The following is a 144,179-nucleotide window of genomic DNA, read 5'->3' as shown; positions in this document are numbered from 1 at the left end:
TGTGCTATATAAGAATTTGGTTTCGTTACATAAGAAAATTAGTATCAATTTAGATTATTATACCCATCTATTTCATAAAATTTGGTTTTAGAATAAATTAGTTGAATATTAAGCTATCAAAATAGTTTCTTTTTTTGTGAAAATTAATTTATTTTAAAACATTAAAAATATAATGATATGTAATTCATATGAATTTTAGTCGGCCAAAAAAATCTATACTTGACAGAGTTACATATAAATATCAACGATATTTATATATTTGGATATATAGCTGATATAGAATAAATTAATGCTTACTATTTATACGAATAATAATAGGTTCAAAGAAAGTTTATTATTTGGCCAAATAATAAACATTGAATCTTGTGTTTATTTTTTTATTTAATTATGTAATTAATAATTAGTCAAAAGAAAAGTTGGTGTTTGGCCAATTGATAGAAAATATATGCGATAATAAATATGTATATTCTCAAATTTTCATATGAACAATGAATTGATCCAAAGATAGGTTTATTGTGTGATAGAATTTTGTTGAGAATATTTGGTAAGCCGCACTAAATGAATTTATGTATGCGTAATTTATGCGAGTACAGATCAGCCCAAAGAAAGTTCTGTACATAGTCAAATTACATGCACGTTTGTAATAATAAACATGTGATACTTATTTGATTTTATGTGAACAATAAATTTGTCTAAAGATATATTTATTGTTTGGCAGAATTTATTATCAATATTTGATTACTGTATTAAAATATCGCTTACAAATTAATATTTCTGTCTAAAAATTAAATATTAACTTTGTGCTAGGTATTTGTGATGGCCCAACATTATATGAATTTTATTCATATGATATATAACTTGTGTGAATATATATTTTGCTTTAAAGTTATATCTGACAATGTTAGTCTATTTTTAAATAGATTTTTTTGGAAATTAAAATAAAAAAGAAAAAGACTTTTTGTTATTAGTAACTTATATTTCATCAAATTATTATCTCATATGACCTTTTGAGATAAATGTAGTTGATGACTTATATCAGTTTACTGGGAGTAAGTATATTTTTACTATTCTTGTATGTCTGCAACATATAGAATTGTAAATAAGGTTGTATACTAAACTCTAAGAAAGATAAATATAGTCTCATTAGGTACTTCAAGAAAGTTCTAAAGCTCAAAAGTGTATAAGGTACCTTTGGCATATATTTATTGTATACTTTATTGGTATCTTTAGTAGATATTTGAGTCAATTAACAATGTATTACTAGATAGTAAACAAACAAATTTTGTTATATCACAACATTATATATTCACACATATGAAGTCAGAAACTAAAGTTAGAGATCATTGATGATCAAATACTGACTTTGTTCGATGTCAAGACAATTTTGATCCATTGTAGGTATACTCGATCGTATACTCATTAGAAGAGTTCTTTAGAAAAGTGTTAAGAAAATACTTAGAGAAAAAGATAAATAAGTCCTTAACCTTTTGATCTGCGTTCTTGAGGATTTTAAAATACATTTAAGTCACTGACCTTTTCAAAATTTAGACATATCAATTCCTCATGTTCACTTGGGTTGTCAGATTTAACGGAAAAATCAAACGTAACTCCCGTTGTACAGACCTAGTTGATATGGATGCATATATGAGAGAGTTTTTAAAATTAGACAAATTAGACTCAGAGATCAATATATCCAGATTTTGAAGAAGTTAGGGACTTAAATATATTTTTAAATCCTTAAGAACTTAAATGTCTGAACCAAAAAGTCAGGTATCAATTTGTCTTTTTCTCAAATACTTATTACTCTTTCCACTAAAGCACTTAAATATGAAACACCTTTTGAATGCATCCAATTAAGTGACTATAAATATATGTCATAAATTATAAATATATATTTAAAAGACCACTTGAATTATTTTGTGATAATGTATCAGTAATATAATATTTTATATTATTATTATTAAATAAGAGATTTCAGAGTATTTAAATGTCTAATGAGTAAATTAGCAATTATCTCATAAATGCATGCATATTTAGTTTATAAGAAACATTCAAAGTCTTTCATATGAATACTATTTATATAAGTATTATCATTTTATGATATATTATTTCAATAGGAGTGTGCATTTGGATACTTATATAATTTAGACAAATTTATGAAGATAGATATTTCTGCAGAAATAAAGTATTCAGTTTCATTTTCATTTTGACTTGTGATCTCATAAAGTTAGAGCAGTTGAAAATAGGCAAGTATGAGATCATTTTTGCATATAATTTCTGAATTTTTTCATTTAAATTTAATCTATGTCTTTCAGTATGGTAATTATCGTAGTTTCGTCACGATATTAATGTGATGAAAAGCTGCGATAATTTCATAACTGATATATGAGACAGGTCAAATTGTTCAAGTAATCAGAAAAATACCATTCAGATGTGCGTATAAAGTTTATAAGATGTGATTATCAGTGGAAGATTGTTAAGAAATTATTATTTCCTAATTTATTTATGGATAATACATATATTAGTTATAATCACAAATCAAACTATTTCACACTAAATGACTTATATAACGGTGATCTCATTTATTATTATAAATGCTGAATTAAATAAGTCATTATTACTTTTGATTTGGAATTAAATGAGAATAAAACTAGAGATATTTTTTAATTTTTAGGGTTTAATAGGTGTCACACTCAAATATAAATAGTGATTTTAGAGTTTTAGTCCCCAATACATCAAAACTGCCTTCATAGTTCTTTTTTCATCAAAGAAATTGCGATGCAACTCTATCATGGATACAGAAAGCTTTGGTTGAGAAAGATCAAATAACCAAATTCTTTCAATCATGTTCACAAATTTCAGTATGCTTCTGCATTTTTGGCTCTTTTTCTTAATGTTTTAACATGAATATATTGGATTTGAGAAATTCTAGAATTTTCAATAATATGTGCAAACGATGTGTTTAGAAACCATATCTATTATATATTACTAATTTTATGACCAAAATATATCACATATCATTCCTTTATTGCAATTAAAATAAAATCTTTTCAAAAATTAACAAGTTTTCTTCTTTTCTCTCTTTCTTTGTCTCACTCATTCCTTCACCTACTTTATCTCTCTTATATATCATTATCAATAACTAATTATAAATTTGACAATCAAAACGTGCAACATGATATTCTCTAATTATAATTAAATTAAAATTGAAATATAATTATATTATATTACTAATTTAACAACCAAAATGTGTCACATGAGACTCACTTATTAAAATTGAAATGAAATATATTTTTTCAAAATTAATAAACTCTCTTCTTTTATTCTCTTATCTACCTCTCTCTCTTTCTCTATTTATCTCTATCATATCCTTTTTACTCTATATATAACTTATAATTTATATTTTAATTACTAATTTGACAAAAAAAATATATCATGAGATATTCTTTCATTACAATTAAAATAAAATATTTTTTCTATAATTAACAAATTTTCTCTCTCATTCTTCTTTATTTTTTTCTCTTTTTTTTTTATCATTTTTTATCTCTTTACATTTTTGTTCTAAAAAATATAAAAATAAAATAATTCAAATAAAATGATAAAATTATAAAAGTACATTAAATTTATAATTAAAAAATAATTTTATAATATTATTCGCATAAAAAATTTATTATTATATACATACTTCTTTTAGCTTTTATATTTAGTTTTAAATTTACACTACTTATCTTTTTAATCTATATTTTTACTTCTCTTATTTTAAATATTTATTATATATAATTTAAAAAATAATAATAATATTGTGATTAATAATTAGAATCAAGATTCAATTGTTTCAAAAATAAATTAATTTTATAACTATAAATATAATTTTTTTATACTAATATCTAATTATATTTTTATATATATAAAGAAAGAAAAAATATTATTTTTAAATAACAAACATAAAAATTAATTATTTTTATTTGTGTAACAGAATTAACACCTAATCAAATATAAGAATATACACATTAAATTTTTTCAAGTTTTACATAATAAATGTTAAAGTTAATAAAAATTTAATTCTTTCACATAAAAATAATAACTAAAAAAATTATTATTTGATTTTTTTATCTACGAAAATATTAGTAATTTTAATTAATCAATAAAAATTTTTATCTCCTATAATTTTTTTTATAAAAGTAGTATAATTTTATAAATTTTTTATTTTATAATGTATAATAATATCAAAACAAATTTAACATAATTTTAAAAAAAATACATTGAAGATATTTTAATTTTAGACTTACTAATAAAAAGTGTATAAATGCTGCTTAGGATTTTAAAAATAAAAATAAAGTAAAGTATATACTAATTTAAAACCAAAATAAGTACTTATATTTTGGACAATTCACATGTTTAAAACAAATGAAGATCAAAATTAATTACACAAATGCAACATTCATAAAATGCTTATATTTTGGCCTTAAACTTATTCTATATAAGGCTGGCAAAGCGGGTCGGCCCGCCCGTCTAAGTCTGTACTATAAATGGGACGGGTTCCTGTCTCGCCAATTAAAATATGTTTAAAATGTTAGCTCTTTCCGCCTTAAAGCTGATTGGCGGGCCGGCAGATTAGTTCATTTGACTCTTTTTTTTAAATAAAATTCATTAAAATTAATCAAAAAAATAATAATTAAAAAATTAAATACAAATAAAAAATAATCAAATTATAATATAATTTTTTACTATTTTTTATTAATTTTTAACTTCAATAAAATTGTTCAAAATAATATTTATTAATAGAACCATCTTTATTTTAAAAGATAAGTCACATAATTTAAGCATATATATGAAATTGTAAAATAAAATAAATAAAGTTAATAACTAAAAGAAGAATAAAAATAAAAAATGAAAAAAAAGTGTTTGAAAATGATATAATTATTAATTTTGTAGTAGTAATCACTTTTTAATTTAATAAAAAAATAAAAAATAAAAATTCTTGGCCCGGTGGGCCGACCCGCCCCTCCTCGCCAAAATCCACAAATTTGGCGGTGCGGGTTTAGCGAATTTTTTTAATTTGGCGGGTTCTAAAATCTAGACCAACCACCTTTTTTGGCAGGTTTGACGGGTCGGCCCGACGGGTTCGACCCGTTTTGTCACCCCTAATTCTATGTGATCCGCTATAACCAAGAGAATTTAAAAAATATTCACGTAAAAAGCTATATATCATTGCGAATTACAAATAAATATGCATAAGATGTAATCTGCGACAGTAGAAAGAGGATTTGCTGTAGATCTGAAGCTCCACAAATCGTGATAGGTCACAGCGAATTATGTATGAAGTAGGTAACGTAATACTCTGTTAGATGTAGCAGATTATGTTCGAACAAGATGGGTTAATATCCGTTTAGGTGTGGCGGATTATGAGGAGATGCATTGTAACAATCCTTGCACTATAGCAAATTAGGAAAAATTGAGATTCCTATTATAAATACTAAATGAATGTGAATATGAAGTAGAGTGTCAAATACACAATGTCTAGTGAGAATAGTATCTTAGTGCTTGTGCACTATAAAGGAAAAATAAAAAAAAAACAAAAGAAAGGGTGTAAAATTTACTTATGACAAAGCGCCTTTAAGTATTTTTATCCATTCATTAAATAGTTTTTTGGATTACAAACCAGTATATTGAAAAAGCTTGGCGTGTATGGAATTAAATAGGTGAAAAAGTTATTCTACAAGATCCCAATTGCAGTTGCCTCAATTGGTGTAAAGTATGATACATTTATGGTAGGGTCTGATGAAGACCTTCAGGTTCTGGGACATCAGCTCCTAATCCTCAATTGATTGTCTTAGGGGGAGCTTCGAGTTCTATGCACGTGGTTGTACCGGCAGCATTGTTGGTTGCATCTCTGTCTTTTGCAGTTGATTTAAACTGTGAGGATGGAGATGCCTATGTTGTAGGAGACAATCATTCCTTATGCGAGCTGGTGGTTGCAATTGCTGGTTCTCCTTGCGTGGTTTTCGATGGTGTAGACAACGAAAAACTAGATTGAGTTGAAAATGCAATGCGAGAGGATGATATGGACGAGGAGCTTGTCGACATAGTTGGGGACAGTGATAAAAATATAATGTGCAATTCACATACACAGCATGGTCCTTCAAGTTCAAGCAAATAACAATATCCTCCACACTTTTTCACCCTAAACTTGGAAGCTATAGGATAACAGTCGGACTTTCAGTTTGCTTTTGGTGACCGACAGTTGCATGATACAATTGCTCGTACAGAACTTTAGATTGGGCAATCATTCCAGAATAAAGAGAAAGTCATGTTGAGTGTCAAAAGTTATAGCATCCGCCGTGGATTTGAGTATAGAATATTAGAGTTAGACCATCTTAAGTACCACGAAAAACGCAAGAAATTTGAAAAAGGATGAAATTGGTCGATTCGAATCTCACTCTGGCAACAAAAGGGTACCTGGGAGGTCAGAAGATATAATGAACCCCACACTTGTTTGGCTACGTCGATATCAAGTAATCACAGTCAGCTTAATTATCACGTGATATGTGCTTTCATCTTTCTGTTGGTCAGGGTCGATGTTGTAACACCCTAATACTTTTAAACTTTTATTTGGATTATATTTAGTAGCTGATATTCAAATACTTGCAAAATTTTTCTTTTAAAATAAATATGAAATATTTATATAAAATAATTTTTATATATATATATATATATATATATATATATATATATTGAATAATTAGTTTTTATTAGAATAGTTACTAGTTGAAAAATATAAGTGGATCTGAAAATACTAACATGAAAAAAAGGCGTGCTAATCTATGAAGGCACAACAATGACAAACTTTACTCATACCAAATAATCATAAAAAGAAACATCATAATTACAATTGCAATCACTCAATAAAAGTAAAATAAGACACATAGAAAATCATAATTCTCTTAATTTGTTTAAATATGACTGAAACAATCACTTATTCTTCCTTCTTAAGATAAACGCTTAATGTTTCGTATCTACGTTCTTGATAGCTCACTCCTAATAGTGCACTTGTCTTTTCACCTCAACTAAGCAGTGTATTGCTTTGTGCCGCATCCTTCCTGAAGATGGTACGGAGAGAGGGGTGAGAAACAAAAGTTTCTCATTAGTTTATCTATATGGTGTCATCGTATCCATCCCCAGCCACTCTGAGTTTTAAAATAAAAATAGTGATAATGCAATGTTGTTCAATTATTATTTTCAAAAGTCCTTGTTAGTCTGAGTGGTGTGAATTTTAGATGCTTCTCATTTACTTATGTTATGACATGTGTGATACATACAAAATGTCTATAGCGTTAAAACATATAAAGGTAAACTCATAAACCTTGGTATGATGTTCTTATAGGCCATAAAGCAAGACAAAATAAATAAGAGAAGAATAGTAATATTGGCATAGATAAGTCAAACAGAATAGATCTGAATAAAATAAAGATCTTAAACAATATCATCCATCATACGAAAAGGAACTTTGGATAAAAGAAGGATCTTTGAATGAAATAATAAAATAATCATAAATAAAAAAAGGATAAAAGAAGAACAATCATGATCATACTTTTCATTGTACTTTTTGTTAATTTTTTCTTGTAGCTTTTATGGAAGGTATTGAGCTCAAACCAGTATAAAAAGTGGAAGTCCCATTCCCTTACCGAAGATTCTTATCCCAAACGTTTTGGCGATCACCATCCCTTACCGAAGGATCATCTCGATCGATCACCTTCCCTTACCGAAGGATCATATCGATATCTTGTCTTTAGGGGTCACCTTCCCTTACCGAAGGATCATTTCCTCAGTTCAATTTACAATCAAGGTTATTTAGACATACACAAGAAAAGAGTTCTGTCAACAAAAATATCTTATTATATAAAATTGACGGGAGTCTCCTTCCCTCACCGAAGGTTCCCAAAAGTTTGCCGATCACCTTCCCTTACCGAAGGATCATCTCGATTATCTTGTCTTTGGGGGTCACCTTCCCTTACCGAAGCATCATTCCATCAGTTCTTTAAGGCACATAAGATTTTTATTATAATGCATAATGCGTATGAAAGAAAGAGACATTATATCATGACATGTAATGCTAACATCTATATCCAAAGCATTTAACATATGACATATAAAAATTAGCATAAAATCCCTACCTCGAGTAAAGTTTCGATAGGTGTTCCGATGCAAATAGATGCGGTTTGTTAGTGAAGAGAGATTTGTTCCATAGCTAGACTTTGTGTATACTAGAATGTTTTTTATAGAAAAAGGGAAAAAATGAGAAAGAAAGGATCAAATAGCTCTCAGGTATGTGCAGATTATGTTAGGAGGCATTTAGGTAAAATCTTCAATCTGAATTGTCACTTTGTGAGCCCTATAACGTTTTCTACGTTTGGAATTTAGAAATAGCTATTAGAGGCAAATTTATAGAAAATTGAATTAACTTTAAAACAAATCCTAAAAGAAGTCAATAGAATAACCACAGCTTGAGATATTTTTGAAATACTGTTAGTATGTCAGCCTGGCTGATAAGAGCACAATTTTCTACTATAAACTTGTAACCGGTTTATCTACCTAATTTAATTTGAATTTGATTTTATATTGAACTTAAGGAATAGAGCTAGTATTTTTATCTCCTTATATAACTAAATATCATTCAAATCTAATAAATGTAGAATTAATTATGACTATATTTTAAAAGGTTGTTTATTGTCGGTTAGAGATTTACTACCACTAGTGTTTTCATATGTTTAAATTTTAAATTCAAATCTTAAGTCATTACCATTTTAATTAATTAATTAGTTATTAAAAAAATGACTTGATTCAAAAAGTTGGGATGTTACAGATGCTGCGGTTACTATATATGAAGGTTTGGTTGGCTAATCAGAAGGAAATAGCACAGATATACGATGATTGATAGGAGTCCTATGGCGAGTTGTCACATTAGATTCTTGGTGTGTGGTGCGCGTGTACGCAAACCCCACACTTTCATACAGCAGCAATACCAGCAAGTGCACTGGGTCGTCCAAGTAATACCTGAGCGAGTCAGGGTGTAACAGCCTAGACCACCCGTTAGCACGATATTGTCCACTTTGGCACACAAGGCCTCACGGTTTTGCCTTTAACGATTGGGATGATAGCTGAATCCCCCCACACTAACTCGTCAAAACGCGTCATGCTAGGGAGAGGTATCCACACCCTTATAAGGCATGCTTCATTCCCCTCCCCAATCGACGCAGGACCTTACAATCCACCCCCCTAAGGGAGCCTAACGCCCTCGTTAGCACATCGATCCAGGCTCCGACTCTGATACCATCTGTAACAGCCCAGACCACCCACTAGCATGATATTGTCCGCTTTGGCATACAAGACCTCACGATTTTGCCTTTGACGATAGGGATGATAGCTGAAGCCCCACACTCACTCGTCAAAACGCGTCATACTAGGGAGAGGTATCCACACCCTTATAAGGCATGCTTCGTTCCCTTCCCCAACCGATGTGGGACCTTACAATCCACCGCCCTAAGGGAGCCCAGCACCCTCGCTGGCACATCGATCTGGGCTCCGGCTCTGATACCATCTGTAACAACCCAGACCACCTACTAACACAATATTGTCCGCTTTGGCACAAAAGGCCTCACGGTTTTGTCTTTGACGATAGGGATGATAGCTGAAGCTCCCCACACTCACTCGTCAAAACGCGTCATACTAGGGAGAGGCATCCACACCCTTATAAGGCATGCTTCGTTCCCCTCCCGAACCGATGTGGGACCTTACAATCCTACTCAAAATGCCATAGACAAGGTCGAATCTTCCGGATCAGAGAACGCAGCCTCTTTAGAATCTACCCTATACCATGGAGACCCTAATCTCCTCGAAGATCGGCTGAACTGGTATCTCAAGAAGTCTCCAACGAAATCGTGGATTAACCGTATGAGAGATGTATAAACAGAGCTGTTGGCTCGTGCTTTTCTTCCACGTATTCACACGAACCTAAGTAGACGCGGGTGTTTGTCAGGCGCGTTTGTCTTAGTGTGATAATAAATAGAGCTAATTGGTTAGATCATCCTATTCACCATGATGAAAATCGGATATACATCTTAGAGATAGATCAGAAACGGATCGATGAAGAAGAAACAATAGTACTTTTATTAATACACAAGACTTAGCAGGGCTCCTCCCCTCAACTTAGGAGGTTTAGAAACTCATACTGAAGTAGAATACAATGTAAAACGTGTATAATGAGAAAAAAGTGATGTAAGTTGTTCGAATGACATGAATAAAATCCCTTAAATACTAAGCTAATGACTAGTAAGGGTATAACAGTATTTGTAGTTCTAAAATTCACTTCTAGGGCCCACTTGGTAAGTGTTTGGGCTGAGCTTGATGAGATCCACGTGCTATGAGGTCTCTTGGATGTGGAACACCAGCTAGGGAGTCATCTCTGGGCGTTGGACATTGGGATTTGCTTCCTTGGGCGCTGGACACTAGAAAGGGCCTTCTAATCCGAAACAACGTATAAACTATTATACATTACTGGAAAGCTCTAAAAGTCAGCTTTCCATAGTCGTTGATAAATCTCTATTTGGACTTATGTAGCTCTAGAAAATCTCTTCTGAGTGCAGGGAGATCAAATTTGGACAGCATCTGCAGTGCTTTCTCTGTCTCTGAATCAGACTTCTGCTCCAACTCCTCAAATTCAGCCAGAAAATACCTGAAATGGTACAAAAACACACAAACTTAAAGTGAAATAAAAAAATGTGAAATTAACACTAAAACCTGTAAAAACTTAATAAAAACTAAATAAAACCTATTAAAAACTATATGAAAACTAAGTCAAAAAGTGTATAAAATATTCGCTTATCAATGTGTAGTCAACTATAGTCGTAAGCATTGCCGTTTTAAAGACATCTCCTGTTAGAGTTAGGGAGCATGTTGATGAATTCATAGTATACTTTTATCGTCTTTTCTAGATTTTTTCTCCGTGTATTGAGGCTTTTCGACATGGCAAGCCACTTGTGAGTATCGATAGGACTCAATATTATGACAAGTACGGTGGTACTTTGTTTTTGGCGATTGTGCATGATGAAAATTCGGACATCATCCTAATCGCATTTACATTTGTTGAGGGAGAAAATACAGAGTCCTGGAGTTTTTTCTTATCCAATATCCATTAAACCCTGAAGTTTTTTCTTGTCCAATGCTGGGAGCACCTTGAACTTCTCGCGGAACCATATGAAGTATATTATCATCTACTTGACCTTATTCGACGGTGGCAGCTCACCAAATAGCTCCTCAAATCACTTCCACACTAGCTTTTCGTTAGCCATAAATTGCGAGAAGTCCATGAGATATATACCAACGGCCTCACCATCAACAAGCAACCCTAGCTAATACGTCACATCTTGCAGCGTGATGGTATACTTTCCGAACGACATATGGAAGGTATCCGTCTCAAAACACCACCTCTCAATAAATGCGCTAACTGTAGGCTCATCTAGTCTGAACCAATGGTTGTTCAGTCAAACACGAAAAATAAATAAGTACTAATCATATTTTAATGAAAACACTAAAAACAAAAAATCAGCTAAATACATTTCCATAACTTCAAAATTGGAACAATGACATGTTATTTTACATAAAATATACAAATGCTTATACGAAAAATCTCTCTAATATTTTTTTACTATCGAAAATTGCATTAATGTAAAGTAAAAAAAAAAAAGCTATAAGACTAACCGTCTAACACATAACAAATTAACTACCGCCAATGTTTAACTATAACGACCAATCTACCTCTAATCAATAGATAAACTATTTTTTTAATATAACAAAGTATAAATTACAGTACTAAACTATTTAATTGGTACAAATAATTTTTTTCTTCTCTGACCCACCAAAATATGATATTCATGTTATTCTCTCTAAAATTCTCTCCACCACAAATCTCCCGACTCACTTAAAAGAATAAACTGTGACTTGCCATTGCGGTTTTATAATGTTACAAAACATAATCCGAGACAGCCAAGAGAGATTTAAACCTCCATAAATCTTGATGGCGGCTAGAGGTTTTTAGTATGTAGTTTTCACATAATTTGCGGCTAGCCAAAGCGAATGACGCACATCTTTTTGTGCCTCAAATCCGCAACGGTAGATGGTGACTTTATAGGTAGGGGTGAAAACAGGTTAGACCTACAATGTATTTAACTAGCATGAACCTGACATGTAACTTGTTATATTATAGGCTTTATTTTAAGTATTAAACCTTGTCTATTATTAAATCTGGTCTAATCTGAAATCTGATAGAAAGGTATGATATATATAATTTTTTACTAAAATAAAAATATTAAAAGTTTTTTTTTAAATATTTATATGCAATATACTAAATTCAATCTTTATAATAATATCTAAATTTTTAAAATAGTTAAAATATAAAAAAAATATTTATAATAAAATATAATAAATTAAAAAATTTTAATTATAAAAAATTATTTTTATATTTATTTATATTTAACAGGTTTAAATAAATTTAACAGGTCTATTAAATTATTTTGTAAACTTCAATTTAGTCTAATAACAAAATTAAATTTTTAAATTAGTCTGAATTTAAAACTATTTTATATTAAATAAGGCCAAATATAAATCAAGTTGCAGATTCTTAACACACCAGCTAATTTATTTTCACTCCAATTTATAAGTTGAGGAATATTAGATAGCAGTAAATTTTATAATTTGTAATTATTAATTAGTTATTATTGATATTTTTAATAGTATAAAATTTTATTTATTAATATAAAATTATTTTTTTTGTTAATTAAATACTAATCAAATTTTAATAAAATACTATCTACTAGACTTTCTTATTAATGTAATTATTAATTAGTTATTATTGATATTTTTAATAATATAAAATTTTATTTATTAATATAAAATTATTTATTTTTGTTAGTTAAATACTAATCAAATTTTAATAAAAGTACTGGCCACTAGACTTTTTCATTAATAGGTTTCCAATGATTTAACGTAATCTGCTGTAGGCATGATGGTATAAGCTTTGGTAGTTTTCAGGCATGATGGTATAAGCTTTGGTAGTTTTCACACCTAATTCGCGACTCGCTGGGAGACTTTGCGTGATAATTCCTAAAATCCTTCACACTATTGCAGATTATATTATATAAATTAGAATTCAGATTTAAACAGTTTAAAAATATTATATTTGGATAATTTTCATCTCTATTTGATTTAAACATGTGAATTGCCGTGTAATTTTGGATGCATCGTCATGTATCAATGAATGAATATGGAAGGAGGCAGCGGTGAATAGTGAATACTGAATACTGAACAGGGGTAAATAAATAATCAAACAAAAACAAAAAAACAAACAATAAGGTAGGTTAGGTCCACATCCTTGAACGAATAGAAGCTTCGTACGATTCCCACTTAAATACCACAAGTTTCCATGGGGAAGCTTCTCTTCAACATTCAAAGTTAGCTCCGTTTGTTACATGATTGGTCAAAGTTACAAGCTGACATCTACTGTAATTAATACGCTTCGTCAAAGAAAAAGAAAAAAAAAAAAAAGAATTAAAGTAGCTTTTGGAAAAAGGCTTTTATTACTACGAAATGCCTTACACTATGGATAACTTTATATTTACTAAATTATGAAAAGTGCAACTTTTATTATGGATTTTTCAAAATATCTTTGTAATATTCAAAAGTTAACTAGTCTTTAAAAGAAAAATATAATTTATGAGTTTTTTGATAGTTAATATATATATCTATCCTTCTTTACTTTTTATCAAACTAATGGTATAAGTAACCAAACAAATTGCCATATGTCAAGAGCCTAGAAAAATTTATACTATTGCTTTGATTATATATATAATAAAGGGTAAATTATCTCTTGTGACATATACAGTGATTATTCCTAAATTATTCTTTTACGAGAGCTCTAAGATTTACATTATCTTCTTTTTTTTTTTTAATTGATGGGATGTTTCTCTTGAAACTTGATAGTAGTATTATTTTCATAATTCTCACCAAATACACTTCTTCTCCAATTTTAAAACCATAATTCCTCTCAAATCCAATCACCATTTCCAATCAATTAGGTTAGGATTTTGAACTTGTTCATATGCTTTCAATCTCCCATTTCAACGAGCACATCTATTAATTTTTCAGCTCTCTTCTTTTTAAGATTTTTTTCTTAGTATTTTTCTTAAAATTCAGTCAGATCAACAATGATACTCCTCTTCAGATAACCAACCCTCATAGCCTTGTATAACTATATAACAAACACAAATCAAAATATTAGTTAGTCATAAAAACAATGAGTCAATAATTACCATTTTAAGATTTTTATTATCTGAATAATGATTGAAAAATAATTTAAGAGTAATTAAAAAAATAAAAAATAAAATACCTTGGTGTCTTCTTTCTCGTACCAATTACCATCATTTTTAACTAATATATAACAAATTTTTATCAGTTTTTTAGTTATCTCGTTTTTAGGATTTTCTAGCGATCGTATTAGAGATAGCAATTAGATTTGACGATTTTATTCGAACTTTGGAACTCTAGTGGAAAGATAATTTCTCAATAATCACTGTATATACCACAAGGAATAATTTACCCTTTATTTTAGAGAGGGTATGATAGAGTTCACCATATATATATAGTCATCATATGTGAATTTTATTAATGTGAAGTTATATTAAACAATTTAAAATTATATATATAAGTTAAATAATTGTTAGGGTAATGTAATAATAATGTATAATTAAATATCTATATATGTTTACGTTAGTGTACGTGCTAAAATTATGTAAGTCTTATATATCGATTAATTCACAAGTCAATAAATATTTATTAAATGATTTATTTAATTTATACTCATACAATGTAATTTATCAAAGTAAATGTTTTTACTGAATTTAATAAAGTTGTTAGCATAAAATATTTTATATAAACTTTATATTAACAATGGTGTTTGTTATTCAAATTTATTTTTTTAAAATAAAATATATTTATTTATTATGTTCTAATTTGTTATAATATAAAAATATTATATATATATATATATATACAAAAATAATTATCAAATTAATCATCATATATTTATATATATAAATATATAATATTTAATTTATTTTTAATATATATTTTATATTTTAATATATTTATTATTAATTTAGTGGTTGATTTTTTTTTCCATCTAACGTGTACCTTTCATGATCCATTAGTCAAATTGCCTAAAGCCCTAGTCTTCTAGAATCAATGATGATTTTATATAAAAGGCCGTTAATTAATAGGAAAATGAAGGTGATCGAGAAAGCGACGTGCATTCTAGAATGCCGATCCATTATAATTCGTATTATTAAAACAAGTTTCTAGATATGTTGAGATAAGGCAATAAAATATTCAACCTAAATCCATCTTTTTATCTATATCGTTACCGCAACTTAATTATAAAAGAATAGTCACATTGATTATATAGTTCTATTTAAAATACTTTGCTTCAATTCCTTACTTTATTGGAGCACAGGAAAAGAAATATCTACTAGTCAAACTCATTTTATATTCTCTTTTTATGAAGTGAGATAGATTGCTTTGCATTTGTACCAGCCCTTCCTATACTATATGATGCATTCACCAAGCGGTCATCATTATTTTTTTTTTTATTTTATAATTAAGTTGACGACGTTGTATGGCGTTTATATCCTCTGCTGTCAGGGACACAAGAAGTTATTTAATTTCCTTCTTGAAGATTTGAGAGGGTAATCTTGGGATCTCTCTAGATATTGTGATTATTGTCAACGATTTGCCTTGTAAGAGATATTTAATATTTTCAACCATGGCCCTTCTCTAAATTAAAGTGGAAACATTAATAAAAACTTGAAATATGTACATAAGCAGAAAATATCACTGTCGAATATAATATTAAACATAGACAAGAGAGGACGACACTGTTAGTTGTTAATAAATAAATTAGTACAACTATACATATATCCAAAAGTAATAAGATATCAAAGAGAGTAGGATTTGAGAGGAAAAAAATCAAGGGTATTATTTTATAAATTAATGAATTTAATTTCGATACATCATAAATATAAAAAAAATTACATGTATTTTTAATTATATATATTATTACATCAACAAAAAATAGTTTTTATTTTAATTATATAAATAATTATTTAAAAAATTAAATATGATTAAATAATTATATAAAATATTTTATATTATCATCAATGTATCAAAATTAAATTTTAAACTTATTTATAATTTTTTTTGTTTTGAGTAATATTATAAAATTATATAATTTATTATTTTTGATTCATTATTAATATTTAAAAATATAATATTAAATTATTAATTAAAAATAATTAAATTATTAACTGAAAATATTGACCAATATAAATTAAAATTATTGAACTTTTACTTTGCTCTTTTGTTTTTATTTTAGTCTTCAACGGGGTACACACTTAAAAGTTATAATATAAAAAAAAAAAACTATATTCGAAGTACCTTTGAACATTAGGGGATCGGGGAAAAAAAATTATTATATATATTTGAAGGTACGTGTTAGTTAGTTTGACTGAAGAATAATGGCCAAAGCTATATAATAAGTGGCTTGTGTTTTGTTTTGTTTCGCAGCAGTTTGAAAAGAAAGAGAATTATATTTGCTCTGTTGTGGGCTCTCATAAAATATAATGGAGGAGCGCCGTTCCCAGAAGAATAAGGCAAAGCTCTCTACAACTGCAAGTACTAACTCTGAAGGTTCGTTTAATTTTCATCGCTCTCTTCTCATCTCATTCCACACACACACACATACACACACTTCTTTTTGTTAATTTATATAATAATAATGTTAATGGATGCAGAAGTGAGTAGTAATGAGTGGGAATTTATAGAAATGAGCGAGCAAGAGGAGGATCTTATTCGCAGGATGTATGGCCTTGTTGGCGATAGGTATATGCATCTTTCTTCATTTTTATTTTTTATTTTTTAATAATCTTCCTTCTTTTTAGTTAGTGGGTAGGTAGGGCACGCACAACGTCACAAACAACCATCCAGATTTTATTTTCTTTATTCTTTTGAATTTTGCTAAATTGTCTTTTAAAGACATAGATTAAACTATAAAAAAAATGTTTTATAAAAATTATTTTTTCTTTTACATTTTTAATACATTAAATACATCAAAAATATTAAAAAATTGTATTATTATATTTTAAAAATATATTTTTAAAACACAAAGTAGTTAAATCCTATTTTTTCGTTAATAATTCATGGTAAATTTAGTTTTTACGCTTTCACTTAATGTTTAATGAATGATATATTTGGTTAATTTTAATCTTAAGAACAAAATGAATTAACCAGCTGATATGAACAAAATTAGTTTGATACATATGCCGGTCCATCTTACTCTCTTGCTAGCTACTTGTCCTTAGTTTAGTGTATGAATATGAAATAATATTACGTTTACATTAAAATTAGTAATTGTTTATTGGTATAAAATATAAGTTATAATATAAAATACACGTTAAAAATAAATTAAATAATATATATTTATATATAAATATATAATAACTAATTTTAATATCTGATATTAACTTACAAATAATATTTTTGATAAAATGTATTATAGCCCAGTTGATCGTTTGTTGCAATCTTACATTATTCTCTTCTATACACAGACACCCACACATCCTTACTAGCTATCTTTGTTTTACATTTTATTTACCTAAGCAGCTATCTGATTTCAACAACCGCTGATGAATATATTAATCGATTATGTTAAATGTACATTGAAATTAGTTACTAAAATTAATTATTAGTATAAAATATATGTTTCATATATTTATATACAATATATTGGTGACTGATTTTAGTTATTGATTTTAGTATATAAATAATATTTTTATATATTATCATATATTATAATAGAATTATGCTACGTGTACACTAAAATTAGCTACTAAAATTAGCTATTAGTATAAAATATATATTAAAATATAAATACGTATTAAAAATAAATTAAACCACACATGTATTTATACACAAATATATTGGCGGCTGATTTTAATGATTGATTTTAGTATATAAATAATATTTTTTATTATAATAATATGTACCTGCATGCAATATAATGGAACGGGAGTTGGGTTTGTTAGTTGTAGTTTAATAACTCATCATGATACCTCTTTAGAATTATACGTATATAGATGTGATTAATTTATGGAACTTATTATTGAATTAATTAAGTAGCTAATAGCTTAATACTTAGTAGTTAGTACGTTGTTATGATGATGAACAGGTGGGATTTGATAGCCGGGCGCATTCCAGGTCGTAAAGCAGAAGAAATTGAGAGATTCTGGATTATGAGACATGGCGATGCTTTTTCTCTTAGAAGAACAAATAATCAACAACAACAACAACGTAAACCCAATAACTCGTGATTTTCTCCCCGTATATAAATTTTGTATTTGTTACGTTCGTTTATTGTATTCCTTCTCGTGCGTTATTAGTTGAACACTTGCATCAATTCGTCATATATATACATATGTGCCACGCAGAAACTATGGAATGAGTTAGTTAATTAACGTTGCATTAGTTTACTTTCATTCTTAATTATTTGCCAACTGCCAATTTCATCTAATTTGTTATTTTATATATAGTATTTGGTGGAAACTCAGGACGGCTCTTAGATATCAACTTCACCTGAGTTTTCAGCATAGTATTTATATCGTCACATTAAATTAAATGGTGACCACGACTGTTGCATATATTAATATGCATGTTAGGCTTCGTTATTTGACTTATTTCCCATATTTCGCTGCCGGTAACCGGGTCATGGTCCACCTGCTCCCTCTCGACATTATCCATATTTTAGGAGTGTATGAGATTATCTATACTCGCTAAACAAGTAAACATGCATCAGCTTTGTTCTCTAGTTACTATAGATAGATGTTTAAAGTAACTGTTAATTTGTGTTGCTTGCCCAAATTTGTTTGTATTCCTTGGCGTAGTTATGACGCTTGGACAATCTGTTTAAATGTTTTAGGGGTTGTCACACATGCACAAACAAGTTTTCCTATATTTTCTTAATAAAAATAATAAATACTACTCGTGGAAGATACATTTTAATTTGTATATAACCAAAATGCATTCCTATCTAAAATTCCACAGAAAATGCTAGCAAGCAATATTTTCAGTGTAAAAAAAAAAAGAAGTTGGTTTAGCTCATTTTCAATACTTAGTTTTAGTTTAATTTTATTTTAGATTTTATAAAATGTATGTTATATCGATATTTATAAATTATGTTATAGGTGAGTTCTATCCATCCCCCTCTATTTCAACATGTAAATTACTCCCGTAACGTGACATGTTTTAATTGGATGCTTAGTTTTAGTTTGAATTAATTTAATTCAATAAGAGTTAATATGTTAACTAAAGTAGGATAATTTTATAATTAAATATTTTTATAAGAGGAATAAATATATAATTTCTATAAACATTAAAAAATAAAGTTATATTTTTATCATTGTGTAGAAATTCAATTTACCCCGGTCCCATTTCTCTCTGAAATTGAAAGAAAAAATCAACTCATTGGGTGTTCCATATTTTGATGAACCAGGAAATAAGTATTTAGAGAAAATAACTAATTAAATGGCCAGAGAAAAAAGATTTGAGTCTGTCCGAACACGGTGAGACCATCTCAACCACAAGGTTGTAGCGCGAACGATCCTCCACCGTTCAAATGACATGCGCTTTGGAACAATTAATCACGCTCTGACCTCACGGTCATAGTTCATCCGCCAGACTTTGGTTCCTGTCTTCTTAGAACTCAAGGATACAGATGTACGAGCCTATAGAACAGATCCTGTTCAAGTAAGGTCGTGTTCTGTGTTTTGTGTTCTTTGTGTTTACGTTTGCGAAATTCAGAAAATCTTAAAATTTAAGAACGTGAAATCGATTATGATAGCTTTTTATGATGATAGTGTAGAAGGGGAAGACGAAAAAGAAGATGAAAATAATGATGATGATGATGATAATGATAGTGATGGTGATGATGATATGGGATTTCTGGATGGCATTGAAATTAAATTTGGAGGTATTTAATTACATAATTACCCATTTTGGGCTATAATTTAATTACCAATAATTTAACCATAGTTAACATAGCAACCAATTAAAAGATGACATGTCACAGAGAGTAAATTACATGTTATTATAGGAAGGGTAGGCTAGAATTTACCTTATAAATTATGTTATAAATAGTGATTTGAGATTAAATATTGAATTTGTCACCGTAAAATATGATTTCAATTTAATTTAAATTTTATACAAAGTGACAAAATTTAATTAATTTTTTAAGTAAAACTATCTCTCTAAATTGAGCTATATCCATCAAGTAAAAAGTAAAAGATATTATTTTCCAAAAAAAAAGCCAGAGAACAATGAATCAATGCTATAGCGCATATATAAATGTGAATAAGTTAAAAACGGGTTCTAAAAATTTCTTACAGGTAAATCTGGAAGCAAATTTGATCATGTTACACAAATGGTTGTTGCGTATGTTTGGATTAAAGTTTATAAACAAAAATTTATATTAAATTAATTTTTTAAATTTAATTTTAATCAAAAATAAGTTAATATTAGTGTTGCTTATATTTGATAATTTTTATATAAAAATAGATTATAATAAAATAAATATTATTTAAAATTATCATTAAATTTAAAATTATTAAAAAAGACATAAATCTATAAATAATTTTTTATATTATTTTATTATTTTATTTTAGATATTTGAATAAATAATTTTAATTTTATAAGAAAAAGTAATATTTAATAATTAAAAATAACATATAAAAATAACAAAATATGTTGTATATTAAAAATAAAAAATAATTTACAAATAAATTAATAATTTAATATGTTAACGTAAATGAATATTAAATTAAATTATAAAACATTAATAAAGTACATAAAAAATAATATAATATATTATACAAAATCAGTACACAAAGATACTATTATTTCTATTACAAAAAAATATAAATTTAAAATATATACATAGAAATATTTTCATCAAATATATTACCTTTCTAAACTTGTCGAATTTTTTAGTACTCTTTTTTAGAATTTTTTTTATCCAGTATATTTTATTAATATTTCTAGTATTTTTTCAGCGCAATATAATTTTTCATTACTTATAAATTTTATTATTATTATTATTATTATTATTATTATTATTATTATTTAATTTTTTTATCTAATGAAATCAATAATTCATATTATAAAAAATCAAAATAATAAACATAATAAACAAAAACTACAATTATAAAATTATACAAAGCCAAACAAAAAAATAAAAAGAAAAATTTTTTTAAAAATAAAAAAATAAAAAATAATAAAAAAAAAGACTCATGAACATAAACAATAAAAATTTCATAAAGAAATAATAAAGGATAAAATTAATAGAAAAAAATAAATTCTCTCAATTAACAATTCAATGCAAACATGTAAACGCAAAACCTAAAATTTTTTATTTAAGATAAAAGTGAATGAAAAAACTTTGAAAAAAAATGACCAAACAAAAATTAAAGCATTCAAAAAATTTGTAAGTATTTTATATATTTCAAACCTTAAACTAAACACATCCTAAATATTAACATTAGTTATTTTTTTCATTAATTTTTTTCTAAGTTAGGAATTTTATTTATTGAAATAAAATGTATAGGTTTGGTCCAAATAAGACAACAAAACAAAGAAAATAGTATATCACTATATGAATTAATTTTAACATTTGCAGTTGAGGCCTGAGTCAGATGACAACTTTGTTTGCCTCACTTGGAGTTGCACCAGGTTCAAATCCTCATGGAGGAATAAAGAACCATGCTAATAAAGTAATAGTAGAGGTAGGTGTGTGAGTTGGTGAGCCATTTTAACCGAGCCATTTCTAAGTCTTTGAGCCATGTTCCTGCATCATTTTCAAAAATTTAGAAATTTGAGTTGTCGCCAGATAATGTGGGAGCTTCAATTTCATTCCAGACTTGTTAAGACTCTTGACAATAGATCAGATAATGTGGGAGCTTTAAGTCCCCAGAATTGATCGCCACATATCTTTTTGTTTATATATCTTCGAGAGAAATTCTAGTGGTGGATGGAAGAATTGAAATGTTAGCTGATAACCAGAATTAATCGAATAAGTACCTCTTTGATCTTTGCCCCAAATTATTCGGTCCTGTCCTGTTGTTTTTTATATATGGAGAATAGTTTGAGTGACATTTGTTGAAAAAGTTGTTGAAATCAATTCTTCATTCTAGGTTCCATCTGTCTTGATTAATTAGCTTACCTATTGCAATTACTGCTATTGTTGATTAATTTATTTCTGAAAATTCTTCCTGCGTTGTTTCTCCATACATTATAAAAAATGTGAATTTGGCTCCCAATACCCACTTCCTATTTAATTCCTTTTTCTACTATTTTTCTCCCTTCTAGCATATTTCTCCAAGTCCAGGAAGGAGCATTCAAGAAAGATGAAAAAAAAAAGATCTGCTTTTGAAAACTTTATAAAGCAGTGAGTTAGTCTTTGTCACTAATCTCTACCTCTGTTTTTCAAGCATCGCCATGTTAAACACTTTTAAATCTTTAAATTCCAGACTACCCTGATCCTTTTCTCTGCACATCGTTCCCCAATCAATCCAATGCATCTACCTTTCATAATTTTTTCGACCCCACCAAAATTGAATCATACTCTTTTGAATATTTTCAGTAAGAGTCTCAGGCAATTTGAAGCAACTCAGAGTATATATAGGTATAGCAGTGCCCACAGCTTTAATTAGAACTTCTCTTTCATTAGCCGACAGCAGTGATCGTTTCCAAATATTCAACTTCTTATTAACTTTGTCTTCTATATAGCTAAATGTAGCTCTCTTTGATTTGTTTACCATTGCAGGGAGGCCGAGGTATTTGTCTTCGGAGCCGACATGAGGTACTTGGAGGATTTCAGCAAGTTCATCCCTGATTTCATGTGGAGTGTTTTGGTTGAAGAACACAAAAGACTTATTCAGGTTAACAATCTAACCGCTTACCTCACTATATTCTTTTAGTATCATCAATAGGCTATAGTGTGTCTGGTTGTTAACTTTAGCAAATAGAATAGAGTTATCAGTAAAGAAAAGATGAGTGAGTGTGAGGCACCTCTGGTTAAGCCTTAGGCCAGTGAAATCATATTTTGTTCTTTTCTGTTGAGCAGATGAGATAATTCCTCTGCACAAAGTAAGAATAGATAGGGAGAGAGGGGATCACCTTGACGTAACCCCCTTGATGGTTTTAACATACCATGTGAGAAATCTTCCATAGTAACAGAGTAAGATACCGTAGTGATACACTCCTTCATCTAACCAATCCACTTTTGACAAAAACCTAATTGCTGCAGCACATCCCAAACGAAACTCCACTCAATCCGATCATAAGCTTTACATATGTAAAGCTTCAGGGCTAGGTCATAGTCACCATACTTTTATTCTTCAGCAAGTGCATATATTCATGGACAATCAGTACATTATCACTAATCAATCTCCCTTTAATAAATGTACTCTGATTCTTGCTTATGATGTTGTCCATTAAAAATTGCATTCTGTGCACCAAAATCTTTGAAATTGTTTTATAAAAGACAGAACTCAAGCTAATAGGCTGGATTTGATTCATTGTAGGCACCTTGAACCTTTGGAATTAGGCATATTTATGGGTGATTGAGGGGATCTCAGCATTTTACCACCTGAGAGGAAGCTTAGGACAGCTTGAATGACTTCTTTTTTTATGGTGTTCCAGTAGAATTGGTGAAACTTTGCTGTGAAACCATCCTCCTCCAGGGGCAGAGAAGGAGTTAATGGAAAAGACAGCTCTTTTAATTTCCTTTTCATCCACCGATTTGGCTAGCCTATTATCCATCTGATTATCCACCTTTTTCTTTAGTCGTTCTAAAACATCTCTTAGGTCTTTTGGGCAGGAAGTAGTTAACAATTGAGTAAAACAGTTTTGAGCTACCTCACAAATACCTTTTAAATATGATCTGGTTTGTCCTTGTTCTCTCTCAACTGTGTCAACCTATTATGCTTATTCCTCGACTAAAATTAAGAGAGAAAAAATTTTGTGTTTTGATCTCCCCATTTCTACCATTTTATCCTTGATTTCTCTTTCCAGTACCTTTCTTCTTTCTCATAAGCATCCTGCAATTTGTCTTCCAACAAGAGAATTAGGCGTTTATCAGCTTCTTGGCCTTTTTCTTTTTCTTCCTCGATTTTTTGCTTTGTGATTTGAATAGTCCTAACTGAATTACTCGATTTAGAAGTTTGTCGTTCAACATGGTTATGCTAGTAGTGCTTAAACTTGGTGAAAAGGATAAACATTGCTGAACCAGAGTATGAGATTTGTCAGGCTTCTTTGAATAATTTTTTAGGCTTCTTCACTCTCACACCTTCTTTCTTGGAATCAAAACCTCTGCTTTGCTTTCCTATATTGTTGATTTGAGTCAATTAGAATCGGTTTGTGATCTGATCCTGAGTCTTTTAAATGCAGCAGTTTGGCTCTTGGATACTCCACATACCAATCATTTGAAACAAAACATCTATCTAGCCTCTCCCTTATGAGATTCTCACCGTACTGTCTGTTGCACCAGATGTATTTACTTCCCTCGAAGCCAACGTCTCTCAATCTTTCTTCATTCATAAAACTATTAAACCCTCCTAGTGAGCTTGTATCCTTCGGTCTGCCTCATTCCTTCTCATTTTGAGCTAAAATCGTATTGAAATCTCCTATTACCAATTTCATTCTATCAATCCGATTCATCAGCTTAAGAATCTTAGTGTATTGGTTGTTTATGTGTTATTTTTTACTATACAAGTGGACAGCTATAACAGACCAGGTTTTATTATTAATAGGGTATGTCCAATTAAAGTAAATAAAGAAACTCTCTAATTTTAGCACATTAATCTGAGTCCCAGTCTGCCATGCTAATGCCAATCCTCCAGCAAATTCCTGTGGTTCCACACAATAACAATTTTCGAAACCCACCTTCTCACACTGAATCTTCATGTACAAAGAGTTATTTTTTGTTTCACATAAAAACAAGACTTCGGGAGAATGAGATCTCTTGATCTCTTGAATGTTGTGAACTGCTAGGATCTTTTTCAAATCTCGGCAGTTCCACGTCATCATCTTCATGGTAGTTGGGGTGCCTCTTTCGGGTAGGCACCCTCCCCAGTTTCAGTGATCTCCGTACCTTCAACTACCACTCCCGTACACCACAATTCGTCCTCCACTTCATAATTTTTTCTTTTAAATCTTGCCCTATTTTGTAATCCGAAATCAGCTTGTCTTACTAGGTGTTTGAGTTTAGGTCTTTTATTGCTGGATAGCTTCTTGTATGTTTGACTAATTTGAATCTAGTTACTGTTGTTAATCTCTTATTTATTCTCCAAAATACTCCCTATGTTTATAATAGAAAGTAATTCAGGGGTTATTTTTCTTTGTCCACTAGTAGCCAAATTTTCTTCTCTATTACTATCTTCTTTGCTTAGTAGCTCCCTTCTTCTACCCTCTAATACCACCCCAATCTCCATTATTTCTGTTTGAGCTTCTTTATTCTTCTCCCATGATTCTTCCATAGAAAGGGATATCATACTCCTCAGCAAATTAATAGGAGTAGGTTTCTTTGATCTATCTTTAGACATGTTAGGATTTGAGGGATTGGTGGTGCTGTTACTCTCCTTTATAGGATTAATTCTCTTACCCGGTTAGTCCGCTTTCTGCCAATCACTCCATTTCTCCTCTCTGCTGTCTTCACTAGCTGAATCATCTAGCCAATTATTCCAACTCCTTGCCTTGTGTCCCTAAATGCCCACAACAGGAACAAAAACATCTTATGGGTTCATATTTTAATTGGATCTCCATCATCTTTTTATTAGGACCTACTATGGCGGTTATTATTTTCAATTTCTGTGTTACATCTAAGTTAACTCTTACTTTCACCACCCTTGCCTCTTTTTTTCTCATGAAAAAATTCCAACATCTAAGACCTCTCCCGCTATATCTCTAATTTTTCGCCCTAGTTCACATGTTTTACAATACTCTGACAGCCCCCCACAATTGAATCTATATCGGAACATAAAAGAATTCTTCTATGCTAATTTCCATCTCTTTATTCCATCTCTTAATATTCATGATATAGTTTTTGAAGAGTCATGGGATCTCCTTCTCTACCCAGATTAGATCCTGTTCTTTTTCAAAGAAAAATTAGAATGTATTGTCTCCATAATTAATAATTCTAAAATTCCTGATTGTCTCCATATAATTGCTGATTCCATCGTACCAACCGTGAATGCAGTGAATGCTTTGTCTGCGAGGATCCTTCTAATCAAACTTTTTTACATGTCTCCAAACCTCCTTTAATATTAGCATCATCAAAGAAGATTACCCCTTTTGCTTTAAGCCTTTCTCGATCATTCTCATTAACCAAGTTTGTCCTCCTTCCTTTCATACTTTTCAACTCAATCTAAATCACTCTCACAATCAGTTCTAAATTTTTTGTGAAAATTAGGATTGCTCCCTTGATGAAACTCTAAAGAGCATTTAAACCCTAACAGAGCATCTTAAACTCTATTGGGACATTGTTTCATTTATTTTTAGATGTTTATTTTTTCCGTCAATTTAAGTGATGGAATGGAACAATCAGATAAAATGTGATTAACAGTACTAAATTTAGAAAATAAATTATCAAATTATTTCTTCTCCGATATCCCATTAAATTTGAGAAATTAAAAAAAAAAAGAAATTGGGCAAAAGAGCAGGGCTCTCAGCAATAACATGCATACATCAGTACCTCTTTCTACCTCTTCTCTAGAAACCAGGAAGGAAAAAATAAAAAAAGTTGGATACGTTAAAAACAAAAGTGACGACACAAAATGAGGTTTGAACTTTGAATATTGTGTGCTCCCTGCTTTCCACAAAAGTTGCAGTACATAAAAAAAAGTAACTAGATATAAAAATTTGTATTTTATATTTATAAAAAATTTAATTATATTGCTATAAAAAATATGATTATTTAACTATGTTAAAATTGATATTCTATTGTGATTAAATTAATTATTCATTATTTATTAAAAATATGCAAATAATATGTATAAATATATAATAACTTATTTTTAAATATTTTTATTTAGCAAATGAAATACCTCAGTGTGCAATCTTTTTAATTGATATGAGTGTTTAAGATAAAGGGTCTATTTGAAAAATTTTAAAAATTACCTTTTTTTTTATTTTTAACTCATAGAAAGTTACATTAATAGTGTTTGGTACAATTTTTTAGATAAACTTTTAACTTTTTAAAAAGTTATTTAAGAATTTTTGAAGAAATTAAAAAATGTGACTTTTTCTATTTTCAAAAGTTATTTTATTACTCTTATTAAATACATAACTTTAAAATAAGGACTTCTATAATAACTTTTCAAACACAAAATAATTTATTTAAAAATTATTATTAATAAAAATTTTTATATTTTAAATTCTTTTTTCAAAAAGAACTTATTTAAAAAATTTAGCCAAACTGACCCAAAAAAAAGTCCGTGTGTTAGAGATTATTTATCCGGATGTGAACTCAATGTTCAAATTTCCAAACCGTATCTTGTTGCAATAATGAGCAACAAGGGCCAATCAAATGAATCAATCATTCGTCAACAAATTATCTAGATAGTTGGACTAGACTTGGTCAGCATTCTATTACTAATACTAACTGACCAAATAACATTCTTTTGCTTAAAAAGGTTGCTCTCTCAGTCAAACTTTGACTTATTGCCAATTGGCCATTGGGGCTACCCTTTAAATACAAAGGGCCTTCATTTCCACCCCCTCACTAGTCACTTACTCCCTCCATTTCACTTCTCAGTCCAAACAAAGCAATCACCAAATGGAGTGTGAAGGGAGTTGGGAGAAGAGCGAATTGAAAAATGAGCTTGTTCAAGGGATGGAGGTAGCAAGAAAGCTTAAGGCAGAGTTAGAGTTAGAATCTAGTGCTGACAATAGGGACTTGCTGGTGGACAAAATATTATCTTCTTATGACAAAGCTCTATTGATCCTAAGATGGAATGGATCAGTTTCCAAGCCCCACACATTGCATCCATCAACTAAAACCTCCCCACCACAGTCCCCTCTACCCCACAGTCATCAACAGGAACTTAAACACTCTTCACAGAAAAGGTTAGTTTACTTGGAAGAATACTAGACACAAATCATTATTGTTATTGGTAACCATATAATAAATGGATGAATGACTAACGGTACTATCAATTTATTTGTGAAAATTGGTTGCAGAAAAATTATTTCTAAATGGGTGAATCAGGTTAAGGTGAATTCTGAGAATGGCTTTGAAGGATCCCATGAAGATGGGTACAGATGGAGAAAATATGGACAGAAAGACATCCTTGGTTCCAAATATCCAAGGTGCAAATGCAGAACCTTTTTCACCAATCATGCTCCATAAGATAATCACATGAATTCTCTTCTATCAAACTAACTGTAGGTTGTTAACATTTAATTTGCAGAAGTTACTATAGGTGCACCTTCCGCAACACTAAGGATTGCTGGGCAACCAAGCAAGTGCAGAGATCAGAGGATGATCCCAATATATTTGAAATAACTTATAAAGGAAGCCATACCTGTTCCAAGGGGAAGAAGAATGCTGCTATGTCAGCAAAGTCACCAGACATACAAGAACCACAAGAACACCATACAAACTTCCAAAACATGTTGACAGTCACTGCGGCTAAGCCGGGAAACGAAGAAATGGCATGTCCTTTCACTTCCCCATCGACCTCCTCTGGATGCAGGACACAAGAAAACCAGAACTTCCTTCCTTCAATTCTAGAGAATAATCCCTTCTTGGGCAGTCTTTCACAAACACATTTGTTATTACCAAACACACCAGAATCAAACTATTTTCCATCTCCTTTCTGCGCAAATGAGCTTGATGGGATCTACAGCAATCGATGCTCGGAATTCGATGTTTCTGAGATCATTTCCGCCCATACATCAGCCACCAATCCTCCAATTTTCGATTTTGATTTCTCGCTTGATCCACTGGAACTTGGCCAAAATTTCCGTTTCAATGCCTCCAGATTTCCTCACTAATGGATCTAAAGATTAAAAATCACATACTGTGTTTAGAAATTTAAGATGAGGATTTTTTTAAGAAAGCATTGGTTATCTGTTAACCATAGCATGTATTATTAATCAGGAGGGCTTCAGACAGTAGAACAATGAACCAGCAATAATAGCAATACTAATTGTTGGAAAGTCAGTAAGGTTTGTACAATCATGATCCATCTTCCATCATAGCTTTCGTGTAACACAGGAATCTTGTCCACCAAATCCACAACAGGTGCACTTCATCCTATTCAATATTCAACAAATAATACTTAAAAAAATCCACTCGTCTCAATACTTACAAGTTACTGAAGAGGTTTAGATATCAGGGATCGGTATCAAGCTGATTTAAAAATTGACCTAAAAACCAACTTTTTAAGTTAAAATATATGATATTATTCTCAACATAAAGACGGCTGGCTATTACAGGAGGCTATTTGCTAAGCAGTGGGTTCCATCACAGCTTGCTGATGCCAAACACCGTTGAGGTTAGATTGCCATAATCTGACCATTCCATCGTGACCTGTAGTAGCCAACGTCATTCCGCTCATATCCCATTCCATCTGCCACACCTGAAAAAAAAAATTACCAAAACACAATCAGTGAACAATGCCTTCAATATAATCCACCAAACACTAAGCTCAAACAGTCATATGATGTTGGAAAGATAAAGTTAAAGTAGATTTGAACATAGAAAAAACATAGACAAATCTATAATCATATTACCATGCCTTCATGTCCTGGCAATAGTGCAACTCTTTCCACTGGAAGTGTCCCATTATGATCAGGGTTTAATCCAAGGTGCCATATTGAAAGTCCCTTTTGAGTTGCAACAGCAATAGTTTCATATGGCCTATAGTACAAGAAACAATAATATTCAAGATAGCTACAACATGATATAAGTTTTGAAAATTTCCCACATTAGTTGACCAACAATGAATCAGGCTTTCATAGCAACCCAGTATTTTGATGCCTATGCTACATGCTGTAAATCTCTTAATCATGTAAATATAACGTGTACCTGCCAATATTTGGTGCCCATGCTGCAGCATAAACCCGATCACCCTTTTCCTCTGGCAGTGCCAATTCTGCCACTGGCAACCATCTCTGGTGAGCCTGATCAAATTCCCAAACCTGTTGACAAAAATATCAACTATAATAATCCCAGGCAAAGAAAGATGTTAAGTTACTTATATCTTTCCCCTTGCCATAGATTGTAAAATTTGCGAGGCTATGTAATAGTCAATTCAGAAAGAAACATTATAAAGCAATAACCATGCTAAGGAAAATTAAGATAATGCATCAGAAAGCAAAATGAAATAAAGGCAAAAGTGTGGACTTGTGTTACCTTAGAAGAATTAAGCTCGGATGTATTGGAATTAAAACCTATAAGGAAGCTGGATTCTTGGCTTCCACCTTTTTGCGGGTTCCAAGATATGGATGCAGAGAAGCACAAAGCCTTTCCAAATGCAGACACTGACTCAATGACATTCTGGAATTCAGCCTACAGAGAAATAATAAGAGAATGATAAGTTAGTATCAAGTAATAAAAACATCAAGTGTCGTATTTAATGACTCGAGATTATGGTATAAACTGGATGATGGGTTAAGAACCATCTTCACCTGAAGCTGCCAATTTCTTAGTTCCAATGGATCCAATAGCTCATAAACTCTCACATGACCATCTGAGCATGCAACAACCTTCACGGTTCACAAAATTGCAAATGAATTAGCATAAGATCATCATTAGTATATCAGTTTTTATACATTATTGAAGGATTTCATTTCAAAAGCATGCAAACAGAGACCAATCAAGGCAACAAAGAAATTGTAAGAGTTGAGATAGGCTCAGAAAAAAAAAAATATATGGTTCCAAAATAAATAATAAGGAAATCATGAATAACTACAAAAGTAACCATTTTCAAACTATTCAAAGAGGTCCCAAATTGAACATCAAGGACTTTGCTTGAACTACTCCCAAAGCTTTTGCAAAATTTCCACTGAGTAGGTTGTGAATCTACATTAAAGACAAAGAAAACAACATATTATATATAAAAAAGTAAAATGCTTGAGGTTATGAGCATTGAAAACTTCCAACTGTAGGAAGAAAGGAAATGACCGACACCTTGAGCAACTTCTTCCCACAACGATACAACTCCATCAGCAGAAACAGAAGCAACCGCATCACCATATTCAGGAGGAACCCAAACAACCTTCACGACATTTCCTTCGTGAGCCTACGCATTTTGATGAGAGATATTAAAATTAGAAAGAAAGAAAGAAAAAAAAGAAAGGAGTGAAAAGGGGGGAGGAAGAGGGAGGAACCTTGAATTTGAAAGAGGAGCGAAGAGAGGAAGAAGAAGCGGAGTCACAGAAATCGAAGATGGAAACGGTGCCATCGGCGGAGCCAGCAGCGAGTCGAGCGCCACAGTAGTTCCAACAAGAGCAAGTTGTGCCATTGTCGAGGATCAACAGCTCCTTCGCCATAAAACTCTAACTCTCGCACCACACTTTGCTAAGCCCTACCCTCTTTTAATCACTAATGAAGACCCCGTAGCCCGTAGGAACCCGTCACTGCCAAATAATAACTGCCATTAAACAAATTTTCACTCCCTGCTGTTTAGGACTAGGTCTTTAAAAATTCTTGGTGGTAATCAACGGGAGTGGATCCTCTCCAGTGGAAAAAAAATTGGATGGTGTCCAGTGGAGAATCTCACCTTTCATTGTTCTCTCTCTCCTATTTAATTTTGGTCTCACTTATAAAATTAAAGGTGAGAGATCACACTTTATTCTCTCAAGTGTTAGAAAAAATGGAGAGGATCCATTTCCGTAATCAACTTGGTCATACTTAGTTATTGGATCACTAGTTCAATCAGTAGATTATTACTTGAATAAGTTAACTTGGTTACAATTAAATATAAATATAAAATTATAAAAGATAAATTTAACAAATTAAAATAAAAGTTTAAAAGTATATCTTCACAAACATATTAATAACAATTAAATATTAATTCTAACACAAAAAAAAAATCTTAAACATAACTAATGATATAAAAATAGATAATAAACTAATTACTAGTATAAAATATTTTTTCAATTTAAATGAAGAGAGCAAAATATAACACAATAAATAAATTTAGTCCAATGAATGAACTTAAAGTCTGCATCTATATCTTTATGAGACAAATTTAGAGCTCGACCAATACTATCTAGTAGTATCTATGTAAGAATACTATCTATGTAAGAATCAAATCAAATCTTACAACAACAAATTCAACTATGATAATTGAAGGTTTTTGATAGTCTAGAGAAGGGGGGTTGAATATATAACTTTCTTTTAAGTTGATTAATAAATCCTCGAATTAAAACTTGAAACTTAGCTTCTGTTTTGTCTGCGAGATGGATTATGCAGGAGACAATTTGGTTTTGTCTTATGAATTGTGAAAAACAGAGTCAGAACAGGGAGGAAGAAGATGACACAGCCATATATCCTGATTCAATTGTCCTGTGCAATGCAACCTACATCCAATCTCCACCACAACTAGGGGTGGAAAAAGGTCAGGCGGTCTATCAGGAGGCTGCAACCTGGCCTATCTTTAGCCTGACCTGGCCTGGGCTATTATAAAAGAGGCACAGGCTCAGACTCTTTTAAAAGCCTTAATATGTTAATAGGTCAGACCCAAGCTCACTAATTAGCTTTATTGGCCTGTCAGACCTGCTTGGGCCTGTTAAAACATAATTAAATATATAAATATTTTTTTATTAAAAAAATTATAAAATATTTTAAATTTATTATATTTTATTATAAATATTTTTGTATATTTTAAATACTTTAAAAGATTAAGAATTCTTATAAATATTAAATATGACATATTACATATAAATATTTTTATTAAAAAAAATTTTTAAATAATATTTTTATTTTTGTAAAGAAAATATATCAGGCCTTTTAACAGGCTTCAGGCCGCCAGGCTAGGCTAAATAACAAGCCATGCCTAGTACGTTATAAAGAGCCTATAACAAGCTGTAGGTCAGGCTCAGGCCAATTAACTATATGACAGGCCAGGCCTGTTAAGAGCAAAGTCTGACCTGGCCTGGTCTATTTCCACCCCTAACCACAATGTTGGTAAAATTTTTACTATCTTTTCAAATATTACATACACCAATTCCCAAGGATTCAACACAATCATATCAGGGACACACCTAGCTTTAATATAAACTAGACTTAGCTATATAACTACCTAAACTCAACATACTTAGTGCTTACCCAACTTAGTAAGGGATACCTCTCAGATACATGACTCAAAATAGAAATACATCCAAAAGAAATCTGAAATCAATCTTGAATTTTCTCTCCAAGTATCTCTCTAGCCTTTTCTCTCAATGACCTTTTTTTAATGCCTCACTTTCCTTTCTTTTATCACTGAATAAAATAAAGAAAGATACAACATTGAAACAGAATATTAAATATTAAACCATAAAGGAGATGATGATTTACAGCCTTGACTCTATATACTGAACCCAATTTTTGAACTCTCAAACTTTGTTCTTCATCTTGGCGGAGTGCTCCCTTTAGTATAGGTATAATGTTTCCAAGACTTCAAACTGTGTTTGTGAGGTTTCGCTCTCTTCTTGTTTCGGATTCTCACTCCTTGTCTTCAAATGAAAAATATTTTCTTTTTTGTATCTTTCTTGAGTCACGGCTAGGGTTTCCTCTCCAAAGTCAACTTCTTGGTCCTTGAGCCAGCTATAATTCCCTTTATCTTTTTCTACATTTAGACCATACAATTAGGGATTTAAAATCTGACTTTGGGCTTAACCGAGGTGGTGGGTGCAATAGCAACTTGCTTGCTCAGTGAGGTTTCCAAATCCAAACCTTTAGATTTGTGCTTTGACTCAAAGAAACACTTTCAACCATTGATTCACAGCAAAGAAACTTAGCCACCACTTTTTTTTCATTTTTTTTAAATGGTGGTGCAGAGAGTAAGAGAAAATGTGAAACAATTGACTTGCATGTTAAAAAAAAAAACAAATTATATTTTTCTTCTCTAAACTTGCTTAGCTTTTCTTTGCTTAACTTGATTTGACATTAGCTTTCTTAATTAGCTTTCCCTTACTTCTACTTTGGTATTTGAACAGAAAAGTAAAACCTCCTTTCTTTTCTGATCTTTACCTGATGTGAACTTAGCTGAAGTTTAGGGTTTTTTTCCATTTGACTTGATTGGCATTGGGCTTGATTGATGATTCAATTTCCATTCAGCATCCTTGGAATCACTTTGCTTTTGTATTTGGGCTGCATGTCTTTGTATTGGGCTACACTAATGATTTTGACTTGGGTCTGCACACTAAATAACATCATCAAATCCACTTGAGTTATTAACCCAAATTCAACATGTTTTTCATCATCATTTTTGTTATTTATTTACTAAACTCAACAATAATTTTCAGCAACAAAAAAAATTAACTCTAAAGACAATTTATAGCAACAAAAAATTTAGCTAAGCTATTATTTCAGTAAGACAACAAAAAATTTAACTCAATGATGATTTTCATCAACTAAAAAATTAGCTCAGTGATATTTTCACTAACAAATTCAACTTACAGCAACAAGTTCAACAAATCCTAATTCATTCATGATTTACAACAACATCTAGACCAACAACAAGGAAAATTAATTGATTAGTAATTCAACAATATCTCAAAATACAAGGAGAAGGTAAATCTGAAAAAGACAGAATATGAGAAGCGATGATGCAGAGACTCACCAACAGTCCACGGTCCACGGCGACTCGACGACGACGAGGACCTAAAACTAGAAGACGACAAGTGACGGAAGGCGATGAAGCAAGCAACGATCCCAGACGATCCACAATCCATGGCGATGGCAAAGACCTAAAATCAGAAGACAACGAGCGATGACGACCCCACAGAAGGTGACAAAGCAAGCGACAACCCCACAAGTTGCTTCTGTCGCCGGCAACGAGGAGTTCAGGGAAGGCTGTGAGACACTGAGATGCCAGCGACGAGATAAGACGAACAACAAGACGCCGGAAAATGTGACTAAGACAAGATTCGAGTGAGATTGAGAGATACTCTAGTTGGCTAGTGCAGTGATAGCAAAGAGAGAATTTAAGTATGAGAATTGAGAGTGAGAGACACGTTTCTTGAGAGTCTGAGGGTGAGGTGACTGAGAAGATTTAGGATTTTGGTTAGGAGTACACACGCGCATTTTAGATTTTTTTTCAGATCCAGCTTGTATAAATCGGTCAGGTCACCGGTTCTTATCGAAATCTGACAGGTTGACCCAGGTCTTTCCGAGTCTGATGCAGGGACTATCCGACAAGTGGCTCGACTCGACCAGGTGAGCCGTGAGCGGGTTTTCGATCAAACTAGGTGGGTCAAGTCGAGTTTGATAACAATGGATAAATAACCTTTATTAATACATAGATTACAACTAAGACAATGAAATAATGTTCAAGTTTTATGTTGTTTTATTTGTTATGTTAATTGATTGGAAAAGAGAATGAAGACGGCATAAATGACTATGAAGTTGTACTCGCGTTTTAATTAGGTACTCAAAGTTTTAATGTATTCAGTTTGGTCTCTCTAATTAACATGTATGACTTACATTAGACTCTAATAATGTTTTCGTTACAAAATCGTTAACGCGTATGTGAAGTATCAGAATTAATAGGGACAAAATAACACAATTAACACTTCAAAAAAAAAGGATTTTGTCATGCTTTTAAAGCATGCTGAAAAGTGCGAAAAAGCGTAGCGATAGCTTTTCGCCACGCTTTTTGAGCTATCGGCACGCTTCTGAAAGGGTCACATCCGCAAGCGTGCCGACTACTCTATCGCCACACTTTTTTTGATCTATTGGAACACTTTATATTTTGCCACACTTTTATTTATTGCCACGCTTAAAATGTGATCATATATAACCCTATAGCCATGCTTTTAAAGCGTATCAAAAGGTGGATATACAACTACGCTTTTAAACCGTGCCCATTGGGTTGGTTTTGGCAACGCTTTAAAAGCATGTCGATAGAAAAATATATGGCTATGCTTTTTTAAACGTACCTATATGTGAACCTATTGCCATGCTTTTAAAACGTGGCTATATCTTTATCAAATTAAAAAAATTCCTAGTATGTGTTTTTACATGTATTCTAATGCCCTCCAAAAATAATAAAAAACATTGACAAAAATCTGTGAATATCATTTAAAAAAATAATCAATAAAAATTAGTATTACATTAGTTGAATTCAAACCAAATTAGCCATATCAATCTCTTATAGCCAAAGTAGTTATAAGCTTGTAATATTAATAAAGTCCTCAAACATCTCTTCTATAAAGTGGTAAAAGAATAAAAGTAGAATTATACATATCTTCCTTAACCATACTCCATAAATCTCTTTATTTCCTCCTCCACTTCAAATCTCACATATGTCACGTGAGGAACTACCATCATTTTCTTTCAAGTCTGTGTCCACATTATGCTTCACTAAATACTCATAGGGCTGTACATGGATCAGATAATATCCGCGATAGTTATCTGCATCCGATCCGAATTTTGCGGATATTATCCGATCCGTATAGCTATCGGATCGGATCGGATCATATCTGATCCAGACCGTGGTAGGATCGGATAGCGGATTTGGCAGTGATACCCGCGAATTCGATCTGCATATCCGCACATTATATAAATAGCCTAGTTTCAAAGAAACCCTAATGTAATGTGACCTAACCTTAATGTAATGTTACGGCGCTCTGGACTCTCCTATCAGACTCTCACACAGACTCTCAAACTCTGGCTCTCCCTCTCCTCTCTGACCAGCTCTACCTTGCTCCATCACCGGCGTTTACTGTCCATCACCGGCATTCACTCATCCATCACCGTCTCCTAAGTTTAACGTTTCCTCCAGGCTCCAACTGCATGCTCGTGGTCTCCTCCATCAATACGGTGGACGGTGGTCGTGTTCTCCATAGGCAATTAGGCACGGTGGTCATCTTCTCCATCAGCGGCTCAGCGCGCTCGTGGTCTCCTCCAGTGGCACAGTCATCTCCTCCAGCGGCGAGGTCGTCTCCTCCAGCAGCTTGGTCGTCTCTTCCATCGGCGGTGGTCGTCTCCTCCAGCAGCTTCGTCACCAGACCACACCTCCTTTATTTCCATCGTCTTCACTCTTCAACTCATCAGGTATTATAGGTAATTTAAATATTTAATTTTAATTTTTAAATTAAAATATACTAGAATAAATTAAATATTATTTGTACACAAATGCTTATAGGTCAAAGTACTTGAATCATTGTGTTATTGTTAATAAACTCTGTAAACTTGAATGGCTTATTCAATTGTAAACTGATATGGCACTGAGAGTTCTGGGTTCATATGGTTTATTTGTTTGGAAATTAGAATGGATTATTTAATTGCAATCATAACTGAGGGTCTGTAAACTAATATAATTGTAGGATTGTTCATCTGTTTGAATATCAGAATGACTAATAAGCAATTAAAGATTAGTGTGTTGTCATGAATTTTATAATATCTTGTTTTTAATTTTTTATGTTGTACTTTAACTTAGAACAATTAAACTTAGATCTTATTTTATTATTATTATTATTATTATTATTATTTTATTCAAGAGAACTTTTATTGATAATATTTTAGAAGTAAATAGGCTTAAACAGGTGAAAAATGAATTTTCTAGACATTTTTTTGTAAAAACAGCCAAACAGGGCCTTAAAACAAATTTCTGAATTATGCGGATATACCCGATATTTGATCCAATCTGATCCGCATAAAAAAGGTGGATATCGTATCCGATCCGATCCAATGGGAATAGTGCGGATCGAATAGAATTTTAACCTATATCCGATCCGATCCATGTGCAACCCTAAATACTCAGCTATTACTTCCGGCTCACAGACAACAGCATAACGCAGTGGTGTTTGTCCATCATTATCCTTATTAAAGTACAAAACACCATGATAATATAAGCAAAATTTCAAATTCAACATTCGAGGAAAAATTAAAAATGCATAGAACGGTCTTCTACTGCACATGCTAAACTAAGAGCTAGAGATAAACAACTATTGTAATAAGGAATAACGACTTAATTTAACATTCAAGCAAACTTCCATCATGTTTCCATTCCAAAAAAAATAGTGGCAATACCTCTAAAACTCTAAAGCATATAGATTAACTTAAATATCTTAAGTACTTAAATTGGAATGTTTTGAATTGCAACATATGAAATACCTTGGCCTTAATATCAGCATTCTTGCTAATAAGCAACTCTGTGACATTAAGGTGGCCACAATTCATGGCCTAATGTAATGGTGTCCGACCTTTACTGTCTGCAACCACTCTCATTAATCAAATATTGAGAAAGAAAAAGCATAATAGAAAACTAAATGATTGGATATAGTGTTGTAGCATATAAAAATGATCCAAAAGATCTTTTATGACTATAGGAAACTGATGGTTTGTCTTCACCAGGCTGAGGATGCCACTCAAGAAGCACTTGCTTTTCATTAACTGCATCACGAATATACAGATAACATTCATTGTAGTTTTTGAATGAAAATCTCTGCCAGCTTCAAAGGCTTCCAACATGGTCTTACAGTTAGCAAGATGTGCAAGGATCTTAAGTTACAACTGAAAAAAAAAAAGAGTAACCTACATTAGTTGAATGAATTTTCATCTTGTTTGTTGAATTATAATAGGAACATAAACTACTAACCTCACCGTAATCAGCAACTATGAGAGAATTCCCAGAAGCAGCTATGAATGCTTGACGAATTTTGTAACAGTTCTTTTCCAGAGTGGGTTGATTCTGATTACGAATTATATGTGAGTTGGATTAAACATGTTGCATTAAGAAAGCTAATAATCAAACTAGTCCATGAGATATCCATATTTGAATGTTGGTTCAAATATTCATAATGCATCTAACTAATTCGAAGCTCAAATTATTGTAATAAATTTGCTAAGAATGCAACAAAACCGAATAGGCGAATAGCTAAGCTTCGTCCCAATAGGTGACATCCACTATATGAATCAAACGATGCTAAAACGACTTATCATATATAAAATATAAAATATTTAAAAAGAATCTTGTAAGTCTAGGGAGTTAAAAGAACCTACAGACTCGACCTTCGTGCTGATAAGCATCCTACCTCTGTATTGATATTTATGGAACAATGAATACAGTGGTCCTTTCCTAATATATTGCGTCCCTTCCATGGAAGACAAATCAAGAAAATGCAGAGAAGATATAAAAAATAAATAAAAGTAAAAATTGTTCCAAAAGAATTAAAGATACACATACAATCTATGAAATGAGTATCATGTAAAAACATAAATCCATCACTAAAAACACGTAGAACAAAACAGGGAAAGCAGTAGCAGTTCAGCACCACATAGCAGTAGTTGAGCACTACCACAGATACAGCAAAATAGAACCAAATATCAAGAAGTTTAGAAAAAATCCTAAACCAAATATCCGAATAGAACAAAAAAAAGAAGTTTAGAAAAATAAGGAAAAATGAAAAACCAAGAAAATCAAAACAAAAAATTAAATTCAAAAACAAATAATCAGATCAAGAAAAAAATTGACCAAATAGTTGATGTAGAAAAAATTGTGAATATGCTTAAAGTATGAAAAAATTAACCTGCTGATAGTTGATGTAGAAAAACTAGCATAACAGAACAGACATAAATCCAAATAAATTCATTAAAATATTACTGCAGCACAAATCCAGCAAGCAACAAAAAATAATCAGATTCATAATCTTCCTCATCTATTAGTTAGGGAGTTGGATCAAGTTCTACAACAACAAAAAAATACAATAAGAAATTTAAATACTGCAAAAGGAAGAAAAAACAAAACAAATAGAAGATTAATAACAAATTAAACAAATAGAAGATTAATAGAGAGAAGAGAGGACTAGAAGATTTAAAAACAGAGTAGTTAAAAAGAGAATATCACAAACCCTGGAATCAGGAAGAACGACAGCGGCGTTCACGGGATAGGGAGGACAGCGACGTTCACAGGACGGGAGAGTAGGACGCAGGAATTCACGGGACGGAGACAACACAACAAGGAGGACGCTCCTTGGACCAAGATTGCGAGACGTGCGAGTTTGCGATGGCGTATGCAAAGGGGATTCTATGCGACGGCGTGAGGTCGTGAGCAACGGCGGTTCTGGCATGTGCGAGGGAGAGAAGAGAGTGACAGAAGAGAAAACTAAAAGGGAGATAAGAGAGTGAGAAAAAAGATTTAGCGACTTAGGGTTCCACTGAGGGGAGATGGTGATTTTAGGTTCAAGTTTCTCTCTGTGTGCGGCGCTGTAGAATGAGGAATAAGGATTTTGTTAAAAGTGGTAGAAAATATAACTGTTTTAGTGAAAACTTTGTGGCCGCATTTTTTAGGGGTGCCGAAAGAGTTAGAGAAAACCGGCACGCTTTAAAAATATAACGATAACAAAAATATTTTGCCATGCTTCAAAAGCGTGCCTGTTTTTCTCTATGGCCACGCTTTGGAAGCATGGCAAAAAAAAGCGTAGCCAAATCACTTATCAGTTGCCACCCCTGATAAAAGCGTTCTTTTTTCTCTCTATAACCACACTTTTGAAGCGTGGTAAAACAAAACGTGGCCAAATCACTAAACAGTCGTCACCCTCATAAAAGCATGGCCGTTGACCACTTTTGGCCACTCTTTTAAAACGTGACAAGAAAAAAGTATGCCATCAGGCCTTTGTTCTTGTAGTGTAAAATTTGTGGGCGAGAAATAGATGAAATTGTATAATCAGAATAAATCAAGTTTAGTATGTGCTTGCTTCTAGCGATTGATTTTTCAAACTTCAATCTATGCTACTTGCTTGTCATACTACTCACAGAAAGGTGGATTCACCATTTTAAGTCCTAAAAGGAGATTACATTCTGTAAGAATCTGTAGAGCATGTTTTGACATGTGGTCTAATTTACAATGCCACAATATCATTGTGTCTTCTTGATTTGTAGAAGTTACTGGTGCAGAATTTATAACCCACACTTACTAACCGGCAAGTGCACCGGGTCGTACCAAGTAATACCTTACGTGAGTAAGGGTCGATCCCACGAGGATTGATGGATTAAGCAACAATAGTATTTGATAGGATTAGTTAGGCAAGCAGAAAAGAGTGTTTTGGTATTCAAAGAGCATTAAACACAGACAAATAAATAAGTTGGGAATAATATAATGAGAAGATAGTTAAGGTTTCAGAGTTATCTATTCTTCCGGATTAATTTTTATTACTAACTAATTTAATCATGCAAGATATAATTTCATGGCAAACTATATGTGACTAGGCCCTAATTCCTTAAACCTTCCTAGTCTCCTCTAAAATTTATTAACTGCCAATTCCTTGGTCAGTTAATTCCAATTAGAGGGTAAAAATTAATTTTCAGTTTATATGCCACAAAAAGTCTAATTACCCAAAAATAAGAGGATTATATGTCACGTATCCCATTAAATCCAAATAATTAAAATTTAGGATAAAATATTTCCAAGCTGTTGTTCAAGTAAAGAGCTTTTCCAAGTTTTACAAGAACTCAATCAGAACATGGGTCATACTTCCGTTCCACCCATATTCATAAAATAAAGAACGAAAACAATTATTGAAATATAAATCAAAGCACGGAATAAATTAGAAAGATCAAACGAATTAATCCATTACAAATAGACAGAGCTCCTAACCTTAACAATGGAGGATTAGTTGCTCATGGTTCAGAGAAAAAAAATAAGGGTTCTGGTAATAATCTCATACATGTCTAAATGTACAGAGTTTCTATTTATTACTAATCCTAATAGGTTTGAAAACAAAAAAAATTAAAAATAATATCTTTTCCTAAAAGATAAGATTTGAATTTAAATTCGAATTAATTAACAGATCTTCAGTTGATGGTTGGGGACCACTTGATTTGTCCATTCTGCAGCTTCTAATCTGTGTTTTCTGGGCTGAAAAGTGGGTCAAAACAGCCTAAAATTCGTAACCAGCGTCATTTGTATTTTTGCAGATCGCGCATGTGACGCGTCCGCGTCGTCCACGCGTTCGCGTCATTTGTGCAGATTCCAGTCCACGCGTTCACGTCAGGCACGCGATCGCGTCATTGCGATTTCTCCATTCCGCGCGATCGCGTGGGCCATGCGTCCGCGTCGGTCTTCGCTGGTCATCTCTTTGGTTTCTTCTTCTTCTCTGCAAAAACTTCATCAAATCCATCCGAATGCTACCTAAAATAAATAAAATTGCACAAAACTCAAAATAGCATCCATAGTGGCTAAAATATAATTAATTCTTAATTAAACTCAACAATTTAGATGCAAATTCACTAGGAAAAGATAGATAAGATGCTCACGCATCACAACACATTTAAGTAAATAAGACTATTCTTAGAATTAAACTCAATTTCTCATGCAATACATCACTTCTTTTTCTTTTCTTTTTAGATTCAAGTTCAGTGAGTGGTACATGAAACATCTTTTCAGCATTAAAGAAATTAAAAAAAACTAGTCCTAGAATTCTAACTAATAAAAGATCATGCAACAGACAAAGTAAAATGGCAGAAAACCGGAACATATCATAGAAAAAAGAAAGGAGGAATAAAATGAAAGGAACTCAACCACCTTAGTTATCCTAGCTGTTGCTTTATTCTTCAGGTTGTGCTCTTCCGTGAAGATGATTTGCCTCCCTTTTGTGCCAGAAAACCAATAAGCGCAGCGTCCAACAACACCAAACTTAATGGTTTGCTTGTCCTCAAGCAAATAAGAGCTGAAAATAGAAGAGATAAATATTATGATGAGAGAAAAATAAAAGGATAAAAGAATAAAAGAGAATTAGGATTGGGAGAGAGAGAGAGAAAGAAAACTGGGCGGCGAACTTGTGTGGCGCAAGCGACGCGGCCGCGTGGAGCACGCGTTCGCGTCATTGCGTTTTAGTTAGTTGACGCGGTCGCATCGGTCACGTGGTCGCGTGACCCATGTTATGCTTCAGGCGCGAGTGCAGCCTCGCGCCTGCACAACTCTCTGTTCGAATTTAAATATTTGCCAAATTTGGGGTGACGCGATCGCGTGGAGCATGCGATCGTGTGAGTGGCTTCAGAGGGGAACGACGCAAACGCGTCGGCGACGCGGTCGCGTGATAAGGATTATGCGTTTAGCACCAAGCCAGCACCACTCCAGCACAATATTTGGTTATGCACCCTTTTTACGTCGAAAATCAGTGCATGCGGCAGCGTGGGTCACGCGGTCGTGTGGGAGGCTAATATTTCCACATGACGCGGACGCGTCGGCGATGCGGTCGCATGGGGCGATTTGTGCCACTGGCACGCCTCCAGCCACGCTCTAGCGTGACTCTCTGTTTGTTTTTATTTTCTCCCTTCTCCTTGCGACGCGGACGCGTCACTGATGCGGTCGCGTCGCGTGGCAAAAATTTTATATATATATATATATATATATATATATATATATATATATATATATATATATATATATATATATATATATATATATAGCTTGAGGTGTTCGGTTCCTGGGAGAATATAGCTGCATGATCAGAAAATTAGTAAGAACTTAATAAAAATAAAATAACTAAGAAAAACTACTACGATAAATAGTGAAGGATACGAAATTATCGGGTTGCCTCCCGACAAGCACTTCTTTAACGTCACTAGCTTAACGATCAGTTCTGCTAGTTCAGTAGATGAGTGGACCTCTGGCGGTCAATCTCGCCTCCAAGATAGTGCTTCAACCTCTGACCATTCACAGTAAACTTCCTGTCAGAATTTTCTTCCTGTATTTCCACAGGACCATATGGTGAGGCTCTGGTAACCACAAACGGTCCTGACCACCGGGATTTCAGCTTCCCGGGAAAGAATTTGAGCCTTGAATTATATAGAAGAACTCTTTGTCCTGGCTCAAAGACTCTGATGGCAATCTTTTTGTCATGCAGTAACTTGGTTCTTTCCTTATAGAGCTTGGCATTCTCATAGGCTGAATATCTGAATTCATCAAGCTCATTCAACTGAAGCATCCGCTTAATTCCTGCAGCTTCTGAATCAAGATTCAGATACCTAACTGCCCAATAAGCCTTGTGCTCCAGCTCAACTGGCAAGTGACAGGCTTTGCTATAAACTAACTGATATGGAGACATGCCAATTGGAGTCTTGTATGCTGTCCGGTATGCCCAGAGAGCATCATCAAGCTTCCAACCAGTCCTTTCTTGAAACACTGACGGTCTTCTCCAGAATCCTCTTAAGCTCCCTGTTAGAAACTTCAACCTGTCCACTTGTCTGAGGGTGATAGGGGTTGCCACTTTATGACGGACTCCATATCTATGCAGAAGAGAGTCTAGCTGTCTGTTACAGAAGTGACTTCCTCCATCACTAATGAGTGTCCTTGGGACGCCAAACCGACTAAAGATATACCTCTGAAGAAAGCCCATTACCACCTTGGCATCATTGGTGGGCAAAGCCACAGCTTCCACCCATTTGGACACATAGTCCACTGCCACTAGGATATAGTTGTTTGAATGTGAGGGTGGAAAAGGTCCCATGAAATCAATACCCCACGCATCAAACAACTCAACCTCAAGAAGTCCCTGCTGTGGCATTTCATGGTTGGCAGGGAGATTTGCAGCTTTTTCACATCTGCCACAGTGCTTTACAAATGCTCTTGAGTCCCTGAAGAGAGTCGGCCAGTAAAACCCGCTCTGAAGGACTTTTGTAGCTGTCCTCTCACCACCAAAGTGGCCTCCATAATCAGACCCATGACAGTGCCAAAGAATCTGCTATTTTTTCTCATCTGGGACACATCTCCGGATTATTCCATCTGAGCACCTTTTAAAAAGGTATGGTTCTTCCCAAATGTAGTACTTTGCATCAGTCAATAGCTTCTTCACTTGTTGCCTACTGTACTCCCTTGGGATAAAATTCATGGCTTTGTAATTTGCAATGTCTGCAAACCATGGTGCCTGCTGAATGAGGAACAATTGTTCATCCGGAAATGTCTCAGTCGCAGCTGTGGGTGGTTGTTCTCCTGCTTCAGGCTCAATTCTGGAAAGATGGTCAGCTACTTGATTTTCTGACCCTTTCCTGTCTTTTATCTCAATATCAAACTCCTAAAGGAGTAACACCCATCTAATTAATCTGAGTTTAGAATCCTGTTTGGTTAGAAGGTACTTCAACGCAGCATGGTCAGTATAAACAATAACCTTAGAACCAAGTAAATAGGACCTAAACTTATCAACAGCATACACAACAGCTAATAATTCCTTTTCTGTAGTTGTGTAATTCTTTTGAGCATCATTTAACACACGACTGGCATAATAGATGACATGTACAAGCTTGCCATGCCTCTGTCCTAAAACGGCTCCTATAGCAAAATCACTAGCATCACACATTAATTCAAATGGTAAATCCCGGTCAGGGGGAGCTATAATGGGAGCAAAGGTAAGGTTTGCCTTCAGAGTTTCAAAAGCATGCAGATAATCAGAATTAAAGACAAAAGGAACATCAACAACCAACAGGTTGCTCAATAGTTTAGCAATTTTAGAAAAATTCTTTATAAATCTTCTATAAAATCCTGCATGACCCAAGAAACTCCTAATTGCCTTAACATTAGTTGGTGGTGGTAATCTTTCAATTACCTCCACCTTTGCTCTATCAACCTCAATCCCCTTACTTGAAATCCGGTGTCCAAGAACAATGCCTTCTGTAACCATAAAATGATATTTTTCCCAATTTAAAACAAGGTTTGATTCTTGACACCGTTTCAAGACAAGAGATAAATGTTTAAGGCAGGATTCAAAAGAATTACCAAAAACAGAAAAGTCATCCATAAATATCTCAATAAACTTTTCAACCATATCAGAAAAGATTGAAAGCATACACCTCTGAAAAGTTGCTGGAGCATTGCAAAGTCCAAATGGCATTCTCCTGTAGGCAAATACTCCAAAGAGACATGTGAATGCTGTCTTCTCTTGATCTTGAGGGTCCACTGCAATTTGATTATATCCAGAATATCCATCTAGAAAACAATAAAAAGCATGACCAGCTAACCTCTCAAGCATCTGATCAATGAAAGGGAGGGGGAAATGATCATTCCTTGTAGCAGTGTTGAGCCTCCTGTAGTCTATGCACATTCTCCATCCTGTGACTGTTCTTGTAGGAATAAGCTCATTCTTTTCATTCTTGATCACTGTCATCCCGCCTTTCTTGGGAACTACCTGCACAGGACTTACCCAAGGACTGTCAGAAATAGGGTAAATAATACCTGCTTCCCATAGTTTTATTACCTCTTTTTGGACCACCTCTTTCATAGTTGGATTGAGTCTCCTTTGTGGTTGCACAACTGGTTTGGCATCATCTTCAAGAAGAATCTTGTGCATATACTTAGTTGTACTAATCCCCTTCAAGTCACTAATGGTCCACCCAAGAGCTGTTTTATGACTCTTGAGCACTGAAACAAGCGCCTCTTCCTCTTCAGGTTTCAGAGAAGAGCTAATAATCACTGGATATGAATCATTTCCACCCAAGAACACATATTTCAGGGAAGGAGGTAAGGGTTTGAGCTCAAGCTTGGGGGCTTCCTCCTCCTTGCTTGGCGTGTTCATCAGCTTCTTTTGGGGTGGTGAATCATCAACTTCAACCAATTCATACTCAGAAATAGGATCCAGAACATCATCAAGTACCTCATATTCCAGTACTTCTTGAACAAGTTGTTCGATAACATCTATTTTCATGCACCCCTCAGAATCATTAGGGTGCTTGAGAGCTTCAAAAACATTCAGGACCACCTGTTCTTCATTGACCCTCAGGGTTAATTCACCCTTTTGCACATCAATCAGAGCTCTACCTGTAGCTAAAAAGGGTCTACCAAGTATAATAGAGGGTTTTACCTCCTCTTCCATGTCTAATATAACAAAGTCAACAGGGAAGATAAATGGTCCTACTTTAACAAGTAAATCTTCAACCACACCCACAGGTAATTTAATAGAAAGATCAGCAAGTTGAAGAGAAATACGAGTAGGTTTTACCTCCTCAATTTGAAGCTTTTTCATCACTGAAAGTGGCATGAGGTTGATGCTAGCTCCAAGATCACATAAAGCTCTCTGAATGCTGACTTCTCCAATGATGCAAGGAATGACAAAGCTTCCTGGGTCTGGCATTTTCTCAGGAAGGGTGTGTTGAATAATTGCACTGCATTCCTTAGTTAATACCACGGTTTCTTGCTCCTTCCAATTCCTCTTGTGGGTCAATAATTCTTTCATAAATTTGGCGTAGAGAGGCATTTGCTCCAGAGCCTCGGCAAAAGGGATGTTGATCTACAGTTTCTTGAAGACATATAAAAATTTAGAGAATTGCTTTTCCTTGGATGCCTTCTGAAGCCTCTGAGGATATGGCATTTTTGGCTTATATTCAGGAGCCTTTGGTAAGGTGGGATAGTTGTCAAGAGAGTCAGGAAACGGGTTGTCTGCACGCTTAGGAGGGGCGTGTTCTACCTCTTCCTTCTTCTCCTCTCGAGCTTCTCCTTCAACTGGATCTTCATTGACCTTGGTCTCAGAACCAGCTACCTTACCACTTCTCAATTGAATGGCCTTGCAATCTTCTCTTGGGTTCACCACTGTATCACCAGGGAATGTATTTGGAGACCTTTCAGGTATTTGCTTGCTCATTTGACCCATTTGCACCTCCAAGTTTCTAATGGAGGCCCTGGTTTCTTGCATGAAACTCATCATCATTTCCCATTTAGAATCTTCTTGGGTTTTAGAATTTTCCTGCTGAGGTGGTTGTTGTTGCTGAGACTGAAATTGGCGGTTATTATAGTTGTTCTGTTGAAAACCGCCCTAAGAACTATTGTTGGAGTTTTGAAGTCTCTGAGGTTGATTTCTCCACCCAAAATTTGGGTGATTCTTCCATCCTTGATTGTATGTCTTAGAATATGGATCATTGTTGGGATTTCTAGGACCACTCCCCATGTAATTCACCTGTTCAAAAGAAGGTTGAGCATAATCATAATTATCATTTTGCATAAAGTTACCTGTCATGTCATAGGAGGTCTCGTGGGGTGGATTTTGAGTATTGATAGCTGAGACTTGCATGCCACCTATCTGTTGAGTAAGTAGATTTATTTACTGAGACATCAGCTTGTTCTGAGCAAGAAGAGCATTAACAGCTTCTACTTCCAACACGCTTCTCTTCTGAGGGTTCTCAGAGTTCACAGGATTCCTGTTAGATGAGTATAAATATTGGTTGCTAGCAACCAATTCAATCAGCTCAATAGTATCCTCTGGTGTCTTCTTCTTGTGCAATGAACCGCCTGCAGAAGTGTCTAGGCTCATCTTGGACATCTCACCCAAGCCTTCATAAAAGATATCCAGTTGGGTCCATTTGGAGAACATGTCTGGAGGGCATTGCCTAGTCAGTAGCTTGTATCTCTCCCAAGCTTCATACAGAGTTTCACCATCCTTCTGTCTGAAGGTCTGAACCTCCAACCTAAGCTTAGTCAGCTTCTTAGGTGGGAAAAATTTTGTGAGAAACTCAATAACAACCTTGTCCCAAGTATCCAAACTCTCCTTTGGTTGGGAATCTAGCCATAGCTTTGCTATATCCCTCAGAGCAAACGGAAAAAGCATGAGTCTATACACCTCTGGATTCTCTCCATTTGTCTTCACAGTATCACATATCTGCAGAAAATCAGATATGAACTGATTTGGATCTTCATGAGGAAGTCCATGATACTGGCAATTTTGTTGCACCAAGGTGACCAATTGTGGCTTCAACTCAAAGTTGTTTGCATTTATAGGAGGCACCACAATACTTTTTCCATAAAGATCCGTAGTAGGGGCAGAATAAGAGCCAAGCACTCTCCTCTGTTGATCATCCCCATTCGGATTTACCACATTGGCATTAGCATTATTATTTGCCATAGTGGATTCTGCCGCCTTGCAAAGTCTTGCTTGTTGTAAACGCCGCCTGAAAGTCCTTTCAGGTTCAGGATCAAAGCCTAAGAGATGTTCTTTGTCTCTGTTCCTACGCATAAACAAACAGAACACAAGAAAGAATGGGAATCTCTACGTCAGAGTTTAGAGAATTCCCAGTGAAGTAACCTGTGTAAAGAGATAAAAATATTGAATAAAATAAATAGAAGGATAATAAATAGGTAACACCAAACTTAATTTCAGAAATTAAGAGAAATATTGGTGCTATTTATTTAAAAAAAATTTATTTTTATTTTTTTATTTTTGTTATTTTTTTTTATAAAAAGAAACGAACAGGGGAAGGGGAAGTAAAGGAAACGAAAAAAAGAAATTAAAAGGGCGTAAGTTTTTTTTTTGAAAAAATAATAAAATAATAGTTAAATAAAATTAAAATTAAAACGCCTAATCTAAACAATCAAACAAATAATAGTTGTTAATCACAGTCAATCCCCGGCAACGGCGCCAAAAACTTGGTGCGGAATTTATAACCCACACTTACTAACCGGCAAGTGCACCGGGTCGTACCAAGTAATACCTTACGTGAGTAAGGGTCGATCCCACGAGGATTGATGGATTAAGCAACAATAGTATTTGATAGGATTAGTTAGGCAAGCAGAAAAGAGTGTTTTGGTATTCAAAGAGCATTAAACACAGACAAATAAATAAGTTGGGAATAATATAATGAGAAGATAGTTAAGGTTTCAGAGTTATCTATTCTTCCGGATTAATTTTTATTACTAACTAATTTAATCATGCAAGATATAATTTCATGGCAAACTATATGTGACTAGGCCCTAATTCCTTAGACCTTCCTAGTCTCCTCTAAAATTTATTAACTGCCAATTCCTTGGTCAGTTAATTCCAATTAGAGGGTAAAAATTAATTTTCAGTTTATATGCCACAAAAATTCTAATTACCCAAAAATAAGGGGATTATATGTCACGTATCCCATTAAATCCAAATAATTAAAATTTAGGATAAAATGTTTCCAAGCTGTTGTTCAAGTAAAGAGCTTTTCCAAGTTTTACAAGAACTCAATCAGAACATGGGTCATACTTCCCTTCCACCCATATTCATAAAATAAAGAACGAAAATAATTATTGAAATATAAATCAAAGCATGGAATAAATTAGAAAGATCAAACGAATTAATCCATTACAAATAGACAGAGCTCCTAACCTTAACAATGGAGGATTAGTTGCTCATGGTTCAGAGAAAAAAAATAAGGGTTCTGGTAACAATCTCATACATGTCTAAATGTACAGAGTTTCTATTTATTACTAATCCTAATAGGTTTGAAAACAAAAAAAATTAAAAATAATATCTTTTCCTAAAAGATAAGATTTGAATTTAAATTCGAATTAATTAACAGATCTTCAGTTGATGGTTGGGGACCACTTGATTTGTCCATTTTGCAGCTTCTAATCTGTGTTTTCTGGGCTGGAAAGTGGGTCAAAACAGCCCAAAATTCGTAACCAGCGTCATTTGTATTTTTGCAGATCGCGCATGTGACGCGTCCGCGTCGTCCACGCGTTCGCGTCATTTGTGCAGATTCCAGTCCACGCGTTCGCGTCAGGCACGCGATCGCGTCATTGCGATTTCTCCATTCCGCGCGGTCGCGTGGGCCATGCGTCCGCGTCGGTCTTCACTGGTCATCTCTTTGGTTTCTTCTTCTTCTTTGCAGAAACTTCATCAAATCCATCCGAATGCTACCTAAAATAAATAAAATTGCACAAAACTCAAAATAGCATCCATAGTGGCTAAAATATAATTAATTCTTAATTAAACTCAACAATTTAGATGCAAATTCACTAGGAAAAGATAGATAAGATGCTCACGCATCAGTTACCAATGCCTCTACTTCTTGAACTGTATCTTCAAAAAGCAAGTATACATTGGTTGTTAGGCGTTTTGCCTTCATGATCACACGAGCACCTTCTTGTACCCTTGAGAATCCAATAGACCAATGGATAACAAATTTTTTCTCAGGCCATTCACTTGTCTTACACCTTAAATTGTATGAATGGAGCTATCAAACACATTAATTTTGATGATAACAATTCCCACAATTTCTGAGGCATGATCATCTCCCATGAATACATATCTTTTTGAAACAGATTCATAAGTGCTAAACCACTCATGATGTGGAGTCATGTGATATGTTGCTACCTAATTCGATAGCCAAACATGAGCTAAAAGTTTATTGCCTTCATGACCAATTACAGCTTCGATGCACAAGACATCTCCATCATCAGGGACGTTTTCAACACAACCATGTGAAGAAGTTATTTCAGTAATTTTCTCTATGCTCATCTTGTTGAACCTACAATCTTTCTTCAAGTGTCTTTTTTTGCCACAATTGCAACAAGTAAGGTTCTTCTTTCGAGGCTTTGATTTACCATGACTTTGATTCCCACTAGAGCCATGTTTTATTGATATGCCTCTCGACACCGACAAAGCTTCTGCTTGCTTTGGGCTCTCCATTCAATCATCTTTGTTTTGGTGCCTGTTTTTTTCTTCAAGAATAGCGGTAGCGACATCATCAAATTGGTATTGATAAGAAATATTGTTATTTGTGATGTTGATGATGAGTTTATCATACAAGTCTGATAAACTTTGGAGAAGAAACTTGGCATGTTCATTCTCTACCATTTGACACTCTCCATGGTAGGCAATTGTGAAAATATAGTATTAAGATTGTTGATGTGATCTGTCACCCATATGAATTTACTCCTACGAAGAGTATAGAGCCTCCTTTTCAGGAATCTCCTGTTGTGAAGTGATTTTGCCTCGTACAACTTAGTAAGTACCTCTTAAATCTCCTTTTCTGTTTGTTTTTCCGAGATGCCTGATAATACAGAATCTGCCATATCTAAGTGTAAATTGGCAACGGTGTTTTCGTCCATCTCTCCACTTGTCATTAGGAGTACCAGTGGGCCTACCTTCTATTACTTCTAAGCAATTCTCCTCTCTCAAAATTGTTTTGATTTTCAGTTTCCAAAGAAAAAAGTTATTCTCATTGGATTTCTCGATCTTAAATTTTGTTCCATTGTTCTGACACCAACTTGCTCCTTTTGCAGTAGAAGATTAAGAACCTAAAACTCTAATACCACTATTTGGCACCAGAGTTAATAGGGACAAAATAACGCAACTAAAATTTGTGGACGATAAATGGATGGAACTATATAAGAATTTAGACAATAGTAAAAATAATATGACAAAGTAATGAAATTACAATCTCTCAAAATACATAGAGAAATCTATGATACATTCTTACATATTATGAAAATTCATGCAAAAGGATCACACATATGAAAGACCTTACTAATTTTTTCTCTAATTTTCACTCATTAATTCTATGTAAAATATGGCATACACATTAGCAAATGCCTTGACCACCTAAATATAGTTTCCTAGAAATAGTGATATGAGAAACAAACAAATCACCACTTGTTCATGTTTTCATGATACAAAGTTCATCAACTTGATCTTGTCAAGTTGTCATATTGTATAATTTTATCAAGTTGTATGACAAATTGATAAATATCAACTTAATCTTATCATCATGTACAACTTGTTTCTAACACATGATTAGGTAACAACTCATTCTTTGATTAAGTCAAAGATTGCAACTAAGCTAGCTTATCCAATTTTGACTTTGGTCAAAATTTACCACTAGATATTCTAGATTTTCATATGCTATGAATGTATATTACCTTCAAGTTGATCAAGTTATAACATCATATTTAGACTCTAGTCAAAGTTCTATAATGTTATTTGTTTCCTTGAAACTTCAACTTGCTCCACTTATAACCTCTAACCATTTTTGTTGACTTCAAACCAAAAAGAAGAATTTTGCTTCTTCTTTCACAGCGTATTGAGATAGACTAGCGTCTGCTATGCTAGACTCTCTAACAGTTATTTGATGTAATAATTAAAATTGTTTACCTCAATTTGCTTCCTATACAAAACTTTTAAAACCTTCAAGTGAAACTAGGATTAGGATTTTAATAAATACTTTATTAAGAGCAAATTCAGGTAAAATAATGTTTTCAGTTGTCACTTTAGATAGTCGTTTAGAAGTCGCAACTTTAAGATTAGAGACTAGTGTGAGTCATGGATGTAAAATTCAAAACTAAATTAAGTAAATAAAAACTTTAAAGACCTAACGCGAATATGTATTAACTCAAGTTTTGTTTTAGTTATATTTCACCTATAATTTTTTTAGTCACTATAATTTCTATAAGTTTGTGCTTTGCTGTTTATGTCTTTATAAATTTTAGGGTTAAATACTTTTTTCGTCCTTAACATCTTGGGTCAAAATCAAAATCGTTCTCGACTTTTTTTTCTTATTAATATCATCCTCAACATTACAAAACATTAAAATCATCATTTTTTAATTTTTGGATCAAAATGCCCTTCATCGTTATCTCTTCCCTCACCCTTCTCACTCCACTATTCACCTCGCCTCATCATTTCAACTACATCTACTAGCACCTACATTGCCACAGCTCTATTCTCCGGTCACCACCATACTTGCAACACTCCCATCACAACAATACTCATTCACTTTAATAAAATTGGAAGAAGGACAAAGGGGGAAAAATTGGAAGGAGAGAAAAGAGGGCACAACAAAAAAAGAAAAAAAACAAACTAATCATCTTTTTTGCATACTAGCGTTTAATCCATGTTGCACTGCAGATCCTGGTTGCTGCTGTCCCAGAGCACCACCTTGCCCACTCGCTTGTTCCTCATCCATATTCATTTCTTGTGTAATGGCATTCATTGCAATGAGTCCAAGAGGGATCAAGTACATCCACTGAAATTAAGACAATAAAAAGTTTAATTTACAAATGTTAGAAATGTATATTTATAGATCTGCAACTAAAACGGAATTGCTAATCTGTATATTGTATAATCACTTTAAGCAGTTACTCACATATTTAGCCAAAAAAGACCTCTCTTTTGGCTTTACAAGTTCACCCTTCTTTCCCACCAAGCACGTCTTCCGCAAATATGGGAGTTTTGCAGAAGTCAAAAAATATTAATTGAATGAAGAAAAAAGGTATCCCAATAAAAACTTACTAAGAGAATGATGCAACAACTACTTCATGTATGGTGTTAACATGCTGTTGCTGGGTTGTCACTGGCATTGGGTCACCGCTGTCACTAGGTCGGCACTTCTGTCGCTGGTTCATTGGGGGGAGAGAGAGAGGGGGAGAGAGTGAGAGAGAGAGAGAGAGAGAGAGAGAGAGAGAGAGAGAGAGAGAGAGAGAGAGAGAGAAAGAGAGGCGATGCAAACAAAGGGAGGGGTTGCTGCTGCTGGACGTCATTGCTATTGGGTCACCGCTATGCCCTTTCTCATCGGCGCCTTCTTCTTCCTCTTCCTCTCCTCTTTTTCCTCTTTATTCCACATCTCCTCTATTCTTTTTTTCGCTTCTTGCTCTCTTTCCCTCTCTGTTTGTGCATTTTGGTTGCTGACGGTGGAGGATGAATATGAGATTAAGGGTATTTTGGTCCAATAATTAGAGAAATGATGATTTTATAACGTTTTGTAACATTAAGAATGATATTAATAAAAAAAGTCAGAGACAATTTTAATTTTGACCTAAGTTGTTAAAGACAAAAAAATACTTCATCCTAAATTTTATATCATATTCGTTCTTTGTTAAGTAACCTTTATTAATACACAAATTACAGCTAAGAGAATGAAATAATGTTCAAGTTATATGATTTTTTATTTGCTACCCGTTAATTGATTGGAAAAAAGAACGAAGACGCATAAATTAGAGCTATGAACTTTAAAAGTTATTATTATTATTATTATTATTATTATTATTATTATTATTATTATTATTATTATTATTATTATAGGGGGTTAATGTTCAAATTCGTCCCTGAAAGATCACGCGATCTTCATTTTTGTCCCTGAATGATTTTTTTAATCAAATTAGTCCCTGAAAGATAAACTGTTAGTCAAATTAGTTATTCCGTCAATTGGATGATGATGTGTCACGTTAAGTGCCACGTGGCATGATGACGTGACACGCCACGTGGCAAGTCAGTGGCACGCCACGTGACAGGTCAGTGACACGTGGCACGCCACGTGACACTTGACATATAAAAAAGTTTTCTATTAGTCAAAATAGTCCTTGAAAGTCCAGACGTAAGTCATTTTCATCCCTTAAATTTTAAAAATTAGTCAAACTAGACCTTATATAGTATTGTCTATATTTATATAGTATATCTGTACATCAATTGTAGGATTCTATGTCTTTATTACTTTGATTCATTTAGCACCTATAAATACCCCTTGTATATTGTACTTTTTGAAAAAGAAAGTCTATATGAAACCACCTCCGGGATATCCTTGTCCTTCTAATAAGGTTTGTCTCCTTCGCAAGGCACTTTATGGACTTAAGCAAGCTCCTCGTGAATGGTTTGACAAGTTCAGCACTACCATATGCAGTCTTGATTTTACCTCTAGCCCTCATGAGAATGCGCTCTTCATTCGTAAAAGCGAACGTGCAGTTGTTCTTCTACTTTTGTATGTTGATGTCATGATCATTACTGGGGATGATGTTGATGGTATCTCTGATCTCAAGGCCTCACTTCACCATACCTTTGAGATGAAAGATCTTGGTTCTCTCAGCTATTTTCTTGGTCTCGAGGTCATCTCCACCGATGATGGCATCTATCTCTCTCAGGCTAAGTATGCTTCAGATCTTCTTGCTCGCGCTGGGATTACAGATAGTTGCACTGAGTCTACTCCTCTTGAGCCTAATGTTCGCTTTACCCCTATGGATGGCACTGTTTTGGATAATCCGACTCTCTATCGACAGTTAGTTGGCGGTCTCGTCTACTTGACTGTCACTCGACCAGACATCGCCTATTCGGTTCATGTACTTAGCCAGTTCTTGTCGGTTCCTCGTACTACTCACTATGCAGCAGTTATTCGCATTCTTCACTACATCAAAGACACTCTATTTCATGGCCTTTATTTTTCTGCCCATTCCTCTTTGTTTCTTCAGGCTTACTCCGATGCTGATTGGGCTGGTGATCCCACTGATCGTCGTTCTACTACTGGTTACTGTTTGTTTCTTGGCGATGCTCTCATCTCTTGGCGTGCTAAGAAGCAAACGTTCACTGCTCGCTCAAGCACAGAAGCTGAGTACCGTGCCCTCGCTGACACCACTGCTGAAGTTATCTCGGTTCGTTGGCTTCTCGAAGATTTGGGTGGTCCTCAATCGTCCCCTACTGATGTTTTTTGTGATAACCGCAGTGCTATTCAGATCGCCCATAATGATGTGTTTCATGAACGCACCAAACACATTGAGATTGATTGTCACTTTGTTCGGCAACGTATCCTTATTGATGCTGTTCGTCTCATTACTGTTGGAACACTAAATCAGACTGCTGATATCTTCACGAAAGCTCATCACCCGACTCGTTTTCGGACTTTGTTATCCAAACTCAAGTTGGTATCCTTAGCTCCCACTTGAGTTTGAGGGGGGATGTTAGAGAATCATTAGAATCAATTTAGATCAATTAGTATCATCTATATTTATATAGTATATCTGTACATTAATTGTAGGATTCTATGTCTTTATTACTTTGTTTCATTTAGCACCTATAAATACCTCTTGTATATTGTACCTTTTGAACACAACTCAATAATACACTTTTCAGATTACTCTCTCAATCTCTTGTTTATAACAACAGAGATTTTGAGAAAAATTAAAGGAGAGAGATAATTTTATGAAAAAAAATAAAAAAATTATATAAGGACTAGTTTGACTAATTTTTAAAATTTGAAGGATGAAAATGACTTACGTCGAACTTTCAAGAATTATTTTGACTAATAGAAAACTTTTTTATATGTCGAGTGACATGTGGCACGTCATCATGCCATGTGGCACTTAGCGTGAGATGTCATCATCCAATTGACGGAAGGACTAATTTGACTAACAGTTTATCTTTCAGAGACTAATTTGATTAAAAAATCATTCGGAGACGAAAATGAAGATCGCGTAATCTTTTAGGGACGAATTTGAACATTAACCCTTATTATAGGGTTAAAACTATAAAAAGAAATTATAGCGAAAGAATATGGGATGGAAGATGCTCTATTATTGATTGATAAGTAGAGTGCTGGTGATTGATGAAGATGAGCAGAGTGCACTTTATGTTGTCTCGATTGAACTACCCCACTCAAATTGGTAAAACTTGCACTTTTTCATTTGAACAAGTCTGGTCAAGCATCACGAATCTAGTTTGCACATTTAATGTTGTGAATGTAATTAAAAAATAAGTTAGTTAATAACTTAATACTAAATATGAATTGATTATGTTTACAACATTTGTTTTTAAAAAGAAAGTATTACAGGTAGTATATCTTAAAATGTAGGAACTAATTTAAATTGTGATCTTCCATACAAGGCATTACTACAAAATTTTTCAAACATTTTAAATGTACCAAAACTATCCTTTAATTATAGGAGCCCACACACTCTGTTGACACATGAAACATCTCAACAGAGAGGTAATGTAACTCTGCCACTGAAATTAAGCCAAACCTACTATCGGTTATGAGTTATGACTATGGCCCACAGTCTCTTCATAAATATAACATTGTGATTTGCTTTGAAAGTCCATTCTTGCCTCTTGGTATTTAATACAAGCCCATCAGTGATGGCCCATTTCTGCAGAGGGAGTCCTGAACTCCTGATTCCGTGTTCGAATTTACTTTTTTAAAATTTTATTATCTTTCTTTTCTTTTTTGGATTTTTGTTCAACTATTTTAAAGTTTTCAATAATCAATTAATTTATTAAATTTATTCAGAAATAATAAGTACTTGTGGAAAGCTTTTGAATTAATAATTATTATAAATGTAGGACTACTTTGTTTAAAAAAAATTATTTTTCACATACAAGCGTTTTTCTCATACAAATTTTTATATATCATTTATATTCACGTATTTTGTATTGTTACTCCACATTCTTTCATTGAAATTTCTTCTTCTTTTTTTATTGTTTTGAATCCAATCAAGTTGCTGAATTGTAGTTTAATTTAGAAGAAAAAATGTAGCATTAGAAGAAATATTTTTCTATATTTGTAGCAAATTTGGGTGTAACATAGAGATATTTGAGTGTAATACGAAGATATTTGGGTGTATTTTTATTCTGATAAGTTCTGCATAATTCAAAACTCTTCATCTTCCTCGTCCTCATCTTCTACTGCTTCTTTTTTTTTTATCATCATCACCATCTTCTTCTTTTTTTATTCATCTTTTTTTTTACCTTCTCAAGTTTTTTCTTATTTTACTCTCTTAACAAGAATAAAAAAATACATAATACTGCAAATTACTTGGAAGAGGATGAACTTACATTCATTTAACTAAAAAAAAGAAAGAAATAAGAAAAAAAGAAGAAAAAAATGCAGCATTAGAGGAAACATTTTTTTGTATTTGCAGCAAATTTGCGTGTAACACGAAGATATTTGGGTGTAACACGAAGATATTTGGATGTATTTTTATTCTAATAAGTTCTGCATAATTCAAAACTCTTTCTCTTCCTCTTTCTCATAAGTTCTTTTTTTATCATCATCATCATCACCATCTTCTTTTTCTTTTTCTCTTATTCATCTTTTCCTTTTTGTTTTACATTCTCAAGTTTCTTCTTATTTTACTCTTTTAACAAGAATAAAAACAAAAAAATCAAACAGAGAAGAAGAAACACATAATGCTGCAAAATTACTTAGAAGAAGATAAACTTACATTCATTTAATTAAAAGAAAGAAAGAAATAAGAAAAGAAGAAGAAGAAAAAAAATGCAGTATTAGAGAAAATATTTTTCTGTATTTGTAGCAAATTTAAGTGTAAAACGAAGATATTTGAGTGTATTTTTATTATGATAAATTCTGCATAATTCAAAACTCTTTCTCTTCCTCCTTCTCATCTTCTACTGTTTCTTCTTCCTCATATTCTTATTTCGTTTTCTTATAATTTTTCTTGGGAGAAAAATCAAACAAAAAAAAATATATAATGTTAAAAAATCAATAGATAAAAGAGGAAGGAAAAAATACAGCAATAATAACAACATTAAAAAGAACCACAATGAGCATAAAAATGTGAAGAAGGAGAAGAAGAAGAAAGAATGCGAAAAAAAATAAGGAGAAATGCAAAGAAGGAGAAGAAGAAGAAAGAGAAGGAGTATGAAGAAGAATGTGAAAATACAAACGTTGAAGAAAAATCGTTTCTCATTTCGCGCTATTTAAAGTTGAGAAAGCGCGTATTTACATGCTCTTTAAATTGAGAGTTATTTTTATTGAACTTGAACTAACTTGTATAAACTTGTATATAAAAAAGATTTATATGTGTAACAAGTCTCATCATTAGGTGATTTACTCAATAATCCATTCATTCAAATATGCATGCCATATAATCCTACATGCTGTTTTTTATTTTCTTTTAGAAAATTAACGGTGAGTCTGAGAGCTCCTAATGGATGCCACCAAAAGGTAAAACATAATAAAAGATAAAATATAATAAAAAGATAAAATATATATTTTTTAAAAAAAAATTTAAAATATTTTTTAAGTTTTATTTCTTTTTAATTTTTGTCTCACAAATTTTTTATTTGTATAAAATTTATAGATAATTTTTTTAAAATCTTAAGATTAATTTAACAACAATAATTCTACAAGGATTAACTTTAATACAAGTAAGTCAGACAAAAAATTTTATTACTTATTTCTAATTAATAAATATTATTACTGGTTTGTTATTAAACTTTTTAAAAATTTAATTTTTAAAAATATATTTGATGCAAATCGAATATTTTTAAAATAAAATTAAAACAAAATAAAATTTATAAATACTTTTTAAATTTTTAACAAATTTTAAAAATAAAAAATATACTTTATGTGTGATAAATCTAACATACATATAAATAGTAGTACCAAATTTACTTAATACAAAGCTCAGTTTAATTTGTCTGATATATATATATATGATGAATTGAACCACAACAAGTCGTGTATCTTTTTATGAGAAGTGTCAATTAATTACTAAAAGTACAAGTTCAAGCTACTACTCCTGCTACTACTATTACAACTCCAACTCCAACTCCAACGTGAGTTCAATTATTCAAGGTTGTAACATAAAATAACAAATAAATATTGCATCGCGTGAACCATCAGAATTATAGAGAAACAAATACTTAATTACCTCTCACACGCCAATTGACATATATCTACTATACGAATCTAAAAAAACCTAATCCAAACTGATATGATAAAGTTACGTTGACTCTAACAGTAATAATATAATTAAACTATTAAATAACATCTATATTAATGAAAATAAAAGAGACAATCAAAGATTATTAATAGATAAAGTCTTGTTTTTAGTTTAATTTGTCCTAAGGGCACGAAATACCGATTGCGGTGGTGGCGGCGAACCGCTCCGAAGCTGACCGTGAGACGAAGGAAGAAGAGATCTCCTCCGATGATGAAAGTGCAGCGCTAGCAGCGATCTCAAACTCCGGAACTTCGGGAATGGTGGAAAGAACAGGTCCACCAGACTTATCATAAACCACGTAGAAACGCTCTTTATTATCATTCGAGTATTTCTCCGGCACCTGCACGAAACTGCTGCTGATCATTGAGCTAGTAGACGCCGTAGATTTATTGTTATTATTGTTGTTGTTGTTGTTGTTGTTGTTGTTGAGCTTGAAAACCGAGCGAAGCAGTTTATGTAAAGAACGAGAGATATTGAATGGCTTCTTGGAGGAGTGTGGCTGTGGCTGAATTATGGGAGCTCGACGCTCCGGTAAACAAGACATAGATAGGGTTCTGGGGGAATTAGCTATGGCGGAGTTGAGTCGGAGATTAAAGGATTTGAGCTCGAAAGAGTCATAGAGTGTACTTCCACAATCCCAGAGAGTGGTATTAGCATAAGTGTCCATATGCTTATTATTACTTGATGTTGATGATGATGAGACTTGAAAAATCTATGAGAAAATGAACGGGGAGACTTTTGATCGATAACTACTTTATTGGAATGGTTGGTGAAGGATCAAACGCGTTTGTTATGACTAGTGACCAGAAAGGTTACTTACTACCGTTATTATAAGCGTTTCACACGTCCACATATGTAGACCGTGCATGATTTCCGTGGGAGACCCTTCCCTTTTTACCCTTCATTGATTTTTGATGCCCATCTGTCCATACATATTTATTAATCCAGAGATATTTGACAGTGACCAGAAACAATAATTAATGAGAAAATGGGGTACGTTAGTGCTACCTAGTTGATATGTTAGATTATCGGTCTTCTGTATCTAATTATATCATGAGAAAAAGTATAAATACACGATAAGAATACTAAATAATGTGAATAATGGATATATCGGATATTAAATTTATTATGTATGGAGATGATTATATTTATTATTTTTAATTAAATAGTTATTTCTTTTGATTCGATTTACTCATATACAGTTAATAATGGTTGGATATTTAATTTATTAGATGTACAGATAGTTATCTTAATATTAAAATTTAAAAAATAATTTAAAAGTGGAGTATTTTTTTTACTTTATTAAAACAATTTTAAAACCTATTATTCACATTGTTTACAAAAATTATTGCCTACTCAGCAAAAATCCATATCTGGCAACATAGAACCAAGTAAGCTAAGGGTTTAAGAAACTCTTTTAACTAGTTTTAATTTGTCGCATTTGATAAAATAAAAATATAAACTTTTACTGTTTGATAATTATTCATCCGGTTATTGTGACTCGGTGAAATTTGAGCTGTGCTTCGGACGAAACGTTTACTTTAATTTTATAACTCGCTCATTATAAGGTAGGTTTTTAAGAATGTATAAGGAGCCAAGGAGGTATGTTCTAAACTCCTTCTCTAAGAAAATTCTTCAAAAAGTTTTTTTTTACTAACTTAAACAGTTAAACGTCGAAATATTTTTCAACATTTTAATATAATAAACTGAAATATACCTCGTCCTCAAACAAGAGAACAATTACAAAATTCATAAAATAGGATGCGCAGGTTTTTTACTTTTTTCCGCTTAACTATTTATGAGTTGTTTTGACGAGCTTTTTATGGTGGCACATTAAAGTTACATAGTTTTTTAAACATAATTGGCTTCCCTAAAGAAAAAAGTGCTTACTGTAACGGGTTGGTCATGGACCAAAATAAATGGCCTTCATTTAATAGCAGGCAGAGAAGGACACTTAGAAGTTGGTCCATAAAATAAGGACTCTTAATTAACAAAACTTGTATGTACAATTCACCTAATCAACAACTTCATTGCCAAAAAGCTTAAATTGCCTGGCATCAAGAACCAATTTCCTTATAGAAGAGAATGCACCCATTATTCCAGCACCAGTGAAGACCACCATAATGGTTGTGTTAACTAAGTAAGTAAATGATGACTTTGGAGGCTTGTATGCCATGTTGTACAGAAGCATAGGCAGAACGAAATCCAGAGGGATAAATCCAATAGCACCCACCACACCGTTTATGTCCCCAAAAAATGGAAGCATGGCTGCCACAAAACCACATAATATTGTGTAAATTGATCGAAGAATTATCCTAGGAACAAGATTCCTTTTGGAAAACATCCCCTGATTCACATCACCTGATTTCTTCTCCATTATCTCATAAGCCACTTGAGAGTAAACCTGTGACATGTATATATGTTGAGGCATATATATAGTTATTTCTCTCAGCTTTCTATATTCTCTGATCATTCTTGTAGACGAATAATTGAACACTTACCAGGCCAATGGCAAAGAGTTGAAGGAGCACAAAGATGACTGCAATGGCAAGGACCCAAGTTGGAGCCAAAGAAGTTCCATTATCTGGTAACAGACTGTTAAAGATGTTTGAACTAGACTTGTTTCCGAAAGCCCAATATCCAGAAACTGCAGCAGAGTAGAAAGTCAACCCTATGACACCATAGCACATGCAAAGACCCTTCAACATCTTTCCAGAAGCAGGAGGCGCTAGTGTTGCCTGTATTAACAATGACATGATCATACTTAAGGTCATTTATTTGGAGATACAAACATTTCTCACCTAATTAATTTGTTTCTATTTTTACAAATTTACATGGCTTCTTAAGCAAGCAACATTACAATAAGCTAGTTTAACTTGGAAAAAAAAAATTGGAAATGTGGGTACTTGTATCTCGGGTAATATGCCATTCCCAAATATTGATGCAATTATGGAGATGGAAGTGAAGGCACTAAAGGCTCTTGAAGATTTCTTAGGTTCTAAGGAATAATCCTTTGCAGGGGCGTTTGCTGACATACCTGCAGAATGTATCATTGTAATCTTTGAAGTTGATTAAGCAATTAAATTGAAATTAATATTATCTGGTATGTTGTAGTACCTGCATGAATGCAGGCACCCACCATAAGAGCGGTGTAGCCGAGGCTGAGAAAAAGCGAACACAAGTTTATGTGTCTGAGGGAATGGAAAGTGGGAAGCTGAGATAGAACTATCATAACCACTGTCACCATTGCTATAAAGTCGTGGAGTTTCAGGGATCCATGCGGTGAGATACTTGAGTACAGGATCTGATGATCACAGCATAAAGAGAACATGCGAAATTAAGCAACCAAATTAAAAATTAAAAATATGGCTATCAAGTTCAATTGCCAAATGTGTTAACTAGCATACTTATAAAGTAAAAAAGGTAGATTGTTAAATGGTAAGAGCTCCTAAACATGTGAAGTTAACAACTGACTGAAAAACGTTAATCAGCCTAAAATTGACACGTGTCATGTATTTTTAGTTATTATTTCACCCTGCTAGAAGGCAATAGTCTTATACAGAGACTTAATTAAGAAATTAACTTCATCATTGTCCATTAAATATGCTTTTTCAGCTCTAAGCAGAGAATGACGAGATATAACTAGTATAGCAGATTAGCAACATGGAATATGTGCTTTAGAATTTTACAGAGCATCTAGATTAGTCCCTTACATAGATTTTTAGTTAGCATATGTATAAAGCAGATCATAGCCAGGAGTTAGCCAATTAACAAATGCTAACATTTCTACACAGCACATGGCCTCATGTGGTAGGAAAAAGGGTAAAGCTAGAACAAAGATGATAAAAAGGAAAATAGAATCAAAAGAGGGGATAAGTAATATTTTGCATCTCTGATACAATATTCAAACTGGTTTTTAAATACAGTGTAAATTTGTTATATAAAAATCAAGGGAAAAATTTGTGTGCGTTAGTAGACAGAAATGTTATCAGTTGTTTCATTTCATTTCATTTTTCTGTTCTTATTAATTGTGTGTCAGAAAATTCAACTCCTTTGGGATTGGCGAGTAATAAATAGATAAGAATAAGGATAAATAGGTAAATTAGAGAACGAACTAACTTGCTAACCTCAAGGCATTGGCCCGCAAGCAAGATTGCCCCTATGCCAATCCCACAGTTGATTCCTGTTTGTATAAAGACCACAAAATAGAACATCCATCCCGATCCTACATAAACACAACCAAAAGGTAATTCATATGAGAGATTTTAGCTAGTTAAGCTACGTATCATTGTCGAAGGAAATGGTTTAGAGCTATTCTCAGGTGTTAGGTAAGAGGGGAAAAAACAATAAAATTAATTCATAATTTAACAGATTATGAAAGTGTACATGCTTGTTTTTATTCTTTGTTGATTAAATCACTTAGGAGTAGGAACAATAATTGAATTAAGCGAATAATGTGCATGCGTGTCAACAAGTACGAGTGATGCAGATTGATTCTTGCCGTTACACCGACAGTGATGGCATTTTGTCAAACTAAGTTATAAATGACGGGTGAAGTTACCAGTTAGCAGGTGTGCATATATGTTATAAGTTATAAACCACCAATTATTATTACTCTCTGCTTGTTGAAGATGAAATTAGCCACGTGCACCTCTATGGAAAAAAACGTTAAAAATCTTATTATTTATTAAAAGCCACTACTCATCTAAATATATTTTTTACGTAATAGTATAAAATTAGAGAAATATTAAAGAATTATCAGAATTTATTATTTTTTATCATAAAATTAAGTTGATGATTAAATAATTATTAAAATTAATAAATTTTAATAATATTTTGATATTTTTTTTAATTATTAATAATTTAATATATTTAATTGAATTATCTCACATGATAGTATTTATATCTTAATTATTATGTTCATCAGTCGTTTATCTTTATAAAACTATAAAAACAAGTATGTAGATTCTCACACAAGTATTCATTTATTTCTAAAGCCAATTATTTTTCGTCTAATTTATTTTTTATGTAAATTTTAAATATTTAAAAATTATTTAATTTTATATTTTTAAATTAAAATGGACTTTTAATTGTTAGTTAGACTCCATCTCTTATTAAGTATCGTGACAAACTGACAATCACCTATTCTTAGAAAGGAAAAGCAAAATTAAGAAATCAAAAGTGCTATTATATTCTGCATACCTAAAACATCGGCGGCAAGTTCTCGGAAGCGGATATGGCGGCGACCAGCGTTCTCGCATTGAGCAAGCACTTTAGACATGAGCAAGTATGAGTAGAAGGTAACGATTCCCATGGTGGTTAGGCAAAAGATACCAAGCTCCCATCCCAACCCTCTGAACGCGTACGGCAGCGTCAGTATCGTGGGTCCAACGATCGCCGTCGTTAAATGAAAACCCGCGTGCCACCATTCCCCTATGTATGCATTCACCGTAACAACATATATATGATAGCATAATCAATCAGCATCATCACAAGAACCTTAAGCGAGCCACGATCACACGGTGTGATAAACTGATAGTTAGTTAGATGAGAGAGTGGGGGGTTTTACGTTACCTTTTGATTGGAGGACGAAAGCGGCTCCGGCGTCCACGTCCTTGTGGTCACGGCGTTCCTCACCTACAGTAGGGTCTGCCATATGGCTAGCTAGCGAGATTGTGGACTAAAGAAGAAACTAAAAAAGGATGTGACACTGGGAAGGGGTAGAATTTGCAATAGCGAAGGTGTAGGGACTGAAAACCTTTTGATACGTCTATAAATACGTACCGTTTTTAGTTATATTTGAATTTCGCCGATTCACATCTAGCAAAAGGTGCGTGGATGAATGATGTTAGTTATTAGTTGTTATCATTTATCAACATATTATATTACTTAGCGCCTGTTATTCACAAACAATTAACAAATATACGAGGCAATTCGCCAACATCATGGCGTGCAATTTTTATTTTTCCACCTTGGTAAGCTTTTCCTTGTTATTTTTTTTTTTTATCGGGACCTTGGTAAGCTTTCTCACCGTGGGTTCTTTTTGGGTTTTCTTTTTTATTGACATGATACCTTTTGGGTTTGAGAACTGTTACTAATTTCTTTAGACTCCCAATGCGGCTACAGGAGGGAAAAGCCCAAAACTCACAGATGAGCCCAATTAGAGGATTATGATCCTACATAGTATAATCACCAAAAACGGCTTGAGTGACATACATAAAGGCACCATAACATTCCCTTCAAATTTAATATCCTTATGGCTTTATCCTACAACAATTTACACAAAAGGATGCTACACAATGTATGATATAATTACACTATTACAGTAATGTTAGTAGATAAAAAAATCACCTAAAATTTATTTTATTTAATATTTATTAATTATTGTAATAATTAATTAATATTAAATAAGATAAATTTTATCTATTTTTGATTAATATTTTTTTGTTACCAAATATTTTTGATGTAAATATAATGAATTATTAATGTGACTATCAAATATCTGTTTTTTAACTTATGTTATTGTTAATAAATGTATGAAAAAGTTCTCAATAATGTGAGATGAGTTAATGTGTTAAGTGGTTTAGTTTTAAAAATATCTGAAAGATAATAAAAATCAATTTAAAGTAATTAATTTTTTTATTTTGCATTCATTAATTATTATCAAAATAAAATAAATAATTTAAAATATAATAAACATAGAATGATAAATATTAGTGTATGTACATGTGATGCATAAAAAATATTTATTTAATTTATGTTTTTATTTGTATTTTTTATTAATTTGTTTAATTTATATAAAAATCACATTAAGAGTTTCAACTCATCTTTTTAACTATCCTTCTAAATTTTTAAATAAAGATAATTTTATATTTTTTATCTTTTTAATATTTAAAAATATATATATTTAAATTCTTACTCATTTAAATATGAGTATATATCCATTTTGGTCCTCAAAGAATTTCAGACTGAACACTTTACTCCCCAACTAAAATTAATTACTCGATTGGTCCCTAACAATTAATTCCGTCAGTCACTTAGGTCCTTTACTCCGTTAACTCTAACGGAGGACAAAATAGTCCTTGACAACTCTAACAGGGGACAAAATGGTCCCTAACAACTCTAACAAGGGACAAATGATCCCTGACCCCTTTATTCGAAAACGACACTATTCTTCTCCAATTTTTTTCATATCTCGCATAACCCTAACATTCATACTCTCCTTCTTCACCTTCACAGTCTTCTTTTCCATCTTTTCCTTCCTCCTCTTTAAGTCCAAGATTAAGCCATGGTGTAATTGTCACACGTGTCGCTCCTACCTCAACATGTCATGGACCACACACTTCCTAAATCTTTGTGACTCGTACATCCACCCTCTCTACACTTCACGCACCAAAAACATCCACTTCCACGTCTTCGATAACATCACCTCCAACCCCGACATGTCTACGACATCCTCAAGACCAAGTTCCACAACTACTCCAAGGGTACACCTTTCTCCACTCTCCGACAAGCAATATAGATTGTTGGATATTAGGACATCATGAGAAGATTCTCCTTCGACATCATATGCAAATTCTCATTTGAAATAGACACCGAATGCTTCATTCCTTTTTTTCCAGAGTCCAAGTTGGCAGACATCTTTGACCTCACATCCAAGCTATCAGTACAACGAGCAATGTCGCCGTTGCCGCTTATATGAAAACTGAAGCGATTACTGAACATTGGTTCAGAGAAGAAGTTGAAGGAAGCGATCGGAGTGGTGGACAATGTGGTCATGGTGATGATAGGGCAGAGGAGGAGGAAGATGGCAACGACGACGACGGATCTTAACAAATCAGACTTGCTGTCAAGATTCATGGGATCCCTCGAAGATGATAACTAGTTGAGAGACATACGCATTAATTTCCTGAATATGAATTGGTTGAGAACAAGTTGAGGATTTTTTTCTTATGAACATTAAATTTATAGAGTGTGCATTGTGTAGTTTGAAGTTACAGTGTTAGACTGCTAGTGTTATGCGAGATATGATGGAAATCGGGAGAGAACAGTGTCGTTTCTGAACAGAGGAGATCAGGGACCATTTTGTCCCCTGTTAGAGTTGTCAGGGACTATTTTGTCCTCCGTTAGAGTTAACGGAGTAAAGGACCTAAGTGACTGACGGAATTAATTGTTAGGGACCAATCGAGTAATTAATTTTAGTTGGGGACTAAAGTGTCCAGTCTAAAATTCTTTGAGGACCAAAATGGGTATATACTCTTTAAATATTAGAAAGATAAATTATTAGATCTCTAAATCACTACTCATTTTATTATTCTAAAATTATATTTTTGTATAAATGTTTGTTAATAATTACTAAAGATATATAAATTTATAGTACATATTACTTTAGCTAGCCCTATCAATGATGAAAATCAACATAATCATGATTCATATATTTGACGTACTTATTATTGGTTATAGATTTTATTCTTTATTTAAATATTTGACTAATTAATTCATTAAATAATAAAAATATTTGTTATAGTACAATGATAAATTTATACGTATTGATATAATAAAAATGTAGACAAATAACAAAACGCCATGTGAATTATATTATCTATGAGAGTATTTAATTTTTATTTTTTTAAAATATATATCTTAACATTAGTTTTACTAAAATATTTTTATAATTTAATAAAAATAAAAAATATTTTTTATATAAATATACAAAAAAACTTAAAGGTCCTTTTTATGTTAAATAAAAATTATCATTTTAAATTAATTAAATTTTAATATTTAACTAACTTTAATCTTATATTTTAAAATCTTAAATAATTTAAAAAAATAAAACAAAAACACATGAAAAGAAAACAAAAAAAATAAAAAAAGTTGTTCATCTAGTTTCGTGTTCTTCGTCTCCTCCCTCCTCTTTCTTCTCTCTGCTAAAGGAGAAGAAGAAGAAGCCCTCTAACCCTAAACCTTTTTTCTCGAGCTCCAATCAGTACTATTTCTGTTGGATCCACAGAGACGGCGGCGCCGGGGTCTTCTGCTTCCTCTCTTTTTGTCAGAGCTGCTCACCATCTCCTCTAGTTGTGCGTGGTTCAAATCTGTTGCAGTTGCGAGAGACGAAGCCCGTCGTGTACCACTGCTTACTGTTTGCCTAAAGCTTTCCTCTGCTCTGCTCTGCTCCGCTGCACTAAAGCGCAGCAAGTCCATCGCCGTACCAAGAAGATCCCGCTCTCTCCTCGACCCCGTTATCTCTTCTGACTCCGTGATTGCAAATTGGTGGCAGGGAAGCAAATTGGGGCTGAGATTTTGTTAAATATTAGCATGCTTTAGCCTTGCTCATGCCATTATTAATTGGAATTTCTTCGAACGGAACATGATTTTAATCACATGATTGTCTGAATTTTAATCACTTTTTTTGTCTGAATTTTAATCACTTTTTTTTTTCCTATTTGATTCAATCTCTTTATTTTGTTTCTTTGTTCTTGTCAATATAATGTATCAATGCCTCTGTTATTGGGATTTCTCTGTTTTGCCAAAAATTTATAGTATGGTAAACTTTTTGGTTTCATGGATGCTTATCCTTTTTCATATTTTAATAAGTATTTATGTGCTTAGAAGAGCAATTGACTTCGGATTGTTGGTGGAAGGAATGCAAATTGGGACTGGTTTTCTAGTTGTTGGTGGACTAGCCTAGCTTGCTGAATTGATTAATTCATTAATAAAAGGGAGTGGTGTCATAATCTGCATTGACTCTGAAACAAGAAGTGATGTCTCGGTTCCTTCAGTTTCTCTGTATCATCATAGCAGCTTCGCATGCTATTAGGTTTGCCACCAACTTCTCTGTTCATGTGTTTTTGTTTTGTTTTTTTAAATTATTTAAGATTTTAAAATATAAGATTAAAGTTAGTTGAATGTTAAAATTTAATTAATTTAAAATGATAATTTTTATTTAACATTAAAAAAAAGGACATTTAAGTCTTTTTTGCATATTTATATAAAAAATATTTTTTATTTTTATTAAATGATAAGGGTATTTTAGTAAAAATAATGTAAAGATATATATTTTAAAAAAATAAAAATTAAATGCTGACAGAGATAATATAATCCACATGGCGTTTTGTTATTTGTCCACGTTTTTATTATATCGGTACGTATAAATTTATTATCATACCGTAACAAACACTAATAATAAAATATATATTTTATTTATAAATCATATTAATTAAAATTGATACATAAAAAAAAATATAAAAGATTTATTAGAATAACTAATAATTAGTAAAATTTTAGTCATCAAATATCAATTTTTGTATAATTTAAAAGAAAATACTTTTGTAAAATATTCTAATAAGAGAGAAATATACATATTCGCACAAAAATACACCACGTCAATATTATGGCGTCAAAATATTATCTATTGTAATTTGTAAGATAATATAATAATAATTGTAAATGTTAAGTTAAATAAGCTAATTTTGTGTTATATTTTATTTTTCTAATATTATTATAATCATTGATGATGAGTTTATATTCAAAAATCTAAAATAAAATAATAATCTCCCTTTCCCCCTTTATTAAGCGAAAGACCAAAATATGAGTGAGACAGAGATTAAAATTGTTACGAGGAAAAAAAAAATTTGCACATCCAACGCAAAATCTAAAAATTACTACGCATTTAAAATTAATTTTAATTATTAGTTCTTGAGTCTTTTTAATTATTATCTCATCTTGTAAGCAACAGTTCACTATGTTAGAAATAACAATATTGACTTTCACCCAAAAAAAAAAAGAAATAACAACATTGACAAACGTAACGTAATATAAATCAATATATATATATGTGTTGTGAGGTCAAAGGATAATTGAGTTACATTATGGATTTGTTCTTCTTAAAAATTCATGGGTCAAATTGGGAGGTAACCCAAGCCGGTTTTGTATGTTCTCATTATTTCATTCTGTAATATTTGTTTTTGCATGTTCAAGGGCGCCTTATAAATTCCAACACAAACCATGCCAAAAAATATAGACTCATCATAAAAAAAATACTCTTATCTTTGTTAAAAATTAATATACAGAAACATTATTAAGCTAAGATAAAGAAAAAAAAATGGTAGTTCGTTCTAATAATATTAGAGCATTATCATCGTTACTATTAGTTCCCATTATTGTTGTGTTATTAGTTTCCTTAGCACCATGTTCAACTTCAGCTTCAAATTCAAATCCCTCAGCTCACAAGACATTCATTCATTGCCTTGTAAACCATTCAGATTCTTCTCACCCAATAAGCTCAGCAATTTTCACACCAAAGAATGCCTTATTCACTTCGGTGTTGGATTCCTACGTTAGAAACCTTCGTTTCAACACGTCGACAACAAGAAAACCATACCTGATAATCACTGCTTTGCATGTATCTCACGTGCAAGCAGCCGTTGTTTGTGGTCAAAAGCACAACCTGCAAATGAAAATTCGAAGCGGCGGCCATGACTACGAAGGAGTGTCATATGTGGCTGAAGTGCCGTTCTTCATCCTAGACATGTTCAACCTGAGATCCATTGAGGTTGACATAGAAAGTGAAACAGCTTGGGTGCAGGCTGGTGCACAGTTAGGTGAGGTGTACTATAATATTGCTAAGAAGAGTAAAGGTCATGGATTTCCAGCAGGGGTTTGTCCCACAGTGGGTGTTGGACGGCACATAAGTGGTGGTGGCTATGGCAATATGATGAGAAAATATGGTCTTTCAGTGGACAACGTTCTTGATGCACAAATAGTTGATGTTCAAGGTATACTATATATTAAGTATTAACTAATATAGAGAAAGTTTAAAAAGGGACTCAATTTTTTTTTTTCGGTTAATATTCATTAATTTTCTAAGATTTTTTTTTGTTATAAATTTTAAGTCTTAAATTTTAAATTATACTCTTAATTTTAAAATAGAAATTTATGTATAACTGTCTTCATATAAAATTGATATAATTAAAAATCATTAAATAATAATTTAGTCAAATATATCAAATTATTTAATTATTTTTAACTACCAATTTTACATGAGGACATTTGCATATGAATTTTTATCTAATTTTAAATTCTAACTCTAAGTTTTCAAAAAAAAATAAAAGTTTAAAAAATAATTTTATAATAAAAAATTGACTAATAATATTAGCTAATTAAAAGTTGATTTTTTATATTCAAAAATGCTATTGTACACCAAAGTCAACTACTAATAAAATCAGCTACCAATATATTTCTAATTTTGTGTATAAATACATTTGTGATTTAATTTATTTTCAATGTGTATTTATATTCTAGTATGTATTTTATATTGATGACTGACTCTGGTGACTGATTTTGGTGTACACGTAGCATAATTCTTTTATTATTATTTAAAGCTGAAAAGTTAATAATTTAGTTTAATTTAAAACCAAGTGAACTAAAAACATTATTTTGCTAAATTTTTTTTACTCTATATGTGTATCAAAAAAATTTACCTAATTAAATTAATCGATTTTTCTAGAAAAACTTTTTTAAATCAAGAATCCATAAACAAAATAGTAAATAAACAAAGGTTAAAAATTTGATGATAAAACAGAGTAATGTAGTCTTACCTTTTCGATGAAATGCTGAAATGCAGAGACTTCCGAAACCTTTCCCTCAAAATGAGGGAAGCCATGCAATCCCATTACATTGATGTTTTTTATAAAAGATGAAATAATATTAATAAAAGATAGATAAAAAAATCAATAAAGATAAAAGAATAAAAATAAAAATTCGAACACAAGTCACAGCCACAGAAAAAAAGGTTTTAATCAAGACAAAAAAGGGTTAACCCTTGAAGGTCTTCATTTTTACAAACTCAATTCCTACATCATCCAACAAATCCAGTCAATAAACTAATCTACAACAGAGTGAGTTCTTGTGGGTTTTCCATAGATTGTTTGAGAATAAGCTCAGCTCTCCTCTTCTTATCATCCCTCTCGTCTTCTCTACCAGCCAAGGCTGCTGTTCGTGAAGCATCCTTCTTCTGATTCCTCATATCCAAGGACTCGTGGATAAGCTTTTTTCCAGCCCTGAACTTGAAATAAACAGTGGGTCTCACAGCTGGAAGAACTGTTCTCCCTTGCATCCCGTCATCTTCGCACAAAATACCACTACTCCTCATCATCTCAATTGCAGGAGCAAATGCCTCCAACACAGAAACATGATTTGCAATCATATCAACATCATCAGAAAGCTTCCCCGGCAAGGGAACTGGAGAAACATCTTTGTTATCCACAGGAGCCTTAAGGTAAGGGTTCTTATCACCCCCTTCACCTTCTCCTTGTCTAAGTGAAGCACCACCACCACTCGGCACAACCACATTAGAAGTCGTATTGCGTGTTTCTACTGAACCACTACACAACAACAACCTCTTCTGCAAGCTCAACAACGACCTCTCAGCCTTTCTACGTTGCCTGGCCTGTTCAACCTTGTCTTCCCGGGGATCACAAGTCCTCTCATCCCACATAGGCGTGTGAATATAAGTGTGAGGGTCCGGCAATGCCGGCAACCAAGGCGGTATATGCTTAGTAGGTGGTGCCTCCCCCATTTGCAAGAAACTAGGGATAACTTTCCGCTGCCGAATCACTGGAAAATTCGATATTGGCTGAGCGAAAGGAACCTCATCACCGCAATTCACAAACCTCATAAGATCCCTAACAGTTCCTGAACCTAAAAGGCATTGACTTTGACCAGAACCTATGAAACCCTTGACCTGTTCTAAATCCTCTAACCCTAGAATCAAATCAAAGACACTACATTGCGATCTACCAGCAAGGTTAGCATAAAATTCAGCAATTTTCCCCAAGTCAATAAGGTACCTAATTGTGACATCGGAAAGTGCTTCGATGGCGGAATTCTTGACGCCATTAAACCCTGCAGATTCGCAAATCTGTGCCACGGCTATTCGAGAAACCGCACGCCCAAACTCGTCAGATGAAGCTCTTCCTCCAACTCCTCCATGGTCGATGGTCCGTCGATTAGGGTTTCCTAATTTTACACTTTCTAATGTAGGATTACAACACTGAAGAGAATAAAGCATTGTTTGGTGTGAAGATTGATGAAGTTATGAGGTGAGAAAGGTCAGAACAATTAATCAATAACCAAGTTATCAACATTCAACAATTAATCAATAACCAGCATCCAGCAATAAACTGAACAATAAAATGAACCATTAAACAACAATAAAATGAACCATTAAACAGCAACGCAGCAAGCAGGACATTTCCAATATATTGAACCATTAAACAACAATAAAATGAACCATTAAACAGCAAGCCACTGAGCCAGCAACAGCAAGTAGCAACAAATCAACAATGCATTTGTCTGTAAGTATTAACGTGGAAAAAAAAGGCTATAAATCAACAAAACTTAGCAACAAATCAACAAATCAACACTAATGAACAGAATTACCAGTAAACACTAAACAGCAAATGGTCAACATTACCTGAATCGGTGGCTCGGGCTCCATATTGACTTGGGAGGAAGGCTGAGTGGGAGACTGGGAGCTGCCGTGCTGGGTTGAACTGATGGATTAGGGTGGTGGCGTCTCAACGGCGGCGGCGTGGTGCTGTGCTGCCATGTCGAGTCGGTCGGTGGTGGCTTCGTGTTGGCCTGATGTGCGACGGGCCGAAGGCTTCGCGGTGGTGGGTGGCTGGGTGCGCAGGTCGGCAGGTGTGGAGATTTGGAGAAGAGGGAGCGATGAGTACTGAATAGGTTAGGGATTGGGGATTTGGGGGGTTAGGGTAGACGCTGCAGTTTCGTTTGGGGTGCCTTTCGCCAAAAGTGGTTCTGGAACGATTGCTATATCTTACGAACAATTTTGTTTTGGGGTTGGTTGACAATAGTCTTTAAGTCTTTGAAAAAGAAAAATTAATGTATAGTACCACTGCGTTGCCGATTGAAATTTTTTTTCGCTCGTTTCAGGTGGTCCCGTCTATAGCTATTGCTTTCGTGTCATACGAGATGGCGAAGGACATGCTCGGAGTTGAATTTCGGATATCTGACTGAGGAATTAACTAGTTGTTGGGTTTTCGTTGGCATTTGCCAGATTTGAAAGTGGAAGATGGTAAAATACTATTGATTCTGTAAAGTAAACTTCATGATTCTGTCTACCTACCAAGAAAAATAAAAAGTAGAGTAACGATTCGATTCCTGTCTTTTTTTTCCCGAAAAATGTCCATTTCCATTTTTGTCATTGATTTTAGTAAGACAATGCGGTTCTTTTGCAAGTTCATTTGTTAACGAAAGTTTGTTAACGTGTTGAGTTGGACGATAAGTATTAAAATACAAGTGATTGCTATGGTGCTTATAATGTGGTGTTTATTTACTAAAAAAAGTTAAAAGTTATTATTTTATTTAAAAGATATAAAAATAAATAATTTTTAAAAAATCAAAACTTACTAAAAAAAGTAAGTTAGGCAACATTTAGACAAAAATTCATAGATACCATAAAATTAGTCTAACATAAAATAGATAAAGCCTGATTTGTCATTAAATTTAAATTAATTAATAACTTATTTATTTTTATTTACTCAAATAAAATAATATTATTTTGACGTTAAATTGATCAAGAATTTATTTGTGAGAAATCTATCACACTAAATATATGGTAGAATAAATATAAATTAACTAATAAATTATAAAATATTTAAATTTAAAAATATTATTTATTATGACACTAAATAAATAATTCTTAATATAATTTTTAAATATATAAATAGTAAAAATTAAAATGCAATTTGTACTATATCTCTGAGATCTCAGCCAAAATCGAGTTATACTTCGGCGTAACGACTCCCACTCAATAGCTCATTCATCAAAATCGCGGAACCAGCTCACTCGCCAGAATATCGGGACCAGTTCATTCACCAAAATCTCGGAAAAAAATTGACCGTTAAGCTATGTATTAATCTATAAAACCGAGGAAAAGACTGAAAAGAAAACACAAGACGAAAACATTCCTGCTTAAGAAAATCACCTCATCTCTAAAAGTCTGCTCTGGAGCTATTTATTCCCTAATCTTGTGTACCAGTTATTTATTTTATTCCCTTATTGACTTGGGCGTCGGAGTCCCTTTTGCAAGTACCACGCTCGGGTTCGAGTTCGCAAGGACACCACCGGCTTGGACAAATTTGCTAGACAACAAGATTGACGTAAAGCCGACATATAGATCAGACGAAGTATCCTTACAAGAACATTTGGCATCCATCGTGGGGCCCAACGTTAATTCCACCCACCTGAAGTTATAATTATTTTAGCTCATTCATATCCGTTGTATATCTCTTTTTCTTTGCAGAAAAGGAAGCATGACTGATCACTCGGAGACTCAGCAACCCTCCCGAACTAACACCGACCTCGTGGCTGCTAACACCGCCCTCCTAGCGGAAAACCAGCGGATGGCCAAGCTGTTAGCGGTACTGCAAAACAACGAAGATCAGAAAGTTGATAACAAGAAGACAAACGCTGATCAACACGAAAAGCATTAGTCAGAGTCCAACGCAAAGACAGGAGAGACTCCCCAAAAAACTGGGAGACGACGAACCAATCCATTCTCCGAGGAGATAATGAAATACAAAATGCCTAAGAACTTTACGCTCCCGATGACCCTGACACCATATAAGGGAATCGGGGATCCTAAAGTTCATGTTACGAAGTTTGAGTTCATGATGTTTCTCAACAGTGACTCTGATCCTATTTTATGTCGATTCTTTCCCACTTTTTTAGATGGAGTTGTCTTACTATGATTTTCTAATTTGCCTGTAGGGTCCATAACTAGCTTCGATGAGTTCTCCAAGATGTTCATCAATCATTTTGTAACATCTAAAATCTATGTGAGGGACTCAGATTACCTCAACATGATTAAGCAAGGGCAGCATGAGAGTCTAAAGGATTACATGACGCGTTTTACCACGGCGTTCATAGAAATCCCTGACTTGAATCCAGAAGTACAGTTGCATGCTATCAAAAGCGGTCTCCGACCTGGAAAATTCCAGGAAGCCATAAATGTGGCTAAACCAAAAACGTTGGAGGAGTTCTGAGAGAAGGCCATTGGACAAATCGAGATAGAAGAACTGCGCAAAACGGGAATGAATGAAAGACCATCATCACGGAAAGACGACGACAAGCCGAACAGGTCCAATATCAAAGACCACAGAAAACCTTTTAAACTAACGCCAAAGTTTGATTCCTATACCAGGTTCAATACGAGAAGAAAGGACATAATCAAAGAAATATTGCACAACAAGCTCATAAAGCCACCAGTCAAGGCAGGAACATACCAAGATCAAAAGTACGTGGACAAAGGGACACATTGTGCATTCACCAGAAATTTGGCCACACCACTGATGAATGCATAGTAGCCAAAGACCTATTAGAGAGATTAGCAAGACAGGATTGCTGGACAAATACATCAGCTCCAGGAGTCGGAATGAAACAACTGACATGAACAAGGCAAAGTATAACTCGGATCATAAAGAAAAAGGATCATGGCGGGACCCAGTAGAGACCCCCACCTCTAAAGGAGTCATAAACTACATATCAGGAGGTTTCGCTGGGGAAGGCATAACAAGCACAGCATGGAAACGAAGTTACCGAACTATGATGACAATGGAAGGAACTCAACATAACTCACCAGCTCCGACCTCCTCCGCCGACATCAGCTTCAATGCTAGCGACTTTAAATCACAGACGCCAAATTTAGACGACCTAGTAGTAATTCCAGTACACATGGGGGAACTAACCTTGAAAAAGGTGTTGCTCGATCCAGGAAGCAGTGTCGATGTCCTATTATACTCTACATTCAAAAAAATGCAATTGAGCGACAAGTCGTTACGGCCATCGGGAGGAGAACTGGCAGGCTTCTCGGGTGAAAGAGTCCCCATATCAGGTTATGTGTGGTTGAGAACAACACTAGGAGAACCCCCAAACTCCAAAACACTGGACATACAGTTCCTGGTGGTCGATTGTGTTAGCCCTTACAACATCATTTTGGGATGCCCATCCCTTAACTCTTTTGGAGCAATTGTCTCCACCATTCATCTATGTGTCAAGTTTCCTTTGCAGGACAACAAAGTAGCAACAGTCCACGCTGATCACAAGGAGGCCAGACAATGCTACAACGCAAGCTTGAAGAAGGTCACGAAGGAAGCCATTCCGAGAATTAATTCCGTGTACAACTCGGAAAACATCCCACGCCTGGCGGAAATAGATCCCAAAGACGACCATAGTCGTCCCTCTCCAACAGACGATCTTGAAAAGGTACAATTAGATAAAGCAAATCAATATACTAATATTGGCTCAGCTTTTTCTGCAGAAACAAAACAACACATGAAAAGCATATTGAAGGCAAATACCGACTTATTTGCCTGGACCCCTACCGACATGCCAAGAATCGACATAAACATCATATGCCACAAGTTGGTGGTCAACCCTAATGCTCGGCCTATAAGACAAAAGAAACGTAACCTCGGAACTGAAAGAAGAAGTGCAGCAGTGGTAGAAACACAAAAACTGCTTGATGCAGGTTTCATCTGAGAAATTCACTTTTTCTCATGGTTGGCAAACGTAGTTATGGTTAAAAAGAGCTCAAGAAAATGGAGAATGTGTGTCAACTTCACAGATCTAAATAAAGCCTGCCCAAAGGATTCATACCCACTACCGAACATTGACAGGCTAGTGGATGACACCTCGGGATACCAAGTACTAAGTTTCATGGACGCATATTCTGGATACAATCAGATACAAATGCACCCGGATGACGAAGATAAAACAGCATTTGTCATCGACTAAGGTAATTTTTGTTATAAAGTAATGCCCTTTGGATTAAAAAATGCATGAGCAACTGATGAGCGGATAATTTGTATACTTTTTGGCATTGTTTTTAGTATATTTTTAGTATGATCTAGTTAGTTTTTAGTATATTTTTATTAGTTTTTAGTTAAAATTCACTTTTCTGGACTTCACTATGAGTTTGTGTGTTTTTCTGTGATTTCAGGTATTTTCTAGCTGAAATTGAGGGACCTGAGCAAAAATCTGATCCAGAGACTCAAAAGGACTGCAGATGCTGTTGGATTCTGACCTCCCTGCACTCGAAGTGGATTTTCTGGAGCTACAGAAGCCCAATTGGCGCGCTCTCAACGGCGTTGGAAAGTAGACATCCTGGGCTTTCCAGCAATATATAATAGTCCATACTTTGCCCAAGATTTGATGGCCCAAACCGGCGTTCAAAGTCACCTCAAGAAATTCCAGCGTTAAACGCCGGAACTGGCACCTAATTGGGAGTTAAACGCCCAAACTGGCACTAAAGCTGGCGTTTAACTCCAAGGAGAGTCTCTACACGAAAAAGCTTCATTGCTCAGCCCAAGCACACACCAAGTGGGCCCGGAAGTGGATTTTTATGTCATTTACTCATCTATGTACTAGTTTTCTATAAGTAGGACCTTTTACTATTGTATTAGACATCTAGATCTTGGTAGCTATCTTTGAGTTTTATGCTATCTTAGATCATTGGGAGGCTGGCCATTCGGCCATGCCTAGACCTTGTTCTTATGTATTTTCAACGGTGGAGTTTCTACACACCATAGATTAAGGGTGTGGAGCTCTGCTGTACCTCGAGTATTAATGCAATTACTATTGTTCTTCCATTCAATTCCGCTTGTTCTTTGTCCAAGATATCACTTGTTCTTCAACATGATGAATGTGATGATTGACGCCCATCACCATTCTCACCCATGAACAAGGTGACTGACAACCATTCTTGTTCTACAAGCATCTGAGGCTTAGTGAATATCTCTTGGATTCCTGATTGCACGATGCATGGTTGATCGCCTGACAACCGAGTGCTCGCCTGACAAACGAGCCAACCATTCCGTGAGGTCAGAGTCTTCGTGGTATAGGCAGGACCTGATGGCAGCATTCAAGAGAATCCGGAAGGTCTAACCTTGTCTGTGGTATTCTGAGTAGGATTCGATGATTGAATGACTGTGACGTGCTTCAAACCTGTAACCTACTGGGCGTTAGTGACAGACGCAAAAGAGTGATTCTATTCCGGTAGGGGAGGGAACCAAACCGGTGATTGGCAGCACTGTGACAGAGTGTGTGCATTAGCTTTCACTGCGCGGATGGGAGGTAGCTGCTGACAACAGTGAAACTCTACACGAGCTTGCCATGGAAAGGAGTAAGAAGGATTGGATGAAGGCAGTAGGAAAGCAGAGAGACGGAAGGGAAGGCATCTTCATACACTTGTCTGAAGCTCTTACACCAATGATATACATAAGTATCACTATCTTTATCTTCTATGTTATTTTCGTTCATCATCATATACATTTGAGTTTGCCTGACTAAGATTTACAAGATGACCATAGCTTGCTTCAATGCTAACAATCTCCGTGGGATCGACCCTTACTCACGTAAGGTATTACTTGGACGACCCAGTGCACTTGCTGGTTAGTTGTGCGAAGTTGTGTAATGCCATGGAATTGAACCACCAAGTTTTTGGAGTTCATGACCAGGGATTATGAGAGTTGTGAAAAGTATTGTTCACAATTTCGCGCACCAAGTTTTTGGCGCCGTTGCCGGGGATTGTTCAAGTTTTGAGCAAGCTTTTGGTAACAATGCCTGGGATTGTTCTAGTTTGGACAACTGACGGTTCATCTTGTTGCTTAGATTAGGTATTTATTTTTTTTCGAAATTCTTGAAGATGAATTCTAGAGTTTCATGATGATTTGTTGAAATCTGGCTGGCTGAGAAGCCATGTCTAATCTGATTGGACCGAGGTTTCAACTTATCACCACAAGAGCTTGTTGATTCTCATCAATCTTGCTCTTGGAGCCGTGATCTGCTAAGATTTGGCTGACCTTTGGTCATGTCTAGTGTTTTGGACCGAAGCTTTCTTTGAAAGCTTGGCTGGCTGTGAAGCCATGTCTAATTCCTGGACCGGAGTCTTAGACTAGCATTGCACTGATTCCTGGAATTCTCATTAAGAATTTTGATACCTTTTCCCACTTAATTTTCGAAAAACACAAAAAAATTTGCAAAATCATAAAAAAACCAAAAATATTTGATGTTTCATGCTTAAGTCTAGTGTTTCATCTTAAGTTTGGTGTCAATTGCATGCATTCATTCATGTGTCTTAAGGATCCTCAAGTAATTCTTGATGATTTTTGTGTTCTAATCTTTGAATTCTATTGACTTGAAGCATTTTGTGTGTCTCATATGCATTCTCATATTGTTAGTGTCAGTAGTATACAAACTGCTAAGTTTGGTATCTTGCATGCATTGTTAATTGATTCATTTTTGCATTTTGATTATTAAAAAATCCAAAAATATTTTTAATTTGTGTCTTTTCAAGTCAATGATACAAAGAATTGAAGATTCAGAACATACTGCAGAGGAATTATACAGAAAAAGCTGAGCATTCAAAAATGCCCAGTGAAGAAGGCAGACTGGCGTTTAAACGCCAGCCAGGGCACCTGGTTGGGCGTTTAACGCCCAAAGAGGTAGCATTTTGGGCGTTAAACGCCAGAATGTATACCATTCTGGGCGTTTAACGCCAGGATGGTGCTAGGGGGAAGATTTTGTTTTTCAAAATCAAATTTTTCTAAGTTTTCAAAGTTTTTCAAAATCAAATCTTTTTCAAATCATATCTTTTCAATCAAATGTTTTCAAAATTAATTTCTTTCCTTTTTCAAAGATACTTACTAACAATTAATGATTTGATTCAAAATTTCAAAATTGTTGCCTTTTCTGTTGAGAAAGGTTTTATGTTTGAATTATATCTTTTCTTGTTAGGCAAGTCATTAATTTTTTTAAAAAATCATATCTTTTCAAATTGTTTTCAAATCATATCTTCTCAATCACATCTTTTTAAAACCATAACTTTTCAATTAAATCTTTTTAACCACATCCTTTTTCAAAATAGTTTCCAATCAAATCTTTTTAATTTCTAATTTCAAAATCTTTTTCAAAAATCACTTGATTTCTTTTTCACTTTTAATTTTCGAAAATTATCAATCAAATTTTCAAAATGTTTTCAAAATCTTTTAAATGAATTTTCGAAAATTCTCTTCCCTCCTTCCCACATCCTTCTATTTTTGGAGTACCACTCCTTCTAAATGCACAATTCGAACCTTATCTAATTAAAGTTCGAATTCTTCTTCTCCTTCTTCTTTCTATTTCTCTTTTCCTCTGACATTTCAAGAAATCTCTATACTGTGACATAGAGGATCCCACATTTCTCTTGTTCTCTTCTCTTTCATATGAGCAGGAGCAGAGACAAAGGCATTCTTGTTGAAGCTGACCCTGAACCCGAAAGGACCTTGAAGAGAAAGCTAAGAGAAGCCAAAGCACAACTCTCTTTAGAGGACCTGACCGAATTCTTCAAAGAAGAAGAACACATGGCAGCCGAAAACAACAACAATGCCAACAATGCAAGGAAGGTGCTGGGTGACTTCACTGCACCTACTCCTGATTTCTATGGGAGAAGCATCTCTATCCCTGCCATTGGAGCAAACAACTTTGAGCTTAAGCCTCAATTAGTTTCTCTAATGCAACAGAATTGCAAGTTCCATGGACTTCCAATGGAAGATCCTCATCAGTTCTTAGCTGAATTCTTGCAAATCTGTGACACAGTCAAGACTAATGGGGTTAACCCTGAGGTCTATAGACTGATGCTATTCCCTTTTGCTGTGAGAGACAGAGCTAGAATATGGTTGGATTCTCAACCTAAAGAAAGCCTGGACTCTTGGGAAAAGCTAGTCAATGCCTTCTTGGCAAAGTTCTTTCCACCACAAAGATGGAGTAAGCTTAGAGTGGAAGTCCAAACCTTCAGACAGAAGGATGGAGAATCCCTCTATGAAGCTTGGGAAAGATACAAACAATTAATCAGAAGATGTCCTTCAGACATGCTTTCTGAATGGAGCGTCATAGGTATTTTCTATGATGGTCTCTCTGAACTATCCAAGATGTCTTTGGATAGCTCTGCTGGAGGATCTCTTCATCTGAAGAAGACGCCTGCAGAAGCTCAAGAATTGATTGAAATGGTTGCAAATAACCAATTCATGTACACTTCTGAAAGAAATCCTGTGAACAATGGGACTATTCAGAAGAAAGGAGTTCTTGAGATAGACACTCTGAATGCCATATTGGCTCAGAACAAGATATTGACTCAACAAGTCAATTTGATTTCTCAAAGTCTGTCTGGAATGCAAAATGCACCAAGCAGTACTAAGGAAGCTTCATCTGAGGAAGAAGCCTATGATCCTGAGAACCCTTCAATGGAAGAGGTGAATTACCTAGGAGAACCCTATGGAAACACCTACAATTCTTCATGGAGAAATCACCCCAATTTCTCATGGAAGAATCAAGAGAGACCTCAACAAGGTTTCAATAACAATAATGGTGGAAGAAACAGGTTTAGCAATGGCAAGCCTTTTCCATCATCTTCTCAGCAACAGACAGAGAGTTCTAAGCAGAATACTTCTGACTTAGCAACAATGGTCTCTGATCTAATAAAGACCACTCAAAGTTTCATGAATGAAACAAGGTCCTCCATCAGAAATTTGGAAGGACAAGTGGGTCAGCTGAGCAAGAAAGTTACTGAACTCCCTCCTAGCACTCTCCCAAGTAATACAGAAGAAAATCCAAAAGGAGAGTGCAAAGCCATAACCATGGCCGAATGTGGAGAGGAAAGAGAGGAGGAGGACGCCACTGAGGAAGACCTCAGTGGGCGTGTACCAATCTCCTCTGAGTTCCTCAATGAGGACCAATGGGAATCTGAGGCTCAAAATGAGACCATAGAGATTTCATTGGACTTACTTCTGCCATTCATGAGCTCTGATGAGTATTCTTCCTCTGAAGAGGATGAGTATGTCACTGAAGAGCAAGTTGCTAAATACCTTGGAGCAATCATGAAGCTAAATGACAAGTTATTTGGAAATGAGACTTGGGAGGATGAACCACCTTTGCTCACCAAAGAACTGGATGACTTGTCTAGGCAGAAACTGCCTCAAAAGAGGCAGGATCCTGGGAAGTTTTCTATATCTTGTACCATAGGCACCATGACCTTCAAGAAGGCCTTGTGTGACTTAGGGTCAAGTGTAAACCTCATGCCCCTCTCTGTAATGGAGAAATTAGGGATCTTTGAGGTGCAAGCTGCAAGAATCTCATTAGAGATGGCAGACAATTCAAGAAAACAAGCTCATGGACTTGTAGAGAATGTTTTGGTGAAGATTGAAGACCATTACATCCCTACTGATTTCATAGTCCTAGAGACTGGAAAGTGCATGGATGAATCCATCATCCTTGGCAGACCCTTCCTAGCCACAGCAAAGGCTGTAATTGATGTTGATAGAGGAGAGTTGATCATTCAAGTGAATGAAGAATCCTTGGTGTTTAAGGCCCAAGGACATCCCTCTATCATCATGGAGAGGAAGCATGAAGAGCTTCTCTCAAAACAGAGCCAAGCAGAGCCCCCACAGTCAAACTCTAAGTTTGGTGTTGGGAGGCCACAACCAAACTCTAAGTTTGGTGTTGAACCCCCACATTCAAACTCTAAGTTTGGTGTTGGGAGGTTCCAACACGGTTCTGAGTATTTCTGAGGCTCCATGAGAGCCCTCTGTCAAGCTAATGACATTAAAGAAGCGCTTGTTGGGAGGCAACCCAATGTTTTATGGTTAACTATTTTCTTTTGTTATTTTATCTTTTTTGTAGGATGATGATCATAAGAAGTCACAAAAACAATGAAAAAAGCAAAAAACAGAATGAAAAATAGGAAGAAAAACAGCACACCCTGGAGGAGAAGAAGCTGGCGTTCAAACGCCAGTAATACTAGCTGTTGGGCGTTTAACGCCCAGTCTGGCACCATTCTGGGCGTTTAACGCCAGAAAGGGGCACCAGACTGGCGTTAAACGCCAGTAAAGGGCAACAACCTGGCGTTAAACGCCAGGAATGGGCACCAGCCCGGCGTTTAACGCCAGAAATAGCTCAAAACGTGATTTTGAGCAACATTTGGTGCAGGGATGACTTTTCCTTGACACCACAGGATCTGTGGACCCCACAGGACCCCACCATCACTCTCTCTCTTCTTCCCCCATTCACCAATCACCTCAATACCTCTTCCCCAAAAACCCTTCACCTATCAAATCCCATCTTTCTCTTCACCACTCACATCCATCCTTCATAAATCCCCACCAACCTCACCCTTCAAATTCAAACCACTTTCCCTCCCAAACCCACCCTCCATGGCCTACCCATTACCCCCCCTCTCTCCTATAAATACCCTTCTTCAACCCTTCATTTTCACACAACCTAAACACCCTTTCTTACCCTTCTTGGCCGAACGCACCACCTTCCCCCTCTTCCCCATTTCTTCTTCTTCTACTCTCTTCTTTCTTCTTTTGCTCGAGGACGAGCAAACATTTTAAGTTTGGTGTGGTAAAAGCGTTGCTTTTTCATAACCATTTATGGCATCCAAGGCCAGAGAAACCTCTAGAAAGAGGAAAGGAAAGGCAAAGGCTTCCACCTCCGAGTCATGGGAGATGGATAGATTCCTCTCAAGGGTGCATCAAGACCACTTCTATGAAGTTGTGGCCTTGAAGAAGGTGATCCCCGAAGTCCCCTTTTCACTCAAAAAGGGTGAATATCCGGAGATCCGCCATGAGATCCGAAGAAGAGGTTGGGAATTACTCACCAACCCCATTCAACAAGTCGGAATCTTGATGGTTCAAGAGTTCTATGCCAATGCATGGATCACCAAGAACCATGACCAAAGTGTGAACCCGAATCCAAAGAATTATCTCACTATGGTTCGGGGGAAATACTTGGATTTTAGTCCGGAGAGTGTGAGGGTGGCGTTCAACTTGCCTATGATGCAAGGAGATGAGCACCCTTACACTAGAAGGGTCAACTTTGATCAAAGGTTGGACCAAGTCCTCACAATCATATGTGAAGAGGGCGCACAATGGAAGCAAGATTCAAGAGGAAAGCCGGTTCAATTGAGAAGGCATGACCTCAAGCCCGTGGCTAGAGGATGGTTAGAGTTCATACAACGCTCAATCATTCCCACTAGCAACCGGTCCGAAGTTACCATAGACCGGGCCATCATGATCCATAGCATCATGATTGGAGAAGAAATAGAAGTTCATGAGGTTATAGCCCAAGAACTCTACAAGGTGGCGGACAAGACCTCCACTTTGGCAAGGTTAGCCTTTCCTCACCTCATTTGTCACCTCTGTTATTCAGTTGGAGTTGACATAGAGGGAGACATCACCATTGATGAGGACAAGCCCATCACCAAGAAAAGGATGGAGCACACAAGAGACCCCTCTCATCAAGAGATCCCTGAGATGCCTCAAGGGATGCACTTTCCTCCACAAAACTATTGGGAGCAAGTAAACACCTCCCTAGGAGAATTAAGTTCCAACATGGGACAACTAAGGGTGGAGCATCAAGAACACTCCATTCTCCTCCATGAAATTAGAGAAGACCAAAGAACCATGAGGGAGGAGCAACAAAGACAAGGAAGAGACATTGAGGAGCTCAAGCACTCCATAGGATCTTCAAGAGCAAGAAAGAGCCGCCATCACTAAGGTGGACCCGTTCCTTGATTTCCTTGTTCTTTATTCTTCTGTTTTTCGATTTTTATGCTTTATGTTTGTCCATGTTTGTGTCTTGTGATCATTAGTGTCTTAGTGTCTATGCCTTAAAGTTATGAATGTCCTATGAATCCATCACCTTTCTTGAATAAAAACGTGCTTAATTGAAAAGGAAAGAATTGCATGAATTCTGAATTTTATAATAGTTTAATTATTTTGATGTGGTGGCAACACTTTTGTTCTCTGAATGTATGCTTGAACAGTGCATATGTCTTTTGAATCTGTGGTTCATGAATGTTGGCTCTTGAAAGAATGATGAAAAAAAGAGACATGTTACTGAGGATCTAAAAAATCATTAAAAATGATTCTTGAAGCAAGAAAAAGCAGAAAAAAAAAGAGAGAAAAATATTTTCGAAAAAAAAAAATTTTCGAAAAAAAAAAAGAAAAGAAAAGAAAGAAATAAAGTTGTGATCCAAGGCAAATAAGAGTGTGCTTAAGAACCCTGGACACCTCTAATTGGGGACTTTAGCAAAGCTGAGTCACAATCTGAAAAGGTTCACCCAATTATGTGTCTGTGGCATGTATGTATCCGGTGGTAATACTGGAAGACAGAGTGCTTTGGGCCACGGCCAAGACTCAAGAAATAGCTATGTTCAAGAATCATCATACTTTACTAGGAGAATCATTAACACTATCTGGATTCTGAGTTCCTAAAGAAGCCAATCATTCTGAATTACAAGGGATAGAGTGAGATGCCAAAACTATTCAGAGGCGAAAAGCTAAAAGCCCCGCTCATCTAATTAATACTGATCTTCATAGATGTTTTTGGAGTTCATTGCATATTCTCTTCTTTTTATCTTATTTGATTTTCAGTTGCTTGGGGACAAGCAACAATTTAAGTTTGGTGTTGTGATGAGCGGATAATTTGTATACTTTTTGGCATTGTTTTTAGTATATTTTTAGTATGATCTAGTTAGTTTTTAGTATATTTTTATTAGTTTTTAGTTAAAATTCACTTTTCTGGACTTCACTATGAGTTTGTGTGTTTTTCTGTGATTTCAGGTATTTTCTGGCTGAAATTGAGGGACCTGAGCAAAAATCTGATCCAGAGACTCAAAAGGACTGCAGATGCTGTTGGATTCTGACCTCCCTGCACTCGAAGTGGATTTTCTGGAGCTACAGAAGCCCAATTGGCGCGCTCTCAACGGCGTTGGAAAATAGACATCCTGGGCTTTCCAGCAATATATAATAGTCCATACTTTGCCCAAGATTTGATGGCCCAAACCGGCGTTCAAAGTCACCTCAAGAAATTCCAGCGTTAAACACCGGAACTGGCACCTAATTGGGAGTTAAACGCCCAAACTGGCACTAAAGCTGGCGTTTAACTCCAAGGAGAGTCTCTACACGAAAAAGCTTCATTGCTCAGACCAAGCACACACCAAGTGGGCCCGAAAGTGGATTTTTATGTCATTTACTCATCTATGTACTAGTTTTCTATAAGTAGGACCTTTTACTATTGTATTAGACATCTAGATCTTGGTAGCTATCTTTGAGTTTTATGCTATCTTAGATCATTGGGAGGCTGGCCATTCGGCCATGCCTAGACCTTGTTCTTATGTATTTTCAACGGTGGAGTTTCTACACACCATAGATTAAGGGTGTGGAGCTCTGCTGTACCTCGAGTATTAATGCAATTACTATTGTTCTTCCATTCAATTCCGCTTGTTCTTTGTCCAAGATATCACTTGTTCTTCAACATGATGAAGGTGATGATTGACGCCCATCACCATTCTCACCCATGAACAAGGTGACTGACAACCATTCTTGTTCTACAAGCATCTGAGGCTTAGTGAATATCTCTTGGATTCCTGATTGCACGATGCATGGTTGATCGCCTGACAACCGAGTGCTCGCCTGACAAACGAGCCAACCATTCCGTGAGGTCAGAGTCTTCGTGGTATAGGCAGGACCTGATGGCAGCATTCAAGAGAATCCGGAAGGTCTAACCTTGTCTGTGGTATTTTGAGTAGGATTCGATGATTGAATGACTGTGACGTGCTTCAAACCTGTAACCTACTGGGCGTTAGTGACAGACGCAAAAGAGTGATTCTATTCCGGTAGGGGAGGGAACCAAACCGGTGATTGGCAGCACTGTGACAGAGTGTGTGCATTAGCTTTCACTGCGCGGATGGGAGGTAGCTGCTGACAACAGTGAAACTCTACACGAGCTTGCCATGGAAAGGAGTAAGAAGGATTGGATGAAGGCAGTAGGAAAGCAGAGAGACGGAAGGGAAGGCATCTTCATACACTTGTCTGAAGCTCTTACACCAATGATATACATAAGTATCACTATCTTTATCTTCTATGTTATTTTCGTTCATCATCATATACATTTGAGTTTGCCTGACTAAGATTTACAAGATGACCATAGCTTGCTTCAATGCTAACAATCTCCGTGGGATCGACCCTTACTCACGTAAGGTATTACTTGGACGACCCAGTGCACTTGCTGGTTAGTTGTGCGAAGTTGTGTAATGCCATGGAATTGAACCACCAAGTTTTTGGAGTTCATGACCAGGGATTATGAGAGTTGTGAAAAGTATTGTTCACAATTTCGCGCACCAGCAACCTATCAACGGCTAATGGATAGAATATTCAAAAAACACATCAAACGAAATATTGAAATATACATAGACAATATGGTTGTCAAATCCACCTCTGAAGAACAACATGAAGCCGACCTTCAAGAAATTTTCCAACGACTCCGAACTTACAACATGAGACTAAACCCAGAAAAATGTTCTTTGGGCGTACAAAAAGGCAAATTCCTTGGATTTATGTTAACAAGCCGAGGTATAGAAGCAAACCCTGAAAAGTGCTAGGAGGTCTTGAACATGCAATAACCAAGGACGATCAAGGAAGTACAACGACTCACAGGTTGCCTAACAGCCTTATCCAGGTTCCTACTAGCCGCGGGAACCAGGACCTATCATTTCTTCAAAATCATGAAAAAATTGGATAGGTTCACCTGGACGGAGGAGTGCGAAAAAGCGTTCGCAGAATTTAAGCAAATTCTGAGATCACCATCTATACTGTCAGCTCTGTCCTTGTAACAGAAGCAGGGAAAGAACAACATCCAGTGTATTTTGTAAGCAAGGTATTACAGAACGCCGAGACAAGGTATCCAGTGATAGAAAAATTGGCATTTGGTATAGTAATCACTGCTCGGCGCCTGAAACATTATTTTCAAACACACCCAATCATAATTCGGACGGGTCGTCCTCTGCGACAAATACTGTCAAAGCCAGACTTAGCAGGTTAAATGACGAAATGGGCAATCAAACTCTCCGAATTCGACATATCATATCATCACGAGGATCACCTAGACCGCAAGCATTAGTCGACTTCGTATTAGAATTCAGAGACAAAGAAGAACACATAAAGACATGGGAGTTATATGTGGATGGAGCATCAAATGAAAGCGGGTGCGAAGCAGGAATCCTCTTAAAAGACGACGATGGAGTCCAAGCCGAACAGTCCATCAAATTCCTCTTTGAAACAAGCAACAACCAGTATGAGTACGAAGCTCTACTAGCAGGTTTAAGATTGGCCAAAGAAGTAGGGATTTCCAACTTGAAGGCACACTGTGACTCACTACTCGTGGTACAACAGGTAAACGGCCAATTTCAAGTGCAAGATCCACTCTTAGAAAGATATTTAAACTCGGTCAAAATCCTAACACGATCTTTTCAAAATTTTGAAATCCTACATATACCCAGAGAACAAAATGTCAGAGCTTATATCTTACCAAACTAGCTACACGTAGGGTAACAAATCAAACAGATAAACTCCACAATATTACACTAATAGAGTCGAGCTTAGATATAAAATTTGTTTTAAGCATTTCACAGGAAGAAGATTGGCGAAACACATTTATCCGCTACATAAAGAGCGGAAAAATACCAGAAGGCAAAAATCCGAGGACATTCAGATACAAGGCAAATCAGTATACCCTACTAGGAGCAGACCTATACAAGCGTGGTGTTTCCGGACCTCTTTTGAAATGTCTCGGACAAAAAGAGGCGGAGAATACCATGAACGAACTACATGAGGGAATTTGCGGAAACTATACTGGAAGTAGAAGCTTAGCCACAAGAACACTCCGAGCAGGGTATTTCTAGCCGACACTAAGGACAGATTGCAGAAATAAGGTGCAAAGCTGTGACGCATGTCAAAGATGCGCACCACTCATTCACAACCCAGCTGAGCTCTTACATACCATAAACGTCAGCTGGTCGTTCCACAAAGTTATCTTGCAGGCCTTAAAAAAGAAATTAACAGATGCCAAGGGACGATGGGCTGAGCTCATACCATAAATTTTGTGGAGTTATAACACAACACCCCACACAACAACAAATGAAAGCCCATTCCGACTAGGACATGGCGCAGACTGTATGATACCCATAGAGATTAGCCAAGGATCCACCCAGACCGAGTACTTCAATGAGCAAGACAATTCGGAAGCAAGATCAACAGAGCTGGACCTTATAAATGAAGAAAAAAGCCTAATTGGTTTAAGACAGCAAGCCATGCAAGCAACCATACGAAAACAATACAACAAAAAAGTAAGGCCATGAACACTACGAGAAGGAGACTTAGTTCTGCGACAAATGGAGGAAGCCCGAAAACCACCAAGACACGGGAAGCTTGCAGCCAACTGGGAAGGCCCTTTTTGAGTATCTAAAGTCATCGGAAAAGGAGCATACTTTCTCGAAACCTTAGAAGGGACACCTCTCCCTAATACATGGAACATCTCATCTTTGAGAATCTATTATAGTTAAAACTCTTGTATAAAAAGGAACTGGCCAGGTACTCTTTTTCTTGATCACAAGGTTTTATCCCTAAGGAGGATTTTACTCGGACAGGTTTTAACGAGGCCGACCATTTCATACATCAAACAACCCATTCATGTCAATGAACTTTACATTCAGCTCAACTAGCCATGGTCCAAATATCACCAAATGCCCACCAATCAAATTGACTAACCATTCGATGGGAAATTGACTAGCGCAACGAACTGACCACATAAGTCAGAATAAATACTACTGTCAAAATTTCAAATAACAAAAACCATTATCAAAATCAACAACCATTATTTAACTAGCAAACGAAAGCTAAGTTAAAATCCATACATGAGCTTTTCATAAAAGCATCGTCAAGTCAAACACCAAAACAGTAACTAAATACAAAAATTCAAAATATTCCGAAAACATCAGAAAAACAAATACATTTTTAAGAAGGAAGAGGAACACTCTCAGCCTGATCCTCGACACCTTCATCATCAGCAAGTTGAACATTAACAACAATCTTGGCCACACTGAGTTTCCCCACATCAAAATTTGGGGAAAACAATGAAACTTGGCTGACGACACAATCAAACCCAGCTATAAACATATCCATCTTCTCCTCCTCAAGCTCAGTAAGACGAGCAGTCATTTCACCTTTAAACTTGTCATTTTCCTTGGCTTCGGCTTGCATTCACCTAATCTGTTCCTGAAGACGCCCTAGTTCATCTTTTTCTTTCAGCAACTTAACCTATTTCCGGAGACTATCTACCTCATCTTCTTTCTCTTTCACCCTCGCAGTAACATCAACAACGACCTTTTCTCTTTCTTTCAACAGGTGCTCAAGAGACGACACTTTTTTCGACTCCGCCTGCTGTTCTGAACCAAGCAACTCAGTAGTTCGCCCAACACACATTAGACGAGAAGCAACAATCTACAAAGACAGCAGAGAAAAATGATCAAGAACCACACAATGATGAAAAACAACCAAAGCGAAAAGCTGCTACCTGACTGAATCTTCCCATCCCCTCTACCCCTGTCCGACGCATGAGACTCATATCTCCAGGATACTGAGAAACACGATCAGCAAGCTCGGAAATTGAAAACTGGTCACTCCATAAAGAATGCGAGTTTGACCCAGGGATAAAGCCATGCAATCTTCGCTGCCTTTCAAAAACAGATTTCACTACAGTGTTCTGATCACCTTCAGAGATGACCTCCAGAGACTTCTCCGACTCCGTCCCCTTCCTTTTCGGAGAAGGAGGGGCCTAAGCAGCAAAGAACGTGGCATCCCCATCTGTCTCCTTCACAACCCCAGACACACTGCCACCCTTCTCCTCCTTTTTCTTCAAATATGCTTGGAACTTAGCATCATTCAAATTGGGCATCTTACTACCTGCAACTGCGAAAGAAGAAATTCAGTAAAAAAAAAATAACCAAACAACATGAAGACTTGCAAAACCAAAATTACCTATATACAATTTCAGCCCTTCAATATCATTTTCTGCATCATATTTCAACAAATCAGGAATAGGCAAACATTCCCCAGCAGCGAAATTCTCAATTAGAAACTCCAACAAATAGTCCACTTCCTCACTCCTCTCATTAGCTTCAAGAATTTGCAACGGTTCCAAACACCAGTACAAAGGAAACCTTTCTATCATTTCGTCATCAAGATAAAAGGGATATACAGACTCCAAAGCACGGACTTTTACAAACATCGACTTAAAATTTTTAAATAAAGATTTATATAACAAAAAGAGGAAACGGCCAGGAAAGCTACTTAGAAAAACCCAGAGCCCTTTGCGAACCCCCTTAGACTGAAACAAGGAAAAGAAAATATTCAGCGAAGGAGGAAAGTTCAAAAAATCCATCAGAAGCTCAAACGCGCGCAAAAATGCCCACAAATTTGGGTGTAATTGTGACGGAGCACAGTTCAACTGAATTAAAACTTTGCATTCGAAATCCGAAAACGGAAATCTCACATGCAGCTCAGTTAATTAAACATGAAACGTACATATAAAAGTAACCCCAATCCCCCTTCTCTCACAAACCCTATCCTCACTAGAACAATGGAGGAACTCAATACGAATATCGGAACCAAGCCTAACAAACCTTGGGGGCTCTAAGACCTAAAGCGATTCCCGATTACAATACGATGACACCCGAGTCTTAACATCATCGTGAACCCAATGATAAGGGTTCTCCTTGTTCACCTCAACAACTTTCAACTTTTCTTTCTCTTTAATCATTCCTTTTTTTTAGAATATAACAAAGGAGAAGAAACTCGAAACAAATGCTAAAGAAATGAAAAGACAGATACAAGGTGAGAAGACTAACCTCTGGAAGACATGATTTCTTACTTATCAACACCCTTTTTGCAAAACTGAAGACTTGTTTCGTAAATGGCACACATTTAATTGCAACCAAATATTTTAGTGGGAAGTTGAAAAAACAACAACTTATGCACCCAAATGCAAAACGGTCTGGCTCCATCATTGCTAAGTGTGAAATTTATTGCGGCCCAGTTAACAAAGCAAAAAACCCCTTTTCGAAAAACGTGTTTAATTCTTTATTTTATTTTGGAAAACCCATTTTGAATTTCAGGCCAAGCTTGAACCGCGCGTTGAGCTTGAGGGCTTCAGTACTTTACCTCACGATGTTGAGGTATAATCCCAACAAAAAGCTCAACTTGCTGCAACCACATCAAGTCAAGCTTGGGGACTATGTACTGTATCCCTGAGATCTCGGCCAAAATCAAGTCATATCTCGGCGTAACGACTCCCACTCAACAGCTCACTCACCAAAATCATGGAACCAACTCACTCGCCAGAATATCGAGACCAGTTCACTCACCAAAATCTCGGAAAAAATTGACCGTTAAGCTACGTATTAATCTATAAAACCGAGAAAAAGACTAGAAAGAAAACACAAGACAAAAACATTCCTACTTAAGAAAATCACCTCATCTCTAAAAGTCTGCTCTGAAACTATTTCTTCCCTAATCTTGTGTACCTGTTATTTATTTTATTCCCTTATTGACTTGGGCGTCGGAGTCCCTTTTGTAGGTACCACGCTCGAGTTCGAGTTCGTAAGGACACCACGGGCTCGGACAAATTTACTAGACAGCAAGATTGATATAGAGTCGACATATAAATCAGACGAAGTATCCTTAGAAGAACACAATTAATAAATTAATAATTTAATTTTAAATAATAATAATAATAATAATCTTGAGATATATTATTAATATTATAATCTAAATAATTTATGTAATAAGTAGAAACTAGAACACATTATTTGATATGTGGCATATATAATAATAATTATAATATTTTTACTAGGTTTTGATATGCACAATTTTTGTTGAGTAATTATAAACTTAATTTGTTATTTTTTGAAATTAAACTAATAATTATATTTGATATTTTTATTTTAAAATATATTAACAGATTATTAATATTAAATGAAATTAAACATATATTAATATTATATATTGTCATAAAGTCAGAAATCGATAAAGATTTAATAATATAAAAAAATATAGATTTATTCAAATTTTTCGTACATTAAAATTCAAGAAGAAATATTAGATGTTCTTGGTGAAATTAATTATAACTCTTATCTGATGTATTAGTTGAATAATAAGTCATCAATGAATATTTACAATAAAATTATTTTAGCATATGTGGTATAAATTGATTAGAGATAGTAATTTCTTTTGGTTTACTCCGAAAGCACCTAATAATGACACAAAATTCAATTGATTGCATAGAATAACTAATAATTATGGAATGATGACTTATGATGAACTTCAAGTGTCGTTCGCATATATATATATATATATATATATATATATATATATATATATCATATTAGTGTTAAAAAATGACTAACTCTTTTTTGTTGGAAGGTTTTAGAATGTCATAAAAAGTCTTGGAATATTTTAAAAGGTTTTTAAAAGACTTTAGAAGGTTATAGAGTATTTTAGAAGAGTGTGAATGTATATAGAAATATGAAGAATAGTATGAAATAATTTTAAAATATTTTTAAAAAATGATAGATTAGAAATTTGTAATGAAGATTTTGGACACTCAATTTAGACTGTTGATTAGATTTAATCCTAACTATCTATTAAAGAGGTGGATGACTATAAATAGGGAGTTGAGAGTTAGAGTTTGGGTGTGGGATTCATTTTGTGTCAGTTAACAAATATTTGAGTAATAAAGTGTTCTTTCCACCAAAGCTTCATTTCTTGTGTTCTTAATTTTTTTTTTGCTAAATATTAAGGGTTAGGCTGACTTGGTTTTAACTTAAGAGGTTAAGTAAGTCCAAGTGCCGGTACGGTAGTGTTAGAGTATGTCCAAGGCCGTGACAATTTGGCATCAGAGTAAGGTTCGAAAAAGAGTACAAGTGGTTTGCAGGTATGGCTTCTAGTATAACCATGGAGCATGTTGAGTCACAAAGGGGAAGGAATGCTATTCATTTTCAATAGGAAAATAGGAAGGTGCACTCTTCAAGTGAGCCTAGAGGTAAAGATTCTAACTTCTTAGAAGAGAGGGTTTCTATATTGGAGAATATTCTATCCTCTATGAATGAGCACTTTCAAAGGATAAAATACGACAGCAGGACCCTCGAGGCTCACATATTGGAAGAACTAGATGCTTTCAAGAAAAGTATGCTCCAAATCGAAGAGAAACTTGAAAATTTCTTGAAACTATTTGAGGAAGTTCGAGTTTGATTCGATGAGGCAAAATCTCGACCAACCATTATAAGGGAGACGACAAGAATTGATCTCCCAAAACCAAAGAAATTCAAAGGTGTGAGGGACGCTCGAGAGGTGGAGAAATTCGTATGGTAAATTGAGAGATACTTCAAATGCCAAGGGGTAGTCAAAGAAGCAATAAAGATATGCACTGCATCTCTCTATCTTTCTAATAATACTACTTTATGGTAGAGGAGAAAGTGCGTAGACATGAAAAACTATACTTATAACATAGCCACATGGAAAGGTTTTAAAAGAAAGTTGAAAAGTTAATTTTTCTCTAAAAATATGGTCTATGAAGTAAGAAAGAAGTTAAGATAGTTGAAGCACAAGAGTACAATTAGTGGTAACATACAAGAGTTCACTATTCTCACACCTCAAATTTCCAACTTAGCATCAGAGGATGCATTGTTCTTCTTCATTGATGGACTCTGGTGGACGAAATTGTGATTCAATATTCTTAATATATTATTCTATCTTTTGAGCTTTGGCATGTACCCTTAGGGCACTGTTTATTTTCTTCACAACTCCGTTCAACTAACCAGCAAGTGTACTGGGTCGTCCAAGTAATACCTTACGTGAGTAAGGGTCGAATCCACAGAGATTATTGGTTTGAAGCAATCAATATTTATTTTATTATTCTTAGTTAGGATGTCAACAAGGTTATTTGGATTAAAAGTGAAATTACTAGATTTGATTATAAAAATAAAAGAGGGAATAATGTTACTTGAGCAATAGAGTTATTTGTTTGTAAAGGATTGTGGAATATGTTGGAGTTCTGGAGATGCTTTGTCCTTTGACTTCAACTCTTCCTTGGAATCCTCTTCTCACACGCAGGTTCCTTCCATGGCAAGCTCTATGTAGGGTGTCACCGTTGTCAATGGCTACTTCCCATCCTCGCAGTGAAAACTATGCTCACGCACTCTGTCACAGTACGGCTAATCACCGGTTGGTTCCCGCTCCTACTGGAATAGAATCCCTCTTTTGCGTCTGTCACTAACGCCCAGCAGGTTAAAGTTTGAAGCACGTCACAGTCATTCAATCCTGGAATCCTACTTGGAATACCACAGACAAGGTTTAGACTTTCCGGATTCTCATGAATGCCGCCATCAATCCAGCTTATACCACGAAGATTCTGATTAGGGAAGCTAAGAGACATTCATTCAATCTGATGTAGAACGGAGGTGGTTGTCAGGCACACGTTCATGGGTTGAGGAAGGTGATGAGTGTCACGGATCATCACCTTCTTCACAATTAAGCGCGAATAAACATCTTAGATAAGAACAAGCGTGTTTGAATGGAAAACAAAGGAATTGTATTAAATCATCGAGACGCTGCAGAGCTCCTCACCCCCAACAATGGAGTTTAGAGACTCATGCCGTCACAAAGTATGTGATTCAGATCTGAAAATGTCATGAGGTACAAGATAAGTCTGTAAAAGTTGTTTAAATAGTAAACTAGTAACCTAGGTTTACAGAAAAATGAATAAACTAAGATAATTGGTGCAGAAATCCACTTCTGGGGCCCACTTGGTGTGTGCTGGGGCTGAGACTAAAGCTTTCCACGTGTAAAGGCCTTTCTTGGCGTCAAACTCTAGGTTTTGACGTGTTTTGGGCGTTCAACTCCGGATCATGACGTTTTTCTGGCGTTTAACTCCAGACAGCAGCATGTACTTGGCGTTCAACGCCAAGTTACGTCGTCTATCCTTGCGCAAAGTATGGACTATTATATATTGCTGGAAAGCCCTGGATGTCTACTTTCCAACGCCATTGAGAGCGCGCCAATTGGACTCCTGTAGCTCCAGAAAATCCATTTCGAGTGCAGGGAGGTCAGGATCCAACAGCATCAGCAGTCCTTTTTCAGCCTAAGTCAGATTTTTGCTCAGCTCCCTCAATTTCAGCCAGAAAATACCTGAAATCACAGAAAAACACACAAACTCATAGTAAAGTCCAGAAATATGATTTTTGCCTAAAAACTAATATTATTTTACTAAAAACTAACTGAAACATGCTAAAATCTACATGAAATTACCCCCAAAAAGCGTACAAAATATCCGCTCATCACAACACCAAACTTAAACTGTTGCTTGTCCTCAAGCAACTAGATGAATAAAATAGGTTCTAACAGAAATTAAGAAGTAATAATATTTTAGAGTTTTAAATGAGGCTCAGATTTATTAGATGAGCGGGGCTTGTAGCTTTTTGTCTCTGAACAGTTTTGGCATCCCCCTGTATCTTTAAATTTTCAGAATAATTGGCATCCTTAGGAACTCAGAATTCAGATAGTATTATTGACTCTCCTAGTGTAGTATGTTGATTCTTGAACACAGTTATTTTATGAGTCTTGGCTGTGGCCCTAAGCACTTTGTTTTCCAGTATTACCACCGGATACATAAATGCCACAGACACATAACTGGGTGAACCTTTTCAGATTGTGACTCAGCTTTGCTAGAGTCCCCAGTCAGTGGTGTCCAGAGCTCTTAAGCACACTCTTTTGCTTTGGATCACGACTTTAACCACTCAGTCTCAAGCTTTTCACTTGGACCTCCATGACACAAGCACATGGTTAGGGACAGCTGGATTTAGCCGCTTAGGCCTAGATTTTATTTTCTTGGGCCCTCCTATCCATAGATGCTCAAAGCCTTGGATCCTTTTTACCCTTGCCTTTTGGTTTTAAGGGCTGCTTGGCTTTTATTCCTTTTGATTGTAATTATATATATATATATATTTTTTTTTTTTTGAACTGCTTTTTCTTGCTTCAAGAATCAATTTCATGATTTTTCAGATCATCAATAATATTTTTCGTGTTCTTCATCCTTTCAGGAGCCAATATTCATCAAATTCAAAATACAATTTATGCACTGTTCAAGCATTCATTCAGAGAACAAAAAGTATTGCCACCACATATAATTAATTATAAATTTTATTATTAAGAACTCGAAAAATATAGATTACTTCTTTATTCTAAAATAAAATCTACTACTTTATTCATGCCTGATGATGATGAGAAAAATAAACTATAGCTTAATTGGAAATAAAATCAAAATAGACATACTAATTACTACTAAATATCTCCTAAGGTGAATTTCAAATAAAAAAAAATGTTATCACTAAATTAAAGCAGGAAAATTGGAACTCAGCAACCTGTTGTTTTGAGGAAGGAAGTGTTCCTCTAATCTCTGGGGTGTTGTTCAAGGATTAATTTTTGGCGCTTCAGCTCCCTTAGATCACGCCCTTGCTCCTCCTGTTCTTTGAGCAGTTTGCAAAGCATGCTACTTTGATTATTCTGTTCTTCCTTTATTTGATCCATAGCTTCTTGCAAGTTAGAGATAGATGCTTCAAGATGTTCCCAAAATTCGAATTGAGGTAGCTCTGGGAGGGCTTCCTGTGCTCTCCTCTTATGTGGATCATCTTGTTGTTGCCTGACCATTGATATTCCAGTAATTGGCTTTTCAACTGGGATGTACTCTGTTATTCCCATCTTCACTCCGGCATCTTTGCAGAACATAGAAATTAAGCTTGGATAGGCCAATCTGGCGTCTTTAGAGTTCCTGTTTGCTACTTTGTATAGCTCACATGAGATCAGCTGATGGACTTCTACCTCTTTTCCCAACATGATGCAGTGAATCATGACAGCTCTTTTGATGGTTACTTCAGAACGGTTGCTGGTGGGCAATATGGAACGCCCTACGAAATCCAACCAGCCTCTGGCTACTGGTTTTAGATCCTCCCTTTTTAGTTGAACTGGGTCGCCAGTTGTGCTGGTAGTCCACTTGGCTCCAGGGATGCATATATCCTCCAGAATCTTGTCCAACCCTTTATTGACCCTCATCATTCTCCTATTAAAGGAGTCTGGGTCGTCTTTTAGTTGAGGAATCTTGAATATCTCCCTGATCCTGTCAGGATTGGTATGAATGATCTTTCTTCTGACTACAGTTTTATGATCAAAGATAGCAGCTCCAACGATTCTTTGCCTTTCTGTCTGCCATAGATTAGCATAGAACTCTTGAACCATGTTTCTTCCCACTTTTGTTTCAGGATTGGCCAGAATTTCCCAATGCCTGTTTCTGATTTGCTCATGGATCTCCGGATATTCATCTTCTTTCAAATCAAATCTGACTTCCGGGATCACTGATCTGTGACTCATTATTTTATAATAATGATCTGAATGTTCTTTAGATAAGAACTTCCCTTGATTCCAAAGTGGCTTTGGAGTGCTTTCTTTCTTGCCCTTTTGGGTGGGTTGCTTTCCTCTTGGGGCCATGAATTTGATGATCACGGATATCCACACCAAACTTAGAGCTTTGCTTGTCCTCAAGCAAAAAGAGAAGAAAGAAGAGGGATAGGAGGAGAGCAGTGTGGAGTTGTGATGATGAGGAGGGCGCCGAACACAAGATATAGGGAGGGGGGGTGGGAAATTTTTCGAAAAATAAGAAAGAGATAAGATAGAAGATATAATTTTAAAAGATATAATCAGAAAAAGATATAATTTTAAAAAGGAGAAGATATGAATCATAATTTAAAAGATAAATTCGAAATTTAATTTTGAAGAGGATTTTTTAAAAGGGATTATTGATGTGTTGGAAACAAATTTGAAAAGATGATGGCTTGAATTGGAAAGCCATTTGGCCTTCTGGATTAAGATATATGTAATATTTTTGAAAAAGGGATTTTAGAAATTAGGATAAAAACTTTTGGAATTGAAAGAAATAATTTAAAAAAAGTTCATGCAAGAAATCATGAATTGAAACATAAAAAAATTTGAAAAATCGTAAAAAAAATGAAAATGTACCTCCTCCCACCATCCTGGCGTTAAACGCCCACATGGTGCATGGTTTGGGCGTTTAACGCCCATGTGATGCTTCTCCTGGGCGTTCAACGCCCATGTGATGCTTCTTTCTGGCGTTGAACGCCAGGAAGTCCTTCTTTACTGGGCGTTTTTCTAAACGCCCAGAATGCTAGCAGATTGGCGTTAAACGCCCAGAAGGTGCATCTTTCTGGCGTTTAACGCCCAGAAGATGCTCCTTTCTGGCGTTTAACGCCCAGATGGCTACCCTTACTGGCGTTAAACGCCCAGTGGGAGCTTCTTTTGGGCGTTTAACGCCCAAAGTATTTCTTACTGCCTTTTTCACGCCAGTGAGCTTCCAAATTTCCCTGTAACTCTTGTGACTTCAACCATATGTTATTTCACCTTTGAAGATACTTGAACTTAAACCTGTAAAGAAAGAAAATTTATTTAATTAGTAAATAACTTAGGAAATGGCTGGGTTGCCTCCCAGCAAGCGTTTCTTTAATGTCATTAGCTGGACTGTTACTGAGTTTTTAATTAAGTCTCAGTCTTGAGCACTCTTGCTCAAAATTGCCTTCAAGATAATGTTTGACTCTTTGTCCATTAACAATGAATTTTTTATTAGAGTCACTATCCTGAAGCTCTATGTATCCATATGGTGATACGTTTGTAATGACATATGGACCTCTCCACCGGGATTTTAATTTCCCAGGGAATAATTTGAGCCTTGAATTAAATAACAGAACTTTCTGTCCTGGCTCAAAGACTCTGGATGACAATTTCTTATCATGCCATTTTTTTGCTTTCTCTTTGTAAATTTTTGCATTTTCGAAAGCATTGAGTCTAAATTCCTCTAGCTCATTCAACTGGAGTAATCGTCTTTCTCCAGCTAACTTGGCATCAAGGTTCAGGAATTTGGTTGCCCAGTAGGCCTTGTGTTCCAGTTCCACTGGCAAGTGACATGCCTTTCCATACACAAGCTGGTATGGAGAGGTCCCTATAGGGGTCTTAAATGCTGTTCTGTATGCCCACAGAGCATCATCCAAGCTTCTTGCCCAATCCTTTCTACGGTTAATTACAGTCCGTTCCAGGATTCTTTTGAGTTCTCTATTTGAGACCTCAGCTTGCCCATTAGTTTGTGGATGATATGGAGTAGCCACCCTGTGGTTGACTCCATAACGTACCAGAGCAGAGTAAAGCTGTTTATTACAGAAATGAGTGCCCCCATCACTGATTAACACTCTAGGGACACCAAATCTGCTGAAGATGTGTTTCTGGAGGAATTTTAACACTGTTTTAGTGTCATTGGTGGGTGTTGCAATAGCCTCCACCCATTTGGATACGTAATCCACTGCCACCAGAACATAAGTGTTTGAGTATGATGGTGGGAAAGGTCCCATGAAGTCAATGCCCCATACATCAAACAACTCAATCTCCAAGATTCCTTGTTGAGGCATGGCATAGCTGTGAGGTAGGTTGCCTGATCTTTGGCAACTGTCACAATTAAGCACAAATGCTCGGGAATCTTTATAGAGAGTAGGCCAGTAGAAGCCACTTTGGAGGACTCTTGTGGCAGTTCGCTCACTTCCAAAATGTCCTCCATACTGTGATCCATGGCAATGCCAAAGGATCTTCTGTGCTTCCTTTTTAGGCACACATCTACGGATTATTCCGTCTGCACATCTCTTAAAGAGATATGGTTCATCCCAAAGATAGTACTTTGCATCTGTGATTAATTTCTTTGATTGCATCCTACTGTACTCTTTGGGTATGAATCTCACTGCCTTGTAGTTTGCAATGTCTGCAAACCATGGCACTTCCTGGATGGCAAACAGTTGCTCATCCGGAAAGGTTTCAGAGATCTCAGTGAGAGGGAGGGATGTCCCTTCTACTGGTTCTATTCGGGACAGGTGATCTGCTACTTGATTTTCTGTCCCTTTTCTGTCTCTTATTTCTATATCAAACTCTTGCAGAAGCAACACCCATCTGATGAGTCTGGGTTTTGAATCCTGCTTTGTGAGTAGATATTTAAGAGCAGCATGATCAGTGTACACGATCACTTTTGATCCTACTAAATAGGATCTGAATTTATCAATGGCGTAAACCACTGCAAGTAGCTCTTTTTCTGTGGTTGTGTAATTCTTCTGTGCATCATTTAGAACACGGCTGGCATAGTAAATGACGTGCAGAAGCTTGTCATGCCTTTGTCCCAACACTGCACCAATGGCATGGTCACTAGCATCACACATTAATTCAAATGGTAATGTCCAGTCTGGTGCAGAGATGATTGGTGCTGAGACCAATTTAGATTTCAGGGTCTCAAATGCTTGCAGACACTCTTTATCAAAGATAAATGGCGTGTCAGCAGCTAGCAGGTTGCTCAGAGGTTTGGCGATTTTTGAAAAATCCTTTATAAACCTCCTATAGAATCCTGCATGCCCCAGAAAGCTTCTGATTGCCTTAACATTAGCAGGTGGTGGTAATTTTTCAATTACTTCTACCTTAGCTTGATCCACCTCTATCCCCTTGTTCGAAATTTTGTGCCCAAGGACAATTCCTTCAGTCACCATAAAGTGACATTTTTCCCAGTTTAAAACCAGATTAGTCTCTTGGCATCTTTTTAGAACAAGTGCTAAATGGTTTAGGCAGGAGCTGAATGAGTCTCCAAATACTGAAAAGTCATCCATGAAGACTTCCAGGAATTTTTCCACCATATCAGAGAAAATTGAGAGCATGCACCTTTGAAAAGTTGCAGGTGCATTGCACAGGCCAAATTGCATCCTTCTGTATGCAAATACTCCGGATGGGCATGTGAATGCCGTTTTCTCCTGATCCTGGGGATCTACTGCAATTTGATTATAACCTGAATATCCATCCAGGAAGCAGTAGTATTCATGACCTGCTAGTCTTTCTAGCATTTGGTCTATGAATGGTAAAGGAAAATGATCCTTTCTGGTGGCTGTATTGAGCCTTCTATAATCAATGCACATACGCCACCCTGTAACTGTTCTTGTAGGAACCAGTTCATTTTTTTCATTATGAACCACTGTCATGCCTCCTTTCTTTGGGACAACTTGGACAGGGCTCACCCAGGGGCTGTCAGAAATAGGATAAATAATCCCAGCCTCTAGTAATTTAGTGACCTCCTTCTGCACCACTTCCTTCATGGCTGGGTTCAGCCTCCTCTGTGGTTGGACCACAGGCTTGGCGTCACCTTCCAATAGGATCTTATGCATGCATCTGGCTGGGCTAATGCCCTTAAGATCACTGATGGACCACCCAAGAGCTGTCTTGTGTGTCCTTAGCACTTGAATTAGTGCTTCCTCTTCTTGTGGCTCTAAGGTAGCGCTTATAATTACAGGAAAGGTATCACCTTCTCCCAGAAATGCATATTTCAGGGATGGTGGTAATGGTTTGAGTTCAGGTTTTGGAGGTTTCTCCTCTTCTTGAGGGATTTTCAGAGGTTCTATTATCTTCTCTGACTCCTCCAAATCAGGCTGAACATCTTTAAAGATGTCCTCTAGTTCTGATTCCAAACTCTCAGCCATATTGACCTCTCTTACCAGAGAATCAATAATATCAACACTCATGCAGTCATTTGGGGTGTCTGGATGTTGCATTGCTTTGACAACATTTAACTTGAACTCCTCCTCATTGACTCTCAAGGTTACTTCCCCTTTTTGGACATCAATGAGGGTTCGGCCAGTTGCTAGGAAAGGTCTTCCTAGAATGAGAGTTGCACTTTTGTGCTCCTCCATTTCCAGCACCACAAAGTCAGTAGGAAAGGCGAATGGCCCAACCTTGACAATCATGTCTTCAATCACGCCTGATGGATACTTAATGGAGCCATCAGCAAGTTGAAGACATATCCTGGTTGGTTTAATTTCTTCAGTTAAACCAAGCTTTCTGATAGTAGATGCAGGTATTAGGTTGATACTTGCCCCAAGATCACATAAAGCTTGCTTGGTACAATTACCCTCTAATGTGCATGGTATCATAAAGCTCCCAGGATCTTTAAGCTTCTCAGGTAAGCTTTTCAGAATGACTGCACTGCATTCTTCAGTGAGGTAGACTTTTTCAGTTTCCCTCCAATCCTTCTTATGACTTAAGATTTCTTTCATGAACTTAGCATAAGAAGGTATTTGCTCAAGTGCTTCTGCAAATGGAATCTTTATTTCAAGAGTCCTGAGATAGTCTGCAAAGCGGGCAAATTGCTTATCCTGTTCCGCTTGGCGGAGTTTTTGAGGATAAGGCATTTTGGCTTTGTATTCCTCAACCTTAGTTGCTGCAGGTTTATTACCTACAGAAGTGGGTTGGGAAGCCTTTTTAGGAAGGTCAGTACTTGTATGTGACTGATTCCCCACTGGCATTTGAATGCCAGTGGTGGGAGCTGGAGTGGCGTCAAACGCCACTTCCTTGTTTGTTATTGGCGTTTGAACGCCAGAACCATGCTCCCTTTGGGCGTTCAACGCCAGATCCATGCTTGTTTCTGGCGTTGAACGCCAGGAATGAGCATGATCTGGGCGTTCAGCGCCAGCTTTGATCCTCTCTGGGCTCTGCTTGTCCTCAGAGGGATTTTGAGTATCCTCTTGTTCATTTCTTGGTTTCCTGCTGCTTTGAAGTGAGGTATTTAATGTTTTCCCACTTCTTAATTGAACTGCTTGGCATTCTTCTGTTATTTGCTTTGACAGTTGCTTTTCTGTCTGCTTTAATTGCACTTCCATGTTCCTGTTAGCCATTCTTGTTTCCTGTAATATTTCCTTGAATTCGGCTAGTTGCTGAGTTAGAAAATCTAATTGCTGATTGAATTCATTAGCCTGATCCACTGGACTGAGTTCTGCAGTACTGTTTTAGCTTCTTCTTTCATAGAAGATTCACTGCTTAGGTACATATGCTGATTTCTGGCAACTGTATCAATAAGCTCTTGAGCTTCTTCAATTGTTTTTCTCATGTGGATAGATCCACCAGCTGAGTGGTCTAGAGAAATCTGAGCTTTTTCTGTAAGCCCATAGTAGAAGATGTCTAATTGCACCCATTCTGAAAACATTTCAGAGGGGCATTTTCTTAGCATCTCTCTGTATCTCTCCCAGGCATCATAAAGGGATTCATTATCTCCTTGTTTGAAGCCTTGGATGCTTAGCCTTAGCTGTGTCATCCGTTTTGGAGGGAAATAGTGATTCAGGAATTTTTCTGACAGCTGTTTCCATGTTTTTATGCTGTTTTTAGGCTGGTTATTTAACCACCTCTTAGCTTGATCTTTTACAGCAAATGGAAACAGTAGTAGTCTGTAGACATCCTGATCTACTTCCTTATCATGTACTGTATCAGCAATTTGCAGAAATTGTGCCAGAAACTCTGTAGGTTCTTCATGTGGAAGACCAGAATACTGGCAGTTTTGCTGCACCATGATAATGAGCTGAGGATTCAGCTCAAAGCTACTAACTCCAATGGAGGGTATACAGATACTACTCCCATATGAAGCAGTAGTGGGGTTAGCATATGACCCCAGAGTCCTCTTGGACTGTTCATTCCCACTTGCTTCCATATTGAATACAAGTTGAGAATTTATAGTTATGGAATAAATAAAAGTGGAATATATAAGAATATATTAAAATAGAAACAAAATAAATGAAAGAAAGTAGAAATATTTTGAAATTGAAAATTGAATTTTTATGAAAGATTTTCGAAAAAAATTAGTTCAAAATTAGTTAGAAAAATAAAATTTTTTGAATTTTGAATTTTATGATGAAAGAGAAAAACACACAAAAGACACAAGACTTAAAATTTTTAGATCTAATGCTCCTTATTTTTTCGAAAATTTTTGGAGGGAAAACACCAAGGAACACCAAACTTAAAAATTTTAAGATCAAGACACAAGAAAAACTCAAGAACACTTTGAAGATTCACAAGAACACCAAGAACACAAGAAAGAACACCAAACTTAAAATTTTTAGAAAATCAACACAAGTTTTCGAAAAATAAAGAAAAATTAACAAGAAAACACCAAACTTAAAGTTTGGCACAAGATTAAATGGAGAAAAAAATGTTTTTGAAAAAGGTTCCAAAGCGTAAACCCAATTGGATTAAATATAACACTTGTTCTAAATATTCCAATTAATGCTTTAGAAAGAACAAAAGTGAAACAAGAAAAGACACAAAACAAGAAAAATTCAAGATCTAACAAGAAAAATAAACAAGAACAACTTGAAGATCAATGAAGAACCAAGAGCAAAAACACGAAAATTTTAGAGAAAATTTAAAATATGCAATTAACACCAAACTTAGAACAAGACACTAAACTCACGAAAATTAGCAATTAATTAAAAGAAAAATAATAAATTTTGAAAAGAAATTTTTGAAAAGAAACTATCCTATCAATATTGATTTAATGACTCTATAATAATAAAAATAAGAATAAAAATAAAAATAAATTATTCCTAATCTAAGAAATAAAATAAGCCTTCAATTGTCCAAACTCAATAATCCCCGGCAACGGCGCCAAAAACTTGGTGGACGAAATTGTGATTCAATATTCTTAATATATTATTCTATCTTTTGAGCTTTGGCATGTACCCTTAGGGCACTGTTTATTTTCTTCACAACTCCGTTCAACTAACCAGCAAGTGTACTGGGTCGTCCAAGTAATACCTTACGTGAGTAAGGGTCGAATCCACAGAGATTATTGGTTTGAAGCAATCAATATTTATTTTATTATTCTTAGTTAGGATGTCAACAAGGTTATTTGGATTAAAAGTGAAATTACTAGATTTGATTATAAAAATAAAAGAGGGAATAATGTTACTTGAGCAATAGAGTTATTTGTTTGTAAAGGATTGTGGAATATGTTGGAGTTCTGGAGATGCTTTGTCCTTTGACTTCAACTCTTCCTTGAAATCCTCTTCTCACACGCAGGTTCCTTCCATGGCAAGCTCTATGTAGGGTGTCACCGTTGTCAATGGCTACTTCCCATCCTCGCAGTGAAAACTATGCTCACGCACTCTGTCACAGTACGGCTAATCACCGGTTGGTTCCCGCTCCTACTGGAATAGAATCCCTCTTTTGCGTCTGTCACTAACGCCCAGCAGGTTAAAGTTTGAAGCATGTCACAGTCATTCAATCCTGGAATCCTACTTGGAATACCACAGACAAGGTTTAGACTTTCCGGATTCTCATGAATGCCGCCATCAATCCAGCTTATACCACGAAGATTCTGATTAGGGAAGCTAAGAGACATTCATTCAATCTGATGTAGAACGGAGGTGGTTGTCAGGCACACGTTCATGGGTTGAGGAAGGTGATGAGTGTCACGGATCATCACCTTCTTCACAATTAAGCGCGAATAAACATCTTAGATAAGAACAAGCGTGTTTGAATGGAAAACAAAGGAATTGTATTAAATCATCGAGACGCTGCAGAGCTCCTCACCCCCAACAATGGAGTTTAGAGACTCATGCCGTCACAAAGTATGTGATTCAGATCTGAAAATGTCATGAGGTACAAGATAAGTCTGTAAAAGTTGTTTAAATAGTAAACTAGTAACCTAGGTTTACAGAAAAATGAATAAACTAAGATAATTGGTGCAGAAATCCACTTCTGGGGCCCACTTGGTGTGTGCTGGGGCTGAGACTAAAGCTTTCCACGTGTAAAGGCCTTTCTTGGCGTCAAACTCCAGGTTTTGACGTGTTTTGGGTGTTCAACTCCGGATCATGACGTTTTTCTAGCGTTTAACTCCAGACAGCAGCATGTACTTGGCGTTCAACGCCAAGTTACGTCGTCTATCCTTGCGCAAAGTATGGACTATTATATATTGCTGGAAAGCCCTAGATGTCTACTTTCCAACGCCGTTGAGAGCGCGCCAATTGGACTCCTGTAGCTCCAGAAAATCCATTTCGAGTGCAGGGAGGTCAGGATCCAACAGCATCAGCAGTCCTTTTTCAGCCTAAGTCAGATTTTTGCTCAGCTCCCTCAATTTCAGCCAGAAAATACCTGAAATCACAGAAAAACACACAAACTCATAGTAAAGTCCAGAAATATGATTTTTGCCTAAAAACTAATATTATTTTACTAAAAACTAACTGAAACATGCTAAAATCTACATGAAATTACCCCCAAAAAGCGTACAAAATATCCGCTCATCAGACTCCAACCTTAGGCAAAGCAAAAATTACAAAGGAGAAATGTTAAGGATGTCGATGAGGCTATCGTGGTGGCCGAATCACTCACTGAATATCATCGGGGAGACTCTAAACCTAAGTCTTCCTCCAAACCTAGTTTCATTAAGGGTGGGAGAGACAAGGGGAAGATTTTATCAACCAAAAAAGAAGGGAAGTACTCTTCAAAGAAAGAAGACAAGGAAAAGAAGAAAGCTTTTGTGCCCAAAGAAAGATGCTTCGTATACAAGGGACCACACCAAATGAATGATTGTCCCAAGCTAGGGACTCTAGCATCTATCGTCAAGGAACGAGAAGCTCAATCGCAAGTGACTAAATGTGTTGGATCTGTCCAACTCATGAATGTTGTGAAAGGCAAAGAGGCAAGCATTGCAGAAAAAAATACTTGATGTATATCAAAGACTTTATCAATAAAAAATCTGCCATGATTATAATCGATACTAGTGTTATACACAACTTCATCACGTCTGATGAAACAAAGAGGCTTGGGTTGAAGATCACAAAAAAACATGGCTGGTTCAAATCCGTGAATATCAAGGGTGAACTCCTTAAGGGAGTAATAAAAAGGTTGAGATGACTCTTAATTTTTGGAAGGGCCATGTGGATTTCTCAGTAGCACCCATGGATGATTTCAAGATAGTCATCGGGCTCGACTTGCAAAGAAAGAAAAATATAATACATATGTCATACTGCGACATAACATGCGTCATGGATAAAGGGTCTCTATGCATGGTCTCTACAGTCTCTAAAGCTGGAGGACTACCGATACTCTCTGCTATGCAACTCAAGAAAGTATTCAAGAAGGGAGAGATGACGTATTTGGCTCTACTGCAAGAGGAGTTAATATCTAAAAGAGAATCTGTTCCCCCTAAAATCAACGAAGTGCTTGAAGAAAATAAGGACATGATGCCTCCCGAATTGCCAAAGCAACTACTACCTAGGAGAAAGATGAACCACAAGATTAAATTGGAGTTAGGGGCGAAGCCACTTGCTTCAGCACCATACAAGATGGCACCGCCAGAACTTGAGGAGTTGAAGAAGCAACTCAAGGATCTACTAGATGTTCGATTCATCCGTCCATCGAAGGTACCATATGACGCACTACTCTTATTCCAAAAAAAGCATGATGGTTCTTGAGACTATGCATCGACTATTGAGCACTTAACAAGATAACCATCAAGAATAAACACCCTATTTCTTTGATAGCCGATTGGTTTGATCAACTTGGTAGATCCAAGTGGTTTTCAAGGCTGAATTTGAGGTCAAGATATCACCAAGTGATGATTGCTGATGGTGATGAGCCTAAGACCAGGTGTGTCACGAGATATTGATCGTATGAGTGGTTGGTGATGCCTTTTGACTTAACCAATGCTCATGCGATCTTCTGTACCTTAGTGAACGAGATCTTTTGTCCTTATCTTGATCGGTTTATAGTGGTCTACTTAGATGACATTATTTTCTATAACAATATCTTGGAAGAACATGTAGAACACTTACGAACCGTGTTTAAGATCTTGTGAGAATATAATCTATATGTGAAGAAAGAAAAGTGTTCTTTTGTAAGAGACGAGGTCCACTTCTTGGAACACATCATAAAATATGGAACTTTCTACATGGATCAAGGGAAGGTGAATGCTATAAAAAAAAATGGGAGCTGCCAAACAAGGTATCTGAATTGAATATCACTCTTTGGGTTGGCTAACTACTATCAGAGGTTTATCAATGGATATTCCACCAAGACTGCACCATTAACTAATATTTTCAAGAAAAATCAATCTTGAAAATGGTCAAAGACTCAAAGGGTGTCAAAAGACCTTTGATGAGTTAAAGGCTGCTATCACATAAGGACCAGTACTAACATTTCCCAACTACTCAAAGGTATTTTAAGTCCACACCGATGCTTCTAACTATGCTATTGGAGGGGTTCTCATATAAGAAGGACATCCTATTGTCTTTGAGAGTCACAAGTTGAATAATACATAGAAGCGATACACTGTCCAAGAGAAGGAGATGACTGTGGTGGTGCATTGTTTAAGAACATGGCACCGCTACTTGTTTGGTTCACATTTCATCACAAGTTGAATGATACATAGAGGCGATACACTGTCCAAGAGAAAGAAATGACTGCGGTGGTGCATTGTTTAAAAATTTGGCACCACTACTTGCTTGGTTCACATTTCAGGATCAAGACAGACAATGTGGCTACTAACTACTTCTAAACTTAGAAGAAGCTTAGCCCTAAACAAGCTAGGTGGCAAGACTTCTTAGCTGAGTTTGATTTTAAATTTGAGTACAAGCCAGACAAGACTAATGTGATAGCAGATGTACTAAGCTGCAAAGCTGAGTTGGCATCTGTAAGGCTGAGTTGGAAGTCATTTCCATAGTTACATTGATGGAGATATTGTGCATACCATTAAAGAAGGGTTACATCATGATCCAATATCCAATAAGTTGGTGGAGTTAGCTAAAGAAGATAAGACCAAAAGATTTTGGCTATAAGATGACCTTTTCTACACCAAAGGAAAAAGACTATACGTCCCTAAGTAAAAAAATCTGAGGAGAAAGTTAGTGAAGGAATGCCACAATACTAAGTGGGCTAGTCATCAAGAGCAACGAAGGACCTTAGGATTCATTAAATCTTCCTATTATTGGCCTCAAATGAGAGATGAAGTGGAGAGTTATGTGAAGACTTGTCTTATGTGCCAACAAGATAAGAATAAAAACAATACACCAAGTGGGTTGTTGGAACCTCTGCCTCTGCCGGAGTGACCGTAGAAAAGTGTGTCTTTGGATTTCATCTCTGTCTTACCAAAGTTTGAAGGGTTTGGATCTACTCTTGTAATAGTGGATCGATTTTCGAGGTATGCTATCTTTATACCTGCTCCTACTGATTGTACTGTAAAGGAAGCAACATGACTATTCTTCAAGAATGTCGTGAAGTATTGGGAATTACCTAAAAGCATCATCAGTGATCGAGATCCATGCTTCGCAGGATGACTATGGATATAATTGTTCAAATTGTTTGTATTGGAGCTTTACTTCTCGAAGAGCTTCCAAGCTCAAATTGATGGACATACAAAGAGAGTGAATACCTTACTCGAGTGTTACTTGAGGCATTTCGTAAGCGCTATTCAGAAGGATTGGACAAAACCTTTAGATATTGCCCAGTTCTCATACAATCTGCAAAAGAGTGAGTCCACAAAAAAGAGTTCGTTCAAGATTGTGACTGGACAACAGCCGCTTACACCACACTCTCTTTCTTCCTCTTACTCAGGAAAGAGTCTTGGAGCTTAACACATGCTCAAGTCTTGGAAAAAAACAAGTAGATGTCACTAATTCTTACCTTAACAAGGCCGCAAAGAGGATGAAAAAATGGGCAGGCAAGAAGAGGAGACATGCTAGTTATCAAGTGAGAGATAATGTAATAATTAAACTTCTTCCACAACAATTCAAAGTTTTTCGCAAGGTTCATAAGGGTTTGATATGCAAATACGAAGGGCAATTTGAGATCGTTGGGCGTGTTGAGGAGGTTTTTTCCAAAATACAACTCCCTCGCTCTATGAAGATACATCCACTCTTTCATATAAGTATGCTTAAACTATATCATGGAGATTGAGAGAAACTGAGCAGATGTGATTCGAATCGAGTTCCACCTGTGCTAATTAGATCATTCGACAAAGAGATTGATGAGATCCTAGCTAATTGAATTGTGCAAGAAAGAGGAGTACCATCAAGTATCCAATACTTGATCAAGTGGAAAGAACTCCCAATAACAGAGGTTAGCTGGGAAGCTCGTGAAGATCTGTGACAATTCCAAAAACACCTAGAGCGCTATCATGAACAGAACGCGACAAGGATATCTACACAATAGGTGTGGGAGAATGTGACAGTAAATTTTAGGTTAAATTTAACGGTGTTTGTATAGTTTTCTGGAATATTTGAGAATGCTCTAAATGATTCTAAAACGTTGTAAAATGTCCTAGAATGTCTCGGAATATCCTAGAAGGTTCTAGAAGATTCTGGAAGGCCATAGAGTATTTGATGCGTGAGCATCTTTTCTATCTTTTCCTAGTGAATTTGCATTCAAATTGTTAAGTTTAATCAAGAATTAAATATCTTTTAGCCACTATGGATGCTACTTTGAGTGCAATTCTGTTTACTTCAGGTAGCATTCGGATGGATTTGATGGAGTTTCTGTAGAAAAAGAGAAGAAAGCGAATGATGTTGTCAACCCTGACCTCCTTGCACTCTAATATGAATAACTTGAGCTACAGAAGTCTAATTGATGTGATTCCAGTGGCATTGGAAAGCTAACTTCTAGATCTTTCCAACAATATATAATACTCTACACTTCTTTTCTAGCGATTCGGCAAGGGTGGCGCCTAACTTGGGATTCTCTAAGTTAGGCGCCAAGACAAGCTCCACACGTTAAGTGCATGCTGTATAGGTGGCGCCTAACTTGGCTTTTCCCAAGTTAGGCGCCAGAAAAGGAGTTCAGCGTGAAGTTAGGCGCCATGCTCATCAAGTTAGGCGGCAAGATGGATTTTTGCGCTAATTTAGGCGCCAGACACAACCTTCACACTCAAAGCAATTCGGCCAGCATGAAGTTAGGCACCACAATCCACCAAGTTAGGCACCAGGTCAAGCAAGTTGCGTCTAATCCTTGCTGCCTCCTCCAAATTAGGTGCCAAGTCCTCCAAATTAGGCGCCACACTAATGATTCACAATGGTCCCCACATCTCAATTGAAGATGCACGAAGATCCTATTTGATTTTGATTAAATTTTAATTTATTTATAAATAGGAAAAGATATTATTTAGTTTTAGAAAATATATTTTACATTAATTAGGATTAGATATAAAGGGAAAAAGAATCAGCCCTTCGGGCTAATCTCTCTTCTCTCTTACCTCATTCCTCACTTTACAGTTTTACAGAACCGTAGTTTTCTCTCTGAACCATGAGCAACTAAATCTCCACTGTTAAGGTTAGGAGCTCTGTTTATTCTATGGATTAATACTATTACTGTTCTATTTTAATTCATGTATTGATTTCGATTTCAAGAATTGTTTTCGTTCTTTATCTTATGAATCTGGGTGGAATGAAAGTATGACTCTTGTTCTAATTGAGTTCTTGTAAAACTTGGAAAAACTCTTTACTTGAACAACAGTTTGAAAACAATTTCTCCTAAATTTCTAATTATCTGGACTTAACGGGATACGTGATATATACTCCTCTTATATTTGGGTAACTAGGATTTCTGTGGCATATAAACTAGAATTGAACTTAACCATCTGATTGGAATCAAGTGACCAAGGATTTGGCGGTTGATGAAGGTTATAGGAGACTAAAAAGGTCTAAGGAATTAGGGTTTAGTCACATATAGTTTGCCATGAATTGAATCTTGCATGATTAAAATAGTTGGTAAGAAAAGTTAATCCGGAAAATAAATATCTCTGAAACCTTAACTGTTTTCTCATATATATTTCATAATCCGTTTACTGCTTGCTTTCTGATATTCTGAATTTACTGTTTATACTTTTGAACTCTCAAAACACCATTTTCTGTTTGTCTAACTAAGCAAATCACTTAACCATTGTTGCTTAATCCATCAATTCTCATGGGATCGACCCTCATTCACTTGAGGTACTACTTGGTACGACCCAGTGTACTTGCCGGTTAGTTTATGAGTTATAAATTTTGCACCAGTATTCTAGAAGAATGTGAATGTATACAGAAGTATGAATAATAGTATAGAATAATCTAAAAATATTTAGAAAAATATGGTAGGTTAAATATTTATAATGAAGGTTATGAACACTCGATCTAAACTGTTGATTAGATATAATCCTAACCATCCATTGAGGAGGTGGATGGTTATAAATAGGGGATTAAGAGTTAGAGTTTAGGTGTAAAAGTCATTTTGTAACAAATACTTGAGTAATAATGTGTTATTTCCACTAAAACTTTATTTCTCTTGTGTTCTTAACTTTCTTGTTAAATATTGAATGTTAAGCTGACTTAGTCTTACCTTAAAAGATTAAATAAGTTCAAGTGCCGGCATAATAGTGTTAAAGTGTATCTAAGACCGTGATAATGTGCTAATCAATAAAATTTGATGTTAATCCTTATGGTTTCTTATCTTGTAATTTTGAAAATTCTTTTGAGTAAGTTTTGAGTGTTTTTACATAAAAAAAAAATAAAAAAGAAAAAATAGATTGAAGTTAATATATTTTGACATTAAAAATATATTTGTTTAACGTCTAATAATGTATCAATTATTATTATATAATTATTACAAAAGAGTAGCAGAGATTTCAAATTCTAATTATAATTTCATAATATTATTAAATTAACTATTAATTAGTATTTATTTTTAAATTTAAATAATTTATTTATTAGTTTATATTTATTATACTATTTATTTAATAATTTATTAAAAAATATTAATAAATATTATAACAATAAAAAAATTTAAAAATAAAATAGTATAACTTTTTTTTAAAATAGATAGATATCTGCAAATAGACTTTTGACCGATTTGATATCAAAATTATGATATTTTATATTTTTATTTGAATGAATAAAATTAAATAAGTCTCCACCAATTTGAGTTGGTTCATATCCATTTTATGTTAGCACTTAATAGTCAACTCAATTTATTAACGTGACACGTTAACTACTTTCTTTAATCGATACCAGTAGTACGAGATAGAGGGCCGCGTTATCTGATAGAAATCAAGATCAAGGATCGAAGTAGAACTTTTTTTAGGGGTGAGCACGGGTAACGGGTACTCGATTACCCATCTGAATTCGAACCAAATCAATGAAATTGGTTCTGGAACCAACGGGTAATCGGGTCTAACCCGAACCAAACCAATGGCTATTTCTAGTGATTGGTTCGGGTATCGGTTATGGGAGTGCGGAACCCGAACCAACCCGTGAACTCGATTATATATTAATTAAATAAAAAAATATATATTTCTATTACACTTTTGTATTTAGCTTCTAATATGTTTAGTATTTAATATGTTTGGATTTTAATGTGTTTAGTTTTTAATGTATTTGGTATTTAACATATTTGGATTATTTTTATTGATGTTACATATTTATTGTACTTATTGAATTTTTAAGATAAAAATTTAGATTTTTTTATGAATTCCAAAATCATCAGGTACCCAATTACCCGAATCGAACCAATCCGTTCTTAATCGGTTTGATTTGGTTCGAGTACATACACAAAAAATTATAAATTCGAACTAAACCAAACTAATTATATTTTAATTTGTTCGGTTCTAATTTTACTTTAAACTCGAACCAAATCGATCCGTACTCACTCCTGCTTTTTTTCGTCAATAATCTTATAAGAAAAAATGGATAGGGACAGATTAGTACCTTACTCTAAAAATAAATAAACTCAAGATTCAATTGCGGTAAATCAGCTGTGCATCAATCAACAACTCATCATCCATTTCTTAAGAGCAACTCCAATGGGTATATATTGAGGCCCTGTTTCTGACAAAAGAAAAACTGGGACCGTTGGAGCAAAATGGAATGGGGTCCTTGCACAAGGACCGATGGGACAAAATTCCTCTGAACGGGGACTGAGAGCAACGAATAATAACTTGCCATTTGGCAAGTTATTATTTAAATAAATAATTATATAAAATTTTAATTAATTATATTAAATAATTATATTAAAATAAATAATTATATTAAATAATTAAATAATAATTAATTTAGTAATAATTATAATAATTAATTATATTAAATAATTATATTTTTATTTAATTAATAATTTATATTAATTATTTAAATAATAATTAAATTATAATTAATTTATTAATAATTATAATAATTAATTAGATTAAATAATTAATTTTTATTTAATTAATAATTTATATTAATTATTTATATCAAAATAATATTAAATATTATTTATATTTATATTATTATATTAAATTAGCCGTTGTAAAACTAATCGTTGCAAAAATAGCTGTTAGAAACTAGCCGTTACTATGTTACCGTTATTATTAATAAATTAATATTTTTTTACTCTATATATACCACTTAGATACACTTGTATTCTCACACTCTCTACTACTCTTCTTCATCTTCTTCCAAGTTTACAAAATCAAAATTATGCTACTATTATTTTTTGTTCGAAAAAATGGATCTAAACCAACTCAACTCTTTCTTTAATTACTTACAAAACTTTCCTCAAATTCCAAATACCCAACAATCTCAAACCTCAAACTCTCAAGTTCCAAATCAAAACTTCATACTACCAAATACATTTCAAAATCCAAATCCACAAAATCTCTCTAATTTCAATTTTCAAACTCCTTATAATAATCAATTTCCTATATTTCAACCGTAAAATCAAAATTCACAAACACCCCATTTTCCATTTTCATCCATATTTAACCCCTCTATCGGAAATGTTACTCCAACTTCTTTGCCGTTTCCAACTCAATTCAGTGCATCAAGACATAACTCATCTGGTGTTGGTGGCTCTTCTAACCCATCCTCTCAGATTCCTATACAATCTAGTCCAAATTCGCAATATTCAGATTTTGCCAACTCTCGTGGATTAGATGCTATCGACCCTAATGATGATGATATTGAAGATCGGAGGCAAGATAGTATTCAACACTGGCATTGGAAAGAGGATGAGATGTTGATCAGTGGATGGTTAAATGTTTCAACTGACCCTGTAGTTGGTACCGATCAAAAGGGAGAAACATTTTGGAGTCGAATTCATAGCTACTGTGTAGAATTTTGCACCGACATGACAAGGGGGTAGTTGCATGTAAGAAACGATGGTATAAGATCAACAAGGCTGTTGCACAATTTGCTGGTTGCTACGATCAAGCTAGTCGAAACATAAGGAGTGGTTCGAACGCTGATGATATAAAGGAGTTGGCTTATAAACTTTATTCCACAAATTATGGTCAAAAGTTCACTTTTGAGAGGCATTGGAACATGCTTCGGTTGGAGCAAAAATGGAGAAGCCAACTACCTACACAGAGTGGCGGCTCAAAGAGAACCAAGGTTAGTGCAACTGGAGCATACTCATCCTCATCAAACCCAGAAACACCGTTGGCTGACGAACCCGGTGTGGACTCTCCCGTTTGCCCAAGGATCAAAGAAGAGCAAGCGAAGAGGTAAGGGAAAAGCACAGATGTCTGAAGATTTTAGCAAAAGAAAATCATCGGTTGTCAGAAAATTATCTCTCATGGAAGATATTAAGAATGTTAGAGAAAAAGAACTAATGGAAAGGGAAAAAGAAAGAGAAGAGGAGAAGGAACATAGAGCAAAGATGATGGCAATCAAAGAGAAGGAGTTACAAATTCAAGCGGCAATGAAAGAACAAGAATTACAAACTCATATGTATATTAAAGAAATGGAGATAAAAGCAAAGAAAGGGAAATGGATATGCAAATACTTAATGCTGATACATCTACAATGAGTGAGAAACGACTAGCTCTTCATGAGATTGCATGTGAGAAAATAATGGCCAAGTGGTTTACTTAATGGTTCCTTGTATTCGTAGAGTTATGTAGTATGTTCTTATTTATTTATTGCGTATTACTGGTATGTGATGTAGTTTGTTTTATTTATTTCTGATGTAAATTTTTAAATTAGTTAATATTATTGTGTCGTTATTGTTCATGAAAGTGACCGTTGCAAAACTAGCCGTTAAGTAGCCGTTGCAAAACTAGTCGTTAAGTAGCCGTTAAGGAAAACTAGCCGTTGCAAAAGTAGCCGTTGCAAAACTAGCCGTTACAAAACTAGCCGTTAAGGTACTTATTGCAGACACACTTATAAATATCAACTATCAATGACTCCACAACTCCACTTCAACTCTTGTTTCTCACCTCGACAGAGAACTAAAAATTACATTTCTCCATATGGCTAGAAATTTTGATGATATGTTCAATGAGGCTTTGTATGGCAAAAGAAGACGGTAAGATAACACACTCATAGATAATTGGATCGATGAGTATTTATTCGAAGATTCAGAAGAAGAAGATATCGATAGAAGCCCTATCCCAATTACTCGTAGATGGATCAACAGAGATCGAGAAGCAGGACATGATCGCCTTTTCCAAGATTACTTTGCAGATGAACCGGTGTATAATGCTGACATTTTTCGACGGAGATTTCGAATGAGAAGAGATGTGTTCCTTCGGATAGTAGACGCTCTCTCAAACGTCTATCCGTATTTCCAACAGAGGGTTGATGCAACTAGAAGAAGAGGCTTGTCGCCACTTCAAAAATGTACCGCTGCGATACGGATGTTAGCATATGGCGTAGCAGCTGATGCTGTTGATGATTATGTGCGCATAGGCGAGAGCACTACAATTGAATGCTTGGAAAAATTTGTTGAAGGTGTCATTTCCGTGTTCCAGGATGAATACTTGTGAAAACCCAATCCAAATGACGTACAACGCCTGCTACAAATGGCGGAGGGTCGTGGCTTCCCTGGCATGTTGGGTAGCATTGACTGCATGCATTGGCAATGGAAAAATTGTCCAAAGGCGTGGAAAGGTATGTACATGAGTGGTTATCGTGGGGTTGCAACCATAGTACTTGAGGTTGTAGCATCTTCAGACCTTTGGATATGGCATGCGTTCTTTGGAGTTTCTGGTTCAAATAATGATATCAACGTGTTAGATCGTTCTCCAGTGTTTGATGATATTCTAAATGACCGTGCTCCGGAGGTAAATTATACTATTAATGGTAATAATTATACAATGGGATACTATTTAGCAGATGGTATTTATCCTGAATGGGCCACATTTGTCAAATCAATCTCAAAGCCACAAGGTGAGAAACGCAAGTTATTTGCACAATACCAAGAAGGGCAAAGAAAAGATGTGGAACGAGCATTCGGAGTGTTGCAAGCACGCTTTGCAATTATACGTGGTTCAACTCGTTTTTGGGAAAATAAAAAGCTTGCCAACATAATGAGAGCTTGTATTATATTGCATAATATGATTGTTGAGGATGAAAGAGACAGCTATGCAGGAAATTTTGCTCAAGGCTTAGAGTATGATGATGTTGAAAATGGCTTATCATAACCTCAGCTGGGAGAGGAAGATTTTGCACCATACCATCAATTTCTCCAAAGAAATGCCCAACTTCGAAATAGGCAGTAGCATAGATAATTGAAGGAGAACTTGATTGAACACATATGGCAATTTCACAATGCTTGTCATCAACTATAGAGTTTAATTATGTTTTTCTTTGTATTAAGTAATTTTACAAATTAGTGTAACCCCGAATTATCTATTGTGTATTATTGTTATATATGAATTTATTTAATATTAATATCTTTTAATAGTAAATTATTTTTAAATTTAAATATTTAAATTACATTATTAAAAAATTAATTACATTAATTACAAGTATTTTAATTAATTAATTAAGTAGGACCACAACAGAGACTAATGTTAGTTCCTCCTAATGGAGAAAAGAGAGATGCTTTGAGTTCCTATTTACTGTTTATGACGCAAAAGCTGATGTGGAATTACTTTTTATGACAGATGGGCCATAAATAGAAATTGAAATGAGTACCCTACTGGAGATGGTCTAACTCTTCGTTGCATTGTCTTGAATAGTATTAATTTATTATCGTTCATCTGTGATGAATTGCATGCAGTCATGCACATCTGAACTGTACAATTTCATTTTCGAGTAAATACTAACTTTGTGGTGGAGGAGCCATAATGCAATTGTCTTATTTTCGTTTAATTAGCCTAAATAATTCTATACAAATGACTCAAAATTTTAAAGGAAAAAAAACATTTTCGAAAAAAAAAAAAGGTAGCTTGTGCTATGTTAATTGTTTCAGAAGTAACAAGCTCCCTTTTTAAATTGTCCTTATTTTTTCAACTAACAATGAAAATTGAAAAGCATTCTCTTAAACGAGGCTATAAGTACGTAATCACAATCAAATTGTTTACTAGCTTTTCAAATGATTAAATTAGTCTTAGTTTTAAACCAATCTTTAAATTGGTCAAATTAATCTTAACTTTAAATCGTCAGCTGATGCGAGCAAATTATTAGGCAAGTTGTCATAGCATAAAAATTATTCCAATTAATTTGGTTCCTTTTCAACTAAATTTTCAGGTACAATTTGGATGAATTAAAAACTAGAAGACTAAAGGTTGGTTTGGATTAACCTTTTCGAGTGAAAAATGTTTTTTTTTTTTAAATTAAGTATTTTTATTTAATTTAAAATCTATTTAAATACGTCTTTTAGAAAAAATATTTTTATTAAAAAAATTTATTTACTTTTTCTAAAAACTAACACCACCTTACTTTTAAAAAAACAGAAACAAAAGATATTTTTAATACTTAAAAATTCTTTAAAAAATTATATAAATATGAAATAATTTGTCTAATAATTTTTTTTAAATTAAAAAAATAAATACTTTTTTTAAAAATCAATCCGACCTTAAATTGAATCGAAAGTTAAATTTCAAGACATTTTAAGTATTAACTCGTTAATAAAAATTGCTCTCAACAATAAAGACTAAAGAAGTCTACGAGAACAAATTACTTTATTCAAAAAAATCTTGATAAATAAGAGACACTTGCCTACTGGGATTTTATTAATTGATTTCATGAATTTTTTTTTAATATAAAGGCTAAAAAATATATTTTTTTATTTTTAATGTTTATAATTTTTTTCAAAAATATTCTTGTCGTTTAATTTCATTCGATTTTGTTCCTAACAAAATTATCTCTGGATATTAATTTTATTTAAAATATTTGGAACAAAATTAAAAACACCCAAGAATAACTTTGACACAAATAGAAAATACTGAAGACAAATTATAAAAAAGTTAGAGACAAAATCAAATGAAATTAAATATTAAAAATATTTTTGAAAAAAATCTAAAATATTAAGAAAAAAAATCATACTTTATCAAAAAATAAATTTAAAAAATCATAATAAGTATATACTAAAATTAACTACTAATATAGAATACAAATTAAAATATAAAATATATATTAAAAATAAATTAAATTTAATATGTTTAAAAAAATATGGTTAGTGCTTAATTTTAATTTACAAATAGAATTTTTTATTAAAAAAAATCAGGGCAATGGTTTAACGGGATTTCGATGTATATATAGAAAATTGGCCACCATGCTTTTGAATAGTACGGACTGCGGAGGCAATAAAAGAGGGAGAAAACAAGAACACTAACTTTCTACACGGTGACTCACTGCGGAGGCAATAAAAGAGGGAGAAAACAAGAACACTAACTTTCTACACGGTGACTCATTCTGCAAACGGATCACAAATATTTGGGGGAATAACGAACTGATTAAAGTTCAAATATTGGTATATAACATAAATCCGGCATTGGTTTGTAAAAGAATAACCTGGATTTATTATATTGCTCTCTAGCCTCTGCGAGTCCTTGATACAACGTCCACGAGAGTGTTATAACGACTGCGATGATAATCGATTCCCAGACACAGCTGCCTAATGGCCTCCCTCTTCTCCTCAGCCAACTTCAATATACCTTGGTCTTTCTCTTTCACCAATTTTTGTAGCTCTCCAATTGTATTCTCAAGTTGAACTACATTTGTCCTTAGATTCTTCTTCGCTAGTTCCTCCTCTCTTGCCTTTTCATCTAACTTCTTCACCATCTGCCTCAAATCCAACTCCTGCTTCTTTTTATCCTGTAGTTGCTCCTCCAAATGGTTTATTTTCTCCTTCAGTTGCACTTTTTCCTTGTTCATCTCCCTGACAAAGTTCCTTGCAATGTGAAGCTCATGTGACATGTTTGAGATATAGTTCTCATAATTTTTACACTCATCCTCAAATTTCCACATAATATTTTTGGTTCCAGTCATCACACTGTTCACACTTTCTTTAATGCCAAACACAATTTCCTGATAAGCATCCTCCTGAATAGCAATAGTTGCTGACAATTTGGCAATCCTCTCTTCAAGTGATCTCTGATCGTTATGGAACTTCTCTTCTGCTTTCCTGAAGCCCTCCTCTTTCTCACTTAGCAATTGATCAGCAACCCGGAGCTTTTGGTTTGACATACGAAGCTTAACCTCAAGGATGCTAATATTCTCATGTAAAGTATTAATTTCATCTCCTTTCTCTTCAAGGTCTCTTTTCAAGTCTTCTGTTGTTTGTTCCAAATCTGCTATCATCTGGTCCTTTGAGCCAATGCCTTCATGAAATTCTTCTGTCATTACTTGGATCTTCTTCTCTGCCGCTTCTAGTTTCGCCTTGCATTCCTTATACCAATTATCTACTTGCACATACTCTTCATTTAACTTCTCATATGCATTTTCTCGTTCTTCTTTCTCTTTCTGCAACAATAATAAGTCTCTTTGCAGGTTGTCAACTTGGGTAGTGAGCACCATCATTTGTGCTGTAGCTTTGTTCGTCTCTTCCTCCGTTTCAGTTTTCTGAGCATGTAGTTTACCCATTTCGGCCAGCAGATTGTTTATTTGAGATGACAAATCTGCTATTCTAGAAGACGACTCATTCTCAGTACTTTCAAGTTTCTTCATTAGATCCTGTTTCTCTTCACTTGTCATTGTCAACTTCTGATTTAATTCCGCAACTTCCATCTGTGCTGTTTGAAGTTCTTGCTTCATGCCATTAATTGTCTTTTGAAATTCATTTTCCAGTTGTCCATTTTTGGTGTCTTTGTCCATTGAAGAATAATCAGAATCCGAGTCTGAGCTGGAAGAAAAACTCTCCTTTCCTTTCTTGCCAATGATCTTTTTCCTCAACTCATCTGTTAGATTATCATACTTTGCATAGAGTGATTGGTATTGACTGTGGAAATCCTCTATCAATTTAACAAGTGATTCCTTCTTAGAAAGTTCTAATGGAGCATCATCCTCTTCAAGATGTTCATCTTTAACAAGTTTCAATATTCTTTTCACCTTCTCTTGAATTTCTGTACAAAAGGAAGGAAAACACCAAATCATTAGTCATATTATCAATTTATCATCATAAGGTGATATACAAATAATAAATTGGTCATCAGTATATTCCATGTTGTTTTGTTGCACATGTCATGGCTAATCTTGCTAAAGACTTTACCTCCTTTAGCTCCTTTCAGCTGCGCTTCCTTTTCAGGGTCGATGTAGCTTTTAAATAAAGATTTCATAGAATCTCTCAACCGATGTTTCACCATCTTCTCCGCAGAGCTTCAACTTTTCTTAGCAGCTCGTCAAGACAATCTGTTCTCCATGTAAGTTTTTAACCCAGCATGTTAGGAGCTTGAATATTTAGTGCTGATGTTTTACATTTGAGCACTGCAAAGCTTTAAATATTTATATATTTTGTATACAATTTAGCATGCAATAGCTTCCTATAACACTAGCCAACTTCGGACTAGCAGCTAATAATTACAATCAAGCGCTACGTCAACATTGATGAGAATTTCCTTGTGACTCGAAACATGATAAGCAGCCATCAATTTCTTAGGTATTTGTCCTTCTAATCGATAATTACATGAAAGAGGGAAAAAAAAATCAGAGAACATTATGCCATCGAGAACAATGTATGAGACACGCACCGCATTTACTACTCAAAGAGTTCGAATTTGAATTTCTAATAGAGTGGTTATCTTAATCAGTAACTTAGAAGTTAACATTACTCGCCAATAAAATCCGATGGCGTACCTCGGGTATTCTTTTCCTTTCTCTTCCACTATTTTCTCTCAGTTTTTGGTTATGCTCTAAAAGCAAAATCGCGGCGAAACCTACAGATAGAGGAGGAAACTAATATTAAAAAGAAACAACACAAAAATCGAAGAGCATATATATAGCCTACAAGTTACCGGTGACAATGAAATTACTAAATCCACTGAAATTGAATTCATGCACTAGTTTTCTTTTTATTGAAACATATCTCAGCAAATTTACTGAAACCAACTGTTAATCCTTCACAAATCGTCATCATGGAAAATTAATAGCATAAAAAGATAATTTAGATAAATAATCAATAAATCAACATGAGATGAGCTTCCAAACAGAACTAACAGAGGTCGAGACGAGATAAAGAAATCAAAGCACGCATAAGTTCAGCTTCAAGGTAAACAAAACTCGATCTGATTGAAATACGAGAGTATGTAAAAGCCTCTTTCGTCGGAAGATCAAAAGTCAAAGCAAAGCGGACGAGAATTGAAATAAAAATAATCTGAAATACGGTAGAAACGAAGGTGTTGGTTACCTCGAGCTGGAAGTAGATGATGAACTTCGAGAAAATCGAAAAGAGAAGAATTTAGTGTGAGGGAGAGAGTGTGAGCCAGTGAAGTGAGAAAGAACTGCCTGTATAATTAAGATTTGAAAAAGAAATTGAAAATTGAAGCCGGTTTTTGTTTGATTGGAGGGCTCCAAAGTCCAAAAGACGCCAGCATTTTGTAGTATCTCGAAATTTTCATAAATGGAACTTTTTGACAGCTTTTCACGTGTTGCGTACCATGGTGAATTATTTATTACCATAATGCCACTGTGGCCTTAGTTTCTGCCCGTAACTTCGCGTAGTGACTGCCGTTATACCCGTGTGCCTACCGTTTCTAGCTAACAAGTTACTGTCACACAGGCACATCAGAACCCCGTTTCAAATTCCACACCGGTTGCTTAACCGTGTAGACAAAATAAAGTTTGCGAAATGATTGCTGTGGCTCATATAAGGAAATTATTATTTGTACCAAGAAGCAGTAAAATTCTTCTTTCCTTGGGAAAAAAATTCAACAACATTGACCATGGGTGTTGCAAATGCTATCAATTGTATCATGTAGGAGTTAAAAAAAAAAATGACCATTTGTACCCATGACAGATGAAAATGCTGATATTTGTATTTATGATAGTCTGAAACTAAAGTTATATCTATGGTAGATGCCTTTCGTGTGACAAAAGTGCCCTAACTTAGATTTGAACTTGGTTTGTGAGAATCCGATCCTACGTGACACTCTCTACCTTATCTTCAACCCCTCTCTCTCTTACTCACACTCTTCAACCCCTCTTTGCTCGAATTGACCCAAAGTCCCAGGACATAAACTTGGAAGAATCTAAAAGCCTCACCTCTCGGATAGAATGAAGAAAGCCCCATGGGCTTTCGAGATCTCTAATAAGCTGGTGTAGGTAACAACCCATTGTAATGCCATAGACATGGCTAAAGCTCTTGAATTCTATCTACCTTTTCGTTAGACCAATTCCTATACTTTTCTAGTTCTTATAATCCTTCAAAGTAAAAAACTCAAGGCAAAGAACTCAAAGAGACTTGCTTTTATCCAAAAATGGAAGTTCTGATTCTCGAAAAATCAACTAGTTCTACCAAAGCAATCTGTGATTGAAACAAAAATAAGAACCATATTCAGTATTTCACACAACCATTCTCATAAGAGAACTCATAAATGAGAAAATCCAAATTCAAAAACCAAAAACAGAATCTTTGCAATAAAGGGTATCAATATATAGTATTAGTTCACAGATAAAGTATGAGTTCTCTCATTCATTCCAGCACCATCGGCGTCAACCTCTCCTCCTCCGACGCTGATGCCGTCAACCAAAGCCTCATTGAGGAGACCAACCGCATTTTCGCTGAGATCCACTCAGACTCCGACCCCGACGACAACAACATCCCTTTCAGTCCCAACGCCACCGCCACCTTCTCCCTAGACCCCAAGATTTCCGATTGGGATCAACAACGCCAACAATGACTCCAGCAAAACCCTGAATACCCTAATTTTGTGAGAGGTAAAGCTCGAATCTTGCTCCTCACTGGTTCACCTCCAAAACCCTGTTGATAACCATCTTTGGATTCTCCATTCCGCCGTAAGAAAAACTCGGCGACAGCACCAAAAGATCAAACCTTTCCTAGTTCAAGTTTAATGAGGCGAGGGCAGCGGCGTTGTCATCACGCAGTTTGCAACCATGACTGCGGAGAGCTCGGAAGGGATGCTGAGGATGGTAGAGTAACAAATCGTTCATACAGAAATATTGTGGGAGGGAAAGATAGAGCGCGCATGGATGGCTTGGCACTGAGTGTGACATAAGGGTGTGTTTTTGTTGCAGATTTGTGGAGAAAAGAGTCGTTGGAGTGCAGAAGAGGAAGGGGAGGTGGAGAAGGTAAAGATGAAGAAAGAGTGGTTGAAAAGCATGAGAGTGAGAAGGGTGTTCTTGATGGAGTCAGATGTGGTGGGGAGGGAGAAGAGGATGGCTTTATCGGCGTGAAGAGCAGAGTGGATGGTGAGGGAGCGAGTGTTGAGAAAGAAGGGGGCAGAGTAGGGTTTGGAGAGAGAGAGTGAGTGAGTGAGAGAGAAAGGGGTTGAAGATAAGGTAGGGAGTGCCACGTAGGATTGGATTCCCACGAATCAAGCTCAGATCTAAGTCAGGACACTTTTGTCACACGAAAGACATCTATCATTGGTATAACTTTAGTTTCAGGCTATCATCGATACAAATGTCAGCATTTTCATTTGTCATGAGTACAAATGGTCATTTATTCTTTAAAAAAATGAAAAGTATAAGTAGAGAATAATATTGCTCAACAATATGAATAATGGAATTAAAAAAGTAAATTAATTTCAAATTTAATTAATAGTATGAATAAACTAAATTTAAAATTTGTTGTTTATGTTATTCAAAAAAGTTATTTATTATCTAGTACGTTATTCCTAGAACAATTAAGAACTATGCATGCAAGCTAAGATAAAGTTATAATTTTGACTTAGTCAAAATTGTCAAGTTATTGTTATTAAATATATAAGTACAACTCAATTTTAAGTGGAATAAAACAAAAGAAAGATGAAGGAAAAAAAAGAACATAAAAAATATGTAATTGAATTTTTTTATAAAAATCAAAATAAGAATAAATACAAATAGATAAGAAAGTCACAATTTGATATATTTGCCAAAAAATTATGGCATTGATAAAATGATGTCTAATTTTTATTATTGATAAGTTAATCTCTAAAAGATTTTAAAATTTGACAAAAATAATCTACTGTTAATTAAGTTATTTGAAGTTAAGGTTTAGGAATGACGTATAAATTAACAATTATAATAATTACAAAAATTACCCCCTTTTAATTCTTATAATTTTAAAAACACCTCAATTTCAATTTTCTAAAATCTCTAATCTCCTTTTCTTTTCCCTTCATTATTCGTCCCGGTTCTCTTTTCTTGGGTCCCTTTAGGTTTATCTCCATCTCTATTTCTATTGGTTTCCTTTCTTTCCCTTGCTGTGAGTCGAATAGTGTGGGTTTCAATTTCGATTGTTCTTTTCTTATGCTCTGAACTTTTTCTCTAGAGCTGACAACATTTGCAATCTTATAAGATTTATCGCATATAGCTACTCCTACTCCTCTTATTCTTCTCCACCTCGATCCTCTTCCTGATGGATTCGAAGTCGCAAGATTTAGCTTCCAGTTCCACTCATTAGTCAATGGATCCCAACAGGAACGGACAACTATACAAGCATGATGTATTTCTGAGTTTCAGAGGCACTGATACCCACAATAATTTCACCAATCATATTTATTATAACCTTATCAGGAAATGAGTTTTTGCCTTCAAGGGCGATAAGAGGCTTCAAAAAGAAAAATCTATTTCATTCCAGCTCATGCAGACCATTAGAAAATTCTCCCGTTTTTATCATTGTCTCTCAAGTGATTATGCTGCCTCTACATGGTGCCTTGATAAAATGGCTACCATAACTCAATGCAAGAAAGAATTTGGACAGAAGATTTTTCGATTTTTTATTATGAGATCCTTCCGATATTTGAAAGCAGAGTGGGGTGTATGAGGATGCTTAGGAAAGAAGAAGAGAAAAAAGGGATTAGGGTTTTAGAAAATTGAAATTGTGTTTTAAAATTATAAAAATTAAAAGTGGGCAATTTTTTATAATTATGATAATTGTTATCTGATACGTTATCCCTAAACTTTAACTCTAAGTAACTCAATTGACGGTTGGTAACTTTTGTTAAATTTTAAATTTTTTTGGAGATTATTTTGTCAATAAAAAGACCAAATACTATTTTATCAGCATCAGAATCTTTCAGATACCGATTTAGTATTTACCTCTTTCTATAACCATACAAAATTCTTCTTTTCTTTAGCCTGAGTTAATACTTAAATTTATTCTTTAAATTTTATTTTAAACTTTAAATTGACTCTTGAAATATAAATTGCCTCAATTTAAATCCTAAATTTTTACTATGTTACTCACATTAGTCCCTCAAATAATTTTTGTTAATATCATATTGATGTGGTATGCTGATGTAACTAATTAATGTCATGTGCCAAAACACTAATCAGCTATGTAGAATAAAGTGATGACATGTTTGTCAATGACATAATAATATAGATTGTAGTACTGGTAATAAATTGATGATTGAGGAATGTATTGGTGGAGATTTGACATTAGTGTCATATAATTAATTTTTGATGGTTGAGAGTGGTAAATTATAACCCAAGAGGGTAGATTGTGTGTAAATGGGAGTTTGGTATTGTTTTGGTTGGATGTGGTTTGAGGATTTGGAAAATTTGGTAAGTTGTGACTTTTGATAAAAGTTGATTTTTGGTGAACTTTATCTGATCATAACTTATGCCTCAATTTTCAAAATTGATTAGAATTTGTTTGAAATTAAAGCTTATTAAAAACCCTTCAATTTGATATAAAGTTTGTAAGAATTGGGTTTTTTTAGAGAAAGTTATGATCATTAAAAGATTGGTGTAAAAATCTAAAATTCTGCAAAGTTGCAGAATTTTGTGATTTCTGATATGTGCACACGGACACCTCTGCGAAATTTTTAACCTGTGCGCACGCACAGGCCTGTGCGTACGCACACGCAGAGGTAAGTAATCTGTTCACAGCGCTAGCACAGCTTGTGCGCGCACATACCCAATGAGGAATTGCAACCTGTGCGTACGCACAGCCCTGTGCGCACGCACATGTTGGGAATGTCAGTCTATTGAGGGTGCTAGCACAGGTTGTGTGAGCGAACAGACATTGTAAACTTTGGTACTTGTGCGTACGCACACTTTTTAAAACTTCTTTAGGGCGCTGTTTCTTAAATTTTAACTTTGTTTTCAACTATTTCACCTTCCCAACAAGATTGTAAGCTTCTATAACACCATTTTAAGACTTTTGGGCTTAATTTTGAGTATGAGGACATGGGAAATAACCTAAGGGTTTTAGTTTATATTATTATGAAAAATTAGAAAATGGAGGCCTAGGTTTCTGGTGCACTGAGGGTGGTTTGATGGTGTGTAAAGAAAGAGTGGTATATGAGACAAGAACTGATGAACTGTTGAGTTCGGAACTGAAATGTGAATTGACAGTAGTTGAGCAGATGATGAGCGGATAATTTATACGCTTTTTGGCATTGTTTTCATATAGTTTTTAGTATGATTGAGCTACTTTTTAGGGATGTTTTCATTAGTTTTTATGTTAAATTCACATTTCTGGACTTTACTATGAGTTTGTGTGTTTTTCTGTGATTTCAGGTAAATTCTGACTGAAATTGAGGGATTTGAGCAAAACTCTGAAAAAGGCTGACAAAAGGACTGCTGATGTTGTTGGATTCTGACCTCCCTGCACTCGAAATGGATTTTCTGGAGCTACAGACCTCCAAATGGTGCGCTCTTAACGGCGTTGGAAAGTAGACATCCAGGGCTTTCCAGCAATATATAATAGTTCATATTTTATTCGAAGAATAACGACGTAACTTGGCGTTGAACGCCAAGTACACGCTGCTGTCTGGAGTTAAACGCCAGAAAAACGTCATTATCCGGAGTTGAACGCCCAAAACACGTCATAACTCAGAGTTCAACTCCAAGAGAAGCCTCTGCTCGTGTATTGATCAAGCTCAGCCCAAGCACACACCAAGTGGGCCCCGGAAGTGAATTTATGCATCAATTACTTACTCATGTAAACCCTAGTAGCTAGTCTAGTATATATAGGACATCTATCTATTGTATTAGACATCCTGGATTGTATTTTGAATCCTGTGATCACGTTTTAGGGGGCTGGCCATTCGGCCATGCCTGGACCTCTTTCACTTATGTATTTTCAACGGTGGAGTTTCTGCACACCATAGATTAAGGGTGTGGAGCTCTGCTGTACCTCAAAGATTAATGAAGTTCTATTTTCTTTTATTCGAATTCCTCTCTTATTCTTATTCCAAGATATTCATTCGTACCCAAGAACATGATGAATGTGATGATTAAATAACCATCATTCTCATTCTCACTTATGAACGCGCGTGATTGACAACCACTTCCGTTCTACATGCAACAGAGCTTGAATGTGTATCTCTTAGATTCCCCAACAGAATCTTCATGGTATAAGCTAGATAGATGGTGGCATTTATGAGGATCCGGAAAGTCTCACCTTGTCTGTGGTATTCCGAGTAGGATCCTAGGAATCCGGAAAGTCCAACCTTGTCTGTGGTGTTCCGAGTAGGATTCCGGTAATGAATGACTGTGACGTGCTTCAAACCTGTAACCTGCTGGGCGTTAGTGACAGACGCAAAAGAGGGATTCTATTCCAGTAGGGGAGGGAACCAACCGGTGATTAGCCGTACTGTGACAGAGTGCGTGAGCATTAGTTTTCACTGCGAGGATGGGATGTAGTTATCAACCATGGGTGATGCCTCCAGACTGGTTAGCTGTGCGAGTGACAGCCGCATAGGATATTTCCCCGTGAGGATGAAAGTAGCCACAGTTGATGGTGAACCCCTATACAAAGCTTGCCATGGAAAGGAGTAAGAAGGATTGAGTAGAAGCAATGGGATGGCAGGCGTCCTTGAGCCATGCTGCATCTTCATGCACTTATCTGAAATTCCTACCAATGAATCTGCATAAGTATTTCTATCCCTTTTATTATTCCTTTTTATTTACAATCCAATAATCACAATTACCTTTTTAATCTGCCTAACTGAGATTTGCAAGGTGACCATAGCTTGCTTCATACCAACAATCTCTGTGGATTCGACCCTTACTCACGTAAGGTTATTACTTGGACGACCCAGTACACTTGCTGGTTAGTTGAACGGAGTTGTGAATTCCACCAGAGCCATAATTAGAACATTGATCACAAATGATACAAGAATTTGAATCACAATTTCATCCACCAAGTTTTTGGCGCCGTTGCCGGGGATTGTTCGAGTATGGACAACTGACGGTTCATCTTGTTGCTCAGATTAGGTAATTTTCTTTTCAAAAATCTTTTTCAAAATTTTTCTTTTATTTTTTCGTTTTTGAAACTTTATTTTCGAAAATATTAATAAAAATCCAAAAAAAAAAAAAATTTAGAAAATCATAAAAATCAAAAATATTTTGTGTTTCTTGTTTGAGTCTTGAGTCAATTTTTAAGTTTGGTGTCAATTGCATGCTTTAAAAATTTTTCTTGCATTTTTTTCGAAAATCCATGCATTCATAGTGTTCTTCATGATCTTCAAGTTGTTCTTGACAAGTTTTCTTGTTTGATCTTGATGATTTTTTGTTTTGTGTCTTTTCTTGTTTTTCATGTGCATTTTTGCATTCATATCTTCCATGCATTAAAGATTTCTAAGTTTGGTGTCTTGCATGTTTTCTTTGCATCAAAAATTTTTCAAAATTATGTTCTTGATGTTCATCATGATCTTCAAAGTGTTCTTGGTGTTCATCTTGACATTCATAGCATTCTTGCATGCATTCATGGTTTTGATCTAAAAATTTCATGCATAAAGTATTTTTGTTGTTTTTCTCTCTCATAGTTAAAAATTCAAAAATAAAAAAAAATATCTTTTCCTTATTTCCCTCCAAAAATTTCGAATTTTGAGATTAACTTGGTCAAAAATTTTTTAAAATTAGTTGTTTCTTACAAGTCAGTCAAAATTTCAATTTTTAAAAATCTTATCTTTTCAAAATCTTTTTCAAAAATCATATCTTTTTCATTTTTTTTTCTATTTTTCGAAAAATTTCAAAAATCTTTTTCAAATTATTTTCAAAATCTTTTTCTTATCTTTATATGTAATTTTCGAAAATTCACTAATAATTAATGTGATTGGTTCAAAAATTTGAAGTTTGTTACTTTCTTGTTAAGAAAAGTTCAATCTTTAAGTTCTAGAATCTTATCTTGTAGTTTCTTGTTAGTGAAGTAAATAATTTGAAAGTTTTTCAATTAAATCTTTTTTATCTTTTATTTTATCTTTTTCAAAAATTTTATCTTTTTCAAAATTTGATTTCAAAATATCTTATCTAACTTACTATCTTCTTATCTTTTTCAAGTTTGATTTCAAATCTTTTTCAATTAACTAACTAACTTTTTGTTTGTTTCTTATCTTTTTCAAAACCACCTAACTACTTTTCCCTCTTCTATTTTCGAAAATATCTCTCTCTTTTTCAAAAATTCTTTTTAATTAATTAATTGTTTCATGTTTTAATTTTAATTACATCTTATCTCTAATTTTCGAAAAATACTAACTCCTTTTTCAAAATTATTTTCGAAATTTCCCCTCTCTCTTTTCTTCTTCTATTTAATTATTTAATTACTAACACTTCTCTTCACCTATCTTCATCCATAAATCCGAATCCATTCTTCTTCTTCTACCCTTTTCTTTTCTACTAACATAAAGGGATCTCTATACTGTGACATAGAGGATTCCTTTTCTCTTCTTGTTTTCTTCTCTTTCATATGAGCAGGAACAAGGATAAAGGCACTCTTGTTGAAATTGATCCAGAACCTGAAAGGACTCTGAAGAGAAAATTAAGAGAAGCTAAATTACAACAATCCAGAAGAAACCTTCTTGAAATTTTCGAACAAGAGAAAGAGATGGCAGACGGAAATAATAATAATAATGCAAGGAGAATGCTTGGTGACTTCACAAAACCAACGTCCAAGTTTGATGGAAGAAGCATCTCCATTCCTGCCATTGGAGCCAATAACTTTGAGCTTAAGCCTCAACTAGTTGCTTTAATGCAACAAAACTGCAAGTTTTATGGACTTCCATCTGAAGATCCTTATCAGTTTTTAACTGAGTTCTTGCAGATCTGTGAGACTGTAAAGACGAATGGAGTTGATCCTGAAGTCTACAGACTCATGCTTTTCCCTTTTGCTGTAAGAGACAGAGCTAGAATATGGTTGGATTCTCAACCCAAGGATAGCCTGGACTCATGGGATAAGCTTGTCACTGCATTCTTAGATAAGTTCTTTCCTCCTCAAAAGCTGAGCAAGCTGAGAGTGGATGTTCAAACCTTCAAACAAAAAGATGGTGAATCCCTCTATGAAGCTTGGGAAAGATACAAGCAGCTGACCAAAAGATGTCCATCTGACATGTTTTCAGAATGGACCATATTAGATATATTCTATTATGGTCTCTCTGAATTTTCGAAAATGTCATTGGACCATTCTGCAGGTGGATCTATCCACCTGAAGAAAACGCCTGAAGAGGCTCAAGAACTCATTGACATGGTTGCAAACAACCAGTTCATGTACACCTCTGAGAGGAATTCCGTGAATAATGGGGTACCTCAGAAGAAAGGAGTTCTTGAAATTGATGCTCTGAATGCCATATTGGCTCAGAACAAAGTGTTGACTCAACAGGTCAACATGATCTCTCAAAATCTGAATGGATTGCAACATGCATCCAACAGTAATAGAGAGGCAGCTTCTGAAGAAGCTTATGATCCTGAAAACCCTGCCATGGCAGAGGTTAATTACTTAGGTGAACCTTATGGAAACACCTATAACTCATCATGGAGAAATCATCCAAATTTCTCCTGGAAGGATCAACAAAAACCTCAACAAGGTTTTAACAATGGTGGACGCAATAGGCTGAACAATAGTAAGCCATATCCATCATCTTCTCAGCAACAGACAGAGAACTCTGAACAAAATAATTCTAATTTAGCCAATATAGTCTCTGATCTGTCAAAGGCCACTTTCAGTTTCATGAATGAAACCAGATCCTCCATTAGAAATCTGGAGGCACAAGTGGGCCAGCTGAGTAAGAAAGTAATTGAAACTCCTCCCAGTACTCTCCCAAGCAATACAGAAGAAAATCCAAAAGGAGAGTGCAAGGCCATTGATGTGATCAAAGTGGCCGAATGCACAAGGGAGGAGGAGGACGAAAATCCCAGTGAGGAAGACCTCCTGGGACGTTCTTCAAGCAAGAAGGAGTTTCCTATTAAGGATCCAGAGGAATCTGAGGCTCATCTAGAGACCATAGAGATTCCATTAAATCTCCTTCTGCCATTCATGAGCTCTGAAGAATATTCATCCTCTGAAGAGGATGAAGATGTGACTGGAGAGCAAGTTGCTCAATATTTAGGAGCTATCATGAAGCTGAATGCCAAGCTGTTTGGTAATGAGACTTGGGAAAGTGAACCTCCCTTGCTCATTAGTGAACTAGATACTTGGATTCAGAAAACTCTACCTCAAAAGAGACAAGATCCTGGCAAGTTCTTAATACCTTGCACCATTGGCACCATGAGCTTTGAAAAAGCTCTATGTGATCTTGGGTCAGGGATAAATATTATGCCACTCTCTGTAATGGAGAAGCTGGGGATCATTGAGGTGCAACCTGCCTTGTTCTCACTACAATTGGCAGACAAGTCCATAAGACAAGCTTATGGAATAGTAGAGGACGTGCTAGTAAAGGTTGAAGGCCTTTACATCCCTACTGATTTCATAATCCTAGACACTAGGAAGGAAGATGATGAATGTATCATTCTAGGAAGACCTTTCCTAGCCACAGCAGGAGCTGTGATAGATGTCAACAGAGGTGAGTTAGTCCTTCAATTGAATGGGGACTACCTTGTGTTTAAGGCACATGGCCATCCCTCTGTGACAAAAGAGAGTAAGCATGAAGAGCTTCTCTCAGTTCAGAGTCAAGAAGAGCCCACACAGTCAAACTCTAAGTTTGGTGTTGTGAGGCCACAACCAAACTCTAAGTTTGGTGTTCAAACCCCATATCCAAACTCTAAGTTTGGTGTTGGGAATACCACACTTAAGTTGACCTGATCATCTTGTGGCTCCAAGAGAGCCACTGTCAAGCTATTGACATTAAAGAAGCGCTTGTTGGGAGGCAACCCAATTTTATTTATCTAATTTTATTTTATTTTGTTTCTTTGTTATTTTTGTGTTTAATTAGGTACATGATCATGAGGAGTCACGAAAAATTCAAAAAAATTAAAAACAGAGTCAAAAACAGAAGAAAAAATTTTTCACCCTGGAGGTAGCACAGACTGGCGTTCAACGCCAGTAAGATGCATCTGTCTGGCGTTCAACGCCAGAACAGAGCACCATTCTGGCGTTGAACGCCCAAAACAAGCAACAACCTTGCGTTAAACGCCAGGATGGTGCACGAAGAGGACAATCTGGCGCTGAACGCCAGAAACAAGCATGAAACTGGCGTTCAACGCCAGAAACATGCATTACATGGGCGTTGAACGCCCAGAACATGCACCAATGGGCGTTTGAACGCCAGGATGATGCATGAAGGCATGTTACATGCCTATATGGTGAAGGAATGGTATTTGTTTTCACCTCAGGATCTGTGGACCCCACAGGATCCCCACCTCAGGATCTGTGGACCCCACAGGATCCCCACCTACCACATTCCTTTTAATCCTAATCACACTCTCCTAATCCAAATCTCATTCTCAATATCACACTTTCCAACACCCTTCACCAATCACCTCAATTCCTCTTCCCAAGTAACCCATTCACCATTCACATCAACCTCCTCTTCCCCATAAACCCCACCTACCCTCATAAAATTCAAATTCATTTTCCCACCCATTCCCACCCAAAATGGCCGAACCTATACCCTCCCCTCTCCCTATAAATACCCTCCCATTCCCCATCATTTTCACACAACACAAACACTCCTCCTCCCATATAGCCGAAACCCCTCTCTCCCTCTCTACCATATTCTCTTCTTCTTCTTCTACTCTTCTTTTCTTTCTTGCTCGAGGACGAGCAAATTCTAAGTTTGGTGTGGTAAAAGCATAAGCTTTTTTTTGTTTTTCCATTACCAATGGCACCTAAGGCCGGAGTTTCCTCAAGAAAAGGGAAAGGGAAAGCAAAAGCTTCCACCTCCGAGTCATGGGAAAGGGAGAGATTCATCTCCAAAAGCCATCAAGACCACTTCTATGATGTTGTGGCAAAGAAGAAGGTGATCCCTGAGGTCCCTTTCAAGCTCAAAAAGAATGAGTTTCCGGAAATCCGACATGAGATCCAAAGAAGAGGGTGGGAAGTCCTAGCCAACCCCATGCAACAAGTCGGAACATTGATGGTTCAAGAGTTCTATGCTAATGCATGGATCACTAGGAACCATGACCAAAGTATGAACCCAAGTCCAAAGAATTATCTCACAATGGTTAGGGGGAAATACTTGGATTTCAGTCCGGAAAATGTGAGGTTGGCGTTTCACTTACCCATGATGCAAGGTGATGAACGCCCCTACACAAGGAGGGTCAACTTTAATCAAAGGTTGGACCAAGTCCTTAGGGACATTTGTGTGGAAGGCGCCCAATGGAGAATAGATTCCAAAGGCAAGCCAGTCCAACTAAGAAGACTGGACCTCAAGCCTGTAGCTAGAGGATGGTTGGAGTTCATCCAAAGATCCATCATCCCTACAAGTAACCGATCTGAAGTTACTGTGGATCGGGCCATCATGATCCATAGCATCATGATTGGAGAGGAAGTAGAGGTTCATGAAGTCATCTCCAATGAACTCTACAAAATAGCTGACAAGCCTTCATACATGGCACGGCTAGCCTTCCCCCACCTTATATGCCATCTATGTTTCTCAGCTGGAGTTATCATAGAAGGAGATGTCTCCATTGAAGAAGACAAGCCCATCACCAAGAAAAGGATGGAGCAAACAAGAGAAGTTCCTCACGGCCCTCAAGGAGAACATGAGGAAGTTCATCATCAACAAATGCCTCAAGGAATGCACTTTCCTCCCAACAACTATTGGGAGCAACTTAATACCTCCTTATAAGATTTGAGCCATAATGTTGAACAATTAAGGGTGGAACATCATGAGCACTCCATCATTCTCCAAGAAATAAGAGAAGATCAAAGAGCAATGAGGGAGGAGCAACAAAGGCAAGGAAGGGACATAGAAGAATTGAAGAACATCATTGGTCCTTCAAGAAGAAGACGCCACTAAAGGTGGATTCATTCCTTGTTCTTTATTTCTTTCTGTTTTCGGTTTTTAATTATTGTGTCTATCTATGTTTTTTGTGTCTTTATTTCATGATCATTAGTATGTAACCATGCCTTAAAGCTATGAATAAAATCCATTAGTCCTTCACCTCTCTTAAAAGAAAAATGTTTTAATTCAAAAGAACAAGAAGTACATAGTTTTCGAAATTATTATTGAATTTAATTTAATTATATTGATGTGGTGACAATGCTTTTGTTTTCTGAATGAATGATTGAACAGTGCATATGTCTTTTGATCTTGTTGTTTATGAGTGTTAAAATTGTTGGTTCTTGAAAGAATGATGAACAAAGAGAAATGTTATTGATGATCTGAAAAACATCATGAAATTGATTCTTGAAGCAAGAAAAAGCAGTGAAAAAAAAAGGGATCTAAAAAGAGTATATAGAAAAAGAAGGAGCAGTAGAAAAAGCCAATAGCCCTTAAAACCAAAATGCAAGGGTAAAAAGGATCCAAGGCTTTGAGCATTAATGGATAGGAGGGCCTAAGGAAATTAAATCCAGGCCTAAGCGGCTAAATCAAGCTGTCCCTAACCATGTGCTTGTGTCATGAAGGTCCAAGTGAAAAGCTTGAGACTGAATGGTTAAAGTCGTGATCCAAAGCAAAAGAGTGTGCTTAAGAGCTCTGGACACCACTAACTGGGGACTCTAGCAAAGCTGAGTCACAATCTGAAAAGGTTCACCCAGTTATGTGTCTGTGGCATTTATGTATCCGGTGGTAATACTGGAAAACAAAGTGCTTAGAGCCACGGCCAAGACTCATAAGTAGCTGTGTTCAAGAATCAACATGCTTAACTAGGAAAGTCAATAACACTATCCAAAATTCTAAGTTCCTAGAGAAGCCAATCACTCTGAACTTCAAAGGAAAAAGTGAGATGCCAAAACTATTCAGAAGCAAAAAGCTACAAGTCCCGCTCATGTAATGAAATTAATATTCATTGATATTTTGGACTTTATAGTATATTCTCTTCTTTTCATCCTAGTTGATTTTCAGTTGCTTGGGGACAAGCAACAATTTAAGTTTGGTGTTGTGATGAGCGGATAATTTATACGCTTTTTGGCATTGTTTTCATATAGTTTTTAGTATGATTGAGCTACTTTTAGGGATGTTTTCATTAGTTTTTATGTTAAATTCACATTTCTGGACTTTACTATGAGTTTGTGTGTTTTTCTGTGATTTCAGGTAAATTCTGACTGAAATTGAGGGATTTGAGCAAAACTCTGAAAAAGGCTGACAAAAGGACTACTGATGCTGTTGGATTCTGACCTCCCTGCACTCGAAATGGATTTTCTGGAGCTACAGACCTCCAAATGGAGCGCTCTCAACGGCGTTGGAAAGTAGACATCCAGGGCTTTCCAGCAATATATAATAGTCCATACTTTATTCGAAGAATGACGACGTAACTTGGCGTTGAACGCCAAGTACACGCTGCTGTCTGGAGTTAAACGCCAGAAAAACGTCATTATCCGGAGTTGAACGCCCAAAACACGTCATAACTCAGAGTTCAACTCCAAGAGAAGCCTCTGCTCGTGTATTGATCAAGCTCAGCCCAAGCACACACCAAGTGGGCCCCGGAAGTGAATTTATGCATCAATTACTTACTCATGTAAACCCTAGTAGCTAGTCTAGTATATATAGGACATCTATCTATTGTATTAGACATCCTGGATTGTATTTTGAATCCTGTGATCACGTTTTAGGGGGCTGGCCATTCGGCCATGCCTGGACCTCTTTCACTTATGTATTTTCAACGGTGGAGTTTCTGCACACCATAGATTAAGGGTGTGGAGCTCTGCTGTACCTCAAAGATTAATGAAGTTCTATTTTCTTTTATTCGAATTCCTCTCTTATTCTTATTCCAAGATATTCATTCGTACCCAAGAACATGATGAATGTGATGATTAAATAACCATCATTCTCATTCTCACTTATGAACGCGCGTGATTGACAACCACTTCCGTTCTACATGCAACAGAGCTTGAATGTGTATCTCTTAGATTCCCCAACAGAATCTTCGTGGTATAAGCTAGATAGATGGCGGCATTTATGAGGATCCGGAAAGTCTCACCTTGTCTGTGGTATTCCGAGTAGGATCCTAGGAATCCGGAAAGTCCAACCTTGTCTGTGGTGTTCCGAGTAGGATTCCGGTAATGAATGACTGTGACGTGCTTCAAACCTGTAACCTGCTGGGCGTTAGTGACAGACGCAAAAGAGGGATTCTATTCCAGTAGGGGAGGGAACCAACCGGTGATTAGCCGTACTGTGACAGAGTGCGTGAGCATTAGTTTTCACTGCGAGGATGGGATGTAGTTATCAACCATGGGTGATGCCTCCAGACTGGTTAGCTGTGCGAGTGACAGCCGCATAGGATATTTCCCCGTGAGGATGAAAGTAGCCACAGTTGATGGTGAACCCCTATACAAAGCTTGCCATGGAAAGGAGTAAGAAGGATTGAGTAGAAGCAATGGGATGGCAGGCGTCCTTGAGCCATGCTGCATCTTCATGCACTTATCTGAAATTCCTACCAATGAATCTGCATAAGTATTTCTATCCCTTTTATTATTCCTTTTTATTTACAATCCAATAATCACAATTACCTTTTTAATCTGCCTAACTGAGATTTGCAAGGTGACCATAGCTTGCTTCATACCAACAATCTCTGTGGATTCGACCCTTACTCACGTAAGGTTATTACTTGGATGACCCAGTACACTTGCTGGTTAGTTGAACGGAGTTGTGAATTCCACCAGAGCCATAATTAGAACATTGATCACAAATGATACAAGAATTTGAATCACAATTTCGTCCACCAGCAGAGTCGAGGACTCGGAATGGAAATGTTGATTGGATAGTGGTTGAGATGAGTCAAGGACTTGAATGTGCAATGATGATTCATCGATGTGATGAAAATATTTTTCTGAAAAACCACTAAACTATTGTTTTATATTGAGATTATGAGACGCTATGCGCCCAGCAGGGATGGCGGTTAGATCCCGCCTGTCGAGGTAGCGGTGGCGGCATAAGGGCGGTGGTTCGTCGCGCTTGCGTTGAGATGTGAGGTCCGTGGCAAGAGTATCACGCTCGCATCCCTTCGGATCAATAGAGAGTGCAGGCGCAAAACCCTGGACACTGATCCGAGCACTATATCTCGGGGGTTCCCAATGATGATTCCGAAGGGCGATATCTCCATGGAGATGCGTCGGGTTGGCAGTTGAACCGACAATATGATATCACAGCCAGTAGGATAAGCATTCATCATGTGCATTTTCTATCTGTTTATTTGCTTTGACGACTTGTAATTGTATGCCTATTTGTATAACATGTATAATTGCTATTTGAGTTACTTGCCTTATATTCTTCGATTTGTGATTTACTTGCATTGTATATAATTGTGATTTCTACTAGGATTGAGGAGGTTCGGAAGGCGGTGGCGATGGGATCGCATGGAGGATAGATTGGTGAAGGCTGTGGAACAGCGGTGTTTGATTAGAATAGAAATCCCCCTAAGATAGAGTACCCTGTTTGTTTATGCTAAGGTTTACATAAATATATGCTTTATTGTTTTAGTATGCCTTAAGTTAAATCTTGTGAATGGATATGAAGTCTAGGATTGCCTTTGACGTCTCGAGGTCTTATATCCTACATCACTGGGCACTGTTACCATACTGAGAACATCCGGTTCTCATGCCATATTTCTGTTGTGTTTTTCAGATGCAGGTCGCAACCCACCTCAGTGAGTTGCTTGTGATAGTGACAGAAGCGGAGGATCCGGATACCTTTTGGAGTCTTTTGATTTATTTTTTATATACATCTCTGATTTTGTATTTTGCTTTAGTCTAGAGGCATATATTGAGAGAACAAAACTTGTATAAACTGTTTTTACTGTCTAGTTTCATGTATGGTCTGTGTATGGCTAGCCGGCTTAAACTCCGCGAGCCGTGGCTAGATTCTTATGATATTATATTATTATATTTTGATATATCTTATCTGTATCTTGTGTTTTTAAGTTAGAAGCTTCGTTAGTATGTTTGCGATTTTAAATCCTATTTTTGAGCTATATCCTTCATCGGTCTTCTAGATTATATTAATTCTTTCTATATATATACGTATGTGCTTAGAACTGTCGTAACCTTTGATTAACCTTTGCTTTACGACGTGAGGTAAAGTTTAGGCTAATTAGGGTGTTACACAAACTACTCGTTAGGTTGAATTTTCCTCATCCTTTATTTTATGCTGCTTCTAAGTTCCACACATTTAACCTCCTATGATTACACATAATAAGTGCATAATTTGCCAAACCAGGTAAAAGCAATTTTTTTTTTAGATTCACATTTGTGGGCCTTAGATAAAGCAGTAAATGTTCTAAGGACGTTACTGAACTAAGTTGTAGTCATAATAATTGTACCCAACAGTTTTGGGTTTAACAATAACCCATCCATAATCACATGTGATCATAGAAGGTTGAGTTAGTTATGATAGCTGTTATAGGAAATTAGTTACTATTGTTATTATTGTTATATCAGTTAGCAAGTCAATCTGTTATTGGTTAGTGTTGTGTTTATTAGCCTTTGTAACAAGTAAATTAACTTCGATTCAGTACAACATTCATTAATGTTCAATTCATCAATTCTATAGTGGCAGTTTATCTTATGTTCTGAATTTTCAAAGATAAAAAAATGACTTAGTTGTTGCAGCTCTTATTTATATACGAAAATCTAATCTCGCACATATATACATGTTACAAACAAGACAAAAGATGAAAACATTGTGTTATCGCCAGAAGACAATTTTTGCTTCTTTTTCCCTTGATAAGCAGCTTCTAAGGTCTTAAGCTTAGTTGTCTGAGTTTCTTCAGGAAAAAAATAGTTGATGATTCTTTCAATTCTGCCAAATCAACATAGTTGGTGTAGAAAATCATGATCTAGCCATCCATGAATCAGAGAGTTAGCAATGGATGGAGTACAGATCAGAGAGAGTTTGATTAACTTCTCATAACACCAAATGAGAAAATTCTGAATTACTAAAGCGAAGATAGTTTACAAGGCTTAAATAACTGTCCTAACCAACTTTACTTGTTCTGGAAGCTTCTAACTACTTCTCCTAATTGCTAACCAAATTAAGAACTGACTAACATAATTAGTTATGATGAGCAGTCTAACTAACTAATGCTAATTACTAACTATGGCTACTGTTGTACATGAGAAATGAGCTAGGTTACACTCTCCC

At 35.2% G+C, this 144,179-nt stretch overlaps 9 protein-coding genes, 1 non-coding gene and 1 pseudogene across 13 annotated transcripts; 4 read left to right on the top strand and 7 right to left on the bottom strand.

Moving 5' to 3' along the window:
- Positions 1-16,573: 16,573 nt before the first annotated feature.
- LOC130982970 (MYB-like transcription factor ETC3) lies at positions 16,574-18,613 on the top strand. 2 transcript variants are annotated; one of them, XM_057907130.1, is made up of 4 exons: positions 16,574-16,592; positions 16,675-16,794; positions 16,899-16,986; positions 18,332-18,613. In XM_057907130.1, exons 2-4 carry the CDS (start codon positions 16,728-16,730, stop codon positions 18,471-18,473), a joined length of 297 nt encoding a protein of 98 aa, XP_057763113.1. In that variant the 5' UTR covers positions 16,574-16,592; positions 16,675-16,727; the 3' UTR covers positions 18,474-18,613. The 2 variants fall into 2 exon arrangements, with proteins under 2 accessions (XP_057763113.1, XP_057763114.1); XM_057907131.1 differs by lacking the exon at positions 16,574-16,592 and having other exon boundaries at positions 16,664-16,794; positions 16,929-16,986.
- Positions 18,614-19,705: 1,092 nt separating this feature from the next.
- LOC130984540 (small nucleolar RNA U3) lies at positions 19,706-19,915 on the bottom strand (annotated as a pseudogene).
- Positions 19,916-27,944: 8,029 nt separating this feature from the next.
- Positions 27,945-29,268, top strand: LOC130982491 (probable WRKY transcription factor 41). The gene is made up of 3 exons (XM_057906514.1): positions 27,945-28,275; positions 28,390-28,518; positions 28,620-29,268. Exons 1-3 carry the CDS (start codon positions 27,986-27,988, stop codon positions 29,203-29,205), a joined length of 1,005 nt encoding a protein of 334 aa, XP_057762497.1. The 5' UTR covers positions 27,945-27,985; the 3' UTR covers positions 29,206-29,268.
- Positions 29,269-29,334: 66 nt separating this feature from the next.
- LOC130982492 (protein SEH1) lies at positions 29,335-31,784 on the bottom strand. Of its 2 annotated transcripts, XM_057906516.1 has the most exons (9): positions 31,546-31,784; positions 31,346-31,457; positions 31,137-31,237; positions 30,844-30,921; positions 30,569-30,724; positions 30,242-30,354; positions 29,947-30,073; positions 29,648-29,792; positions 29,335-29,467 (listed from the first exon to the last, which is right to left on the bottom strand). In XM_057906516.1, the coding sequence occupies exons 1-8, from the start codon at positions 31,705-31,707 to the stop codon at positions 29,661-29,663; spliced, it is 981 nt and encodes a 326-aa protein (XP_057762499.1). In that variant the 5' UTR covers positions 31,708-31,784; the 3' UTR covers positions 29,335-29,467; positions 29,648-29,660. The 2 variants fall into 2 exon arrangements, with proteins under 2 accessions (XP_057762499.1, XP_057762498.1); XM_057906515.1 differs by having other exon boundaries at positions 29,402-29,792.
- A 23,805-nt stretch (positions 31,785-55,589) lies between these two features.
- LOC130980507 (uncharacterized mitochondrial protein AtMg00810-like) lies at positions 55,590-56,744 on the top strand. The gene has a single exon (XM_057904177.1). It carries the CDS (start codon positions 55,590-55,592, stop codon positions 56,742-56,744), a length of 1,155 nt encoding a protein of 384 aa, XP_057760160.1.
- Positions 56,745-60,227: 3,483 nt separating this feature from the next.
- On the bottom strand, positions 60,228-61,346 carry LOC130979018 (uncharacterized). Its single transcript, XM_057902362.1, has one exon. It carries the CDS (start codon positions 61,207-61,209, stop codon positions 60,664-60,666), a length of 546 nt encoding a protein of 181 aa, XP_057758345.1. The 5' UTR covers positions 61,210-61,346; the 3' UTR covers positions 60,228-60,663.
- A 970-nt stretch (positions 61,347-62,316) lies between these two features.
- LOC130979017 (probable GABA transporter 2) lies at positions 62,317-66,257 on the bottom strand. Of its 2 annotated transcripts, XM_057902361.1 has the most exons (8): positions 66,117-66,257; positions 65,745-65,975; positions 64,670-64,767; positions 63,660-63,846; positions 63,449-63,579; positions 63,044-63,280; positions 62,904-62,946; positions 62,317-62,810 (listed from the first exon to the last, which is right to left on the bottom strand). In XM_057902361.1, exons 1-8 carry the CDS (start codon positions 66,196-66,198, stop codon positions 62,557-62,559), a joined length of 1,263 nt encoding a protein of 420 aa, XP_057758344.1. In that variant the 5' UTR covers positions 66,199-66,257; the 3' UTR covers positions 62,317-62,556. The 2 variants fall into 2 exon arrangements, with proteins under 2 accessions (XP_057758344.1, XP_057758343.1); XM_057902360.1 differs by having other exon boundaries at positions 62,317-62,946.
- Positions 66,258-71,643: 5,386 nt separating this feature from the next.
- Positions 71,644-72,339, top strand: LOC130980506 (berberine bridge enzyme-like 8). The gene has a single exon (XM_057904176.1). The coding sequence runs from the start codon at positions 71,644-71,646 to the stop codon at positions 72,337-72,339; it is 696 nt and encodes a 231-aa protein (XP_057760159.1).
- A 971-nt stretch (positions 72,340-73,310) lies between these two features.
- On the bottom strand, positions 73,311-75,698 carry LOC130979151 (transcription initiation factor TFIID subunit 8-like). The gene is made up of 2 exons (XM_057902516.1): positions 75,016-75,698; positions 73,311-74,592 (listed from the first exon to the last, which is right to left on the bottom strand). Exons 1-2 carry the CDS (start codon positions 75,037-75,039, stop codon positions 73,429-73,431), a joined length of 1,188 nt encoding a protein of 395 aa, XP_057758499.1. The 5' UTR covers positions 75,040-75,698; the 3' UTR covers positions 73,311-73,428.
- Positions 75,699-83,368: 7,670 nt separating this feature from the next.
- LOC130984042 (small nucleolar RNA R71) lies at positions 83,369-83,476 on the bottom strand. The gene has a single exon (XR_009088002.1). It is a non-coding gene; the product is annotated as a small nucleolar RNA R71 (small nucleolar RNA).
- Positions 83,477-123,006: 39,530 nt separating this feature from the next.
- On the bottom strand, positions 123,007-126,161 carry LOC130982508 (COP1-interactive protein 1). The gene is made up of 3 exons (XM_057906542.1): positions 125,410-126,161; positions 124,826-124,965; positions 123,007-124,679 (listed from the first exon to the last, which is right to left on the bottom strand). Exons 2-3 carry the CDS (start codon positions 124,917-124,919, stop codon positions 123,151-123,153), a joined length of 1,623 nt encoding a protein of 540 aa, XP_057762525.1. The 5' UTR covers positions 124,920-124,965; positions 125,410-126,161; the 3' UTR covers positions 123,007-123,150.
- Positions 126,162-144,179: the final 18,018 nt, after the last annotated feature.

Source organism: Arachis stenosperma, chromosome 5 (assembly GCF_014773155.1).
Source record: "Arachis stenosperma cultivar V10309 chromosome 5, arast.V10309.gnm1.PFL2, whole genome shotgun sequence".
Taxonomy (NCBI): Eukaryota; Viridiplantae; Streptophyta; class Magnoliopsida; order Fabales; family Fabaceae; genus Arachis; species Arachis stenosperma.
This window is presented reverse-complemented; position numbering and strand designations above follow the sequence as displayed.

What these genes read in the sequence shown, in the direction of transcription:
- LOC130979017 (XM_057902360.1), bottom strand. Translation starts at nt 66,198, where the DNA reads ATGGCAGACCCTACTGTAGGTGAGGAACGCCGTGACCACAAGGACGTG. An exon ending in TTGCGGGCCAATGCCTTGAG is followed by an intron (nt 63,847 to 64,669) that starts GTTAGCAAGTTA and finishes TGTGATCATCAG; the next exon opens with ATCCTGTACTCAAGTATCTC. An exon ending in GCATATTACCCGAGATACAA is followed by an intron (nt 63,281 to 63,448) that starts GTACCCACATTT and finishes TTGTTAATACAG; the next exon opens with GCAACACTAGCGCCTCCTGC.
- LOC130980506 (XM_057904176.1), top strand. Translation starts at nt 71,644, where the DNA reads ATGGTAGTTCGTTCTAATAATATTAGAGCATTATCATCGTTACTATTA.
- LOC130979151 (XM_057902516.1), bottom strand. Translation starts at nt 75,039, where the DNA reads ATGGAGCCCGAGCCACCGATTCAG. An exon ending in AGCCCGAGCCACCGATTCAG is followed by an intron (nt 74,593 to 75,015) that starts GTAATGTTGACC and finishes TATTCTCTTCAG; the next exon opens with TGTTGTAATCCTACATTAGA.
- LOC130982508 (XM_057906542.1), bottom strand. Translation starts at nt 124,919, where the DNA reads ATGGTGAAACATCGGTTGAGAGATTCTATGAAATCTTTATTTAAAAGC. An exon ending in GCTGAAAGGAGCTAAAGGAG is followed by an intron (nt 124,680 to 124,825) that starts GTAAAGTCTTTA and finishes CCTTTTGTACAG; the next exon opens with AAATTCAAGAGAAGGTGAAA.
- LOC130982491 (XM_057906514.1), top strand. Translation starts at nt 27,986, where the DNA reads ATGGAGTGTGAAGGGAGTTGGGAGAAGAGCGAATTGAAAAATGAGCTT. An exon ending in AAACACTCTTCACAGAAAAG is followed by an intron (nt 28,276 to 28,389) that starts GTTAGTTTACTT and finishes AATTGGTTGCAG; the next exon opens with AAAAATTATTTCTAAATGGG. An exon ending in CTTGGTTCCAAATATCCAAG is followed by an intron (nt 28,519 to 28,619) that starts GTGCAAATGCAG and finishes TTTAATTTGCAG; the next exon opens with AAGTTACTATAGGTGCACCT.
- LOC130982970 (XM_057907130.1), top strand. Translation starts at nt 16,728, where the DNA reads ATGGAGGAGCGCCGTTCCCAGAAGAATAAGGCAAAGCTCTCTACAACT. An exon ending in TGCAAGTACTAACTCTGAAG is followed by an intron (nt 16,795 to 16,898) that starts GTTCGTTTAATT and finishes TAATGGATGCAG; the next exon opens with AAGTGAGTAGTAATGAGTGG. An exon ending in TATGGCCTTGTTGGCGATAG is followed by an intron (nt 16,987 to 18,331) that starts GTATATGCATCT and finishes GATGATGAACAG; the next exon opens with GTGGGATTTGATAGCCGGGC.
- LOC130982492 (XM_057906516.1), bottom strand. Translation starts at nt 31,707, where the DNA reads ATGGCGAAGGAGCTGTTGATCCTCGACAATGGCACAACTTGCTCTTGT. An exon ending in GTGGGAAGAAGTTGCTCAAG is followed by an intron (nt 31,238 to 31,345) that starts GTGTCGGTCATT and finishes TCTTTAATGTAG; the next exon opens with ATTCACAACCTACTCAGTGG. An exon ending in TAAGAAATTGGCAGCTTCAG is followed by an intron (nt 30,725 to 30,843) that starts GTGAAGATGGTT and finishes ATTTCTCTGTAG; the next exon opens with GCTGAATTCCAGAATGTCAT.
- LOC130980507 (XM_057904177.1), top strand. Translation starts at nt 55,590, where the DNA reads ATGAAACCACCTCCGGGATATCCTTGTCCTTCTAATAAGGTTTGTCTC.
- LOC130979018 (XM_057902362.1), bottom strand. Translation starts at nt 61,209, where the DNA reads ATGGACACTTATGCTAATACCACTCTCTGGGATTGTGGAAGTACACTC.